This window comes from Aethalodelphis obliquidens, unplaced genomic scaffold, assembly GCF_003676395.1.
Source record: "Aethalodelphis obliquidens isolate GAN/ISIS:26980383/991018 unplaced genomic scaffold, ASM367639v1 scaffold21, whole genome shotgun sequence".
Lineage (NCBI taxonomy): Eukaryota > Metazoa > Chordata > Mammalia > Artiodactyla > Delphinidae > Aethalodelphis > Aethalodelphis obliquidens.
This window is the reverse complement of record NW_020837965.1, coordinates 22,895,158-23,037,177: the sequence shown is the minus strand read 5'-3', so window position 1 is coordinate 23,037,177 and position 142,020 is coordinate 22,895,158. Positions and strand designations below refer to the sequence as shown.

The following is a 142,020-nucleotide window of genomic DNA, read 5'->3' as shown; positions in this document are numbered from 1 at the left end:
TATGTATTTATAATTTTTACATCTTTCTGCTTTATGGATTCTTTTATCATTATGAATTTCACTTTAGTAATACTTTTTGTAAAGGCTACTTTGTGTAATATTAATAGAGCCACTCCAAATTTCTTACGCTCACTCTTTGCATGGTACATCTTTTGCCGTCATTTTACTTTCAAACTGTCTACGTCTTTGCACTTAAGGTGCATCTATTGCTGACGGCATTTGGCTGGATTTTGCTTTTTTATCTAGTCTAACAATCTTTCCCTTTTGATTTTAGTGTGTGACCCATTTATATTTAACCTAATTACTAATTTGGTAGGTTTTAGGGCTATGATTTTTTTTTTAAGAAGTAGATTTATTTATTTATTTATTTATTTATGGCTGTGTTGGGTCTTCGTTGCTGCGTGCAGGCTTTCTCTAGTTGCAGTGAGCGGGGGCTACTCTTCATTGCAGTGCATGGGCTTCTCACTGCAGTGGTTTCTCTTGCTGTGGAGCACGGGCTCTAGGAGCACAGGATTCAGTAGCTGTGGCACGTGGGCTCAGTAGTTGTGGCTCATGGGCTCTAGAGTGCAGCATCAGTAGTTGTGGCGCATGGGCTTAGTGGCTCCGCAGCATGTGGGATCTTCCTGGACCAGGGCTCGAACCCGTGTCCCCTGCATTGGCAGATGGATTCTTAACCACTGTACTACCAGAGAAGTCCAGGTCTATGATATTGATATTTGTTTTCCATATGTCTTCTCTTTGTTATTGTTCTTCTATTTCTCTTTTTCTGTCTTCTATGTTAATCAAATTTTCTGATGTTTCATTTAAATTCATCTTTACAGATATATATATATTAGGATTGTTTTTTAAGGGCTGTCCTAGAGATTGCACTAGGCATCTTTAATTTATCTGCTTAGAATTTGTATTGAAATATTTCAGGTAAAGTGGAGGAACATTGAAACAGCGGTAACATTTAATGCTATCATCATATGTATTACATCTATATTCATTATAAACCCAATAATACAGTGTTGTTAGTTTTGTTTTAAACAATTATATGCCTTTTAAAGACAATAAGACAAGAAATAAATATATCCTAAAATTTATCCACATGGTGGCCATTTCTGGTGCACTTTATTCTTTATCCTTTCCTCTAGATACAAATTACCAACTGGTGTCATTTCCCTTCAGCTGTCTTCAGCATTTCTTGTAATGTTGGACTATGTCATTTTTTGTCTCTATTTTGCTTTCATTTCTGGAGGACAGCTTTTTTGGTTGCTAGTTTTATTTTTCTTTGAGTACTGTGAATACGTAATTCCAATACATTCTAATCTTCACTGTTTTTGTTTTGTATTTAATTTTTTTCCTTTTTCCTCTCTATGTAATGTACCATTTTTCTTGACTGCTTTCAAGAATCTCTCTCCATCTTGACTTTCAGCCTTTTGATTATGAGGTTCTCAGGTGTCATTTTCTTTGTGTTTATCCTGTTTAGAGTTTGTTTAGCTTCTTTGTCTGTAACTTAACATTTTTCACCAAATATGGGAAATTTTAGAACATTATTTCTTCAAATATTTTTTTCAGAACTTTCTTTCTCTACTCACCTTTTGAACTCCCTTGATATGTATATTGGACTTCTTGATATTTTTCTATAGTTCTCTGATGTTCCCTTTCCTTCAATTTTTTCTTACTGCTTTGGATTGGACAACTTCTAGTCATTTATTTTCACGTTCAGTGATATTTTTCCTTCTCTCATCTTCAATCTGCTGTTAAGCACATCTAATAAATTTTCCATTTTTCATTTCAGTTCTGTACTTTTCAGCAGTAGAATATTCATTTAACTTTTTAAAATAGTTTTGTTGTCTCTGTTATAATTTCCTATTTGTTTACTCATTAAGATCACATTTTTATTTACCCTTTTAAAACTCCACATCTCTGTTAAATATTTATAATAGCTGCTTTGAAGTCTTTGTTTGCTAATGCAACTTCTCTGCCCATTTGGAGTCACTTTCTATTAACTTTTCCCTGGGTACATGTCATATTTTCTTGCTTATTTGCATGTCTAGTAATTTTTTGTTGAAAACTAGACACTGTAGACAATACATTATTCTACATTCTGTTATGTTCTTCTAAAGACTGTTGTTTTTTGGTTCTAGCTGGTAGGTAATCTGCCAGGTCTCAATCTTCGAACATCATCTCTTCTATCCTTAGTTTTTCAGCTTCTAGCTGCTGTATTTTTAGTTTGGATCTCTGGGGTCTCCCGTGTACCAGCATAATTTAATAGTTAGCCAAAGATTTGGACAGTTTACACCCACAATTTGTCATTCACTCTTTCTCTGACTTCCTTGTTCCTGTGGTTTCTCCCTTAACTTTCTAGCTGTTTTACCAATCTTGAGCTCTGACCTCTATATGCAGAAACAATTCAGCTTTCTGCAACCTGCTCTGTATACTGGGGAATAGCCTTAGTAAAAAATGCAGCAAACTTTCAAATTTCTTCCAATGCAGTTCTATCTTTCAAAGGTAGGCTCTTCTCTTATTTTTGCCTGATTTTTCACTGGGCTCCCTGTGCTCTCCAGTATGCATGTGCAAGTTAGCAGTCATCCAGGGTTTTGGGTAGAGTTTACACTCAGATTTTTTAGACTTTTTTCTTTCTGTTGCTCTCTTGTTTCCAGGAACCTCCCCACCCCCCTTAAATTTTTAGCTACTTTGCTATCTCTGAAATACCACTTCTGCCTCATCAAGCCTGGAAATCTGAGGTTTCCGTAGGTTTTGTGAGGATTGGAGATCACTCTCAGTCACATCAGGGAAAAAGTCAACATATTTGCAATTTTATCCCACTGCAATGGCCTCTTTTATAACAAAAGTCTCCTGTGATTTCTGCCTTCTTTTCATTACTTTACAATATCTTCAAATACTTTTTCTTTTGATAAATTTTGCTCATACTCTACGATTGTTATCTTTGGGAGCAGTTGCCAAACCAGTTCCCTCTGCCATTACAATAAGTCAGAAGTGTAAGTGGTATCATTTCAAAATTTCATATTGTGATTGTTTGCCATTGTTATATAGAAGTAAGAATGATATTTTCACACTCAGCTGGTATCTAACAATCTTGCTACTTTCACTTATTAATTTTGATTAATTAATTTTGATTAACTAATTTTGATTAATTTTGATAGTTCATACGTGGGTTATTTGGATTTTTACATATGTTGTGTTGTTTGAGAAAATGACAGTTTTGTTTCATCTTTTCCAATTCTTACATCATTTATTTATTTTTCATTCTTTATCACACCGTCTAGAATCTTCAGAACAATGTTGATATAAATGGTAGTAGTGGGATCCTTGTTTTCTATATTAAGAAGAAAGGATAAGATGATTATAACTGTCAGTTTTTTATATGTTATATAAGAGTATGAAAGCTCATTTCTTGTTTTTTAATTTTTAGCATAGTTTTTTAATTAAATTGTACCTTTATCACTACACATTATTGTTAAAAAATTATAAGCATTGCAAAATGAATTTTAAAAGAATACAATCAAATTTAAATATAAGATACTAATTTCAGTGTGTGAAATAATAATGTGACTACATAGATGGCTATAATTTCTGAAAGTTTATTTCTATTTTGTGTTTGCTAAGAAATTTTTAATTAGAAAAGAATGTTGAATTTTATCAAATGATAATATAATTTTTCTGCATTTTCTGAGAGTTTAGTGAATCAAATTGGTTGATTTTCAAATATTAAACCATCCTTGCAATTCTGAAATAAATCATATGTGGTCATGATTTTATAAATCATTTGATTCAACTTGCTTAAATTTTGTTTAGGATTTTAGCATCTATCTTCATGAGAGGAACTGACTTGTAATTTTACATTCTTGATATGCTTTAGCAGAATTTTGACATCAGGATAATTCTGGTCTTATAAAATTCATTGGGAAGTCATCTCCCTTTTTCTGTTCTCTGGAAAAGTTTGTGTAATGTTGACTTTACTTCTCCTTTAAATGTTTGAAAGAATTCATTAGGGAAACTGTATGTGCCTGGACATCTCTTTTTGGGAAGATTTTAAATTATAAAACAATTTTAAAGTAATTATATACTAGCCACATTTTCTATTTCTTCTTGTGTCCATTTTGAAAGGTTGAACTTTTCTAGGGCTTTGGACATTTCATCTAAGAATTCAAATGTTGGAAAATGGTTATTCTATGTATATGGGATCTGTAGTGATGTCCTCTTTTCATTTCTTATATTGGTAATTCAATTCCTCTTTCTTTGATTCTTGACTGATTTTTCTGAATATTTATCGATTTTAATCATTTTTTCAAAGAACTAATTTTTATTTTTGCTAACTTTTTTTAGTATACACTTGTTTTCTTTTTAATTTATTTTTGCTTTATTCTGTATTCTTTCCTAGTTTTGTCTTTGTGTTCAGTTTGCTTTTATTTTTCCTAACTTGAATACTTAGGTCATGAAGTTTCAGACTTTCTTCATTTATAATATGTACTTTTAAGTTTCATTTAATCACAGTTTAAGTTCAATATGTTTTCATATGTTGTATTTTTATTATCATTTCATTTAAAATATTTTCTAATTTCTATTTCGATGTATTTTTGACCAACTGACTATTAGAAGAGTTTTACTTCATTTCCAACATTTTGGGTTTTTCTTTTGTTATTGATTTCTGGCTTAATTCCACCATTGTTCAAGAATAAACTTTAAATGACTTCAGTCTTTTCAAATTTGTTGAGAATTGCTTACATCCCAGCCTATAGCCATGATGCTTTCAAAAAGAGAATTCCACTGTATCATAATTTAATGAATCACTCTTTTTTTTTTCTTTTAAATTTCCACTGTTACTTTTTTTTTTAACATCTTTATTGGAGTATAATTGCTTTACAATGGTGTGTTAGTTTCTGCTTTATAACAAAGTGAATCAGTATACATATACATATGTTCCCATATCTCTTCCCTCTTGCGTCTGAATCACTCTTTTATTGGTAAACATTTAGCTAGTTTCCAGTACTTGTGATATTGGAAAATCTTGCAGTGGACCTCTTCGTAATTACTTTTTGCACACTTTTTTGATTCTATCAGAATCAGAAGAGCATAGCATAGTGGTTGAGGGCATGGGCTCTGAGGCAGATTCCTGGATTTGAATTCTGGTCCTTTATCTTGTTAGAAATACACATTCCAGGACTCCACCTTAGACCTATTGAATCAGTATCCCAGGTGAGTCTCATGATCCCACAAATTTGAGAACTACTGCTCTAAAATAGGAGTGGACATTATGATGAGAAACTGACTAGGATTGCTAAAGCACGACAGCTGATCATAAATTTTCTGGGATGGAGTAGGGGGAGAGAGAGAGAGAGAGAGAGAGAGAGAGAGAGAGAGGAGTGGGTATTTTTTTCTGCTGTCTTAACTTCCTCGGGACCTTTTGCCTCTTCCCAAGTTGTTCCCAAACTTGTGCTATAAAGCAGGCGTTTTTGGATCTTCCTTTGCCCTCCAGTCATGCCTACAAGGAAAAGCAGTGAGTACACTCAGAGAGAATATTTGGGGAGGTTTGACTCATAGTCCTGGGTTTGTGATTGGATCTTGGTGGGTTCTGGTGGCTTCTGGAGAATTTATTTCCATTTCACCTTGGGGGCTAAGGACAAATATGTCTCAGACATTTTTCCTGGGGCCATTCCAAGAGCGCCTTCACTCCTGTTGGGGGTGGGAATGGACTCATCAAAACCAGGTTGGGGTAGCAGCACGGCAGAGCAAGTTCCAGTGACAGGCAGTGGAGGATGCTCTATTAGGTTCTTCCCATTAATGTTTGCATTCAAATATTAATCTTGAGGCCACAAGAACTCTGCTCTCCAGGCCCAGCTTAACATTCATTCCCCCCTGCCCCCACTAGTTCATTCAACAAATATGTATTAAACACTACTCTGTGCAAATGCTTTATTTAAATGTTTATTGTTAAAATGCTGTGGCAATCACTATTTTAGTTGCTGGGGACACAGCAGTGGACAAAATAGATCCAACTTTCTGCCCTCATGAGCTTATATTCTGGTAAGTGAAGGCAGACGACAAACAAAATTAGTAAAATATACTACATTATGTATGTCGATATCTGCTACAGAAGGAAATAAAGCACAGGGAGGAGATGGAAAGTGCCAAGAATGGTATTCAATTTACTAGATTGACTAATTATTGAACAAACGTTAAGCTGTACAGAAAAGTTGTAAGAATAGCACAAATAATTTTCAGGTCTTCTTCATCCAAACTCCTCGAATGGTAATGTTTTACTACATTCACCTTCTCTCTCTCTCTCCTGAATTATTTAAGAGTAAGATGTAGATATGATACCTCCTTATCTCTAAATATTTCAGGGTCTGTACTACCTAAAAACAAGGATTTCTCATATATATTTATTATATATATAACCACGGTCTAGTCATCAAAATCAGGAGATTGATATTGGTGCAAAACTATTATCTAAGTCGTAGCCCTTGTTCAGATTTCACCAATTGTCCCAATAATGTCCTTTATACTAGAAGGAGATCCAAGGTCATCTGTTGGACACATTCGTCATGCCTCTTCAGTCAGTCTCCCATTTTATGACACGGATACTTTTAAAGAGCAAAGGCCAGTTATGTTTTAAAATGGCTTTTATCCTATGCATTTATTCTCCTGTTAGAATGGGTTATTATTATCATTACCGCTACTACATACGACCAAATGGTGATTTTCTAATGATGTCATTCCTTCTACTTTTATTAGTTGACTTTCTACTATAAGGAAGAAGCTTTCTTTTCATTTATTTATGAATCAGTAAGGACTCATAGAGTCTTACTTTATTCTATAGGTTACAATTATTTGTTGTCATTATTTATTTTGATGCTTGAATTGTCCCAGATTGGTGCAGTGGAAGCCCCTTTGTTCTGGCTCCTGTACTTTTGACCTGCCTCCATCATTTTTGGGGGAACATTTCCTTACTTTTTGTTACAAGAAGATGTTCCAAGCTCATCTTGTGCTTTCCCTGCCCGAGTGGAATCAGCCATTAGTTCCTTTGCGTGGAGAACAGTATTTATAAACCAAGATCTAGTCTTAATATATCCTCATTGCTACTCAGCTCTGTTATCAGACAGAGCTGGGAAATTCTGTACACACACACACACACACACACACATCCAGACACATTTATACTTATTTCTGTATCTTGCTATCTATATGTATATTAAAAACTACGGGTTCACGCTAATAACTCCAATTTCCAACAATGCCTCAGATTCATGTTCCATATTTGTAACTCCCTTCTCAAAAGTGGAAAGCCTGGCTCTTGTTATCAACAATATACTCACTTATTTGTCCCATCCTAGAATGTGCACAGGGTAGTTTCAGAATTGCTAGCCCATACCTCTGCAGAAAGGAAGCCTACTAATTAGAATTCAATATTTGTTAAAACTCTTTTTTTCTATTGTCTGAGGGCATATAATGCAAATACTGTGTCCAAAAGTTACTTAGTTCTCTCCCTTCAGTGTAGTCATGTTATTTGTTTGAAATACAACTCTTACTTTGTTTCTTCTAATTTAAGTTCCCTCCCTCATCCTTGCTGATTTTCCTCTCTTTTTTGAGAATGTGAAACATTAACATGGTCAGGATTCTATAAAATATTATAGTCAGAGAAATGTTATTCTGCCATCTCCTATCCCCTCCATCTTTCCCACCCCATTCTCACCCAAGCCCTGTAGGTAAATGTTACAGACTGAACTGTATACCTTACAAATCCATATGTTAAAGTCCTAACCATTAGTACCTCAGAATATGACTGTATGGAGATAGAGACTTTATTTGAACTTTTTTTTTTTTTTTTTTTTTTTTTGTGGTCTGCGGGCCGCTCACTGTTGTGGCTCCTCCCGCTGCGGAGCGCAGGCTCCGGACGCGCAGGCTCAGCGGCCATGGCTCACGGGCCCAGCCGCTCCGCGGCATGTGGGATCTTCCCGGACCGGGGCACGAACCGGCGTCCCCCGCATCGGCAGGCGGACTCTCAACCACTGCGCCACAAGGGAAGCCCGGAGATAGAGGTTTTAAAGATGTAAGTTAAGTTGAAATGACGTCATATGGATGGGCCCTAATCTAATAGGACTGGTGTCCTTCTCAAAGAGATTAAAACTCAGACATACCCTGAGGGAAGGTGGCCATCTACAAGCCAAGGAGAGAAGCCTCAGAAGAATCCAACCCTGCTGACATCTTGGTCTTGGACTTCACCCTTCAGAATGGTGAGGAAATAAATGTCAGTCGTTTGAGCCCCTCAGACTGTGGTACTGTGTTATGACAGCCCTAGAAAGCTAATACAGTAACCAGCCTTACTAGTCCCTGATTTATCTTTCCTGTTCCTTGTTGTTCAAATGAGCAGATGTATGTATATTTTCTTATGTCTCCCTTTCTTTTACACCAAATGTAATGTACTATAGATACTCTTCTGCTTTTTCAACTTATACTATATCCTAGCGGTCATTCCACATCAGTACATCAATTGCTGAATAGTAAGTCAAACATACATTCCCAGAATAAATCCCGCTTGGTCATGATGTAAATTTTCCTTTTCATACATTGTGGTATTAAATTTTCTAATACTTTGTTTAGGATTTTCACCTCTATGTTCATGAGGGGTAAAGGACTGTCATTTTCTTTTCTTGTAATATCCTTGTCAGGTGTTAAGTATCAGCATTATTTGCCCTTATAGAATGAGTTAGGAAGTGTTCCCTCCTTCTCTATTTCCTGGAAGAGTTTGAGAAAAATTGGTATCATTTCTTCCTTTAAATGTTTGGAAAAATTCACCAGTGAATTCTTCTGGACGTAAAGGTCTGCTTTTGTTTTTGGTTGGGGTGCAGGGAGGCAAGGAAAACGGTGGGAGGGGAGGAAAGTTTTAAGTTACAGATTCAATCTTTAATAGACATGACTGTTGAGATTTTCTGTTTCTTTTATGTCAGTTTTGATAAGTTGTGTTTTTCAAGAACTTAGTTAATTTCATCTAAGTTGTCTGTGTTTTAATGTAAAATAGGCTGGACCAGGAGGGCTTCACTGAGCAGAGACCTGAAGGAGGGAGGGAAGTACGTCACGCAGATATCGGGGGAGGGGGCGGGTATAGCAGAGAGAGGAAACAGAAGGTGTAAAGGCCCTGAGGCCTGCGTGTGCCTGGTGAATTGAGGAACAAAATGCAGGCCAGTGGAGAGCAAGAGAGATGAAGAGCGTTGGAGATGCGGTCAGAGAGGTGATGGAGCCCAGACCACCTAAGACCACCCAGGCCATTGTAGGGTCTTTGGCTTTTACTCTGAGTGATTGAGGGTTTAGAGTAGAATATTGTGGTGGTCTGACTTATGTTTCAAATGGTCAGACTGGCTATTGGGAACAGACTCAAGGATGGAGAGGGAAAGCCCAGACAGAAGGTTCTTGGTCCAGGGAGGTGGCAGTGGGGGTGGTAAGCAATGGTCACGTCCGGAAAGACTTTTAAGGTAGAACTAGTAAGATGTACTGATGGATTGGATGTCAGGCGTGGAAGAAAGAGAAAGGTCAGGGTGGACTCTCTGGACTTTAGCCTGAGCTATGACCATTTTCCCAGTTAGGGAATATTGTGGGAGGGGTAAGTTGGGGGAGGAAGTTCAGGACTGTTTTGGAGGGCTTACGGGTGAGGTGATTATCAGGCACCCCGTGAGGAGGTCAGCACGGCATTGGGTAGATGGAGTGAGAGTTCAGGGGATGGCAATATAAATTTGGGAGTCATTGGCATGTAGATAGCTTTTAAAGGGCTTGACAGGTTGGTGTCACCAAACAGGTGAGTGTAAATTGAGGAAAAGGCCAAGGCATGAGCCCTGGGGCTGTGCTATGTCCAGAGGTCGAGAGATGAAGAGGGGCGAGAAAAGAGACTGCTGACTAGTGAGATGGGGTTAAAGAAAACCAGGGGCATATGGCCTCCTGTGAGCCCATTGCAGAGGAGGGAGTGGTCAGCTGGACTATAGGCTGCAGATGGGTCTGGTAGAGTGTGGACTGAGCTCTGACCACTGGGTTTAGCAACATGGAGGACAGTGGTGACCTTGACAAGAGCAGCTGGCTGGAGCTGGCTGAGCCAAACCTGACGGAGTGGCTTCCAGAGGGAATGAGAGAGAGTAATTCAACTGAGTAAGTGTACACAACTTCTTTCAAGAATCTTCTCTTCTTGGAGAAATGGGGTGGTACCTGGGGGAGATGGGGGAAAATCACAGCATGTTTTAATTACAGCCCAGAATATAGGAGCCATTTACTCTGTACTTAGGATGTGTCTTTCATGTGAGACTCTGGGGACTCGGGGGTGAAGGAGACACCACCTCGGCCCCGGGCAGTTTGGCAGCAGCAATGGATCTATAGAAATTTACAGCCCAGGGAAGGATGCAGTGTGATGGATGAAGCCCAGGGCTGGTGGAAGCTCTGCAGGGGGACCTGACCCAGCTGAGCTGTCACAGAAGTCTTCCTGGAGGAGGTGATGCTCGGCTGAGCCTTGAAAGGGAGGCAAGAGGCCTCCACCTCTGGGAAGCCTTCCCTGATCTGCCTAGTCAAGTTATCTTGCCTTTGTTTTTGCACAACGTCCCCCATCTTCATCTCCTTAGAACTTGCTTCATTCTGCTTGGTATTGGTCATTAATCTGGATCCCATTTACTTGTATCGGGAAACTTCCATACCCAGATGCTCAGCTTGGTACTTTTGACTGCATTATCTCAGTGAGTTCTCAGGGGGTCTGAGGTCCTGCTATGACTCCCACTTTACAGATGAGCAAACTGAGGTGCTGAGGGGTGAAGTATCTTGCCCAAGGTCACCCTGCAAGGCAATATCAGAGCTCTGATTTGGATTCGGTTTGGTCCCTACCCAGCAAACCTTGTCCTTCACTTCAGGAGCCTTTACACATAGTAGGGGCTCAGGAAATGATTTTTTGAGATGATGTAAAAAAGAAGTGAGGTTTTTTTTGTTTTTGTTTTTGTTTTCAGAAGCCAGAGGAGAATGCCTCCTGGCTGGCTGCACAGATAACAACTCAGAGCATGTCTTGCATCCATGCCAGCCCATCGTGGGACCTGCTGCGGGGGAGCTGAGTGGTTTACACCTGGTTGCCTGAGCTAAGCGGTGAGCCGTGGGGAGAACTGAGCCATGACCCTTGCTCCAGGCTAACTCCAGGGGGCCCTGTGTGGCACCAAATCCTCCAGTGCCCCCCTTCTGCCTAGACCCCTCCAGGGGCCCCTGAGGATCAAGTTCAGTGAAATTAGCCTGGCGCATCTTCTAGTCTGTCTTTGCCTCCCTCTCTCGGCCCCTTCCCTCCCTCCTGTCCCTTCCTTCTCCTTCTCCCCCTTCTTCCCACCTTCCCATCCTTCATTCTTTCTCTCTCTCTTCTTTTTTTCTTTCTTTCCTTCTTCCTGCCTTTTTAATCCCACCCTCCCTTTCTTCTTTTTCTCTCTGTTCCTTGCCTTCTTTTCCTTTTATTAAAAATACCATAAACTATTTTCTTTTATACGTTTCTTTTTCTTAGTTGAGATCACGCAGTGCGTTGGGTTTTGCATTCTGGTGAGGAAGCAGGTCCCAGCGAGGGCAGCACTTCGTGGGTCACTCCCTGGTCCAGCCTCATCATCCTGCCCCTCCCCCATCAGCGTCTTTGCACCCTCATCCTCTGCTTCACCTGCTGCCTCTCCCCTCGCCGCTCCGTGCATTAACCTGGGAGCCTCCTTTGTGGGGGTGGGGGGAGGCCGGTAACACACGGTTGAGTGAGCCCTGGTCTCTGCCCGCAGTTACTCACCGTCTGGGTGAGGGGATGAGGGAGAACCCTTGAAGCCTGGGAGGGGTTGCTGCTTCTGGAGCAGGGCTAATTACTGCGGAAGCAGGAGGACAGAGCGAGCGCCTAAGCAAGGTGGGCCGACGGGGACTGGCTTCCAGGATGGGGCCCTGAATGATGAGCTGCCGCCTGTCACCTGCTGCAGGAGCCAGGCCAGAGCCCCCCAGGCAGAGGGAACGGGTTCAGGCAGGGAGGCCATGCTTGGTTTGCAGCGAGGAGGTGGCCCGACTGGAGATGAGGTTTCAGTGGGCCTCAGTTTCCCCATCTGTCACCAGCTTGGACTAAACCACTCATCCTGGGGTTCCTTTAGCTCTCAGTGTTCCCTGGGGGAGCTTGTCCATTCTGACCCATCCGGACAATGAGTCCCTGGCAGTTTGGAGGGTTCTATTTCCCACTCGGAGGGGTGCTGGGCCTCCCGACCCACGAGGACATGGCAGAGTGGTGAGACTCACCTCTGGGTGGCCTGTGTTCCGAGGCAAGACCCCTGGGAGAGGCCCCTATCCCGACCGGGACCCCGCCAGGCCTCAGTGAGGTCCCACGTGGCCTGGGTGGTGCTCTTTGCTGCCCCCCGACACCCTTGTCCCTCCTGAGTCTCTTTAGGTCCTGAGGACCTGGTGGCCTTCCTGAAGGGAGACATCTTGTTTGAGGTGAGGTCTGGCCAGTCTGACCTCAAGCGCGGCATGGGTGGCACCCAGTGCTGTGGGGAGACTGGGAGAAGATGGCCTGGAGGGAGGGAAGCCCCGTGTTGAGTTCCCTGACAATGGAAGGTTCCCATCACGCCTGCCATTTTCCTGTCACCAGCTGTCGTCCTAGGTGACTGGGACTTGTGAGCTCTTCCAAGCCTTTGTCAGGCCTAACGGTGACAAAGTCCTGTGGCTTCTTAACAGCTCATTTCACATTTGTTGACTGACAGATCAAAAGGGCATTTGGGGAATCTGGGGCTGCAGCCACGGCCCGGGAGCCGGGGCCAGGGGGGCCCACCCTCCAGGCTCGGGCTCTCCCTCTGGGCATGGGCCCCTTCCCGCAGCCTCAGACTCCCCCTGAGGTAGGTGGACAGCATCATCTCTTGACTCCTCCCAGCCTAAAAGTTCTCTGATCTAAATCCATCCATCAAACACTATTTTGAGGGTTTTGAAGTGAAGCCTGGGTGTTTTACATCATCCCACACACCTACTTCACACCTTCCAGAGTTTCAAAGTCTTTTTGACTGTCATGTCAAATGGACACATTTCTGGACCAGAGGGGCTCCATCCATTATCCTCTTTTCTCTGAGGAGCTGACTGGTCACCTCTACATCCTGTAGGTTTGTTTGCTCTCAGTGGCAAGTTGCACAATGAGGAATAAAGTCTTCTAGATTAAGATCTCTGTGTTGCCTTGAAGGTCCTCCCTTCTTCCATGTGATGGGGGCAAGCCTGGTGAGAGATGGATAAAGAAACAGTGCCATGAGTAAATATCAGAAGATGGGAAAAAAAAAAAAGCTCAGAATAAGAAGCCTAAGTACAGTTATGTAACAAATCAGGCTATTAATCAGGTTATGACTGTCATGGAGCCATGCTTCTGCTCCCCAAACTGACTGGTAGAGAAATTTCCAGTTAAGGCCCATTTGCCCGTTTATTCAAGTAAGTACTGTTTCTGGATATGGTGGCAACAGGCACAGACTTCCAATATCCCAGGTGCTGGTCCACATTTCTCAGCCTCCCTTGCAGTTATGCTGGGTCACATGACTAGCTCTGGCCAATGGGCTGTGAGTAGAAGTGATGTGTGTCACTTCTGGCTGTGGCAGTTAAGAGCCAGTGGCCTCTTTGATGTCCTTCTTCAGCCGCTATGGCCCTGGAGGCCACCTGGAGTGGCTAGAGGGGCAGGAGGGCCGCTAACATGCAAAGTATAGGACATCAGGAAAACTGTGTGCCTTTCTCGTGTCAAACTCTTCCTGTTAGAGATTATTTTGTTTCTGCAGCACAGCCTGCCTAAACCTAATGTGAGGATATAGAAATGAATGGTACCCGCACTACCACACTTGGAATCCTAACTGCTGCTTCTGGCTGTGCAGCACGGGGCCGGCTATGTAACTTGGTTTTGCTCTTCTGTAAAATGCGATATACTGATATGTACCTGACAGGGTGCGTGTGTTGGAAGAGTAGGTGTCAACTGTTCAACTGTAGATGTCAGCTGTACCCCTACTATGTGTACTAGGCCTGGCACATAGTAGGGGTACAGACCATGTCCGTTCCAGACCATGTCTGGAAGCCCATCCCCATTTCTCCACTCCCTCACAGCCTAGCAGGAAGAGAGTGCCTGCATTAGCTAAGTAATATCCATTTGCCATTCATCCCTGCGTCTGGTCAAAGTGGCAGATGCCTGCGTCTGGGTGTGAACCCAGCACTTCTCAGAAGTGTGAACTCTCCATCCGGCTCCCCAGTGGCTGTACACACAGGCCAGAAATTGGTAGAGCCATCCGGAGCCAGTCCTGCCCAGGCTGGACCTTTCTTAAGAGGTTCCGTGGGGGAGAAAGGTAAAAAGTTGTCTTTCCTCTCTGGCATATGTAGGAGCAGGGCTGTTTGTTTGACTGGATGATTCGGGGGGGTGGGGGAAGAGAAAGCAGTGGGTCTTCTACTTCACCCCAAGGGGTTTTCAGTAAAACTCCAGGGACCCAACTTTTATCCAGTTCCATTTCCTTAGTCCTGCATGGTCGTTGGCTACCACCGCTACGAAGTGGGCTGTTCTTTGTTGTCTCTTGCTTTTTATCCTTTGTTTATTAAACTCCAAAATGAAAACGAAACCCAACCACACACCAAGCTAACACCTCAAGCGGCTGCAGAGTTTCAGAGGTGGCGGCGCATTTTAGAGTCAACCTTGTATCCATGCTGGGGGCGAGCTTACTGGGGGGCGTGTGATCTGAGGGCCGATGGGAAGCCCTCCCATCCCAGAATCTCCTCGCTGAAGTTCCGCTTTTCCCCAAGTTCTGCCATTATAACTGGAGTTTGAAATTTGTGCAAGAGAGGATGAGAGGGCAGCGTGGGTGTGTGAGTGGGGCTGCAGGGTGGGGGAGGGACCCGCCACCGTCTTGGCATCGGGGTGTTTCTAGTCCAGTCATCACTGCTCTTTTTAGGGTGACAAGGAGGACTGACAGTTCTTGTCAACATTCTCTTTGCAAATGTGAAACTCTTGGGAAGCTTCTCACAGCGTTTCACGGCCTTCAAGAAAAGGCCGGCAGCCTCTGAGCCGCCTGAGAGCAGCGCCCTCATCTGCGTGGTCCAGCTCTGTTTCCCGTGCCTCGCTCACGCTTTGCACATGGCAGGAGCGCGTATCCGCTTCCTAGAGCTGCCGTAACAAAAGCATCATGAACTGGGAGACTTAAAAACAACAGACATGTATCGTCTCACAGTTCTGGAGGCCTGAAGTCTGAGATCAAGGTGTCGGCAGGGCCACACCCCCTCTGAAGGTCTAGGGGAGGATGCTTCCTTTTTTTTTTTTTTTTTGCGGTACGCGGGCCTCTCACTGTTGTGACCTCTCCCGTCGCGGAGCACAGGCTCCAGACGCGCAGGCTCAGCGGCCATGGCTCACGGGCCCAGCCGCTCCGCGGCCTGTGGGATCTTCCTGGACCGGGGCACGAACCCGTGTCCCCTGCACGGGCAGGCGGACTCTCAACCACCGCGCCACCAGGGAAGCCCTAGGATGCTTCCTTGCCTCTCTAGTTTCAGGTGGCTGCTGGGCTAGTCTTTGTCTCCGTGGACATATGACCGCCCTCTCTGTGTTTCTCTCTGCGTGTCCCCTCCTTTTCTTATAAGGACTCAAGTCATATTGGATTAAGGGTTCACCCTAATCCAGTGTAAGGTCACCTTGACTAATGATATCTACAAAGACTGCTCCCAAATAAGGTTACATTCACAGGTACAGGGGTTAGGATTTCAACATATTTTTTTGGGGGGGAGACACAATTCAACCCACAGCAGAGCACAACCCGTATTTACCAAGTGAGTGATTAGACATCTGGGGAGCAGAGAGGGCACTGGAAAATGAGGCAGAGCTGGCCGCAGAGAGGAGGGCTCAGTGCTTAAGATGAGCGGACACATGCGAACATCGAGTGCGCTGGGATGTGTGAGAAAGGCTGCCGTTTACCCAGATCACCACTCTGCTGAGGACCAGGGTCCTTCCCTTCTGAGGGTCATTGTGCACTTTTGCTGGCCGTTCGTTCGTTCATTAAGCAACTATAGAGAGGCCAGCCTCCCAAGCCGAGTTCTGATGAGATGGAGAAGGAAAAGACCCAGTTTCGGCTCCCAAGGAGCCCCCAGCCAAGCACGGAAGATAGCTCTGATGATAATTTTGATACCATAGGCTGGTAGATGTAGATCTAGAATTCTAAGTGGAATTCGGGGAAGATGTGGCAGAGCAAGATTTTTTAAAAACTGTGGTAGGACTTCCCTGGTGGCGCAGTGGTTAGGACTCTGTGCTCCCAGGGCAGGGGGCCCAGGTTCGATCCCGTCAGGGAACTAGATCCCACGTGCATGCCACAACTAAGGAGCTGGTATGCTGCAACAAAAGAGCCCTCGAGCCGCAACTAAGACCCGGAGCGACCAAATAAATAAATATTAAAAAAAAAACTAAAAAACCAAAAAATTGTGGTTTAAAAAATAACTTTTATTTTATCCAAGTCAGGCCCCCTTGATCTGAAAAAGACTTGACCTCACAACTGCTGGGGAAAATCTGGGCACTCTGACTAGGGTCAGGATTTTCTCTGCAAATACCAGGGCTTGGGTGTCGCTGACGGGAGCACACTTCCCCGCAATAGCTCGGGCTGGAAGAAAAAGCGTCTCACACGCTGGCTGTGAAGTTTCCAGGGGAGAATGTCCTCTGCAGGAGGAACAAGAGCCACCCTGTAGCCTTCCCTGTTCCAGAAGGCTCCGTGGTGATTACATAATTAGGCCCTCTGTAATTACCGGTTTGAATCTGCCTAGGACACTAGGGCTCCCACCCCCTAATTTACCTTATAAATTTATTCTGTTAAAAAAGTCGAAAATGTCAGTCTTCTGTGAAAGCTGCATAAATGAATTATCTCCCGGGATGACAGAAGGTGGGAAAGAGGGGGAAGCTTCGAGAGGACATTCTTTATCGTGCGTGTCTAAAACGACCCCCACTTAGCACGTCCCCTGCACAGAGCCCGGCCAGGCGGCTCCCTGATGCTGATGGCAGAGGGGGAAGGGAAGGATGCCAGCTCCTTGGTGTCCCCAGCAGGTGGGGAGAGGGGGCATTTAACACCTGCCCCTTTGGACTTCTGAGAGTCTTACCCGATGTGCAGTTTCCGGTGATGGAGGCCTCCAAACAGAAGGGAATGAAGGGAAAAAATGAGGGAGCTTCTTAAAAAGGATCCCATCCAACCTCGTCTCGCAGTGGCCCCTGCCCCCAGGACGGTCCCTGTGTCAGGACAGTGTCCGCCAACCACTGCGTCTTAAGGCCAGATGAGCCCACAGAGCTCTTCAGAGCCCAGGGACTGCTCCTGTGGTGCTTTTGCAAAACTTTATTAAAAATGTATGGCAAATCTTCTACGACATTTTAGAAGATTTGGAAAATTAAGGTTTTTTAAAAAGACACTCTAATCCCATAATCCTAACACAATAGTGGTCATTATTTCTGTATCTCCTTCCAGTCTTTTTTTCATAGGTGGTTAGTTTATCTCCCCCCTCTCTGCTAACACAAAGTACTGTGGCCACAACCCTTTTTAATTTCTTGTGGCTGATTATAAAAGCCATAAATGTTGACTACGGGGAATTTGGAGATTGAGAGAAGGAAATGGTGAGGCTCTGCTCCCCATCTCTGAGATGGCTCCCGCGTACACACCAAAGGGTGTCTTCTCGGTCTTATTTCTGCAGGCTTGGCTTTTTCAGGGCCCCCGTGCAGACCTATTAAGTCTTGTATGGACGTCTTGCTGTCTTGTTCATTGATAACCTATTATATGCCCGTCATGGGCGGAGGAGAAAAGACAGACTCTGCCATCTGCTTTGAGGAGCTCAGAGTCCAGTGATGTGCTGTAGCCTGCTTGCTGTTAAAGACAAGGTTAACCTCTGGGTCTGCCCAGAGGTTAGCCTGGTCCCTGACACATAGTAGGCGCTTCACCAACATTAGTTAAATACGCTTATGAAAGAAATCCAGGGAGAATTATTCTTTTCACTCCTGAAATGAAGTGCTCAAGTGTATACCATAGATTGGGTTGGATGTGAATTTCCTCTTGATCTCAGCGTCAGGCTCCATGAAAAGAATAATATCTATAATTTATTAAATTCCTACTATGTGTCAGGCCCCGTGATCTGGGCTTTCAAATAGATTATCTGATGTAATCCTTGCTGAGAGTCTGGGACATAACATAGGAGGACCTGGGATGCTGGGAAGGGAAGCAGCTCTCCTGAGGTTTCCCAGCAAACAGTGGGTACAGCAGGGGCTCAACCCCTGTGCCTCTCGGAGGTGTGGATCAAGATGCTTGTGCCCCGCCGTGCACGTCTCACAAGGTTGCTGGAAGGAGAAACTCAAGTCTGGGTGGCGACCGGGCTCTGCACTCTGTAACAGTCTGTACCAGTATTAGTATTTGTCTATTCTGAAATTTAACCAGAAGACCCCTCTGTCTACCCCCACTCCCTCTGGCTGGACTTCAAGCCCCTTTCTTCTGTTGAGCCATCTCTGAGACTCAGCACATCCAGACCTTCTTTATTTTTGCTCCTTTATCCCATTTCTAGATTACGTGGCTTCAGAGCCATGGTCGTGCTTTCCTGGATCTTGCTGTCCCCAGTGGAAGAAAACATCCTCTCCTAACCCCATCCTTGCTTCTCTTTAAATTTTCTCTTTCTTCTTGGGTTCCGGTCCTGCACTCTATATGTAATACTTTGTAATATGTAATACTTTAATACATATTACACACTTTGCTTTGCTGACTTAGTTCCACACCCAGTGGTACCTCCAGTCACCTGCTGCTGCCTTGCAGGACGTCTGGGAGTCCAATCTGGGCATAGGCGGGTGGCATGGCTGTACCCGAGACAAACCTGGTGGTGATTCTGGCCCGGCCTCTTCACGAGTGGCCTTGGGCTTCCTGGGGATGAAGGTCCTTCTCTTCCCAGGATTAGATAAGATAAACTGCCCGAGTCTCTCTCTGACCTAGCAGGCCTTGAGGGTCTGGGGAAAATTCTGTACTCTGTTCAGGACCCCTGCCTCCTACTCCTTCGCTCCTATAGCACTTAGAATGCATGGCCACGAGACCCTTTGGTGGGCTAGGTTACAACTACTGCAGTCCTGTAACTGTGTCTGCTTCACCACGTGGTCCTCGGAGCGGGGGTGGTGTGGCAAATTCAGGCCTGTCTGAACGAGGAACCACACAGCAGTCTCTGGACCTCAGCGTGCTTGGCACACGGCAGGCACCCATCAGTGTGCATTGTTGAAAGGATGAGTCACAGTGATGCTTACGGGGTGACTGCTACGTGCCAGGGACTGGGCCAGCACTTACCTCCGCTCAGCCAGTAGCCCACAGGGGCTCTGGAGCCCCATCTGACAAGGGAGGTCACCGAGCTGAGAATGAAGGCCCTCCCCCCTCTCCCCAGAGCACCCAGCCAGTGGGCACCTGGTACACAGTCCGAGACCCCAGGTCTGCGCCCCTGGCTGCACGCAGTGGCAGGATCGTGCAAGGCAGGGGGAGAAACTCTAGTAGGAGGCAGTCGGCAGCCCTCTCGGGAGCTGACAAGTGGTCTGGCCTTCCCTCCTGGCAGGGAGGGTTTAGGGGGTAGATGACTCAACCAGATCCAGCCTCCATTTTTCATTCTGGAGGAAACCCTTGATGGGCCCTGGAGGCTAATTGCACGGCACTGGGAGTAATGCAGCTGCTGTAATCCTTGTCACCTCCAACAACGCAGTGGGAGCTTCCGCTGGATCACACGGGGCGTTTGGGGGCTGTGTACATCCGTGGCGGGTGTCACTGTCAGAGGTCGGGCAGGGCACTGGGGCAGGCAGGGAAGCAGCGCCACCTCACATGTCTTTAATTAAAGGAGGCCCTCCGTGACCACTGCCCAGCCTAATAAGTCATTTCCAGTCGCAGAGAAAGTTTCTGTTAAAGACCTTGATGAGAAGCGGCAACTCAGAACATCCCAGCTGATCTCAGGAGGAGACTGCCTTTCCTTACAGTTTCTGGGGAAGAAATCGCTACCTGGCCCGGATATTCCAGATTTGGGGGTCTCCCTGCGGCCCCCCTTGGGAATCTGGGGGCAGGCCTGCCTTCCCTTACTTGGGAAGTGTAACCCTTAGAGATCAGAAGGAACCTGAGAATAAGACAATTCAATAAAGTCACAATAAAACATCCAAAGCCTTTCATACTTTTTCACTTTCTTTAACTCAATTTATTTTTCATTTTGTGGACAGAGATTTAGTCTGGGTATTAGTTTATGATTTTTTGCCGAAGGAATTACTCAACACACACACATATAAAAAGGAAATATTATTTTTATCATTTATTTTGTGCCATGTATACCATAGGAGAAAAAAAAAAAACAACTGAGCGAAATCACTTCAGTACCGCTGTGTTTTTCATTACAAAGTTATTACATATAGAAATTACTCCAAATTATCTGAAATGAATGGAAATTATGAGGTTTAAATTCCCCAGGTTACTGCAGGCACAGCTCTGGAAATTTATTTTGTCATCTTGCTGAACATAATTGCTACAACAAAATTTCTTCCATTTTACAACTGCAGCATAACTTATTTATACCGGTGTAGCTATAATTTTACATCAATAAGTTGCATGGGAAGGAATACACAGGTGGTAATTGAAAACAATAATTTGTGCTGAGGTCCATGTGGAATGGTTGGCTGAAGGAAAAGACTTCAGTTACCATCGGCAACGGCTTCGTGTCACCGTGGCTCCTTCCCATCCCATTAGCTGACACCCGTCAAACCATCCAAACATCCTCCATCTTGTATTTCATGGCCGCCGTGGTGAGAGTCGGGGCTGATGCAACTTCGCACCATGGCCCGTACATCCTGGTCCTGAAACTGAGGCCACAGGACCCTGGGGGGAACTCAGGGAGTCCCCGGCCACCCTTGTGCAGCTCCTGCCCTTGTGTTCTCCTGGCTTTCCAACTTGCTTCTGGGTTGGGTGCCTTTAGGTACCCAGAGCTAATTAAGGTGTTTGATAGATTTCAGTTGGAGTATGAGTTCTTGCCAGAAACATCAACAATTCGATTCCCCAAACACGATGCCTAGCGTTAAATGCGCTAATGCTTTCTCCATTACTGTGCTCCTCCCCAGCTGGAATGTGTGGTCTGGGTACAATACCGAAACGGTCCCCAAACAGGCGTCCTCACTCTTCAGTTCTCTAATTGTTCCTGTTAATCAGATACAAATAATGAAACTGCAGACGCCTGTGCTAAATCTCAGCAGTTGATGCATCCATGGGTTGGAATCTGGAAGTCCAAATTCAGATGTGAAAAATCGACCATAGATCCGCCCTGTGTAGATGGTGGACCATTGGACACAGGTCAAAGGCGGGTGTCTTTGCTCCTGTGCAGTGTTCCATTTCAGGACACATATGGGAGAGAAAGAGAGACAGAGAGAAAGAGAGAGAGAGAGAGAGAGAGAGAGAGAGAGAGGGGGCTTTGTTGCAAGTTCAAATCGGAAACATTATTTGCCACATCCATATTTTAGAAGCCATTGTTGTTTCAACGATTCCAAAGGCTTAAAATCACACTGAAACCATGTTTTTAAAGGACCCAGCTTAAACTAATACCAGAATGCACAGCAATCCAGCGTCTCAATCTTCCCTCTACAGCATTAATTATCTTTTGTTGCAGCAAATTGTCTGCCTTGTAAGTTGAGCCCCGTAAATTGCGTCTTCAAGCAGATGCAATGTTTTAGAATGCGCACAATGGGAGAACTTTGATAACTTCCACGTACTGTAGATATATTATTCCACCTCCAATAATGCACCTGCAGTTCAAACTTTGTGTTGTAGAGGTTGTTTATTTGTCAGTTTGCAACCTTAACGCTCCGCTATTGAATAGAGGGAATGGCCCTTAAGTGTTTTCTAGGATACAAACTACCTTTGTTGAATTCACTTGAAAGCGTACTGTGGGTCTTTCTAAAACTATGAAACAGCCGATGAGCTCTCCCAGATTCCCTTGTCTTTTCCAGCTCTGGAAGGCATATCTGAAAACAAGGTGTTGGCCGGTTTTCAGTTTTATTTTTTTGGTAAGTGACCCCTTGCAGCATCCTCATTAACGGTGCCTTTGCCTTTCAGAGGGATGCTCGCCTGACTCATGCCTCTCTCTCCTCTGCTCCTCCCTAATTGAGTGCTTCCCCCTTACTTCCCTTTTTCACCGCTTCCTTTGTAGAGCATCACAGCACAGACAGGAGCATTCAGAGCCTACATTGTTGGGTGGGGGGAGGGGGGAGGGGCGCAGAGCTCGCAACTGAGTCAGAGATGTCTACAACTCCAGCTTTGCATTTACTGAAACTTCCTCTTTCTCAAACTGCTTAAGGATACAAACTAATTAATCCTCACAGCTTCATAAAACCCTTGTTAAGAAGGTGATCATTATTGCCTCCCTCCTCGGTGCCTCCCCGTTTCTTATCACCAAGACACCTCATTGTAGCGCCAGGTCTGACGACAGCCGCTGACAGCCAGAGTTGGAACAGAAAATTCCCTTCTGAATCCCAGTTCTTTCCCCAAATGAACCATTTTAACTCTCTTTCTCTTCCCTGTCTGTGCTCTAAATAGGGTAGATTGACGGTCACTAGCCCACTGAATTCAAACTGGTGTCTGTGTGTGCGTTTTGCATTTTCAGATATACAATTTGGAGACTTGGTGACAGGACGGAAAGCAGCAGAGAGACCCTTTTTGTACAACACACACACACACACACACACACACACACACACACACTCACACACCACACTCCCCACAGCCACTCTGATCTCTGTGTATGTGGGGGTGGGGGTGGGATTGGTGCGGTTTGATCATCTTTGTGAACAATGTTTCTACCAAGTCGACCAACTGGGTGATGCCAATCCCTACCAAATTTGAATTGATGACTCAACTAAAGAATTAAAATTAGCAAGGCAAGAAAATTCCAAATGAGGTGAGAAAGCTGTAGAAATAGTTCCAGATCCCCTAGTACTGAGCCATTCAATATCATTTCTGATGACAGGGACAGAGCTAGGAACATTCAATGTGGGCGTAAGTCTTTTTCATATACGGAGAGCTGGGTAAGTATTTTTTAAGGAAAATAATACATGAATCAGGAACAGTGACTTTGGTTTAACCCCTTGCAGGCTGCAGCTATAAAGCCTGCAGGCAGGGATGCCTCAATTTCCTAGAGCTTCCATGCTTCCCGTAGTCCGAAATCTACCACTGTATCAAGCCCAGGTATTACTGCAGAAACAAATAAGGTGCAAATTAAGCCATGTTTTAACAAAAGCAATGTTGCTAAATTCAGTGCATGGAAAGAATCAACCTCACACTTGTTGGAAGGCAAGTTTTGTGGGCCTGTCTCTGCTGTAAGGTGACAATGCAAAAAACTTCTCCAAATCTAGCAAAGCCTTAATTGAGAGCTATGGCTCCTAGAAATTTGCTGTAATTTTCAGAAATGACATAAAATAATTCTAGAAGATGTGCCAGGAAGCTTAAAATGCCTCTTTTGTCTTTTTAGGCTTTGGGATTTGATAGCTCCTAGAGATTCTGGAACAGTAAAGAAGGAGATAAAGGCCATCTTGGGAACCTTATTAATATGCACACAAATATGACTTGCATAGGACTTCCATTGCAGTTTCTTCGAAAGTTAAAACAAGTCAATCCACTGATCAGATCGATGTGTTTTATTTATCCTCATCTTCGCAGTCAATAGCGTTTATAGACTCCAAGGAATAGAAATCAGCAGACACAGTTTGCCTCTGAGTTTGCCCTACACCTGTGAATACGAAAAGATCTGCCTTCTCTTTGCCTGGACTTTTTTCTTTTTTAAAGCATCAGAAATGAAGCCCAAGGTAATTTGATAAGATATGTTGTTGAGTTTTTATATTGCTACAAAGTTATCTGACTACATTTTAGAGGGTGGATCCGTGTTTAAAAACCAAACAAACAAATGAAACGACGATTTTCTTTCTGCAGAAATATTGAGTTCCCATTTTTACTGACACTACACATCTCGATTCGTTCCAATTTTCTGTAAAGACATAATATAAAATATAACAGCTCAGAAGGCAAAGATAACATTGCAGAATCTCGAATAGAGCCCCACCTTAGCTAAGAGTTAAGCACTGAGAATCGTTCAAAAAATTTTAAACAAGAAGCTCGGCTAGGGGGTCACGTGACTGTTTAATCTGCCCCCATTGCATGGCGTGGTCCACGCAGCACACACTGGGAATCAGAGCCCCACACAAGGTTAGTAAAAAGACGCTCTGATTTGATAAATGATTTATGATTTCCGAACTAGTCCTCAATAAAGAAATTTAAAGAAACTGAAAAATATTAAGGATTATCTGCTGGAACGCACTGTGAAGCTAGAAATATTTGTGAGTTCAAAAAGCTTTCTGACCTCTCCTTTTTTTTGAAAGATGGTGCAGAAAATGTGGCATTTCTTTCTGTCTGATTGCAGTCTGCACAAAGCCCCAGCTCTGGGCGGAGCACACAGTAGGTCTACAGCACGTTCTGAAGAAAAGAGTCGGAAGGATTGTGGTATTACTTTAGGACCACATTTGTACTTGCAATTTCCCATTTATATTTTCATATGTTAAGCACCTGCCTCCCCCCCCACCCCCCCATTTTGGGGATGGGAGTGACTTTTACTCTAAACAAAGGCTTGGTAGGTCAGGGAGTGGTGTGTGTGTGTGTGTGTGTGTGTGTGTGTGTGTGTGTGTGTGTAGTAACCTTCTCAGAAGGGTCCTGGATCCCCTGCCTGCCAGGGGTCCTGAGGACGGGGTAGGGACGGGGCTGTGACCCGAGCTCCGCCACCCCACTTTCGCTCCGCCCGCCTGTTGTCTGGGCATCGAGAGAGTGGGGAAACTGGGGGCCAGCTGCCGTAGCCGGGCGGGGTCGAGGGAGAGGTCAAGGTCGGCGGAGAGGCAGCTATTGATCCTACTTGGAACGCGAGACAGGGAGCATAGCAAGACTAAAGGGGGAGCTGTGAGACCAGACATTAACAGCTTTCAGCGCTAATGATGCCCGTGCCAGACGGGCAGAGGGAAAAAAAGGAGACTGGAGCGGCAGCTGGGATCGCTCGCTGCGTGCGCCCGGCCGCCTCTCCCGAGAGGAGGAGAAGTAGGAGGAGGGGGAGGAGGGCGAAGGGGCCAGCACAGGGCTGGGCAGGGGCAGGGCAGCCTCTCCCTGGCCGCCGCGAGGTGGAGCGCGCCGGCGGGCTGCGGCGTGTCCAGCCCTGCGCCGGCCCGCCCGCGCGTCCCTCTTCCCGCCGTCGGGGCAGCGTGGGGCCAATGAGGAAGTGCTCCCCGGGTCAGTCGCGGCCCGCGCCGCCCCCTGCCCGCTACTTCCTGCTGGGGGTGGGGCGGGGGTGCCCCATCCCTGGACCCAGCCGCCCGAGCGCGCGCGATTAGGCAGCTGCAGCCGGGGCCCCCGGGCACCCTGCACAGTCCGCGGAGGGGCCTCCTTCCTAGGAGGGGGCTGCCCCATTCCCCCAGGCCACAGACCGGGTCCCCCATCCTTGTAATCGGCCCCGGGAGGGTGAGGGTCGCGTGCTGGGATTTCGGGCGCCGGAGCGCCGGCGGCGCGGAGAGGCAGGTCAGCCGCGGCGATTTGAGTCCAGACCTGCCCCCGTGTGCTGTGTGACCTTGGGCAAAGCACTGTCCCTCTCTGGACTTCACACCACCAGTGCTCAGAGAGCTCTCCCAAATTTAAGAATGTGGGCAAGTTGGGATGGCCGGTTTATGGTTTTCTTAAGAAGTTTATTTAAGGTGCGTGTGGGCATTTTTTTCTTACTTAGGCCACTTTCCTGGAAAGATTTTCGTGGTAGGGCTGCATGGGAGGAGGTGCTTCCAGACTTTGGACCACGTGGAGGTGGGGTGTAGGTGGTGGGTGATGGGCTGCAGCGCGCAGCCCCGGGTGGGTAGCTAGTGCGGACTGGCTCGCCCCCCGCGCCCCTTCGCCCCCCACGCCGCCCCCTCCGCCCAGTCTCCACCCGCTCGTCCGCCGACCCTGCCGCCCGGTCCGCAGAGCTGCACGCTAGGGCACATTTTATTGTTATTAGTTTTTAGGTGGGGGTGGCTTGGGCTGAGAGGTTTTTCTGTCCTCGCCAATGGGCGCTGCGCTCTGTTAAGTTGTTGGTGCCGTCGCCCGACCCACGACCTTGGGGGCGAACGCCCCCACCCCCGTATCCTCCCCAGAGGAAAAGGCCCTGAGGGAGGCGGCGCTCCCGGAGGCGTCACGGCCCAGCCTTTCGCTCCGGTGAGGCCGCCAGGGCCCGGCCTGGGGGCGGGGTGGGGTGGGTGCAGCTGGGCTCGCCCGCGAAGCCCAGTCCGGAGCCAGGCCCGGACCCGCCCTCGCCGCCTCCCGGCCCAGACCCGAGATGCCCTGGGAACGGTGAGGGGGCCGGCCGCGTGGCACGCCCAGCCGGGAGGGCAAGTCGCGAAACAGATGAAGTTGGCTGCGGCCTGGGGAGGGACGAGGAGGTTGGAGTGGGGGTGGAGGTCCACGCGGACTGCGGCCTGGCCTTGTCCCCGGGCCACGGACAGGCGCCCACAACTCCTCTTGTCCTCGCCGGCTGCAGATCAAACGGCTGACAAGGCAGCTGTGTCCTTCCCAGTCTGACGGGCGATTTCCAGTCCTGCCCTGGGCGAAGGAGCCCTGGGGGAGGGGGGCGTTACTTCCAGGCTGCAGTAATTGTCAGGGGGTGGGAGGGAACTGGGGGACCTGAGGGGGTCACCCACACGAGTGGGTCCAGAGATCCGGCCACACCTATTTCTGGGTCAGCAGGTACGAGAACCTCTCCCACGTGGAGCAGCCCTGCCCTTCACCCCCACGCTTCCCACAGATCTCGACGTTGGGGCCGGGGTGTCCGTGTACACCGCAAGGAGTTAATGGGATGAGGTGGAGGGAGCGCACAGATTGGGGTGAACATTCCTTCCGGAATGCGACTCAGACAAGGTCTCACGTTTCCCCTCCCCCAAATGTGCCCTTAATTCTCTGCTCTTAGCATCTTTTATTTTGTCCGCTCCGCTCTCGCCGAGTTTGGAATATCAGGATTTATATGGAGACACTTTTTGGAAGTTTAACCCCGACCTCTCGATAAAACAAAAGTGAAAACAACCAAGGTACTTTTCTAGGGACATGAAGTAATTGACCATCTGCCTCCAGTCCCCGTGTCGACCCCAACCCTCTTTCACAGCCATCCCCACGCCCCCCCCCCCCCCCCCGCCAAGAGCTTTCGGATGAGTGGGTGGGGACTTGCGTTGATTCAACTTACTTCCACGCACAGCGCACTCCGCCCCTCTTCTCTCGGGGTCCAGCTCCCTGGAGGGGAGGAGGGATGGAGGATTTTCTTTTATTTAAAAATATCCTGCCCAGCGTCCTCCCTCCCCCCCCTCCCCCAGGCGTTTTGCGCTGGCAGTGCAAGGGGAGGAGAGGAGCGCTCTAAAACGCTGCACGTGTGGCCGGCCTGGACTGCGGGTGTGCGCACAGGCAAATATGTGTGTGAGTGTGTGTGAGTGTGTGAGTGTGTGTGTGTGTGTGTGTGTGCGCTTTCTTGTTCTCTTACAGGGTACAATGTTAAAAAGCCACCGCTAGTCGCCCCCAGTGCTCCGACTCTCTGGGTCTTTTTGTCTCTAGTGCAGATTAAACGTCACGTCCGCACTTGAACTTGAATTTTATCCCATTGTACAGAGGCAGCCCCAGCCATAGAGAGACCGAGAGCTCCCAGAGAACCCGGACTCCGCCATCTTCACGTTGCAATCTATAGCTCCCAGTCCGCGCCCGCACCGACCCAGGCGCACTGGGCGAGCCGCCCCTCGGCCCAGCTCCCCTCGGGCCCGCGGCGCCAGGGGAGCGCTGGGGAGCGCTCGCGGGGACCCGGCAGCCTCTCCGGCCGGCGCCAGCCTGCCAGGTGAACTGGGAAGGAGCCGCTCCTGGAGTCCCCCCAGAGCCTCGGAAGGGTCAGTCTCCGAGAAAAAAACAGGCAGCCCGCAGAAAACCCAGAAACAACCGAACCGGGGCAGTTTTACATTGCTTTGGGTTTCTGGAGGGGGCGGGGTGAGGGGGTACGAGACAAGTCCCCAAGTTTTCTTTGCTTTTTTTTCTTTTCTTTTTCTTCTATTTTTTATTTGTTTGCATTTTTTTTTTTTCCTTTTTCCCCCTCCTGGTAGAAGTGCGCTTTCCACCTACCAGACCCTGAAAGAAAGTGTCAGGAGCCGGTGCAAAATCCGGTTTAAGTTCAAGAAGACATTTGCAAGTCCAGGAGGCCAAGCAGTTTGAAGAAGTGTAAGCAATTTTTTTTTTCCTTGAAAAGAATATATTTTTGAAGAAACCAGCCAGTCCGCGACAAGCAAGAGCAGATTTTTTTTTTTTGCCTTTCTCCTATTTTAGATCGAGAGGTTTTCCTTTTTCCTTCTCTTTTTCTTTTTTTTTGCAAACAAAACAAAAAACAGCATAGAAGAAAGCGCAAAATAAAGAAGAAGAAGAGGAGGAAGAGAGGGCAAGAGGGGAAGGAAAAAAAAAAAAACCAAAACACCAACCCGGGCAGAGGAGGCGCGGCGGCGGCGGCGGCGGCGGCGGCGGCGGCGGCAGCGGCGCGGCGCGGCGGCAGCGGCGGCGGCTCGGACCCCTCCCCCGGCTCCCCCCATCGGTGCAGCTCTCCGGGCGATGCCAGAATAGATGCCGGGGCAATGTCCCGCCGCAAACAGGGCAACCCGCAGCACTTGTCCCAGAGGGAGCTCATCACCCGTAAGTGTCTGCGGCGTGCGCGCGAGGGGCCGGAGGATGGGGCTCCGGGCGCCCGGGGCTGGGGACACCGAGCCAGGCGCAGCCGGGCCGGGCGCCGGGGAGGCCCGCGGGCTCGCAGAGGCAGCAGCGTCGGCCCAGAGCATGGTAGGGGGCGGGGGGCCTTGGGAAAGTTTCTTTGCAGCCCGGAGAGTCCGGGCTCTGCGCACTCAGACGCGCCTCGGGCTCGGGGGCCTGCGGAGCGGGCTCCGGGCCGGGGAGGGGGCGCGCGGGCTGGAGGAGGTGTGTGTGTGCGCGCGGATCCCGGCTGGACGCTCGCCCCTCCGAGCGGCGTGTGTGGCGGCGGCGGCGCTGGTGGCGGGGTTTGGAGAGGAGGGGGAGGGGGCTGGGGGAGCGGAGGGGGAGGGGAGCCGGGAAGTGGGGAAAAGTTGGCTAGCGCGTGGGTCCGCGCTGACGGCGCGGGCGGAGGAGAGCGGGGTGCGCTCGGGCCTGGGGGAGATGCGGGGCGAGGGGCGGCCGCCGGCTCCGAGTCCCCCAGGCGCTGCACCCGGCCGGGCAGGGCGCCGGCCACGCCGGTCCTAGGATTCCGCAGCCGCCTTTCTCTCCCCTCCTCTTGCTATTTGCAAAAGAATCCAGCTGCGTGGCTGTTTGCCGGGCTCCTGCACCCCAACCCCCATTTCCCCACCTCCGTCTGTCTCCTGGGATGATCTTGTCTTCTTTCCCCCACTCCAAAAGAAGGTGGGGGCATCGGGGGCTGGTGAAAAATCCCCGCCACGGGGGGAAAAAAAGCGTTGTTAGCTAGGAGTGGGATGTGCTTGTACAATAGTGGAGGGGGGGAAGAAAAAAAGAAAAAAGGAAAGAGATCTATCAATCTCTCACCCATCTTCCTATCTCGGATCTTTCATCTCCCCTATCTAAATAAACAAGGCAGGTCGCAGTGGAAATCCACCGGCTGAAATCGTGTGGATTTCAAGCAAGTGGCGGGGCGGGCAAAGTCAGGCAGCGGGGCAGAGACGCAGCAGCTTCCAGCGCCCCAGTCTGGTTTATTTAGCAAAGGGAAGAAGCGTGCGGGAGCGGGCCAGGTACGGGGTTTGCAGGGGAGCTCGCCCGGCTGCCTGCACGCTTGCACCCCTGGAAGGTCGGCTCGCAGCGCTCCCCGCCCGCCGCAGCCCGCGGGGCCGCTGCTCCGCGGCGCGCAAACCTTTCCCCGCGGTCCTTTCTCTCGCGGTGCCTGGGTCGCCTTTGCTTTTTGTTTTTTTTTTTTAATTTTTTTGAAACTGCAATAGAAATAAAACGTCCTCTGGGTGCCATCGAAACAGCGGGCAGGTTGTGTTCCTGCAGTCCTTGGAGCACCTCGTCAGGCTGGGGCCGGGCTGCCGGCGCGGAGCTGGAGAAGGGCTGCGCGCCCAGCCGCCGCCGAGGACCGGCTGCGGGGCGGCCGAGAGCCGAATATTTATGTTATATTTTAAAAAATTTAAATAAATAAATAAATATATAAAGGGGTTCTCCCCTCCCCTGAAAACCCAGCATAGGCGCCATCTGCTCGGAGCATTTGCTGCTGCCATCTCTCCTTTGTTACAGCAGATACATTAGTAAGAATTTGTGGATTTATTATTATTTTGGGGGGAAGGGAATAGATATTAAAGTGGGCTTGCCTTGGGAGAGGGATACCTTTCTGGAGGGAGGGAAGAGGACTTCTATTTTTCATCATTGTAACATCAAAGGAGACTCGCTGGTTGCATTTAAAACAAAATGTTTTGCGACCATATTTGAACCTGGTTTGATCAAGGTCCTCATCGCCAGTTGACATTTCGTCCTTTACCAATCCTTTAGCAATCGCTTATTCTACCCCCCTCCCCCGTTTAGATGGTGGAGTGGCTGTTAGAATGTCTGTACTTGCAGACGCCTAATTTCTCCAGGAGGCAATTTGCCCCACAGAGCCTCTGTATAATTGCAAGGGTTGTTTTTGAGGAGGGGGAAGTTGGGGGGGGAGTCCGGGAAGGGGGAGTTGTCTGGGGTGCATTGCCAAGCTGGCAGCAGCGAAGGAGCCAGGAGTGTTTGCAGTTGTGTGTAAAGGGGGAAAGAAGCAGGTAGGTTCGCTTTGCTTTTGCTGTCTCCTCTCTGGTGTTCCTGGGACCTCAGGAGCAAGCCCTGGCCAGGAGGACTGGCGGCAGCTGGGCATGGGGGGCGAGGGGTGACTAGTGCAACATCCTTCCATCCTTCATTTGTTTCACGGCTGTTTCAGTCTTGCTCAGAGCAGTGCTGGGGAAAGCCGGCTGACCCTGGAGCAGTGGCAGGGAAGCAGAGGTGGGGAGGAGACCAGGGGGCAAAGGATATCCCACCTGCCTTCCTGGAGTGCACGGAGCCCAGGGCATATGCAGGGGTTTAAGCAGGGAGAGTGGTCCAACCAGTTTTCAGACAAGGCTATTTATTATCCAAAAGCAGCTGGCTTTTCTGTCTGTCCTATGTCACCCGGAAGGTGGGAGTGCAGGCAGGGGAAAGGCAAGAATTGGATGCAGTTTCGGCTGTAGGGCCTGTGCAAGTGTGCCTTTCCACAACGATGCAGGAGTTGTGGGTCTCGTGTGCTCTGGAGCCCTGGCCAGCAAAATGAGTGCTGCCGCAGCCCCGATCCGGTGTCCACATTTTAGTTCAAATGTGAAAGAAACAGCCTAAAACGTGGTGCATCTTCAGTTGGGTGGCAGCCCGCCGGCCTCAGGTTCTTTAGAGATGATGCAACTTAGTATAACTGATGGTTTGAGAAACAGAAGAGCACACAAACAGCATCGATCATCTTGCAGGGGGGTTGGCAAGTGGGAGAGGGCTCCATAATGAGCTAGTTAAATTTACAGACAGGGCCAGTGAGAAGAGGAGTGAGGTAGAAAAGAGAGAGTGGGAGACAGCTGGGGATGAAGACTGAGGCTTCTGGTTTGTTTCAAAATGTTTGACCCAGATGGATATGGCTTTTAAAACCGGAGGACAGACACAGCTTTCAAGAAAAACAAACACAAAACAACACAGTGACAGTAGTGGACAGGGTAGGATGAGGACCAGTGACTGGCCAGGCAGAGGGAAGGGCCGTGAGCCCACTGTGCCAGGCCGGGTGAGTGGGGAGGCAGATGAACCCCAGGCCGTGCAGGAGCTCTGAGGCTTCCCGAAGGAAATAAGAAGGCCAGGGTAGATTACACAGACCCAGCGAAGGTGATTTTTTCGACAACCCACCAACAGGTTTCCTTGGAAGGTTAGTAATTTTCCGTATGAATTCACGATTTTGCAGAACTACTAGAGACCCCAGATTTGACACGGAAGTTAGGGTGTGTTAATTCCATGGTTGCCTTTTAAATTAGGCTTTGCTGTGGCTGTGTGTTTTGAAGGCCGCTGTGCTTACAATTATCTTAACTTCCCAGGGTAGAGTATATCTCCAGGTGTCCACATATCTTTCAAAATTGGGCCTCTGATAAATTTCATAAGACCTGGGTCCCTCTTTTTTTTTGGTAGTTGGTGGGGGGAGTGAAGTTTGTCTCCCTTCTGCACAGAAGGGAACCCCATATCATTAGAAGTGTGATATAAGTCAGCTGCTCTGATTCTAAGGGAGAATAGAAATGTGTTCATCCAAGGTGTTATGCCAGGCGGACTTTATTCATTTGTAATTCACACCTGAGAGAAAAAATAGCCATGAGCATATTTTAACAACCCATAATATTTTTAAAGGGTAGTCTTTCCCTCCCTGAAAATTATGCACGGGGGCATATTTCCTTTTTTTCTGAGGGTGGGAGGTGGCTCTCTGTGCTTTGGCCTTGGCGATTTTTGTCTGGCCTTCAAAATATTTCGTAACAGAAAACGAGTCATTTCTCAAGTGCTGGAGTGAATGCAGTTGCTTTGGTGAAGGCGGCCTTAGGAACATGGAGGGAGGCTGAGTCAGATGCTGGGATGTGATGCTTTGCTGACCACTGTGCGGGGCCAGATGGGTCTCATTGACCAAAGGGGAGGCCAATTTTGGGTGCCCCGGACAGTAATTAGCATCTGTCTCAGGTGAGATGGGAGCGCGCAAAGCAATCGATCAGTTTCCCGCTGTAGAGGGCACTGGTTTCTAGCGCCTTATCAGAATCGAGCTCTTGGCACTGTCTTTGGGCTTAGAACACGGCTTGCACCCGCCTTCTCTTTTTCCTTTTCATCTCCTTTCTCCGATCGCTTTGCATTCTCTGTTGCTTGTTGTGATAAAATACTTTCCAAAATAAACTTTCAGTTGAATTGGCTTTTAGTTGATGGCAAGGCTGCAACGCCCAGCAGCGTCTGGCGCCTCTTGGCAGCTAGGGGGAGCTCGGTGCCCGTGTCATGCGTGGAGCCGTCGCTGCGAGGGGCCGGGACCCGGCTTCCATCAGCCGCGAAAGCAGTTTACGTTGCTGCAAAATGTCCTAAGCGTGAAGTTGTAATATTGATTTTCCTGCAGAGAGTCGAGCAGGACAAAATGAGAATATAAGTTTGAGAAATCTATTTTCGAGCCATCGGCATTGATTTACAAGCCCTCACTAGGCAGATGGGGACAATTTTCTTTTTTTTAATTTTTTTTTTTAAACAGTTACAATTGTTAGCTTTGAATGGGCGTGTTTCCTCCGGTTAGTCTGTGGTCTTGACTTTCTGAATTGCATTAGGTCGTTGAGGCATGCCTGATGGGGTGAGGGGGTCTGCGAAGAGTGAACCTCGTTTTGTCCATTCCTGTGTTGCATGTCACAGACCTGGAGATCTGCCACTGCTCTGGGGAGTCATGCGTCTCAAACAGCTTGATGAGTGGAAATCTTTTCAGCTCAGATTTTATAACACTTGGATCCTCAATTCCATTTATTAGGTAACGTTCCCACTGTACTAAGTGAACTAGCACCATTCCCCAAAGAGATAAAATGCCAACTCAAATAATGTGTAAAACTTTGTCTGGAAGGAGTATGTGCTTGCTAGACCCAGCGTTGCTAATACCTTTCACCCCAAACGGTGCCCTTAATGGATGGCTTTTAATGACACGATTTCTCCCCTAACCGTGTAATTTCGTGCTGGGGAATATGTGTGCTTTTGATCACGGAATTTGTGGATCTATAATGTCTTCTTCTCCAAGTTCAAGAAATCTGCAGAGGGCTTCCCAGGTGGCGCAGTGGTTGAGGGTCTGCCTGCCGATGCAGGGGACACGGGTTCGTGCCCCGGTCCGGGAAGATCCCACATGCCGCGGAGCGGCTGGGCCCGTGAGCCATGGCCGCTGAGCCTGCGCGTCCGGAGCCTGTGCTCCGCAACGGGAGAGACGCCACAACAGTAAGAGGCCCGCGTACCGCAAAAAAAAAAAAAAAAAAGAAATCTGCAGACAGCACAGTTAACCCAGAGTCTTCTGCTTGAGTTCAATATATGGGCAGAAGAGGTAACGTGGCGACAGGAAAGGAGTGCTTTATTCTAACCTGAAAGAGAAATAAATTAGGTCAGACAAAAGCCTAGCGCTGTCATCAGGCAGAGCAAGAGCCTTCACTCTCCAGTACAGAGGGCCAGCAATTTATCTGATGATTTCTCGACTTCATTTAATGTCTGAATCGAGCCTGCTGTAAGCATATTGTGGCAGCGAGCTCATTTGACGACTCAGAGACGAGGCGTCACTGTCACCTCGAAGCCTTGGGCTGGGACAGTTGCCTCTGGCCTGCAGAGAACCGTTAAAAAAATTCATTTCAGAAATCCCCAGTCCTTTGCCTTGGAACTTGGGGGAGTTTCACAAGCTGTAACTAAACACAGACTACAGATACCACAATGTGTGAAGAAAAATATATGGGGGAGGGTAAAGATGGGGTCCTTGACCTTTGGGGACTATCTCCTCCATCTCCTATGGCTTAAGGAAGGACCTTCTGGCTGTCCAGTTAGGTCTTACCGTTAGCTGAAACTCTCCAGGGACTTTGGACTAAGTTGAATGCTGTTGTCACATCTGGGAGGACCAGGGACAGTAAATGCTCCTTGGGGACCATGCCCACGGTCAAGTTGTTGATGCCGGCCAAGCATCTGCAGGTGGTGTTAGCTGTGGGCCCGCTGGGGTATTTTTTTCATGGGGAGAGGGCACATCAGAAGACCAGGGATGAATGTCTGTGTCACCCGGCTGCTCTGAGCATGGCTTTGTCACTTTCCAGCTCTATTTACTCACACGCTTGGGCCTGGGGGCCTGTGTGTCCTTTTCCCCACCCCCTGCTCCCAATCCCACACATCTTCCTTCCTTCCCAGAGAGCCAAACCTCAGTGAGATCTACCCGAGCTGTCGTCCCCTCCCCAAGAAAAGCCATTTGTTGACCGCCTCCCTGGAGCAGTAGTTTTCCCCAGGCGAGTATAAAAAGTGCCGAGAGCAGGCTATTTGGAGACACATGAAAAGCAGAGGGACACACTTCGTGTGTCTTCTGCACGAGCCTGCGAGCGGGGTGAGGGGAACAGCATCGTTTTTACTGGCAAAAGTGACACCAGATTGCGCTTTGATTAATGGTGCTACATTCACGGGGACGCTCGTCCGGCATTTTGACATATGCAAGTCTTTTGTGTAGTTGCTGAAATTCAAGAAATTCATTCTTTATTTCTTTTTCCGAGGCAGCTGATCATCTGCTTGGGTGTTGAATCAGACAGACTGAGCTCTGGTACTGTAATGAAATCCCAGACCACACAAAATTAGGTAACTTCAAAGTAAAAAAAAAAAAAAAAAAAAAATCCTCTGTTTCACACAACTTTTTTATGACCCCCTTCAGTTGAACTGCTGAAATGCAAATACACTTGAGAACGTTCTAAAAACTTCAGTGCTAAAACAACACACGAAAATGACTCAGGGAAGCTGAATGCCAATCTTACTGTGATGAACGTGCACCTCAGAAATGGATGCCCTGCTGAGAATTAAAAAAGTGGTGGAGGATCACGTTTAAATTTCTCCCTTGGAAACGAGATGCTGAAAGCAGCTTCCACTCTTGCTAGTTTGCTGTCGGCCTCAGAGACTCTCCTCCAGTTAAGGGCTTGTAGCTCAGCGTCCTGTATGATGGCCCTTTTCTTCTGCTGAGCACCTTTGGAAAAGCACAGCGTTAACTAAAACAAATCTCTTCGTTGGGCCCCGAAGAATGCTTCTACGTCGCATCGTTGTGAGCTCTGTCGTGTCTCTGAAGATTTAAGGCGTTTGCAATTTTCTGGAATCTTCTGAATGTGTTTAGAAGTATTTCTGTACCTTTCCTTTTTTTTTTTCTTTTCTTTAAAGAACTATTTTATTTCTCAAATCATAGGTCACTCCATTCTTTGGTCTCATGGACTTGACTTCTTTCTTAGTAACCTTTTAGTAGTGGACGGGCTCTGTGAATACACCTGAACGCTGCTCTCCTTAATGGGCTCTTTTTCCTGCTTTTGACTGTGTGAGACCCGGCCTCCGGAGCTCAGTGTTGCGGGATCTGGAGAGGTGGATGCAGTGGGGGAGGGGGGAGAGGTTGGACTGAGTCCATGGAGCAAGTTAGGGTGTGTTGCAGCGAGCTGATTTTAACACGCTAAAGTATTCTGAAACCAGGCCGGGGGCATGGAGGACAATATGTGTATGTATATGGGGGTGCCCCTCACACCCTCAGAACTCCCCACCTGGAGTCTACCGGCTGGGTTCTTCCTGCACCCCAAACCTCTCCTCGGATCAGGAATCCCTGCCTTCCTGAAATGCAGGCCAAGCCTTCCCCATGATGGGCCCGGTCAGCCAGACCCTGGGTCATTTTCACGGGAAGGGAAATCCACGTTACAGATAAGGTTGTGCCCTGGCATCCTTCTCTCTGCCCAGATGTCAGAAATCTTGAACATTTCATTTTGAGGCGTGTGCTGTGTCTGGCATGGAGCAGATGGGGCCTTGAGGGGTGGTGGCCGGCCCTGGTGTGTGCCCGTCCCTGCAGCGGATTTGAGGGCGCTGGGGAGGTGGCCTTTGAGGGTCTCAAGGAGGCTCGGGGTCTGGGTGACACCTGGAACAGGCTGGAGTCCTCAGCCCTTCTCCCTGGAGGGCAGGTGGTCCGGGAAGAGAGAGCTCATCTCTCTGCGGAACCCGTCTCTCACCAGCCTGGCTGCACCCCCCCGGGTCGGGTCCTTGCTTGGAGGCGGGAGTTGGGTGGGCAGACGGGAGGCAGGGACCCGGCTGCGTCCTGACCCTTCTTGGCCCCTCGAGGAACGTCCTCGGGACACTGCCTGGCTCAGCTGAGGCTCCCCGCTTATCTGCGACTCCTCTGCCGGGCGCTGCGCGATTCCCTCTGTGCGGAGAACTTCATAAATGTCTTGTCGAGCCTTTAAGCGTCATCTAGTCATAGATTATTTTCTCCACCAAGAATTGATTCATTCTCTCTCCCATCCACCCCTCCCCCCGCCACACACGGTTGTTATTTTCTCTTGGAGCCAATAAATTAAACATTGATGGAAGCTCAGAAAGTGTTGTGCTCCGTCGAGTTCGCGTTTTAGTGGCGTTTAGGTGTCGCCTGGGGTCTTGGCCCCTCCCTGACTGTTCGCGGGGAGGAGAGTGAAAAGATCCTTTTGCAGATTACTGGTGAGCAGGGGCCGGCTGGCAAAGGCTCCGTCTTCGTAGGAAGCAGGTGTAACGTCTCCAGTCAGAGGCAGGGCTCCGGCAGGCGGATGGGTGCTCAACGTTTCTTGTAAACACTTGTGCAAATAGGATGGCGGCTGTGACGTTGGTGGCCCAAGATTTTGAGAGCCTGGCACCCCTCCTCCCCACATCCTTCCCCTATCCACCCACGCCCCCATCACTGAATCCATAACTCTATGTAGGTGTCTCCTGGTCTGTGGCTTAGCCATTAAGGACAGCGATTTGGATTTGAATCAGTGCAGGGGTAAGGGGACATGGGCCTGTGCGCTGTGTGTGCAGCAGGGCACACACGCTGTGCTCTGGGGACAGAGGCCCGCCCCTTGGCTGGAATTCCCCGAAGGGCAGGTGCAGGGGCAGTTGTTAGGGGAGACCCAGGGTGGGCGGGGCCCTTGGAGCCCAGCGTGTGTGTAGGGCAGTCACTGACCAGGTAAGGCTCGCTAGGCCTTTGCAGCTGCCGGGGGCCTGTGGGCTGCTTGGCTGGGCCGGTGTTAATGATGTCTTTCCATCTGTCTTCTGCCCACATTCCTTCCCAGCCAAGCATGGGGGAGCGAGTCTTAGGACCAAGTGCTTCCTCGTCCACTTAACAACAACGTCCATTATTATCTGCGAACCCTGATTTCATTGCTTCTGAATGCATTTATCAGCTGGGAGGAGGCCTCGCCTTGTGAATTAAATGTGGTTTTGTTGTAAAGGAAAATTACAACAAATGTATAAGTGTGTGTGTGTGAATACACGTTTGTCCATGTGCTTTCGGACGTCACATTTCAGGACCCACCCCAATCTGATACCTGACGTTTAAACAGGTCGTCTGCTGCATTCATTCATTTTTCCTCCTAATGAGTCAAACATTTTAGCGATCCCTCTACTTTATTCAGCTCGTACTAGTGAGGGCAGCAGTATTTTCCAGGGCTGCCTGACCCTCGGGGAGCTTTGCGTGAAAGCAAAAATCCTCTCGGGGGAAAGACCTCATCTTCGCCTTCTTTTTTTGAAGAAGTTTGCCGGACAGGGCAGCCTGAGGGACTGGTTTGTAGGGTCTGGGAATTTGAAAGGCTGTTTCGTTTGTATGTGGCTTTTCACTTTTCTGGTGCTTTCTCATCGCTGGGTGCCTGTCCCAGCAGGGGCCGGGTTCTCTGAGGCTGTGTGGGCTCCATCGAGGTGCCCACAGGTCAGAGGAAGGAAGGTTCTGGGGTGGGGGCCAGGCCCGTCTCACTTTGCCCTCCAATGAGCTTGGGCAAATGGTTCTTTCTCCTTTTATTTCTTCTGTGAGGGACAGGGTTCTAAGAAGGGACACACACACAGACACACACACGCACACACATGCACCCCACACGCCCAGCTCGGTATCCGCCTGCCAGCGGAAGTGAAACCACAGCCCTTTGGGGGTGTCTCCGAAGGCCTTGAACATGAGATTCAGCAAGCTGTCTTGGTCCACCTGCTCTGGCCTAGAAATTTGACAGTTTTGGGGTTCGGGGTGACGTCGCTGCCTTCCTGGGAAGCGCCTCCTGAAGAGTCAAAGCCCAGAGCTCCCCGTGCCAGGGGCTGGGCAGAGGGAACCCCATTATTGGAGTTGGGTGAAAACCCCTGTCATCCTAAGGAGTTTTACTTTCAGCACTGCAAGTGGGGAGGGGGGAAGGGGATTTTTTTGTGTTTCTTTTTCTCCTGCACACCCTTGGAGGAGGCAGTGAGCTGGACCCGGGGTCTGGAGACCCGAGTTCAGAGCCGTCTGCAGGATGGGACGCCAGCAGCGCCTGGCTGCTCAGGCTGGTTGGCTGGAGGGAGAAATTAGACCTGCAGCCCAGTGAACGGCTTCGGCTATTTTCAAACTCAATTACTGGGGCTCACAAGGGCTTGCTGCGTGAGGAAAGTGAAAAGGCAGAGGCCGCCAAATAAAGGAAAGAATACCAGATGTTACCCAAAACAGCAAAACAAAAGAAAAAGGAGAAAAAGGAAAAAGTACTGGTACAGAGTCCTTAGCAAAAGATGGAGGGGCGAGGGAGGGATACTTAGGAACAGGTGACCTTTGCTCATTTTTAAATTCGTCTGTGTTTCTTTTAAAAGAGAAAAGAAATTTGAAATTACGTAGCTTAACACCTCCCAACAGAGAGGAGATATTCGTGCTTCTTCCCAAAACTCCCACCAGGAGTACGGATGGACGGACTTGGCTGAAAAAGTTAATGAAAAGCAAAACCAAAACAAGGAAACCAAAGATGAAATTAGACGGCAGAAAACACCTCCCCATCCTCAGAAAGGATGATCAAGTTGGGATTTGGATGGATGAGCTGTTGTCTTTGTTTATTTTTATCAAATGCCCTTATGGAGGCAGCCGGCTGCCAGGCCCGCTCAGGAGGGCCCGGGTACCTCCACAGAGCTCACCCGTGTTTCATTTGAATTCTCAATTTCATTTTGTCCTTTTTCTTTGCATTTTAGCGCATTTCCTTTGTGCCTCTCTCTCTCTCTCTTTTTAACAAAACAATATTTTGACATTCTCCCCCCATTTATTAGAGTTCCTTTTCTAGAAATGGCCTACAATACATCCTTATATTTCTAAAGAACTGTTTTCACAGCCCTCTCCTTTGGCTCTGAAATTATGTATATGTAATTGGTAATTAAAGGTGCGAGCTTTTCAATATAAACAGTATTGCTCAATGTTAGATCATTAAAGGGGAAAGAGGCACTGAATAATTACCTTTTACATTCTGGCAAACCGTTCGCAGGAACCTGGAACCCAGTCCCCCCTAGAACCACTGTTCGGCGTGAGGGTTGTGATTACATTTTAACCATAGCAAAGCGTCTTTTCATAAAATAAATTGGTAAATGAATCATGTAGCATTGTCTTCCAACTCTTTTTAAAATAAACCCCGATTTCTTTTTAAAGTGTAATTAGTGGTTTCTGGGGCTGCCTTTGTGCACTGTTTCTCATACCTTATAGGTTCTTTTTGTTAGAGGTATGCAGACGAGAGATTTCGGATTTCCTCATCTGCGGGGTGTTTCTGTGCGGTCACATTTCCAGTGCGTTTCTACGTGTAATTCATCGAGGGTTCTGTCTGCTTTTCTATAAGCACAGGCGGGATCTCAAATTGTCACTTCCCTTCTCAGCAATACCTGTGCACTGACCCGTGCATGCCTAGTTCATACATGTTACATGTGCCGTCTATCCGGTCTTACACATGGACTCTCACAGGCCCTGGAGAAGCTTGTATTCAGAAAATACAGAGCAGTGATTTATATGTAGGATGGAAGATGCCACAGAATTTTTTCCTTAAATTGTCTGTTCTTTGGCTCTGACCCGTCAATAACTTCACTGCCACGGAATGTGTTTTCCCCCATTCCATTTCTTCCCTCTGTTCTGTGGTTTTCATTATCCTTTTCTAAATACAACAGAAAATGTACCTGCCTCCTCGGGTTTCAGACCTCTGGCCGCCCTCTTGCTTCTCTGAAGACCCTGCCGCTTGTGCTATCTACATGACGACTGACATTTGCTCTCGAAAAATTCCACCCCGAATTTGCTCAGACCCCGAGGAAGGATGCAACCTCACTGTCCGCGTCCCTTATTTATGACAGTTTCGGCTGCCGTGTCTCCCAGTTTTCCCTGAGGGGGTTGCTGCGTTTTGAGGCATTTATTAGCTTCAAAATAGTTGGGTCCCGTGCCCCCTACAAAAAAGAATGAAAGGAGATATATCGGCTGCTAAAGAAATATGAAAACGTACAGCCCGTTGAAAGTGTGGTTTGTCCTCTGCCAAGAAATGCTTTTGTAGTCTGAAGAATTATTTTTTTTTTCTTTTCTTTTTTCTGGGAGTGACAATAAAACCAACAAACAAAAAAGGACAGTGGGGAGTTGGTGAGTGTCGGGAAATCTACAAAGCAATGGAAGGCTGACCGGGAGCAGAGTGTTTGGCAGGAAAGCCGGCTCCCGCTTTCAGCCAGCCAACTCCCAGCGTCTCTTCCCTGCATTTTTCTTTTTTTTTCTTTCAATATTTCTTTTTGAACCAACGCTCACTTGTTGCTTTCTGAGCCCGTGGGTTCCTTTCTCTCGCAAGGACTGGCCCTGGGACGCCCGTCTGGGTTTCTGTTTTCTTGTCTGGTGTGCAGCCAGGTCTCAGGTAGAGGAATGCAAGCAGGACTCTTATGAATGGGGAGGACGTGAATGAAAGGTGGGAGGGAAGAGAGGGGGCAGCCTGAGCCTAAGCGGGGAGAGACAGCTCTGGCTCCCGGTTCTCAGCCTTGGCCGCCCATTGGAATCACCTGGGAATCTTACAAAAAAAAAAAAGGAAAAGACTGATTGATGTTTGGCTCTCAGTGTAGCTGGTCTGGGGTGCAGCCTGGGTGTCGGGGGTTTTCAAAGCTCCCAGGTGGTTCTTAGATGTTGCAGAGTTTGAGAGACACCTCTCTAGACGGCCCAGTCTCTGGTGAAACCAAGATGTGTGTGGACGTGCGGGTGGTCATGTGTGTGTGTCCCTATGCTGAGTTGGTGGTGGGGGGGGAGGCGGAATTGGCAGGAAATAAACTAGAAAGCAGTAAGATCAGTACCACTTAAGCAGCAACCTCTGGGAGCTGCAGCGCTGCTCCGGGAGCCTCAGTTTGCCCATCTGTTGCACGCAGGATGGTGAACCCCCTGCCTCCAGGAGTTGTGGGGAGGACGTGGTGACGTCTAGCATCCTGCAGTGGAGGGGCCTGCCTCTTGGTGGGGAAGGGTTGGAATGAGCGCTGGGTGCCTGTGATTGCCTAAGCCCATCTTGTCTTCTCTGCCCCCCCCTCCCTTCTCCTTTCTCTCTCCAGCAGAGCCTGAGCATGTGGAGGCCACCATCCTCGAGGAAGATGAGGGTCTGGAGATAGAGGAGCCCAGCAGCCTGGGGCTGATGGTGGGGGGCCCCGACCCTGACCTGCTCACCTGTGGACAGTGTCAGATGAACTTCCCCCTGGGGGACATCCTGGTTTTTATAGAGCACAAGAAGAAGCAGTGTGGCGGCAGCCTGGGTGGCTGCTATGACAAAGGCCTGGACAAGGGCAGCCCGCCGCCCTCCTCACGCTCTGAGCTCAGGAAAGTGTCCGAGCCGGTGGAGATCGGGATCCAGGTCACCCCCGACGAAGATGACCACCTGCTCTCACCCACGAAAGGCATCTGCCCCAAGCAGGAGAACATTGCAGGTATGGAACGTTGCACTCGTCTGGCCGCTGCCGAAGCCACCTCTCGGGTCCCAGGCCTGCCCTCGCCCCTCGCACTGCGGGGGGGCTCGCCCTCTGTCTGAGGGTGCTGGTGCTGGGAGGGCCCGGGGGCTACCAGGACGGGGCCACAGGTGGGCTCGCCCTTGCCGTCCAGTGACCCTCGGGAGGAGACGGGCCTGGAGCTTGGAGAGGCCCGGTGGGCTGATGGTGGTCACTGTGCTTTTGGCCACAGGCTCCATGGTGGGGCCTGATCCGTAGGCAGCTAGGAGGACAGGATGGACGTTCGGAAGGCTAGCTGGCCCTCCCTTTGCAGGCGTTCTTGGCCTAGTCTCTGGCTTTGGAAGCAGATAGTCTTGGGTGGAATTCGTTCTTCACAACTTGGACAAGTCAGTTTCCACATCTGCGCAGTGGAGCGAATGAGACCCATCTCGTCGGGGTGGTTGTGAGGCTTTACGAGATGTTGCGTGTGGGTGGGGCCTTCACTTCTCTGCTCTCTGGCCTCCGTTTCCCATCTGTCGAAAGAGGCTCCTTCTGATGTTGCCTGGTCCTAGGCGTAGGTCTGGGGAGGGGCCTGTGAGAACTTGCTGGAGCAGGTGCCCCTTGGGGGAGGTTGGCCGTCCCTTCTGCCATGCCCACTTGGCCGGTCATCTGGACAGCTGGCTTTTAGCACCTGAAGCACAGGTGTAGAGGCTTGCGTCCTCGGGCAGGTCGGCTTACGCATCAAGTCCTCTCCGGGTCAAGGTCACGGCGCACCAGAGCCTCTTGCAGGGAGCCTGTGCTCCGTGCAGCCCGGAGTGTTTGCTTCCGGTTCATACTTCTGAGCTCAGGGCCCTGGCTGGCCTGTGTTTCCTAGAAACAGCAGTCTGTCCTGCAGCAAGACGCTATCGGAGTTCGTGCAGGTGAGGGTTTAGACCCTGCCGATAGACTTTGGACTACCTTCAGGGTCAGAGCCTCAGTTTCTCCACGTGTCACCAGGAGGGACGATCCCGGCAGGCCTGGTGTGTGGGTTAAAGGAGCAGAGGCTCCACAAATGCTTTGCTAGTGGAACTTTTCTCCTGGGGGTCCCTTCTGGTGTGGCAGCGCACAAGCAGCTGCTTGGCTGGAAGTCTGTGTGTCCATCTCCACCGTGTCTTGGTCCAAAACAGACTGGACGGACTGAGGCTTTGGGTGGTCCTTGTGGGGTGAGCCTGAGGGAAGTGGGGCACTCTGCTCCCACGGGCGAGATGGATGGGCATGGCCAGGAGCCCCCCATCACCCAGCAGGCAGTTAGGGTGATGCAGCAAGCCCAGCTCTGTGGCAACCTCCTGGCCGCTCTGTGACCTTGGGCCTCACTTTGCCCATCTGTACAGTGGGATTAATGGACTCTCTCTCCTGTGAAGAGACTGCGGTGGTGTGCAGATTCCTGCAGGCACCGGCTGGGCCCTGGGGAGACCCCGTCTAACCAGACTGGCCTGTGCGGCCGGCCTTCTTGTGGGTGCCGGCCTTCTTGTGGGTGTCCTAGCACGAAGTCTCCCACACTCTTAAGTTGCCAGGGGCCTTGAGAAAAGTGTCTGACATGTTCAGGCCAAAGTCCTGTAAACCCTGGTTTCTCAGAGCACCGTGTAGATCTGAGTGATCCTTCCTTAGGGCCAGAGCCACGATCCACAAAGGTGTTGGGCCCCTTTTGTCTGTGTTTCTTTTCTTTGTCTGACGCTAGAGGGATAGTTCTCACCAGTGGTATAAACACCTGGCATCAGTGCACACAGACCTTTCAGGGTGGCTTCTGCCGATGAGACGGTCCCCTATGCATGTTTCAGTGGAAGGGCTTTCTTCCTGCTTTCTCCAGAACCCATCCGAATCCTCATTTCGCATTGAAGGTATTTTCCAATGAGAGGCTGCAGATCATTGTGGGTAGGTTTGTTTGTTTGCAGATCATTGTGGGTAGGTTTGTTTATGATTTCATAGAAGTTAATCTTCAAGGCAGCTTTGTCCTCACCCCCCTGTCCCCCCGTCCCCCACCATCCCCCCCTTTTTTGGGTTGTAATACTGCAGTGGCCTACAGTATTTTTATTCTATGTGTGACGAGAGATATTCTTGGCCCTTTCTGTTCAGCAACAGGACGAATGGATTTCTTCATTCTTGAAGAAATATGTAAAATAATCCCTTAGAAGTCTAAAGAGATATGTTTGTTCAAAGCATTTAAAATGTTATTTTAATCGAAAGCACAAGACAGTCTCCATGCTGTGTCAGCTGAAGACGACCATTCCATTTTAACAGCCCATCATGCTCTTTCCTTCCCAGTTTCCCTTTCTGCTTTTTCCCCTCCCTACTTTGGCACCAACTTTTCCTTTCTTTTTTTTTTTAATAAAAAGGAAAGATTAAAGCACAAAACTTCAGTGGCTCCAATGTATAGTCATTTACTATGGTGGGAGCATTAATTATTTTAGCTTAATTGAATTCTGAGGACTGCAGGAGTTGCATTTTTGTAGACAAGCCCTGTTTATTATTTCTCTGTGTAGATTAACAGTAAAGGAAACACAGATAACTTTCAGTTATTTATTGTAAAATAAATGTGTCAATTCATGTGCAAAGCAAGCTGCTCAGAGATAATTGAGTCTTTATATTTTAAGAGGGGGACTAAGAATTACAGGCGCTTCTCCACCCGGGCTTCCGGAAATCCACACAGCTGCTGCCCCGGCCGCTGGCACCGCTGGCCTCGCCCAGGCCTCTCCTGTCCCTGCTCCCCGGCCGTGGCAGGGGCATGCTCCGGCCAGTCCATGCTCCGCTGTTGTCCCCAGAGCTGGCCCCGCTCGGTAGCTGGTCAGGGCGGGGAGGGCTGATCCTTGGGACTCCGCCTCTGGCTTGGCTGTCTGAGGCGAGGTGCCCAGGTGGTCGTGAGGGTCCTGCCTTTCCCGGAGCCCACAATCTGAGTGTGGTCCAGACAGGCAGGTCCCAACTCTCCTCCTGCCAGGTGCTTCTAGAGGCAGGGCTCCAGAGATGGATGGGCAGGGCTGGCCTGTAAATATGTGGGATCCCTTCCACCGTTAAGGGCATCCCCAGGGTGAGAACCGTGTTGGAATTCCGTAGATCATGACACCAGGGTTGGACCCTTTCTTGGAGATGGTATTCTGGAGACGGGTATAAAAGAAATAGTTAATTCTTCCTTTTTTATTTTTTTTAATGATAGAGAAGTAGGAGAGTAGAAGGAGGACGTTTCTGAAGCCTTGTCTCCTGGAGGATATTCATTCATTCATTCATTCATTCATTCAACCAACAACTGAGCACCTACTGCCGTTCCCCCACCCCGGACATCCCCACCTGAAAGAACATCCAGGGAGTGGGAGCATGTGGGAGGATGGCCATCTGGGCCGCTGCTCTGTCCCGCTTGGGGGACACGGCCGGAGTGTGAGCGGCCCTGCCCTTGATGTGTGCGGTCGAGGCCTGGGGCGCTGCTCCTTGACCATGAGCTGTGGGTGGAGGAGGTCCCTGGAGCTTGTGTGCAAGGTGCATCTGCAGACAGAGGGCTGGCATTGGTCAGAGGTGAGGGCTTTGGCTGGAGACCTGACTCAGGGGCAAGCATCGGATACACGTCTGCCTGAATAGGAGTTCTTTACGTTTCTCAAGATCCCTTCGTGCTGCATTCTCCTGCCTCTGTGGAGGGTTCTGATGGAGCTGCGGGACCCATGCATCAAGGGGAGCAGGAAGAGGAAAGCCTGGGAGGGGAGATGAGTGGGGCCCAGGCTTCGCCAAGAGCATGAGTCTCTGAGCTGTTATCTGGGATGGGCATCCTGGGAAGGGGTGAGGAGAAGGGGGTATAGGGGTGTCCAGGTTTGCGGCCTCCACTGGAGAACCCAAGTCTGCGCCCCACCCTGCTGCTTGCCGGCCCCTCGCATTGTGAGTTGACCTTCTGAGCTGCAGCTTCCTCATCTGGGAACCTACCTGACAACACTCATGGCGTTTAAATGACATGTGCCTGGTGCACGGTGCACGTACTGCAAATATGAACACCCTCCCCCTTCCCTTACGGATGCTCTGCTCTCTCCCTGGCTCCGTCATCTCCTGGTGTTAGTACTGTAGGTCTCCCTGGGATGGGGGAGAAATTTCCTTGGGGTTCTGAGGATGCCATCATCAGAAACAACCTCAGGACGACTGTCCCGTCTGGTGTGTCACCCCTCCTTCCCCTGTCTTCAGTCACATTACTGTCATATGGTGACAGCTCTGAGGGCGGGTCGCCCTGGGGGTAGGGTCCGGGGGCGGGGGGTGGGGGGGTTGAAGGAGCACAGGCTCTGCTGCCAGTCGGCCAGGGTGGGATTTACGCGCCCACCCAGGCAAGTCACTTTACTTTTCTGGGCCTCAGTTTCCTTGTCTGCACTTACTTTTTTGGCTTCATGCTCAGAATTCAATGAGGTGAGGGTGTTAAGCGCCCACCTAGCACAGGGTCTGGCCTTGGATAGACCACTGAGAAGTGGAAGCATCTAGAAATCTTTTAAAAGAGCGTGGACCCTGCCTGGTGGCATGAGGGGCTTGCTTTTCTAAGTCAGAACCTTGAAAACTTACTTTGGATATCTCTCTCAGCCGTTCTCTCCAGATTCCTCCTTAGAATTCCTATTTTATAGCCCCCGATCACAGGTATTTTATTTTTGCATGTTATCACCCCTTCCGTAACCAAAAGAAGCGATCACGGAAGGAGCGAGCTATCAGCTGTCAGAAACACGTTTGCCTTTTGCCGTTTTTTTGTTTGTTTGTTTTGTTTTTTGCTCCTCCTCCAAAACCCCAAATGTCAGATTTCTGGAGAAATGCAGGAGACAGGCAGTGGGTGACAGGACGTGGCAGGTCCCCCTGGGCTGGAGGTGGCGGGCAGGTCCTTGGTGTGACGGCCCCACCCACTCTGTATGTCTTTATTGGGAACCCGGGAAGGGCCGGGGGTGTGTCTGCGGGTAGGGGGTGGGGTTCACGTAGCAGGCAGGGCACAGACCAGAGCTTTGGTTTGGGGTCCCAGTGACAAAATGCGTTGCAGAAAAGGGCTTCTGCTCAGCTGGAGGATTTACGTGCTGCTCTGAGAACGTTTGTTTCAGACTGTAAAAAATAAATAAGTGTGAATAGAAGAATATTAGCTTGGCCAGTGGGAGGAACTAAATAACTTGCTTGTGCTGGAAACTGGAGATAAACCCCACTTGCAGGTTGTCTTAAAAAACTTGCATTTGATATATTTAGAGTTGTTATTTTCCCTTCAAATTAAGATTAGTTAAATCCATGTGTGCTGTGGCCTGGATTATCTTTTTTATTATTAAATCGTGACAGCTAATTACTAGTTCTGTCTGCACCAAGGAGTCATGGAGTGTTCTAGACATGGCCCTGGGCTCCGGCTGGGGTGCTGGGCATTGCAGGGCTGACCTCAGAGCTTGGGCGGGGCCTGTGGGTTGTGGGGAAGAGGGGGCCAACTTGGTCACCCACACCGTGCCAGGTGCTTTTCTTGGGTTATCTCACCTTGAAATAGACGTCAGTCTTGAAACAGATACCATTAACCCCACTCTGAAATATAGATATTTCTAATCCCACTTTGAGCTGGGGCTCAGAGAGGTTAAGGGACTTTCCCGAGGTCACACAGCAAAGTGGAATCAGATTCAGGTCTGCCTGTCTTCCTCGGATAGCACAGGGTGTGGAGGCCTTGAGGGAGAAGAGGTATTCTAATTCTGCCTGGCTGGTGGAGCCATTGGTGGCAGGCACTATCTCTAGACCCCATTCAAGGAGGTCTTTGAAGACTGTCCCGGGTATGACACTTGGAGATACTGCCAGGAGGCCTCAGGCCTCCAGAAACCTTGATGCACAAGCCCAGGCATCTTCATACAGTTGCCCATACTTCCTGGTGAAGGTGGCAGAAAAGCAAGCAATAAAATGTGAATTCAGATGGACCAGGGCTGGAATTTGGGTTTTGCCAGTGACTTGTATGACCTACAGCCAAATGTTCACTTCTCCAAATCTGTTTGCTGTACAATGGAGATAATCTTTCTTACCATTCAGGCTTGTTATAAGGTTTGGTTTAGACAATGTATGCATATAATAGGTCCCTGTAGATTCTTAACTGTTAATAATAGAGCTGCCAGTGGGGTGCATGGGGGTTCTGGCCTCCTGGCCTGAGCTGGAAGGATCTCTTTGCTGATTCCCCATTCTTGCCTATTACGGGACTTGTCTGAGCTTGTGTAACTGGTTGCTGGCGGGGCTGAGTCCAGACCCCGTTTATCTTGAATAGGGACAGGTGACCTTTGACCACACCAGGCTGCCCAGCCCTGCGGCTTGAGGCAAGCCACTTCCCCTCACGGAGTCCTGGTCTCCTCACCTGTAAACGGGGGGTGAGTGGTCCCTGTCCTGCTGGCCTCCCAGGGAGGCAGGAGATGGCAGGTACCTTGGTAAACTGTCCAAACCATGGCAAAGAGTGTCAGCAGCTACGCAACATGACTGTAGCACAGAGTCGTGGTTGGAAGTCGTATTGAATTAAGAAGACATGAAATACCGGTCAGCTAGAGGGTCATTGTTTTCTCCCCTTTTTAGGTCTTGGACCTTATTATCTGTGATTTATATAGGTGGATCCCTGCTTCCAGCAGTAGGGCAGGAAGGGAGAAGGAAGTAAAGCAAGAGAGTGAGAGGAAAAGGCACTGGGCTCCCAAGCGGAGAACCTAACCAGCATTCAGCCTCAATTATTATTATTATTATTATTATTATTATTATTATTAGGGTTTTTCTTTGACAGTAAATAGTTAGTAGTTGACTTAAGTTTTTTATTAGGCATTTGACAGCTTTTCCCCCCCTAATTTTCGTGCCTGACTAATGCATAACCAGCAGCTGTAGAATCCCTTTGGAGTGGGCTCTACGTCAGTAAGTTATATAAATAAGGCAGCCTGGCTGTCAGCCCCTGTGCCCTTGGATTTCTCTTTTCACCGAGGAGACAAAAAGACTGAGTTTTTCATATTTGGATTTTTAATTTAACACATCCTTATTAGAACTTACAACATGCCAGTCACTGAAGGGTTTTGCACATATTAACTGATTTAATCCTCCTAGCAACCTCACTTTACAGAAAAGGAAACTGAAGCACAGAGACGTTAAGTCATTTGCCCAAGGTCACACAGCCAGTGAACAGGGGCCCATGGTGTAAACTCCGGCAGTCCTGCTCTTTCCTGTGGTGAGGCATGGGCTGCCGGTGGTCATATTTCATCCCACGTTCCCATCCACTGTCTCTGCCCCACCAAGGCGGTAAATCAGATATTACTTTCATTTTGTAGACGAGGAAACTGAGTCCTAGAGACGTTAGGTGCCTTGCACAGCCACCCTGTGAGTCAGTGGCACGGTTGTGTCTAGAAACCAGGCTCCTGACTTCCAGCCAGTGACCTTCGCAGGGTGGCATGGGGTCCTCACCGGGTCATCTCCAGGGAGCCCAGGCCGCCCGGGGTTCGTGTGGGTCTTTGTGGCTGGCACGGGCCCCTTCTGCTCCCGATTTCCACCCTAAGGGTGAAGCTCCGTGATGGCCCCTGGGGTCTAGTGTGGGGTGCAGGAATCAGGACAGTGGACCCCCCAGCCCTGTCTTAGGCATGTCTGTGTGCCTACCGCCATCTGTGCAAAAAAACTGTCTTGTTAGGAGCTGACCCCCACCCAGGGTAGGGTTAGTAACAGGCAGGTGAGCTTATTGGATGCAGTGTGGGGAGGGGCAGGCCCCAAACCTGTGGCCCGCATGCTGTGTGACCTTGAGCAGACCCTACCCCTCTCTGGGCCTGAACTTCCTTAGCCAAAATATGAGAAGGAGCCCCCAGTGGTTTCTGACAGCTTGCGGAGCCTGGCAGCAGGGTAGGGGGTGGACTCCAACTTTCCACCTAAATTCCCTTCCTTTTTTTTTTTTTTTTAAAAGAAGCCAAAAAGTTTAATTTTATTGAATAAAGCAAGTTTATTCAGGCACTTTCCTCATTTGTTACATATTGGGCTTGGAAGTAGGTTTTCTTTGAAGAAATTGGTGGCTGAAAATGAAAACTGTTACACTAAAGGATAAACAGGGTCTCCTTCTGCTCCAAGCTGTGAAGATTCTTCTGGGAGGATCTGGTGCACGCACTGTGAGACTGATGGAATTTAGGCTCGGGGTACCTTGAGTGCCCAGGCCCCTTCTGGGCACTGTCCCCACTGTTGTAGATGTGGCTTGGTATTTGTTTTCTTGTTAAGAGGACCGCCCCGCATTGTATAAACCTCAGGTCCCACAGAATCTGGACCCGTCCTGGCCCAGGCACTGCTAGGTGGCCGCCAGTGACCTAAGGGGCAGGAGTGTCAGCTTTGCTGGAATTGAGCCCAGGGAGGAGCTCCAGATGGCAGGGCGGGGTGGTTCAGGACTTGGAGGCCCTAAGCTGGACTCGGGAAGGGAGGCCTTTTTGGAGAAGGCAAGGCTTCGTTTTTGTTTTTGTTTTTTTTTTTTTTGCGGTACGCGGGCCTCTCACCGCTGTGGCCTCTCCCGCTGCGGAGAACAGGCTCCGGACGCGCAGACTCAGTGGCCGTGGCTCAGGGGCCCAGCCGCTCCGCGGCATGTGGGATCTTCCCGGACTGGGGCACGAACCCGCGTCCCCTGCATCGGCAGGCAGACTCTCAACCACTGCGCCACCAGGGAAGCCCAAGGCTTCGTTTTATTTTGTTTTTAAGTGGGTGTCCTTAGGGCTGTCTTCCTGGTCTGCTGGTTTTGCTCTGCAGGCTCCCCTGCGTGGGGGGCGCTCAGGAAGGAGGAGTCTGTGCTGAGGCTAGGTGGGTGTGGGAGGGGAGGCCTGGGAGGGAGAGGTGGGACCACTTGAATGAGAGACAGGTGTGGGAGAAGAGCTGCCTGCCGCTGCTCAGACAGCATGGAAACTGGGACCCCAGGCTCCTTTGGGTGGCAAAACAGCTACAAAAGGGCCTTTCGTTGGACGTGAGAAGTCAGAATCCCCCCCTCCTGGTGTGGAGAGGAGAAGGCAGTTGTTTGGATGTACCACCAAGGGCGGGGTGCCTCCCCCAGCCTGACACAGCAAGCTGGTTCTCTAAGCCGAGGCAGTATTTGATCAGGGCTGCTGACCCTGGCTGAATACCCTGGGCAGCTTCCACCGCCTTCATGTTCCAAGTGTGGACACAGCCTTAGGTGTAGGCAGATGAATCCAGGCTCAAAGGTGCCAACAGGTGCGTGGGTCCTCGCCCACCCAAGAAGGACCCGCACGTGCAGAGCCCCGCGGCCTGACAGCCTCAGTGCCTGGGCTGTGATGGAGCACGAGGGAGGATGCCTGTCTAACCCAGCAGTGTCCAGAAAACAGGCTTGTTCTCCTGACATCAGGTACCAAGGGGATCCTTGAAAGTAGTGGAGGAAACGCTGGCTTTATTTCAAAGGCTTTTCTGGGCCAGAGCATGGCATCTGGAGAGCATAGCCCCCAGCTGGGTTCTAGGGGGTCCTCCCCTGGGGCTGGGGGCCAGGGACTGCCTGTCCTGGGCTCAGTGTGACCACAGTCGTCTAGGGTTCTTCCTCTCCCTTAAGGAGAAACAGGACAGAGCTTTGATGACCCCCTCCCACCCCAGCAACTGGCTAAAACGTTTGAGGTTGGTAGACCCCACAAAACTAAGTTCTCCAAGGGAGCCAGAGTGGATTCTTTCCCCCTCCCACCCCGAGTTCAAAGCCAGCCAATTAAGAAATCTAAACAGTGTGGTCTTCTCCCTGCATCACTGACATCACTGGCTTGTAAAACTTTCCCTGCAAAGGAGGCGAGGCGACTTTATTCGCTGGGAAAAAGAAGTATGTAATTTTCCTGACCTGGCCTGTGCTTCGGAGGGAAGGGGAGAGGAAACAAATGGGGCCTAAGACAGCAAACAAGGTCCACACTCTGGCGTCGGGGTCGTGCTGCCCGCCCGGAGCACGGCGGTTCCAGACACCGAAAGCAGCCTGCTGTGGGGATTGCCCGACTCCGAGGGGTTACGAGGCTGCCCTGCGCTTTGGGGCCTGGGTCGTTGGCGCGTTACAGGGGAGGGTGGGAAGATGGACACCTAAATCCTCCCAACTCTGAGACTGGATCCCTTTCTCCCGCTCCCATGAAACCAGCCGGCACCTGCCTCACCACGAACGCAGTTTCCCATGTGTCCTGACGGTTACAAAGCCTAAGACTCCTCTGGCCGCCTCTCCGGATCTCCAGCGACTCCCCCACCCCCAGCCTAGTCCCCTCCCCTCCCCCCGACGGTGCCCACCACCTGCAAACCATCCCCTCCCCCGTGGGAGGGGGCGGGGACGGAGCGCCTCCTGCCACACCGGCGGGGGACTTAGGCCCCGCCCCCCGGGGCGGCCTCCAAGGTTGGGGTCCATTAGTCTCCCTTCCCTGCCAAGACCGGACACACAATGGCCTTCTCCACGGCGGGTGGTGCAGAGCTCAGGCAGGGGCGAGGGGGCGGCCGGAACCCTCCCCTCCCGCCCCTCCCCCCCGACCTCGTACGGGAAATGGGCGGACACTCTGACAACTTCGTGACCGCTCCGGGGGCCTCCCCTGCGGTCTGTGCCCCTCTCCCGGCCGGTCCTGGTCCCGCCGGGGGTGCAGAGGCTCTGCTCGAGGGCCTTTGGGCGCGTCTGGCCCCCGCGGGGCAGCCGGGCTCGCCGACTCTCCAGCGGCCTCTCCGGTCTGCGCCCCGGGCGCGCGGCTGTGCGACCATCAGCCACTCCTTCCTGCCCTCCCGGCCCCCGGCCGCCGCCCACGTAGATTGCGTCTTCCAGGGGCGGGAGTGCCGAGGGGACTTCAGACCCATGCATAATTCGGGGGCTTAATGGGCCAGCTGCCCGAGCTGGGCGGCGAGGGGCGGGCGGAGGCGCAGCTGACCCTGCCCGCGTCTGGCCTGGCCGGGAAGGCGCGCTCCTTTCTTCCTCCCGTGACAGCTCCCCTCCCCCTCTCGGCCCGGGTCCGTGGAAGGCGGGGGACGGGCGAGTCGTAGGGTTAGCCAAGGGGAGGGGGCTTCCTTCGCTCCTCCGTGCAACTTTTCCTCGGGGGCGGAGGCGTGCAGTGAATCGGAGACGCCCCAAGACCCGGCTCGGCTCCCGAAGGAGCCGGGGGAGTTGGAATGCAGGTTTCTTCGGAGCACTTTGCTGCCCTTGAGTCTTTCTTTCCGATATCCTCCCCCCTGGTCCCCGGCTCCGAAGCCGTCCGGCGAGCTCGCCCCTGGCCCCGGGCCAGCCCTCTTCCCTGGCAGCGCCCGGAGATGGATGGAGGCGGAGACCCAAGGTCAAGGGCGGGGAGGCCGCGGGCCCGGGGCCCCTTTGTGCGCGCAGGGCCGCCTTTCCTCCATCCGCCGCCGCCGGCCCCTCCCCAGACCCCCGGCGTGCGCCCGCGCTGGCGACCTTTCCGTACGTGGGGAATTGCATTTCAGGACTCCTGAAAACTCCTGCCAGTGGACCCCTCCTTCCCAACCGCCGCGCGCGAGGGGCGGGCCTCCTAGGCTGGGGTGGCATTCCTTCCCTGGCGTTGGTCCCGGGTCTTGGGGGCGCCTGGGGATCCCCTCTCCTTCTGTCGCCAATGCTCTAGAGGGTCGTGCCGCCCTCATCAACCCGCCTTGGCCCGGCCCGACAGAGTCCCACAGTTCCCTAGATCCAGGTGAGGCCCGGTTGGAAGGTGCCTCAAAGAGTTCCCTTGTGTCTTTTATGTCCATCCCGGGCCAAAAGCCCTGTCCCAGAGTGGTTTTCTTTGGAGTTTTGTTTTGTTTTTGCGGGGGAGGAGAGGGAGTCTGCTTTTCTAGAGGGAATTCCTGGGGCTGGGATTTTAAAGCACTCAGGAACAAAAGTGTTTTCCCAATTGTGTGGGAATGGAACCCTCCACTAGAATGGGGCATAAAGCCTCCTGGAATTACAGGGAATTAATGTCAGTCCTTCTTCCAGCCTGACCTCTTACAATAACCCCCCCAAAGAGAATTTGAATGCAAATGGTCACCGTCTTAGGAGTCGCTCTTTATTTTTGCTTCCTAAAAATTGGCCTCCAATTGTTTAAAGCACTCCAACAGGCCCTTAAAGACCCAGAAAAGCATTGGTTGGACGCCCAATGTATTTACCACAAAGCTCTTAAGAGAATGTTCAAACATTTCCCCAAAGCTACTGCTCTGGAAATAAAAATGTATGCTGTTTGCCTATAGAAGATTAAAAGTTTACCTTCACCATGACAGCATTTCTAGCTAGAACTGGAACCATGTCTCTATTTTCCATTATTCAGAAGTAGGTCTGAACCAAGCAGAATATATTTGCTGTAACGAGAGTCAAGGTAATTAAAAAAAAATGTATATACATATATATTTATGATGTGGGCTGGCGCAGATCATAACAGAATATTCGTATGGCACGTTCTGTGCTCTCAAAGGCTAAAGTGTTTTGTAAACAATGCTTTCATGGCATTTTGAGCAACAGTTGATCTCAGAAAATCTCAGATTTAGCTCACCCGAACTTCCAGCAGCTCTTCTGCTGAAGGCATCTGTCCATTTTTTTTTTTTTTTTGAAAGGTCTACGGAAAAGGTAACAAATTCAACACTTGGGAACTCAAAGCTGCTGCCAGTCCTGGACAGGAAGGTTTTCATATCTGCCTGAACTTGCTCGTTGATTTCTCAGACGTCCGTTTATAACAGTTCTAGCAAGATAGAATCTGCCTTTGAATATCTGTAAATATGGGTAGAAGATCACAGTCCGACACTCGTAAGGGTCCAAGACTGAAGGGGCAGATTCTCATGTGTGATTAATATTTATGTTACCGGATTCCTTTACAGAAAGAAACATGAAACACTAATTATGGGTGTGTATTCGAGGGGCCTCCTCTTGGGTCTCTGCAGTTCCTTTGGAGGGATGTCCATTTCAGGATTTTTGGAGACCAGGTGTGTGTGTGTGTGTGTGCGGGTGTGATTGTTCATGTTTGGCCTGCAAGACAGGTAAACGTGTGATTGGCTGATTTGATGGCTATCGCGGGGAGGAGGAGGCCACCTTATTTCTGTTTTATTTATTTTGACGGCTTAACAATGATAAAAATTATGAGTGATTTCTCCCGCTAGTTTTTTGGTCAAGGCTTGGGGCAGAGTGGTGGAAGGTTCTCGTTCAGGATCCTCGAAGAGAGCTCGCAGCCCCTCTGGGTCCTCTCCCTCCTCTGGAGGACACACACCTTTCAGTGTTGGAGTGGCAGGTGGGCTGCTTTTGCGGCATGTGGTTTTGAGCCGTGGGACAGGTCTGCGGGGCACAGGTGACTAGCCTTGCTTCGATCAGGAGCCACGTTCTGGAGATTGGCTTGCGAACGGGGGATTTTGTTGGCTGGATCCTGTGGAAATACCCGTGGAATTGGTAGCCAGAGGGATCCCGGGGAGGCCTCCTCCAGAGGTGCAGTTAAGCATCTTCAGTGTTACTGCTGTGAGCAATCTAGATTTTCTTAGAGGATTTTCTGTGAGCATGGCCTCCCAGGCAGCACCTGAGTCTGGGTTAGACTTGTGATCAGTATTAAATGTTCCTGTTGTGCTGGGGGCCGTGTTGAAGCATCCTAGATGTAGGCAAGGACCTGCAAGTCTGAAATGGGTTTGTTCCTAAAAAGCGCAGGGCAAACCAGTTCATCTCTTCCTTTCTTCATCTGTAAAATGGGGCTATCCAGTTGTTTAATGCGCCTGCCGCCCTCCAGATACGAAAACAAATCATTCTGGAGGAGTGAAGTAATTGCTGATTGCAAAGACATCATAAAAGTGTAAACTGTTCTTGTTTATTAGTCCATGGGGGCAGGGTGACTAATTTGCAAAGGAAAGGAATCAAATAGCTACTTGTGTAGCTTGTCGTTTTCAATGGGAGGGGGAAGAATTGGGAGATTTAGGAGGGGTGTGAGGGGCAGGACTTGAATTTCCAATTTAGGAACCTAATACCAATAGGAAACACCTCTCCCTGTCCCCATTCATTTTAGGGAGCTGCCCCCTCTCCCTCAGCTCCTTGTTATTGTTGGGGACTGTCATGTGATTCAGAATCCTAATACAGAGTTGTTGTCCTTGGCCTGAATACACCAGAAAAGGTATCTTTCCTGACATTTGGTGTCTGGCCCCAAGAGAAGAGTGGAGCAAAGGGAGTGTAGATTTGTGTTGGGGAAGAGTGCATACAGCAGGCAGCCTTTAAGTGCACAGTCTTGCTGAATGCAGGTGAGGAAGGAACTCAGTGCAGACCGGTGAGGAAATCCTCGGTTTGCTATACCACCACGTCACAAAGCTAACAAAAATTGGCATTTATGCCCACTGAGCACACAGCTGGCTGCACTGAAATGGTACCTTCACAGGGGAAATGGGAGGCCCCAAGTGTCCTGTTGGGGCTTCGTCTTACATTTTTGTTGCCGTTTTTCTTTTGAAGAGGCTTGGATTCTTTTTCCAGCAAATGCTGAATGACTTGAATTCGACTTTTAATAGGAATCACTTCTGGCAAAGGCCCCAAACCTCTGGCTTAGTTTTGCTAGTTGGAAAATACGGATGCTTTCTTTACGTATGTGGTCGGTTCACCCCAGGAGGGCTGAGACCCCAGGCTTGAGGGTTGGGGTCGGGGTGGGGGAGTGTGGCACTCCGCCTTCTCCACGGGGGATGCGACGGAGCCCTAGTTCCCTGGCATGGGCGTGGGAGCTGGAGGGGGCTGGAGGAGGCACGGCAGATCCCGTAGCCTGTGTTGGTGCAGGCTTGGAGCCAGAAGCTGTCTGGTGCTCCTTAATTGAATACAGAGCTCGGTCAATTCCACGTGGGCATGCAAGGGTGGGCAGGGAAGGCAGTGAGATTTCCCCCTGGACTTGGAAGCTCCGAACCCCCCAACCCGGAGGGCCTCCTTGCGGTTCCCTGCACCCAGCCCACGTGGTTTGCAAAAGAGGAAGGCAACTGTGGGGGGCTGGGGACAGGATCTCGCAGCTCCCATGTAAATATTGTTTGTATGAACTGGGTTTTCCATCTTTTGTTAGTGGCAGCTCGTTAATTAACCAGCAGATTACTGCTGCCTTCTTTTGACACATGCATATATTTTGGGGCTAAAGATTCTTGTTCTCCTAAAACTCTGAACGGAGCCATTCAGGAAGTCCTCGTCCAGGGCCACCCCCCACTCCACGGTCCCCTGCTGTTCCCCCAGCTACCCGCACCCCCCGATTCTGTCCCATCCTCCCCACCCTTCCTTCAACCCAAGCGGTCTTGTAGCTGTGTGGAGGACAGACGTTAAACACAGCTAAATAAATCATGTTTACGCTTGGCGCTCTTGGTAGTGAAAAATCTGTTGGCTGTTTTTACTTCCTTATTTCTCAGCATTTGCTTCCTACCTGTTTTTGAGCACATGCCCAGAAATAGTAGTTTTGTCAAATGAGGGGATAATGCCAGCCAGCCTCTCTTGCTGCCAAGGAAGCTGCTGGATTTTGCAAAACAGAGTGACGTTTTTTAAGTGTCACTAATTTTTTTTTTCTCCCCAAAGAAATTAGGATGTATTGTAGAATAAGGGTATTAAAATGCACTTAGGGAAGGGGAAAAAAAAACCCCACTCAGTCACCTGCGCAGCACAGGGACCTGCGGCGAGCAGGCTTAGAAATTGTCTCACTTTTGTTTGCTCGGCCCGGAGAGCTGAGCCGGGTTCATTTCTGCCCCAAGACTTAATTTTCTCTGCCATTTTGGACGGTGTGGTACAAAGATTTTTTTTTTTTTCTATTTTCGGGTTGGTGGTGTGTCTGTTTAGTTTCGGAGGCCTCCTGAGCAAGTGCTTTGCTGTAATCATCCTCTGAGGTTATAGCTCAATTCTTGTCCAGGTTCGTGGTTTGGAGCTTGTTGGAATTCTAGCTACGCTATCGTTGTTTATATATAAGAACAGCTAGGGAGGCCTCCCTTCCTTTGGGTTTTTATCTATAATGTTGTTTGGGGGGTATCTGAAAAGTCATTTTCACGATGTGATGCTGTTTGCTGGGCAGAGAATTACAGCCGAATATAGACTAGAGATTAAAAACAATTTTTTTTAACAGTTTCAAATTCAAAACAATGGCACATAAATGTTGGGTGCTGCTTCCAGGAGTCTAGGCGGGTCTTATCAGGGAATCTTTGCAGTGCATTCAGTCTGAGGTCCAGGACATCAGCTCTGTTTCAGAGAGAGCCCGGGGAAAAGAAAATTACAACAAAATCAAAGTCAGCGTGCTCTGATTTCCCCCAATTTCTAATGGGAATACTCCGCACTAGAAATGATATTTCCATTGAGGACTGTACTATCGGTTTCTTTAATTACATTAAATGGCGGTGTAAACCTCAGCTGAACGTAAACCCCTGTTACAGCGACACCGGGAACGCGGCTAGACTGAATCGCAAGGAGCAATGTTATTGGTGTTAATGTGCTAACTATCTTTATTAAATTAATCTGGCGAAGTGTTAATTTTTACAAATTTTGTTGTGCACACACTGTACGTCACTGTTGGTGTGTTAGGAAAGGAAAATGATTTCACGTCGAAAAAGAAGAAGGTGGCTGTCAGACGGCTCCCTGAGAAGAAACATTTGTGATTTTCGCCATCAAATGCTACCTGCGCTGAAAGGAGGGCTCACAATATGTACATGAAATGCCATCTACATACAGAAAACTCAGTTAAAGGAAGTATTTTGTTGAAAGTAATTATAGGCCTGTTCAGTGTGTTTTAGTCAGTGACATTTCAGACTTGCCTTAGAAACATAAAGAGGCCATAGAAAGATTTTGTTCTTACGAGATGCAAAGCGTTGAACCTCAGTGTTTTATATGTCCATTAGCAAAAGGTGAAAAGAAATGAAGGGAGAAAAAGAAGATTCAATCAACAACAAAATGCAGGGGAGAGCTGGGTTTTTTTATTACAATAGTAGAGATCAATTGCATGTAACTCTAATAAATGCAACTAAAACCAAAAAATGCATTTACACTGTAGCAGGGTTTTTTTTTTTTTAATACAATTGGATTTTTTTCTTCTTCTTTTTCTTTCTCTTCCTCCCTCCCTCTCTCCCTTTATTATTTTTTAAAACATCCTTGTAATCGGGTTAAATTTCTAGTCCATCTAAAAGCAAGGACCTCCACTGGCCCTTGTGGTTGCATGTTCCCTTATTGCCCAGGTAGAATTTTATGGTCAAAAAAAAAAAAAAAAAAAAAGACAGAACTGAAAAAAAGGTTGGTGATACCTACATTCCTCAAATCCACAACTCCATCAACACCTGGAATTGTAATCCCTTTTCCTGCCTGCTCCTCTCAGAATGAGTCATCAGGGTAACCTCCTTGCTGGGCACCTTGCTGGGCATTCCAGTGGCGTGATGTTCTTTTCATTGGCTGGGCTGCCTTATTTTCGTTCTTAATTCTCTGGGATTCTCAGAGTTCAGACTTTGTCCTGTGGTTCCACTGGGCACTCTGCACATGGCAAAGCCAGCGTTGGAGTTGGTGGGACCTGCAAACCACGACAACTTATGAACTCACCAGTTTGTAAACTAATGTGAGGGTTCAGTGTTCCCAGGCATCCCTCAGATACCAGGCCCAGTGGATGCTGGTGCGAAACAAAAATATGCCCTTAGTTTAAAACTCACTGTAGGCGCCAAATCTGAAGAATCACCTCCTGGCTTATTTCCCTTCATGGGACACGTGACTTCTGTCTTGACTGTGGAGTTCCCCCTCCCCCCTCCCCCCAGGCTGAAATGAATGGGGACATGTCTAAGGCCTGCCTGGCCAAGCTGGTCATTGGAGCTTGGCCATCTGGGAAAGGGCTGCAGGGTCCTGACCCCAAGTCCCAAAGTCTTCCTGCTTGAAATCCAAACGATTTAACCAGCTTCTGACGTCCGCGTATAGACGGAGCTTCTTGCCCAGGGGTGTTTCACGAAGATACGTGCTTATGCTGTTTGTGGCTCCTGATACAGCCCAAGAGAAGATTCCTTGAGGATCTTGCATACATTGTGTTTTAGGGCAGAAACTGCTGAAGATGGAAGCTGCTACCCAGCTTCTGATCAGAAGGCCCAAATCAGGGGGAAAGGGGAAATTCCTCTGCTAGGTATTGGTCGGCTGTTTTTGCTGGTGAGAGTCACAGAATCTGTCAACTCTGGTTTGTCCTTGGCCTCTATAGATTGCGTGGAATGCATGCAGACATTTTAACATGCCACATTGCTGATGTATGCGTGCCTGTGTGTGTGTGTGTGTGTATGCATATATGTACAATCTCTCTATAATAGATGTGCATGCATACATTTTTCTAGCTAGTGAGACACATGGTTTCACCTTCTGTTGTCCCCAGGCCTGCCCATTCCAGGATCGTGGGCTCCAATTTGGCCGACCCTTCCTGCTGAGGTCATCCCAGAGGACTCATACCTGTTTATCTGTGTGTGTCTCGAAGCCACGGTGCCTAGGCCTTACCTCCCGGCTGGAGAACAAGTGATTGTGTTTACTGGCATCCCAGCAGTTCAGAGAGCTCCAGGGATTTCCCCGAAAGACAGCAGAAGGAGAGTTGAAGCTGTGCACTTTCTCCTGCAGGTGCCCACTAGGGGTTGGCGTGGTCAGCCCGAGTACTTGCCCAGCTGCCTCCATCTTACCCCGAAACGGTTCCCAGAATATGGTTCAGCCACACCCTGCCTCCCCAGCCGTGCCTGAGATTTCCTCTGATCCCTTACTGGACCTTTTGGAAGGGCCAGGGAAGGTTTTGGCATTTGTGATGTAACCTCACTGATCCTTGGCTCAGGGCGCAGGAAAGGGGATCTGCTGCCCTGGCGTATTTCAGCTGCTTGCATCTTGAGGAAATTGTGGTTGGTAGTCATTGGAACAGGTGCTTTTGGACCTGGCCAGGGGGTGTGCGTGTGTGCCTGCTTCTAACTGCAAGATGCAGCTGCCGGGGAGGGTGTTCCCTTTTCGAGCCCCGGTGGAAGGAGGAAAGCGGGTGTGGCGGTGTTTTTGGGGGGCAAGGTTGTTCCTGTGCCTCGCCTCTCCCTTTTCTGGGATGCATTAAATGTACCGCGTACTGCAGAGCAAAAATAGTTGAAGTGGTGATTCACCGTGACAGATCTCAGGAGCACAGGAGGTGGGAGGCGAACCAGGGGGAGGTGGCCAGGCTTGGGGTGTCGGGAGGGCTGTGCTTCTGGCCTCCTCTCGGTGGCCAAGCCTTCTGGAGAATGTGGGTGCAGGAAGATGCCCTGGTGTTAACCCAGGGCTCTGGGCGGTCTCTGGTTGTTCACTGGGGGAGTGGCAGTGGACCTGGCCTTAGGCCCAGAGATGTTCTTGCAGGCTCCTCCCTCCTGCTGCCCGGCACTGGGTACCCACGGTGTTCCTAAGCCCGGCCAGGCCCAGGCTGCAGGGAGGGAAGCCAAGCAGCCCCTTCCACCTGCATCGGAACCTCCACTCTCCCAGGCAGGCGAGAGGGCTGCTGTTGGCAGCATGCAGCCTCAGTAAAGGCCGGACGTGGATTGGAGCTATGTGTTTTGTCTCTCCTGTAATGACCGTAAAGGAAGGCTTGAAACACAGCTGTGCAAACCCCGTGAGACCTCATTTCTCCTTTTCCTTGCTTCTCTTCTAAAGGACCTTACACATGCACCCCCACACCCAAACCTGCTGCAGCCAGGGACACCCTGGTGGGTGCTCAGACTAGCCTGACTAAATGTGAATCTGGTAGTGGGAAGTGGGACTTGGGGAGCCGCAGCTCCCCATAGAGGATTTTTAGGTCCCCCAAACGCTCTGTTGCAGTGACCAAGCCGTGCCCCACACCCACTCACCCTCGGGGCCTGCCCTGGGGACCTGACCTTGGGCTTGGGGGTTCTCACGGTGACTTACTGCGTTCACTTAAAGCCTTGGATTCCCTTTCTGCTTTGTCTTATTTTATATATCTATATCTATATCTATATCTGTATCTATATCTATATCTAGAATGAAATGAAAAACAACTTCTAGTCTTCGCTGGTTCCCAGAGCTTGGTTATGAAAAACTAAGAAAAAGACATGAAATAATACCTGTGGAGTGAAGGAATTTATTTTTTGAGTACCCCTCCCCCAGGACCCTTGTAGCTCAGAAATTGAGTAACAAAGAAGCCTCCTTAGAATCTTTCTTCCCTATTCCCACTGTCTCAACCACTCCCTACTCTCTACCCACCCCTCCCCAGTCCCCGCAAAAGAGGGAGAGAGAGAAAGAGACAGATGATGGAAAGGTCTGGGTTTATTGGGTAAGTATCCACTGCCTGTCTCTAAGGTAGCGCTCTGCTTCTTTCAAATAGGAAATCGCCAAAATGGATGTCATCGGCTGCTAATTAGATGTGTTTTAACCGCAGGGTCGTTTTACTAGCTAATACTGTTATTATGTGCTTCACCGTGAACCCGTGGTGGAGCTGTTAAAATAGGAGCCCTAGCAGACAGCTCATGGAGGCTGCTGGATTGATGGAGCCCTTTCCCTCGATGGCCCTGCAGAGGCCCAGGCCGGACCCCATGCTAGAGTCTGAGTCAGCTCACCTTCTCGAGATGTACCTGTTATTCCCTACGACTACTTTCCTTAGGTGTTTTGACCAGGGTCTGAGTCCAGAGGAGGCCCTGAGCTCTCCAGGTTGGAGACCCCAAGAATCACACCCCCTCCACCTCTAGATGTCATGGTCTCCTGCCTTTGAGCCTCTGGACCAGCCTCGAAGCAACAAATGACCACTTGCCGCGGACATGCCAACCCCAGGCCATATCCCCACCACGCAATGCCCCCGACAGGCAGGCCAGAACCTCCATCACTGGGTTTTCAAGTCTAAGGTGGCTTCCCTCCATCTTCTCTCTCTAGCAAACCAGAAAGAGTCCCAGTTTCCCATCGGGGTGCGGGGAGGTGGGCTAGGACGAGGATTCTTCTTCAGTGTGAGCAGAGCATTTGACTTCATGCGATTTCTCTCTCTTTCTCCCTTCCTGCTACCCCCTCCTGCTTAATACGTAATATTTTTATCATCCTTAAGACAAAGTAGCTGGCAAAATATTTAAGCGATCGAAAGAAATGTTTTTATTTGCCCGCGTGCGAACTGGGTTATCTGCCTATCTTGTTTATGAAATTTGGGGCTGCCTTTCCTGCAGTCTGTTCGCCTCTCGAATCCTTCCCGGCTCCCATTTCCATATTTCTGCGTGCATGTTCTTTGTTAATCACTTGGCAAGTGCTTATTTGAATATTAAAAATTTCTTTAATCATCAAAGGCAGGAGCACAGTCTCATGAATATTCATATTTTCCCCCTCCTCAGACTGGAGTCTAGTTCATTACCCTGCAGTAAAAGCCAAAGAGCCATCAATCGCCCTCATTACAGGCTCTGGCGTTTTGATTGGCTGCCTGCTGCCCAGAGCTTTTTTTTTAATTTTTTTACTTTTTCCTCTTCTCCTATGAGCTGTCTTGTACCTGCCAGCAGCACTCCCCTGCAAAAAAAAAAAAAAAAAAATCAACAATGCAAGAATAAATTTCTCTGGTTGAAAAACAACTCTGCAGACTTGTCAAACAGACCTCGTGGTTTGCTGCCACCGAAGTGGCCACCAGCCCTACCTGCCCCCCACCTGCAAAAAAAAAAAAAAAAAAAATCGAAAAACCAAACCAAACCACCAGGAAAAAAAAAAGGTGGGGGTGGGGGTGGGGAGAGAAATTAAATAAATAAATAAAAAGGAAGAAACTTGAGCCTCAGAGATGAATATTTGTCAAGAGAGTTGACGTAAGTCTCATTTGCATAATGACTTTGTACTTCTGCATTAATAAAATTTGCATATGAAGCCATGTTAATTACTCCTGATCATGCTTTTTGCATTCATGCATAGTAATTTTCTCCGACTTGTGAGAATTAATGTCTTGGCATGGGGGGAGGGGGCGCGGGGACTGTCAGGTTTCCTTGCCAGTGGCCCTCACTCACATGCACTCGCTCCCTGTCTGTCTCCCTCCTTGATCTATGACTCATTTTTGCACCATCAGTAGGAGTTCTTGGCTTATAAAATGTATCCATTGAAAGGCATCGGTAGGGAGAAAAATATACATCTCCTACACAGTGTATTCTAGAACTCCTCTTGCTAGCTAGGAATCTGTAACCCTCCCATGTGGGAGGGGACACCGAGGATGCAGCGTTGGGAAAGGATCGCCTTCCCCTCGAAACCAGGCTGGGGCTTTTCCAGGGAGTTTTTTGTGTCTGCATCAGTCGGTGTGGGCGTGTTTGCTGGGTAGTGCGCATGTGTGCAGAGTGAGGCAGGACCATCTGCAGGGCCGCTCTAGAAGGGAGATGGGTGGTTACAGACTCCCGCAGAATGGAGGCATTCCAAATCACCCGGATTTGGAGCTTAGGAGATATCTTAGGGGTCTTAATTTTGGTCATTTTGTACCTTTCTGTATGGATTGCATAGAGCTAGAGTCTCAGCCCTCTGAGCCTTGTGGTGTTGGACACCCAGCCTCAGTTTCCTTGTCTGTGAGAGGAGGGTCCTAATAGCTCTCTGATGGGAAGGCTGCTGGGCTTAAATGAGGTGACATGTGTAGCCATTGTTTATTTCTTTTTCCTTTAACCAAAGTGAACTTCCATGATAAGGAATCGAGCCAGCCGGGGTTTTATCTTTAAGCCACCTGGATCCCACGTAAAGCTGAGGTGGCGTCTTGGCGTCCCTCTGCCACATACCTCGGTACACGTGTGTCTGTTCCAGCTCCAGAGGGGAGCCGGCCTAGACCTCAGAAGAAAGTACCTTTTTAAAGGAGTGCCTTTCAGGGCTTTGTGGGGACGGGTGGTGGCGGCCTTTGCTGCCATGCTGTGGGGAGGACCCATAGGGAGTTAGAGAAAGTTCCGGAATGGAAAATAAATGAAGGATAGTGACGGTTATTGGGTGTTTACTAGATGGCCAGGCGTGTCCTGACCTTCCTTTAAAGGCGAGGCTCTGAGACAGTGACTCAAACCGGGTCATGCGGCCAGGAGATGGCAGAGGAGGAGACGGACGTGGGCCTCTCTCCGAGGCAGCGTAGCCTCTGTGCTCTGGGCTTCTTCCGCCTGTGCTTAGGTGCACAGTCCCATCACAGGGTCTCAAGTCCTCTGTCAAGTGCATTCTGGATTCCCTGGCTGCGCTTCTCAAGGCAGCCACCCCCAGGGCTGGGAGGTGGCCTGCGACAGGTGTTGCAGCCAGAGACAGTCTTCACGTTGGGCTTTAAAAAAAATTGAGATAAGAGTCACATCATGTAAAAGTCACCAGTTTAAGGTGTGCAGTCAGTGGTTTTGAGTATGTTCACCATGTTGTGCAGCTGTCACACTGACACCAGAGCATTTCCATCATCCCCCCCAAAGAAACCCTCCACCCTTTAGCCCTTACTCCCCCGGCCCCCCTCTCCGGCCCCTGGCGGCCACCTCTCTGCTTTCCGTCTCAGTCTCCGTGGATTTGCTCTTCCGGACACTTCCTGTCATCATACAATAGGTGGCTCTTGGCATCACCTTGGGCTTTTGCAGCTTCAGAAGAGTGTTTTTGGAGTTCCACCTTTGGGCAGGATTCCGGTTTAAGCTGCTCCGGCTGGCCTGAGGGGACCTCCCCCAGGGCAGAGGGTCCCTCTGAGAGCACCCTGAGGGTCCTCTGTGGGCAGCTTAGGATTGGAAGCCCCTGACCCTTGCTTCCCTCTCCCCTGCGTCCACTGAGCCAGTCCCTGGAGCAGGTGGGCTTCATGGAGGCCAGAAGTCTAATGAGGCCACTCAGAAGCCCCTCCAGGGGGCGGCCCAGCCCCCCAGCCCTACCTGAGTTGGAGGATGACGTTTTGCCTTTACAGACTCTGGCCCTAACTCAGCCCAACCTTTCCAGAAGGAGAGGGGTGCGGCCAGACACGCCCTTTGGTCCTTCCTCCCAAGCATGGACACACAGCTTCTGCACCCTTCCGGCCTGGGACAGCAGTTACCTGGGCATCCTGCTGGTTTTCTCAGCCACGGTAAATGGTGGTGGCTGTGCTGTGGCCTCACCCAGAACCTGGGGGCCCGGAGTTGTTTTTTGTAACCTCCAGCAGCCCGACTCAGCCCAAGGACCCTCAGGCTCCCTCCCACCCTTCCTCTCAAGATTCTGGGGTTCCCTGGTTACTCCACCCCAGCTGCAGCCCCAGGCGGAGGCAGGGCACATCCAGGCTTTGGAGACACACTGGGTTTGAGTCCAGACCTCCCCGAGCCTCAGTTTCCGCCCTGTGGAATGGGGGGTGGTCTTCCCTGCCGAGTGAGGTGTTTGAGGTGAAGTGAGCCCAGCTCCTTGTGGTAGGGACCCAGCACAAAGCCGCTGTCACAGTTACGATGACCCGGAGCTTTCCATGGTGTGAAGTGGGGCTGACGTGGTTGACAAGGACGGACATGCTGTGTCCACTGCTGGGGAGTTTCAGGCAAGGACCAGCCAGGGCAGGCTTCCGGGAAGAGGTGGCCGACGTTGGTCTCAGGTGCTGACCTTTCTTGAGGGCCTGCACCAGATCTGGGACTCGGCCTTGCGCTCAGTGTCTGTCACTGGAACAGCGCATGAGGTCTTGGCCACACCTTCCAGGGCTGTGTCATGGGCTCAGAAATGGCCTGGGCCCTGAGCCTAGCCTAGCACAAGGTCTTCATTGGCCCAGAGGTGCCAGGTGCTGGTGGTGGTGTTAGCGTTGGCCTCTTGGCAGGACATGTGCAGGTGGTCCTCAAATGCTCTAATGCCCCCGGTCCTGGATAATACCTGTTTTGGAGAGACAGGGGGCACAGAGAAAGAGCCCTGCTTCTGGAGCCAGGCAGCCAGCCGGGGTTTTGGTGGGGCTGTCTGCTGCTGTCTGCAGTTTTCTGCAGTCATGTCCTCAGTTTCCTGGTCTGTGCAGTGGGTCTGCTGAGCCCTGCCCCCAAGGGCATGCCGGGAAGCTCACTCACGATCAAGATTGATAGGCTGCTGGCTCACGGTGGGCTTGCAGGGCCCTGTGGCTCTTCCGGACGGGGTACTCCCTCATGGGGGCCGTAGAGTGGGCAGATCCCCGCCCCTGTAGACCTGTGCGGGGCACTGACAGCCTGGGGGTGCGGGGTGGCATCCCTGGCAGGGCCGGCCCGGGGCCCAGCTCCCCGTCTTCTTCTTGATGTTTTCCTTTTGTCTGATGCTTCTCCGCTCAATTATTTACCCAGGGAATTTGGGCTTCTTCACTTGTGGTTTTGGCAGGGGCTCCACACAAGTGTTGTGCCCTGGTGGTCTCTTAGCCATTGAAGATAAACGGCCAAATCAAACGCAGGCCTTGCCGGGGAGCCCGGGCGAGCCGCAGGGCTGCTGGAGACAGGCAGGCCCCTGGCCCTGCGCTGTGGCTGTCAGACCCGGGGAGGTGTGAAGAGGGGTGCTGGGCGGTGCCGGTGCTTTCTCGGGGAGGAGGTTCAGAGCCGTCCCACAGGCCTTGGGGCTTGGGTGCTGCGTGTAGGTGTCGGTTGCTGAGGACTGTGGGCCGGAGGGGGCACCGGCGGGCAGTCCTCCAGGCTGGAGGCTCAGCCAGTGCCCAGGCGCTGGGAGGTGGCCTGGAGGTGTCCGAGGCCTGCACCAGCAGCCCATCCTGATGGAGCGAACAGTGGTGGCCTGGAACTTACTGGGTCTTCCAGAGGGGGGTGGCCCAGATTTGGGGAAACAGATCCCCAAATGGGGTCTGCTCCAGAACACTCCAGAAGTCCCTACCTGGGGAGACCTTCCTGGGATCAGGGGCCCCCAACAGCTCCTATCTGTCCCGGCCCCGGCATTAGGCCTCCCTGGGATGGAAGTCTGGTCCCAAGACAGCCCAACCTGGCAGCTGAGGACATAGGAGCCCCTCAGGCCCCTCCCGCTTCCCTGACCCCTGCCCCCACCTGAGTCCCAGCTGCATCCCCCTTCTCCACCCCCGCCAAGCCCCCCACAGGGGCTGGCACCCTGAGCCTCCCACCCTGGAAGGGCAGCCTGCAGCCCTCTGCCCCGGGCCCCGTTCCACACCCTGAAGCCCTTGCCCAGTCCAGGGTCCGACTGACCAGCCTTTTCTATTGTTTTCTCTCCAGGGCCGTGCAGGCCTGCCCAGCTGCCAGCGATGGCCCCCATAGCTGCTTCCTCCTCCCACCCTCACACATCTGTGATTACTTCACCTCTTCGTGCCCTGGGCGCTCTACCGCCCTGCTTCCCCCTGCCGTGCTGCAGCGCGCGCCCTGTCTCGGGTGACGGGACTCAGGGTGAGGGTCAGACGGAGGCTCCCTTTGGATGCCAGTGTCAGTTGTCAGGTAACCGACGGCCGCGGTGGGGGCGGGCTCCCGGGGATGGCGGGTGTGCCCTGGGCAGGGCTGGCGGCTGCCGCTCCCAGGTGGGCTGGGGCAAGGTGGGGACCCAGGGGAGACGTGCAACTTGCACCCCAGAAGGCACTTTTGGGGAGGTGCCGGGGAAATGGCGAAGGATGTCGGCAGAGCTGTACCCGGGTGCCCTGGTCCCCATTGGTCAGGAGATACCCCCGTGCCTCCACCCATTCTGAGGTCTCACTCCCAGAACGCCTTCCCCCAGCCCCCAAATTTCATCTCTTTGGGCTGTTTAGCTAAAGTTTAATTGGATAACGCTTAACATCTGAGGTTTTCTTCTGCCCTCGCCACTGCCGCCCCCCCTCCCCAACCCCAACCAGTACCCTCACCCCCAGCTCATGGCTAGGAGAAGATTCTTTGGTTGTCTGTGTACATCCCTGGAGCCGTCCAAAATGCTGAGTTTCTCTTTGCGAGAATGTGTTGCCCATTAACTTTTAGAAAAAAGTTTTCTCTGAAGGAGCCTGTTAGCTTCGGCTCTGGGAGGGAGTGAAACATTGTGGGGTGTGTCGGGGGTGGGGGTAGGGGTAGGGGGCGGGGCTGAGCGCCCAGCTCCGGGTCGGCGTGGCTGCCCATTATACAGATGGGCAGACAGCACAGTGTGGCGACCCGACCTGCTCTCTGTTACATCCCTTCTTCCTCCCCAAGCAAAACCCAAACTCCTGCCCTGGCCTGGGGTCCCTGGAATTTGCAGGCAGGGACCTCTCATTCCAGCCTCTCCTGCCCAGTATCTTTGCGGAGCCTGATGCAAAAAGCACTGAGGCCACGGGAGCCGGGATGCTGACACAGACACCGGTGGTGGCAAATGTCCTGCAGGGGCCGGGAGAGGAGAGGGTGGGTGCCGAGCCAGGGCAGATTCTTTGTGTCCCTGCTTTCTCACCGGGCATGTTGCAGGCTTTCTCTTGACTCGAGTGGTAAAAGGAAAACTGTTTATTGGGCAGGTTTTGCTTTTAATTGAAGCTGTCCCAAGGGATGGTCCCTGTTAGAGCCACAGCTCTGTAGAGGGCCACAGGTGGCCCAGCTCCAGGGTCAAGAGCTCCCTGGGCCTTCCTGCTGGTGGGGTGGCCTGCAGCCTTCAGCACCCCTTGCTGTGACAGATCGTGACATCATAGGTACTGGGCTTGTGTCTTGAACGCACAAAGCAAAGACTGAATCACCTGGGAAGGAGTCCGCACAGCTTACAGAGAAGCCGGCTCCCTGCCCCGGGCTGCCTGGGTGCCCACGGGGATTGGGGCTCCGGTCCCAGCTCCGCAGGTCTGTGCTGTGATCCCTGCTTGCTGAGTGTGGGATGCCTACTCCGTCTGGGTGGCTGCCCTGCTCTAATGGCTTCCTGTAATCAGTGCTGCAGCCCTGCAACCACTCGGGGGGCCGTACTGTCAAAGATCAGCCTGAGCGTTCATGACTGGACTTGGTTAAGTTCTGTGGTGCGGGAACACGCTCTCCCTGGCAGTGGAGTGCCTGGGGCTTTGCTTAACTTTCCACTTTGCTTAACTTCTGGCTCTGCTTAGAAGCTGTGGTGCCGAGCAGGAGCTGTTACACCCCTGTTTTACAGATGGGGAAACAGAGGCTTGGGGAGGGTGAGGGGCTGGGCCCAGGTTGCAGAACTGGGATTTGTGGTCAGGGTGCCTCCCGACAAGGCCACCCCTCTTCCCGCTGAGCCCCATGCCTCTGCCTACATCCTGGGGACGTTCTCACCCAGTCACTCTCTCAGCCACAGTGCCACCCGCTTCCTTGTAGGGACCGTGACTTGAGGGCCTACTGTGTGCTGCCTTGCGCTAGGCATTTTGTGTGCGTTCTTGAATTTAATGCTCACAGCCACCTTAGGAGGTGGGTTTACTGTCCCCACTTTACAGTTGAGAAAATGAGGCTCACCTTCATTTGTTCACTCACTCATTCATTCATTCATTCTTTTTTTTTTTTTTTTTTGCCACACTGCGCATCTTGTGGGATCTTAGTTTCCCGACCAGGGATCGAACCTCGGCCCCCAGCACTGGAAGTGCGGAGTCCTAACCACTGGACCGCCGGGGAACCCCCCATTCATTCATTCTTGTGCAGACCTCAGTGCGGTCCATCATGGCAGGTCCCAGCCCTCCTGCAGCTTGCAGTCTGGTGGGCCGGGTGGTGGAGTGGGAATGGGGACCTGTAGGGAGGGGATGGAAGGGCAGAGGTGGGGTTTGATCCTGGGTCACTCATCCTGCACCTGCTTCACCTTTGGCGTTGGCTCACCTGGCTTAGAGCCTTCTTCGATTTTAGAATTTGATGCCGTGAGGGCTCAGAGCCCGCGAACAGCCCCTATGCTTGCTGGCAGTGCTGGGGAGGGGAGTGAGGTGGGGCTGTGTCTGTTCCTGGGGTCCCTGGGACCTCTCCTCCTGACCTGCTAAGGGGCCGACCCTCAGCTTCCAACGCTCTACCCTGATCACCGGCACTGATCTCTCATCGATGGGTCTGCGGTAATTAGCCTGCACCAGGTTGTGCCATCGTATTTTCAGATCAGTTTCAGTACCTGAAAATATCCTATTCCAGTGGTTTTGGTCCCTTTGTGGCTTCTGTCCCTGGCACTGGGCTGTTTGCTGAAGTGTTTTTAGTGCCTGTTTAATTAGTAGTTTGAATGGAGCCATTAAATTCCCAGTAACCCGTTAGGAAGAAGCGGTCCTCTGTAAAGGTGGAAAGGGGCCGCCGTCCTTACTTTGTTCTGTCCCTTTTCAGACCAGGATGCACTGAACCTATCTCTTCAAATTAATATGGAAAACCCTGATGTAACTGTGTTTCACACAGGTTAATTGCATGCCCGTGAATGCATTTGAGGTTATTTATAGAAGGATATGATATCATGGGGGAGAAAACCACACAGGTATGTGTGTTTGTGTACCTTTCCGGCTGGCGGCATCCCAAACAGCCCCGCCTCCCAGGACCCCAACCCCAGATCTCCTTCTGATGGTCACAGTGGGAAGGAGGGGTCCCCTTTGCTTTTTTTTTTTGTGGTATGCGGGGCTCTCACTGCCGTGACCTCTCCCGTTGCGGAGCGCAGGCTCCGGACACGCAGGCTCAGCTGCCATGGCTCACGGGCCCAGCCGCTTCGCGGCATGTGGGATCTTCCCGGACCGGGGCACGAACCCGTGTCCCCTGCATCGGCAGGCGGACTCTCAACCACTGCGCCACCAGGGGAGCCCCCTTTGCTTTTTGACTCTGTTGAGTTGCGGTGTTCCTGGAAACTGAGATTTCTACCCTGAGAAATTCCACGTAGGAACTTCTCCAAGGTGCCCGGGGAATCAAAAGTCTAAGGCTGTGGTCTTGGCCTTTACTCCACCTGGCCAGTGACCTTGAATAAGTCATTTCCCCTCTCTGGGCCTCAGTTTCCCCTTGTGTAAATATATATATGTATACACACACACACATACACACGTGTGTGTGGTACATATGTAACATTTAAAAACGAGGCTCCTTGGGCTTCCCTGGTGACGCAGTGGTTGAGAGTCCGCCTGCCGATGTAGGGGACACGGGTTCGTGCCCTGGTCCGAGAGTATCCCACACGCCGCAGAGCAGCTGGGCCCGTGAGCCATGGTCGCTGAGCCTGCGCGTCCGGAGCCTGTGCTCCGCAACGGGAGAGGCCACAACAGGGAGAGGCCCACGTACCGCAACAAAACAAAACAAAACAAAACAAACAAAAAAACGAGGCTCCTCATATTGAGAACATACTGATCAGTGTCGATTCCTGAGATGCTAGGGATGCCTGGGTATGGGACTTGGCAGGGGTTCCCAAGGCAGGGGTGGGGTGTTCAGAGAACCACTGGGCTTTGGACCCCTGAACCCTTCCCTATTCTGAGGTTTCTACCATTGGGAGGCAGTCATCAGAGTATCAGACTGCAGGGTGAAGGCTGCTCCGTCCTGTATGGCTCTGTGACCTTGGACAAGTCATTGCCACCCTCTGCCTCAGTTTCCCCACCTGTAAAATGGGGGTCATTGAAGACTTGTTCTGAGGACTGGCTGAGGTCATACACGCCAGGTGCTGAGAACAATGCCTCTTGCTGAGTGAGCCCTCCAGACATTCTGACTCATGCCTGAGCAGGATGGATTTCACATCATTATATCATTACCTGCTCGGCTCTGTTTGGAATCAAGCTGGATCCCTAGTTTCCATTCTTAAAGGCATTTAGCCTCCTGGCTGGCTCAGATCGTGTACCAGCATTGGGAAGTGGAAAAGGAACTGAGAAACTTCATTGCATATTTAAAAGCCGCAAATGGTCATCAGCCATGATGATTAATACATGCGCTTGGTGAAGTTCAAGGTCTTCAGCAAGAACGCACAGGATCCTGGCTCGGGGAAGTGAAGTGTTTGGATTTAATAGAAGGAGTCAGTTGCAGTCATTAGGATATGCTGAAATCACAGGGCAATCTTGTAAAGTTAAATTCAATTTACTTTTCTACTGAAATTGTGCTTGCTGTGTTATTTAACTAGTCTGGGGTGTCTTGGCATGGGTTAAAGGGACAATAAAGATAAAAGAATACCTGTAAGTACATAGTAGGATTTCACAGTAGAATCTGTCGTTTTCTCCTCTTTCAGTTATATCCCAGTGTTCATTTTGCGTTGGTTTTTATAACCGAATCCTTCCAATGGGATGCCGTAGCTTAGACCACCCTAGCTGTGGAAGCTTGATGCAATTAATACAGTCTGTCTGGAAAGTGGTCTTATTTCTGGAAGTTTTATGTTAATGATATGGTCTGTGCTTTGCACATTTCATACCAGAACAAGAAGCAGGCCGTAGTTTCATTTCGGTCTGGGTTTGATTGACACTGGAGGATCAGTGGGCAGCCGCAGGGCGATGTGGCCCAAGATGGCAACGCTCTCCAGGCCCCTGCTGGTGCATATGCCTCCAGTCTGGGGCAGGGGGTGCAGAGGCGCTCCGGTGGGGCGTGGGGGCCTCCGTGGAGACCTTGGAGGGAGGGGTGAGTATGGGGTGAAGAAGAGAAGTGAGTGTGGGTGAGTGTGGGTGGACAGAAGCACTCTTTCGGGGAAGGTTCCAGACACTCCCTTGCCTTTCTCCTGATTCTGCAAAGTCCCATTCCTTGTGGGGTCTTTCTGGGCTCACCAGGTCCCAGGGGCCATGGTGGTTGGATCGCTGTGGAGGAAGGGCTTTCAGGGGAATTATGAAAAATTTAAAGAGTAGTCTGTACGCCCTGCGCCGGTGTCTACATCGTGCAAGGGTCTGTGGGTCCAGCTTATCAGTGGTTCCTGGAGTCTGCTCTGGTGTCTGCTGGCTTCTTGGAATCGCGCTGCTGCAGAGGCTGCCCTTGACCACCTGCCTTTAGAACCCAGGCACCTCCTTCAGTAATCGGAGGAAGTGCTGGGCGAGGCCATGGAGAGCTGCAAGGCTCCCGGGACGGAGGGTGGCAGGGCTTGGGTGGACTCCAGAAAAGTCCCCTGTCCGCCAGAGCTGCAGACTCACATCTCCTCCAGCACCACCGGGCGCCAGACGGGGATTGGGGGCCAGAAGGAGTGCGATGCTGCCTAGTGGGGGGCAGGGGCACCTACCCGCATGACTGTCCTTAGATAAAAGGGGGGTCCCAGCAACATCCCGGAGTGGAGACCGGTGCAGCCTCACCAGATTCCGTTTCCCTCTGCAAGCCGGCCCTTCAGACGTTCTGAAGGCAGAGCTAAATCAAAGAGTTCTGTTCAAATCCGCACAAGATGTTGCTGTTTTTCTGCTCTGACAGGAGAGGCCTTTGGAAGTGCAGTTTTTTTCTTTCTTTCTTTTTTTTTATAGCTGTCTTAAAAAGGAGTTTGGCTGTTTAGCACAGCTGGTGCTCATTACATTATGCACTGGCAATAAAATAGCATGTGTAATTAATTTTTAATGCAGCGCCGGGTGCAGCGCTTTAAAGCAGTTAGTGGATGTGAAGAAGCAGCACTGGCCACCGACATCAGAGATCTCAGAGCAAGGCGGCCACGTTCTGCAGCTTGAAAGGGAATCCGAAAGGGGCAGAGGAGGCTGTGCGCCCTCTGCTTGGATGGAATGGTCCAGAAATGGGTCCGCCTCTGGTGACCTGACGGCTTGAGTTAATTTTAAACGATCTAGGATCAGGGGTCCCGAGAGATCATCTCACCCAACCCCTTCATTGTCTACATGGGGACACCGAGGCAGAGAGTGGGGAAGAGACCACAAGGTGTGTGGGGCAGAGCCGGCTTGGACCGAGTCCCCCCGGGCTCTGCCCACTAGGCTATACTGCCCCTCTTGAGTTCATATGGAAGACTGGAGAAGGAAATTCATCGTCTAGCTGAAGCCGTGTGAAACGTGCAGTTAGATTTGGCAACGGAGAGAAATTTTGCTTTGGGGAGCCCTGTACCTAGCCTCTCGGGCCCCCAGTTTTGCCATCTGCAGTGGGGACCTGCCTCTGTGCATCCCAGGTTTGAGACATTCTGTGGTTGTGCTCTGATCGCTGGCAGCTCCATCTCTTCCTGGGCGTCTCTTCTGTGGCTTGGATTTATGCTTGAACTTAAATGCCATAGTGGACACATATTGGCGGAAGAGCTGCAGGCATTGTGGGAAGCTCCAGAGATGGGACCGTGCTTAATCCTTGTTCTCAAGGTGCACAGGTGTCAATATGTGACCCTGGGCTAGCTGCTTTCTTTCTCCAAGCCTCAGTTTCCCCATCTGGGAAATGGGGACACTAGAAGTATCCACTCTTGATCCCTGCCTTGGAGGGTCCCCTGATGGGCTTCCACGCTGGGGTGGCCACTGCTGATCACCAGCACGTGGGGAAGCAGAGGCAAAGGGAAGTGGGGGGGCAGGAAGGAGAAGGCTGGGCTGTCGAAAAGCCTGGGTACCCCGTACCTCGATGATGACTTGGTTGCCATCTGTTTGAAAGTCCTGCCTGGGAGGTGTTCTTAGCATGAATGAAAGAGGAGGACGGCCCACCGCCATCACTGCTCCTAAGACTTGCCGCCGTGTCTAAAGGGCCTGCTAGTTCCCAGCACTGTCCTGGGCACTTTGCATACCTCACTCAGTCACCCGTCGTCATAGCACCTGTAAGGAAAGGCAGCTCCATCCTTTTGCTCATGAGGATACTGGAGCTCAGAGAGGCCAAGCAATGCCCCGGGGGTCACACAGCACACAAACAGCAGAACTGAGATCGGAACTCAGGTCTGGCCAGCTGTGAAGTCGTGTTCTCGGCTCTCCCTTCCGGCTTCACGTTGGGCTGCTTGGTGGCTCAGACGCGGGCAACAGAAAAGCAGCTCACCCGTGAGAGACCAGACCACATTCGGACACGACCCTGGGAGAGTCCCCTGCATCTTCCTTCCTTCACTGATCATGCTGGTGCCTGATCTGGGCTGGACTCCAGGGATCCAGGAATGAGCTCCCTGGGGTCTCTGCACTAGAGGAGCTCACGGGAGTGGAGGAGCACAGAGTGCGAGGTACACGCTCCCATGATGCCTTTCTCTGCTTAAAGGAAGTTAAACAACTGGGCTTGTGGGAGCTGGGAGGGCCCCCGAGGACCACTGGGATTTTCCTGATGGAGAAGGTGAGGCTGGCGGAGGGGACAGGCTTCTTCCAAGGCGTGGGTCAGTGACAGATGTGGGTGTGGGTACCTGCCAGGAGGGGTCCTGCTGACCCAGTGAGCCTTCTGTAGTCCCGGCTGGCCCCTAAGGGGTCTGAGTTGTTAGTGACTTGCGGGGACACAGAGTGTTTCTGGACCCTCAGACCACCAGAGGGAAGTTGTGACATTGATGAAGAGGCCTGGAACATGGGAAAAGCTTTTATCATTAAACCAACCTCAGATTCCTTCACACACCAGGTTGACTTATATCCCTATTTTGGTCTTCCCAGTGCTTGGGCTGGCCGAGCCCTCTAGGTGCTGGTGGATGACGAAGACCCAGAAAAGGTGTGCTCACGTTTGTGAGAGCAAGCCGAAGAAATACAGGGCATGCTGTTCCCATCTCATTTTCATACACAGTTCCCTAGAAGCAATTTCTCCTCCTTCAGGAGAAACCAACTTTTCATCGTCCTTACAGCTGGAGGTGTTCTTTGTTGCTTTTTTGGTGGGAGGAACAAGATGTACTTGACTTTTCAAACCCCAGGGCCGGTCAGGGCAGAGGGGCTGTGTACTGTACACATTTCACAATCAAACCCAAATAATCTAAACCATGAAATAAAGTTTATCCAAACATAATCAAGGCTGGCCAATTTAATCCAAAAAGCGATGGGAAGACACCCTTGGCGGGCAGGGGTCCCTCTGTGTGGGGTTTAGCTGCTCGGAGCTGCCCGGCGTTATACCTGCGGGGAATCATAGCCTGCCCGTCACTCCCACCCCCTCCTTGGGTGTTATTTAATAATAACCGAGAGCCCGGGGTGGGGGTGTGTGTGACCACGGTGTGTGGTCAGGGTGGGTGATGCATCCACCGTGATTTCCTCTCCCAGCAGCGTCCTTACACTCAGCAGGGGGCCACCGGGTCACGGCCTGGTCATCATTTTTGTGTCCCCACTGTGCATCAGGCTCTCTGCAGGGGCCTTCCCACACATGTAAGCTTCTCCCTTAGGAAGGCAACCTATTCTGTAGTTCACAGGTGACGAGGCTGTGACCAGAGAGGTGATGCGACTTGCCCGAAGTTGCACAGCTGGTAGACGGCAGAGGTGGGATTTGAACCCGGGTCTCCTTGGGTCTGGGAGCCACAGCCTGCTCCTTTTCTTGCTTTCTGGCTCCCAGACTGCCCACCTGCTGGCCTTGTACCTGGCAGGTGTGAGGGAGAGGAGCAAGTTATGAATCACAGAGCAGCTCGGGGTGATAAGAATGCCTGTGTTTTATGATTTCAGCGGAAGGGATCAGAGGTCTCGAGACTTCTCCAGGGAGGTTAGTGCAAAAACGGAGTCACCACCTGCAGAGACAGGGGCAGTTGGAGTCTTTCCATAAGTCCAGACATTTTTAATGATTGCCTTTGTTCATAAGAGGTGAGGAGTGGCTGGCGGGACCAGGCCCCCGGGTGCCTGAGTCGCCCTTGGAGCTGTATGTGAGCAGCGCTGACGCAGGCGCCCTCGTCTTGAGTTTCCTTGTGCTTTATTAACCAGCGCCTTGTTTTATTCTTGCTTTACTAGTAAAGGGAATCACTGCTTGAGGGCCCACTGTGTGCACGGGCTGCATACGATCATCTGCAACGTTTATTTTTTTTACTGCGGTACGCGGGCCTCTCACTCTTGTGGCCTCTCCCGTTGCGGAGCACAGGCTCCGGACGCGCAGGCTCAGCGGCCATGGCTCACGGGCCCAGCTGCTCCACGGCATGTGGGATCTTCCCGGACCGGGGCACGAACCCGTGTTCCCTGCATCGGCAGGCGGACCCCCAACCACTGCGCCACCAGGGAAGCCCTCTCGCAACGGTTTGAGCCTATGTGTGCTGGAATTTATTTATTTTTTATCATGGTAAACTATGCAAAACATGAAATGTACCATCTTAACCCTTTTTAGTCAAGTCGCATTAAGTACAGTCACATTGTTCTGCTACTATCACCCCCATCCATCACCAGCACTTTTTTGTCACCCCAAATGGAAGCTCTGTTCCCATTAAACACTCGTCCCCGCCCCCCCCACAACTCCAGCCCACAACCCTCACTCCACTTCCTGTCTCTATGAGTCTGACCACTCTGGGGCTCTCCTATGAGTGGAATCACGGTCTTTTTGGTGTCTGGCTGGTGTCACTCAGTATTAGGTCCTCAAGTTTACAGCGTGTGTCAGAATCACCTTCTTTTTTATTTATTTATTTCTTTAAATATAATTGTTATTTCTTGTTGGAGTAGAGTTGATTTACAGTGTTGTGTTAGTTTCAGGTATACAGCTAAGTGATGCAGTTATACATATACATATATTCATTCTTTTTCAGATTCTTTTCCCATAGAGGTTACACCTTCCTTTTGAAGGTTGAGTAATATTCATTGTGTGGCTGGACCAGAGTTGATCCATTCCTCCTGTGATGGACACGGCTTATTTCCACCTTCTGGCTACTGTGAATAGTGCTGCTGGGAGTGTGGGTGTACGCGTACTAGCAGGAGACCCTGCCTTCAGTTCTTTGGGTGAATACCCAGGGTGGAATTGCTGGACCATATGGTAATCTGAGTCTCTGGGATGTGGACACCAGCTGGCCCAGGTTATGTGGTTAATAGGCCTGAGCGTCAGGCATGGAACCGGCCCCCACTGACTCGGGCTTGGTGCTTGTGGCCCTGGTCACGGGCCAGTGTCTTCAGTTCCTTTCAGGGTCTCTAACATCAGTCTCTCTTGTAAATGCTTCCCTACCATGGCCCCATCTCCCAGATGCTGGTTTTTGGCTGTCAGCTAAACATTTCACTAGCTTGAGAGTTGAGGGGAAGAAAATTTTGCAAATGGACTGTTTTCACTTTCCTTCCTGCTGTGTCCTCAGGGCGTTGATTCGGGTTCAGTTCAGCAGAAAGTGTATTTAGAGTGGGGACACCTGGGGGCAAGGTTAAGGCTGGCTGGTGTCCTGGGGCCTGTGCTGCCCCTCTCTGAGCCTCTCCTATCTGCCTCTGCTTGGGGGTCATCATGCCAACCTTGCTAAGATGTCAGCAGGGCTGTGCTCCCTCTGAAGGGGAGAATCTGCCCCTGGCCTCTTCCAGCTTCTGGTGGCTCCAGGCATGCCTTGGCTTGTGGCCGCATCCTTCCCGTCTCTGCCTCCATGGTCACGTGGCCTCCTCCTTGGGGGTCTGTTTTCTCTCCTGGATAATTAAAAGGACAACTGTCATTGGATTTAGTGCCCACCCGGGTAATCTAGGGCGACATCTCAGATTCTGAACTTAATTATGTCTGCAATGACCGTTTTTCCAAATAAGGTCATATTCACAGATTCTAAGGATTTGGTTATGGGTGTTTCATTTCGGGGGGCCGCCATTCAACCCACGACATACCCCTTCCTGGATTGTGAGCCCCTCCAGGCCAGGAACCCCAGGAAGCCCTCTGTGAACTCCTGAGGTCTGGGACAGATCCAGGCGCACGCGGGGAGTCCCCCAAATGTGTGGTGGGTTGAACTTGGAGCTGGTCTCCGAAGGAATGGCCACATGTTCCTTCCCCAGGAATTCGGTGATTCTCAGACGCTGTCACCTCTGGGCAGCACTCAGACCTGCATGGTTTACGGAAGGTTGTGTGCCCTCCCTCCCAATCCCCCGTGCCAAGTCAGAACACAGCTATTAACAGAGAGGCGGGTGGCTTTAAAAAAAAAAAAGTCTGCAATGATTATTATGAGAAAAAATTAGTAGAGTTGAATAGAAGCTAAAAATAGCCGGACACATACTTGCCTCTAATCTACTTTTTTTTAAGAAAATATAATTATTTTTGTAAACCGGCTCTGAGAAGCCAGGGGTATTTTTAGTCTGCATTTTCTAAGACGTCGAGCATCTTTTCAGGAAGATGCACATGTATGATGTCACCAAGTCAGGGTGCAGTAGCCTGTGGAGCAGGGTGGGGACGGGGGTGGGTCAGAGGGTCAGGAACCCCCATTTGGCCGCGCATGTCTTTGCTGGGAGGGTAGTCCCTGAGCGGCCTGACTGTGGCCACACCTGGTCCACTGGGAGGATTGAAGCTGGTTTAACTCCGGGACCAGGAGGGTCAGGGCTTCCCTCTGGGCGAGGCTGTGATGAGCCGGGTCTGAGTGGACCTGCAAGACATAACCAAGACTTGAGGGAAAACATTCCATGGCTTTTTCATTTGGAGCAAAACATCGCCTCATGTAATATTCTCCCTGGTTTTTCCCATTGCCTCTGCCAGGTCCTTGGGCCTGGCACAGACCCCGTAACAGGAGGCCCTGTGTGTTTGTGTGTTAATATCTGAGTGTATATTTGTGTGTATGAATGTGTGTATTTGTGCATGCATGTGTATGTATACGCATGTGCGTGTATTTTGTATGTATATGTGAGTGTATTTATATGTGAGTGCATGTGTTTATATATCTGTACATGCATACGTGTGTATGTATATGTGAGTGTGTGTATGTATGCATGTGTGTGTGTGCGCGTTGTGTGTGTGTGTGTGGTGGTGTGGAAGCACTGTCAGCACAGAACAGGGCCCTCCCCCACCTGCACCTCCGCCCAGTGCCGGGTGTTTATGGTGGAGACACTTCTGATTATTTTTCTTCCCTGAACTTTGCAGTTCTTCCTGGATTGCGGTGTGTGCGATCATGTTTCAGCGCTGAGGTCCGCTGAAGCCTTTGAGGGCAAGTCTCTCTCTGGGGATGAACTGGCCTTCTCAGTACCTTCTGGGGGAGACTGCGGCCCCTGCCCCACCCTAATCTCAGAGGGAGCCCGCAGTTCCCAGTCCGGAAAATCTGGCCAGTCCCGTGGGTGCCCTGCCCAGGAGAGTGTGGCAGGGGGCTGCCAGCTTTGCCTTAGGACGGCTGAGTTCAAGTCCCGACTCTGACAGGGGTGCTTTGCTAAATGCTTACCGTGGGCTGCATCCTCAGCATCCCTCAGCCCAGCTCTGTGAGGAAGGCACTGTTATCCCCATTTTACACATTTGGAAACTGAGGCAAGTCTGACTTCAGAGCCCTTAACCCCTTGATTAGACTTTAGAACTGTCCCTGTTATACTATACCACCTTCGGCCGCAGCTGGTATATGAAAGGTGGTGCACAGTAGCAGGTATTACTATACTATTTTTATTGTTGCTATAATTATTATCAAAATCCTTACCATTGCTGTTTCCCTGGGTGGGGGTGTTCCAGCATCCACATGGCTTTCCCCCTGTGGCCGAGTCCCGCCCCCTGATGTTTCTGGTTTCTGCGGGGGTGGGGGGACCGTTTTCACCTTTCCAGTGCGATGGGCATTCCTACCTTGCATCCCTCGGGCCCTCCCTCACCTTCCCCTCCCTTTTGGGTTTGTGTGTACTTGAGGTCTGACAGTCTTTCTCCTCTAATTGAGATAATGAACACAGTATTTCCAGAACGGCTGTACTAAAAGTCAAGTGCAAAGTGATGGTTTTCATTTCTCCTTCTCTCTTTCTCTCTCTCCTAATATGCATCTCTTTAAGGAGGGATTGGCTGAAAGCAAACAGCTAATAACCTATGGATTTATGGAGCCAGTGTGAGCCGGCTTAATAAGCTTTTATACCTGGAACCAGCGTTCTGTCCCTTTAAGTTGAAACTCCAACTTGCTTGGTATTTTACAGTGCCTGGTTTCATTTATGCTGGAGCCAGACTTACTATGTGAGAGCCGTCCGCATGCTGGAATTAGTCTTAAGCTTGCTTCTGTGGCGTTGCCAAATTCCATGTTTGTGTTTTATTTAGAATTCTTTTCACGGCCAGCCGATTCTGTTCCGGCACACACAGGCGCTGTCGCGCCCCACAGAGAAAATAAGCAAGCTTGCGTTTTCTTTGGCAGAGGCCATGGCCACAATAGACTGCGGTCTCCGAAACATTTTTTAAAAGCTATTTTAACCCATAACAGATGCATAAAGTCGGCACAGGCATGCCAGTTTTCTTAGTTTTAATTAAAAAATAATTACTGTCTAATGGGATGTAACTGACACATTTGGATGAATGGTGGGTGACATTATCTGCAACTTATAAATGAGCGCCTCTCCCTTGGCCGGAGCAGAGGTGGGGACGAGTTGGGGAGGGGATCTGGATATCTGTTCTCCATTGCAGGGTTGGGGTAGGGGTGGCAGGCGCCATCCCGGTCACCGTCGGGTCCTGCGGAAGCCTTGGTGAAGGGTGCGCAGCACAGAGAAGGGACTCCTGCTGCGGCCAGTCAGGTAACAGAGCTGCCAGGATGCGGTGATGAGCACCTGAGGATTGGTGGTATCTTGGAGCATCCTCTGTCCAGAAATGCTTGATGGGCAATTCTCACCTGTGGGGCTCTTCCGTGGTGTGACGGTGGTACTCGGGGGCTGCGGCCTCAAGCCGGCCCCCGTGATCCCTGCTCCCCTTCAGGAACTGTCCATCGGCTAGGTGCTGTGGGCTCTAGGGACCTGCTGGGGGCCATGTAAATAAGAAAATGCAGCTGGGAAGGTAGAGAGGCAGAAAAGCAGAGGCTTGCCAGGTACTGCTGGTTCCAAGAAATCTGCACCCCAGCTGCTCATCGTGGGTTCAGTTTTTAGGTAAAACTCAACAAGTGTTGGAATCCGGAGTGGGGTGGGGTGTCTGGAGGGTCCCTGGGAGGCAGGGTCTCTGTGGGGCTCAGGGCAGGGACACGGACGTGGGCACATGGGTGGTGCGAGGAGGGCGGGGTCTGGGAAGGGATGGGTGTTTCTGGAGCTTCTGTGATGTCTCATCACGGAGGTAGGGAATCTTGCCTCCACTAATTAGGCAGCTGGTGGGTGGTGACAGGTTGTCCTGACCTCTGAGCCCTGGTTCCATCGGCCCCTGCTGGGCGTGAGGGCCAGGCTCAGGCAGGGGCAGGAGTCAGTGTCCTGGGGCACGATCTCCTGGGAGCCACTGCTGGCGGGCGGAGGATGCCAGAGGGTCGGGATATAGAGACCGTCCCTCTTCAGGAGGCTCACATCCTGCCCACACAGTGTCCCATGCCAGGGGCTGCTGTGCACTGTTGCCAGGTGCCTCGGGGTAGGCCCGGCCTGAGCAGTGCCTTCGAGATGGGAAGGGCCACCACGCCAAGTTAGGACCTGCCTGGTTGACCTCAGGCCCCACCCTCTCCCCTGAGACCTCGTGCTCTGTCCCAGCGTGTGGAGGCTCCGCCCGTTGGATTCTGGGAGACGGGACAGGCTGGGGGACCTTTATTTTTACTTTCGGGGTGGCGGTACTTCTCGTCGGTGGAGCAAAACGAGTGTTTCTTAGACGATGTTTCCCGGAGCCCAAATTCCTCAGAAGTGAAAATTAAGTTCCTCTATTAAAACATGAGTCATACCAGACCAGATGAGAGTCGTTTTGGCGTTCCTCGAATTTTTGGAAGGGAAACATCGCCTTCATGTTAATCCTTTCAATTATACCTTACTGCAGAATAATCCACTGAGCGTTTTGCAGCGCAGCCCTCTGCCATCTGATCACAGTTGGGGCTTTGCACGCGGCAGGTGAGAGGGAGCAACCCGGGGCCTTTATCTCCCTTTGTGTCGGCACACGTAGGTTGGCACGGCCGCGCTGCTTAGCGCTTCGGGGCTTCCTTCCTTCCTGGGCTCGTCGCACTCCCTCTGCGAGGTCTCGGGGATCTAATTGCTGTGAATGATTAATGTCCAGTTGAAAGGGTTCCATATCTGTCTGCTCATGTGAATTGGAAGCAGATGGGCGTGGGGTACAGTGAGCTCTCCGCTCCGTGCCCGGCCCTGGCACAGAATCCCAGGGTCCCCTCTGCTGGTGGGTTTCCTGCTCAGGTGAGGGTGCAGAAGACAGGCTAGGTTTTGTTCCCTCAAAGAAACTGGTCTTGAGAATTCCCTGGTGGTCCAGTGGTTAGGACTCGGGGCTTTCACTGCCCGGCCCCGAGTCCAGTCCCTGGTTATGCAACTAAAATCCCACAAGCTGTGCAGCACGGAAAAAAAGAAAGGAAGGGAGGGAGGGAGGGAGGGAGGGGCGAGGGAGGAAGGAAGGAAGGAAGGAAGGAAGAAGAAGAAAAACTGGTCTCTAGATTTGGGATATCTTTCCCAGGAGCCTCCGATGCCCAAGTCCTAAACCAAGGCAGGGAGGTGTCACTGGAGGGGAGGGGCCAGACCCAGAGACTTCTTGTCTGAAGGCCGTGCATCCTGCTTTGGGGGAAAGCTACCAAGGCAGGCGGGGAGGTTGAAGAGTGCAGTGAGGCTGGGGTCAGCCCCTGGGCTGTTGTCTCCTGTGCCTCCCACCCTCTCATCCTCTCACCACGGGCCTGGGCAACAGGTAAGCTGACCTTCGGCCCCAGATGCAGCTTGCAGGGGGGCAGGGAGGGAGGGAGTGACGTCTGGGAAGTCTCTGCTGGGCCAGGGGAAACAGCAGCTTTGCATATTGAAGAAATACAAGACTTGAGTTCTGTAAGATGTAGCCGTCAGGCCAACCTGGAGTTGCGTCTCTCTGGCTTTGGGTGCGTCACTTGATGTCTGGAATTTTAGCCTTTTTTGGGGGGTCCATTTTGCTTCTCTTTATTCCACAAGATGCTCCAGCCCGCCCACCGCTCAGGTGAATCCTCAGGTAGGAGGACAGTGCTTAGGGACACATCTGAGAAAGACAGAGACGGAAGGCGTGTGGGGAGGATGGACCCGTGAAGTCAGCAGTCAGGATAGGGGAAGGCTCTTGGTTTGGAATGGGATACAGAGTTTGGTTTCTTGAGTTTGGCACCATCACATCTTTTGGGGGATGCGTGTGGGGCAGTAGGAGTGGGCAGGGGTTCAAGTTCATTTACCTTTATTAAGTTGAAGTTTTCTCTTTTTATGAGTAAGAAGAAAAAGCCCGTGTAGACCATGAGAAGCGCAGGCTGGAAAAGCAGTTCGTTTACCCATTAAATTTCCCATAAAATAAACAAAGGTTTAGATCGGAGGAGCCCATGATGGAGGACTCCGAAGGGTGGGTAAACATTTCAAGTGAACCTCTGGGTTAGAGGTGGGCCAGCGTGTCAGAGCCTTGGACCCTACGGCAGCAGGTTCATTTATGTTAAGGAGGTCACCCTGGGGAGTAAGGGCAATGGACTTGAGTATCCAGAAGGAGGCATGTGTGTGTGCATGCACGCATGTACATGTATGTGTGTCCACATGTGTGCATGCCTACATGTGTATGCGTGTGTGTTTGCGTGCATGGACGCATGTGCATGTGTGTGCATGAACGGTGCTTCCGCCCTCCATCCTAAAGACCAGGCTCCACGGTCAGCTGCTCTGTTGCTTTGTGAAGGGCCAGGGAGCAGTGAAACATGCACAGGACCAAGAGCGAGTGAGACCCAAGTGATGCCCTAGTGTGTGAATGCAGGCTTTCCTGGGGACCCCGGCTCTTACTCTCCGGGTGCGTATTGGCCACCATGCTGGTGCTTTCAGGGGCAGAGATGGGCGGGCAGAGAACCCTGCCAGGGAGTTGCCAGGCCTGGGCTTGCCCTGGCTCTGCCCCTTCCTAACTGGGTGACCGTGGCCTTTCGCTTCCGTCTTGGAGCCTGGGTTCCTCACTTACTAGGAGGAGATGATGGTGTTACCTAGTTTCCAGTGTGTGCACGGCACTAAGCACGGGGCCTGGCCCGTGGAAGGCCCCAGCAAGGGCACCTTTACTGACTGTCCTATGATGATCATTGTGATTGTCAGTAGAGAGGAAGGTGTCTTCTCCATGATGATCCACGCTGGGGACAGCTGAGCAGAGGGGGTGTTGATGAGGGCCGGGCCCCTGCCTCAGGGTCCTCTCATGTCCTATGTGTGGAGGCCCCAGGCTTTGGAGTACCCAGGTGTCCCCTGCTAGACCAGTGTGAGCTGCTCTTTGGGGCTCGCCTGGCCCTCCTTGTCCCCTGTGGGAAGCTGTGCCCTGTCCTGGCTTTCCGACTTTGCTGCCTGTGTCTCCTCTTTGAATGGCCCTCCGCACCTCGCCACGAACCCAGACCTCAGGATGGCGGTTTCCTGGTCCTTGGGCACGAGCTGCTTGGGTGCCTTTGGGAGCCTGTTCCAGACCCAGAGCAGAGGGGCCAGAACCAGGGAGGTGACTAGCTGAGCGGAGGGATCTATTCTCAGTTATTTCTCCCTGGAGAAAACCTTCTCAGTAAACACCTCTGTGGAAAACCCGTGGCCTTGTGTTTATTGTTGCTGGTAAAGTTCAGAGGTTTATGGAAATTCTGGGCAACTCTTCTTCCTCCTTTCCCTGGTCTTGCCCATCCTTTTGGACCAGCTGTCCCAGCTTTCTGATTTTCTACAATCCGTGTTCTGCCTGTGTTCGTTTGTTTCTTCCTGAAGACATGGCATGCTGTTGTCCAGAGATGTGTTGGGGTCAGGTGTGTACAGCACGTGTGCCTCCGTTGCCCCCTCCTGTACCTCTGACAGCTATTACTAGTCCATCACGGTACCTCTGTCCTTTGGGCCTGGGCGCCCTAAGTGGCTAAGCGAGGCTGCCACTACTAACTGATCACACCAGCCCAGAAGTTGAAATTTCATTTCCATCCTGGCATGACTTTGCCGTGAGGGAATTGATAGGAGAGGAGACACCACGTTGCACTGTGTCCTCAGCCCTTGAGGGGAATGCCTGCGTCTTGTGGGTCTTTCCAAGTCATTGGACAGTTGGGCGGAGGTAGTTGGGAGGCCTCGGCTGAAGTGTAGCCGTTGTAAAAATGATGCTGTCTCGCTGAGGGCTGGTGTGTGCCGGAGCCAGTCTGACCCTCTGGAGCAGACCGCATTGCCCAGTGTTGCGGTGAGGATGCAGAGAAGGAAAGGCCTGGCGTGAGCTCACAGACTTAGAGGCAGAGAGGATGGTTGACCCGGCCAGTTCAACCCCAGGCCCCTCACCTCTCACCTGAGCTACGGGTGCCTCACCCTCCCAGATCTTGCTCTGGCCTGGCTGCCTGGAGTGGTGGGCACTGGCCCACCCGAGGCTGAGGTTTCCCCTCCCGGCCCCCGGGGACCCGTGTTCTCTGGTACCTGGTTGAGATCACTGTGAGCCCTAGAGGGCGGGTGCGGGACGGTGGCCGCCCGGTTCTCTTCTCTGCTCGTCCCAGCTGCCACGGGCTGGGGAGGCCCTTGAGCTGACCTGGTCCTGGCTCGGGACTCGGCTTGTTCCGTCACATGGTCTCCGTGGTCTCTAGGGGTTTGCACCCCAGAGACGAGCCTGCTCTTCCGTCACCTGAGAATTCCCAGCTGATGTCAGCTGAGGCTGTACGTTTTGATCAACAGAAAGAGTTTTGGGGTCCAGTAGGAATGTGAGCTGAGAGAGACTGGGGACCCATGGGCCCCGTCTTTCCAATCCTTTACCTCCTGAATCCTCGTCACAGTGGCCACTCCCATCTTACAGATGCGGAAACTGAGGCTTGTACAGGTCAAGCTGTCCTATAGAACCGCACGGCTGTGAAGCAGCAGAGGGAAGCTCATCCCAGGTCTCCGAGGCCACAGCCTTTCTTTTCCTCCCTCTAGATGTGGTTTGAATTTGCCTCCCTCCTGTGCAGCCGTCTCTGTGCTCCGCTCCCCCGGGACGTGCTCCCTGCCGGGAGCCTTCCCTCCCTCCTCTTGGGTGCCCTGGCCTGGCTGCAGTGTAGGTGTCTGCCTGCATGTCCCCCTCTCTAGACTGAGGCAGGGACCTTGTCTAGTGACTTCTGTATCTCTGGTGTGAGCATCCTGCCTGGCTCACTGAAGGGGCCTGCTGATGTCTGGGGGATGGGTGGATGGACAGCCAGAGTGGTCCTTCCAGCAAATACACCTTCACGCTACCCCATTGCGCCCTGGGTCAGGAATGCTTCAAGCAAGTCTGGCTGAATTCTGGGCAGAGGCTCTGTCCCCAGCCTCCCTGGACAGGATGGAGGCGGCTGGGCGTGTCACCACCCAAGGGAGGGTTGTTAGCCGGAATCCTGAAGTCGAGCCAGAGAGAGCCCGAAAGCCCCTTTCCTCTCGTTAAACGCAGCCCCGCGCTCGGTTTTGCTTGGGTTAGCCTCCCGCCAGCGGCGCGAAGGAACGGCCCTTTTATTACTTCCGCACTTGGGGAGACCTCGAGAAAGCTAGGTGTAAATATGAGAGCCTGCCAGCAGCCAGTGGCAGCAACTGCCTATAAACTCCAGGTAAATAGTGTGGTGATTAGCGGCGCGGCGGCCCTGGAGACGCTGGCCTCTGCGGGGGCAGGTCCCTGTCTGCACCTGGGATCCAGGGCTCAGTGAAGTCCCAGGGCCTGTGGCTGGCACCCCAGTGACACCTGGGCTTTTCCATAGCGGGGAAGGGGTGGCAGGCCTAGCTGAGCTCAAGTTCAAACTGCGCTGCTGGGGAGGACGAGGGATTGGATCCTGAGCTCTTGCTTTGAAATGTCAGGACCCTTGGGGATGCCCAGGGGAAAGTAAGCTCCTCGTTGCAGCCTTCACGGCCTCCGGGACCTCTGGCCTCACCCTCCAGTGCTGTCCCTGGGCTCCACCACCCAGCCAGGCCGTGCATCACAGCTTCAATTGATAAACTACTCGCATCTTCCTAAGGCTGCTGCTGCGACGTTGGTGTGAGTACAGGAAACATCTGTAGCTGGATCAGGGTCACCCAGCCCACACACCTGGTTTCTGGGTGGAGCCGTGGGACACTGCTAGGCCCGCACCCCGTTGGTGGTGGTTGGCAGGTGGCTGAGCTCGGCCTCCAGGGCTCCTTGCTGAGCCCTGGGCACCTCTGCCCTTTGGCCTGGCTGCGCTCTACCCGGCAAGCCCCTCAGGCACTCTGGGTAGCCTGTTGACTCCCAAAGAGCCAGCTCTCGTCCGCATCTCCGGGACTAGCTCCCCTGGGCAGCATTTAGTACACACCTCTGGACTGAGTCCATCACCTTCTTGTGTGGAATGGGGGGCTCCCAGGGCACAGACTGTGCTTTGAGCTTTGTGTTTCTGTCTCTGAGTCTTAGCATGTAAGTGGGCCTTACTGTCCAGGAGGGTCTGAGTGAATGAGTGTCTTGCCCATCAGAAGCAGGTAGGGCACTGGAAGTGACCAGAGCGAGTGCCTGAAGCTCACCTAGTTTCACGCAGGAATTCCTGGTCCAGAGGACTCAGCTGGAGGGAGTTGAGATTGGAAGGGAAGGAATGGGGGGTCCCTTGCCTGGGTGAATTCGAGAGCGGGGTCTGCAAAGACTTATCATGATGCAGAGGGACCCCTGAGCTGGAGTGTCATCCTGTCCTCATGCTCTTTTTCTCTTTATGATTTATACCGTAGCTGCATCGATAATAAAGGGATATAAAGTGTCTTACTTTAAGTAAACCAGTAACAGAAGCATTAAAGCAATGATGAAACAATGGGAGTCATACATTCGAGCGATTGGAAAGGTTATCCCAGTAAACTACACAGCAGAGGAGCACAGAATTTAGCTCTGAGCTTCCTGGCAGCCTTGGCAAAAAGGGAAACACGGTGACTTCTGATTTGCTTATGGAACAAAGCATAATGGTTCAAGACAGAGATTTTTGCATCAACTTCAAGTCTGGGAGACTTCATCTCAGGGTTTTTTAGATAAGACAGGGCTTTATCTAAGATAAAGGTCCAGGTAGTAACTATGTTATGCTCTGTGGGCCCCAACCATCTCTGTTGCAACTACTCAACTCTGCCATTACAGGGCAAGAGCATCCATGGACAGTGTGTACTGAATGGGTGTGGCTGTTTCAATAAAACTTTATTTACAAAAACAGGTAGCCAGGCCAAGGCTTGTCGTTTGAGGATCCCTGAGATAAGGAATAGTGACTGTCACACTGCAGATCACCATGGCACTTAGCACACAGAAACGGAGACAGGTTCTCATACTGACCCTGGTAGAAGTTGAGACAGAATATAAAGTGGAGGGTCTGGTCCTTTTATTCCTCATCCCCAGACCTCATTCGGCATCTTTGTCCCTAGAGAGAGAGAATTGGGTCGAGGAGGCCACCGGCTCCAGCCCCGGGCAGATGCACCTCGCTGGCTTAGATGTTCCCTTCCCGAAGCCCTGGCCTCAGGTGTTCAGGAAGCCCTGGCCTTGCGGGTTCCCTTCCTGTGAGACCTCACTGTAAAGGGCGGCCCCTTACGGGGTGACTTTGACCTTCCTTCAGCAACTTGTTCTGCAAAGGAAAGGTGTTTGAAGGAAGGCCTTGGGGCTGGCTTTATGGCTTCACAGTGGTTAAGAGGTAGTTGGGCTGGTATTTTCTTTTGATTGTTAGAGGCGCTGTATGGGAATAGAAGATTGTGCATTCCATGACCCCGTTCCTCTCAGTTTGTTTACTTATTCCTGACCTAATTCCCCAAAGGCTGGGAGGGGGGCGAGGACTGCTAAGATATACATATGTTTGAGCTGCTTTTCCTCCTCTGGAAAGTGGAGGTTTGTAAAGCTCCCAGGGCGGGACCTGGCACACAGGAGGTGCGGGGAATTGACTTTCCCCTTTCCTTAGATGCCAGTGTAGCCGACACCTTGCAGTGTGGCTGCTTTTAACTAACTGTTGTCAGAAGTGGGCAGTGCAGCCTTTGGGAAAATCCTTGAATTTCCCCAAACTGTATAAAACCTGCATGGGACACCCAGAGTAGATGGGAGTTCTCCATGGTCCCAGCCGGCCCTGGGTTCTGAGTTAGGGATGTCCCCGGACGCTCATTTTTAGGGTCTGAAGAACCACTGGCCACACCACCCTGCAGTAATGGCCGAGGATAAAGCAGCATCAGAGGTACCAGCCCCAGGATTCTCTCTCGTCTTCCCAGGACAGCCCTACCCTTCCTTCAAGGAACTGTTTTAATTCCCCCCTCCCACTGCTGTGAAAAATCACGTTTCATTAAGTAACGGTCATTTCAGCCTCCCTTTAAAAGTAATTTAACGGAGGTGCATCTTCCGAACACCTGCCCACAGCTCTGGGACCTGGCCTACCTGTCCCGTCCCAGGTACCTTTGATAAGAGGTGTTGTCACACCAGGTGGGCTTAAATTAGGAACCAAGCCAAGCAACTGTGTTCACATTGCCCACGTGACCTTATTGTGAATGAGTTCATGAGTTTCTTTCGGGTTTTAGCGTTTTTAACATTTTTGAACAAGGAATGCCCTTCGTGACCACCTTCAGGGACCCAAGGGTGGAACTTAAGATGTTGGCACTCAGTTTAGTCTGAAACATTCCTTCCCCAACTTTGGCTGAAGCTCCCCCTCTGCCTGGGTGCAGGGAAAGAGGGAAGTCACCTTTCAGGGAGAAGGTTCTGGACTTTTGTCGGACGCATGTCAATGCCCAGCTCCTGGCTGCCCAGCGGTGGCCCTATCACTGAGGATGTGCTGAGTGAGCGGCGGAGGGGTCACGGTGGGTAACTGGCAGGACATCTGTGGAGCAAGTCCTGGGGGGAGGGGTCGCCATGCACCCCCTACCTGTGCGCTGTTGGGGTGAAATGCCAGGGCGGGGGGAGCAAAGTTCTGGGTCCCCCACCTGCCTCCCTGCCCCTGGGCCTCCATCCCCCCTGCACTGTAGGGCGAGATGCCCTCAGTCACGGCAGACAAGAGGAGCTCAGGGCGCTCGGTACAGGCTAGCTGGGGCTTCATAGGAGCCTCGGCATCTGCCTTCACCCCAGACCCCCGGGAAATAGCCGGTCTCCAAAGTTCACCAGGCGCCACCACGCAGCTGGGGCATTGGTCTTAACTGCAGCAACTGGCCAGGATGGGGACTGCACACCCCATCATCATGCCCAACGCGGCCTTTTCCATTCCAAGGTCAGCTCTGACTGTGCCCACACTCTGGGGGCCAGGAAGAGCCTGGAAGTCTGGGGCAGGGGCAGTGGCCCAAACCATGAGGAAGAAGCCTTTCCATCTGCAGCAGCCTGGGAGGACAGGACCACATGGTACCCCGGACCTTTCTGCGATGCCTGTTGGCTCGAAGGTAGGGGTGAGAGGGGCTGGGGCAGGGGTGCTGCAAAAGGATTTATCCGGCCCCAAGGGGTAGAGGTAGTTGCTTGCTGCTGCGCTGTAATGATGCATTCAGGTGTGTGTGTTGGGGGGTCCCTTTATAACTGCATGCCCCCCCCCCCCAGCTCAGAGCCTGGGGATGCCTGCACCGTTTCCGCCCGTGACGGTGGGATTTGTGGGTGCAAACCTGAGACGAGTGTGGACCCTCTGGCGGGTCCGTGCTCATGTGGCCATTGAGGCCTGTTCTGCCTGCTGGGGCAGCAGGGACGAGAACGGGGCTGGTGGGCGGTGCAGCAGCCGCTGCCTTCCTGCTCGGTGGCTGGGAACATCCTTCCCATGTCTGAGCCTCAGTTTCTTCCTCCGGGAAATGGGGAGTTCATTGAGATGACATGTGGAAGGGCCCAGCCTGGTGCCTGGGCGTGCTGGAGGCCTGGAAAAGGCAGCTGACATTTGTCCTGTCCAAGTGGGCTGTGGTATTGGACGGCCGAGGGCAGGGACCAGGGAGCCCCACACGATTCTCCGTGGACATAGCTTTTCAGCGGCCACCCCTGCCCCAGAGCTCTCGGGCTCTGCGGCCCTGGATTCTGGGTGGAGGGTGGGGAGTTGTCTGGCCTGACTCCCTCCCCAGCCAGAGACCCAGGTCCAGAGTGGGGAACGGTCTTGCTCAGGCCATTCACTGTTCTAGGCACTGGGATCCAGGGACAAGGGAGGCAGCCCCTGGAGGACACCAGGTAAATGGCCAGGGAACAGTGCAATGCATCCAGGGACCATCATGGGAGGCCAAGACTTTCCCCAGGCTGCACGGAGGATGGGAGGCCACTGTAGGCAAAGGGAGCTACAGCGCACAGGGTGTGAGGGAACAGACAGTTCTGGGCCCTACGAGTAGCCAGCTTGACGTCGGGGGCCTGGGACAAAGTGCACAGCGGGTGGAGCAGGCCGCTGGCAGCAGATCAAGAGGTACCCAGGTGCCAGCTTTGGGGGTCTGCTGTTTCTCCAGGGGGCAGCCCTCTAATGGGAGACCGAGGGCTCCCAGCTGTGTGACCTTGGATAAGTCACTCCACCTCTCTGAATCTTAGCTTGTCATCTGTAAACTGGAGGAAGCGCCCCAGTGGAATAATGATGATGACGATGGTGATGTCTCATCAGATTGTTGCAAGGCTCAACTAGGGATCCAGATGTGCACACGCCTAGTACTTGGGAGGGCTGGTGTCGCCATTTGTGTCATCCCCCCCTCCAAAAAACCCCCCAGTATTTGATGTGTTAATTGTGCATGACAGCTTTTCAACTACCGATCCATTTTAAGCAGTGGATGGTCAATTTGTTTTTCAGGCGTTCTTTAAAATGAGTGTTGGTTTGGCTTCCAGGGGTAGAAATCCCTGGCTAGAGTCGCATTTTCCTCTGTAGAAATATTTGCATGGGCCACTGGCCACTTCTCCTGGGAAACTGGATGCTCTGTGGTGTTAATCCGGTCCTTAGGAGAATGCTGGGGGCCTGGAAAGTTGGGGCCATGTCTGTCCACCCTCTGACCTGCCTCAACGCCCAGGCGTCTCCTCACCACGCCGGGCCTGGCTGTCCCCACGTCAGCAAAGCGTGGTGTAGGAGGAGAAAGGCCCGAGGGCCTCCCCGAGGCCCCTGGCTGTGGACAGGGAGGCCTGGCTCCCTCTGGCCAGCCCGTGGACAACTGGGAGGCTGTTGCCTACTCAGTCTGGATCAGCAGATATTGACGGAGGGCCGGCTGCTCTGTGCCAGGCCCGGGAGAGGGCCCAACAGGTGAGCCGCATGCAGGCCCTGCCCTCGGGGAGCTCCCTGTGGCGACCCCTGCTTCTGATGCCGTTCTGGGTTGACTTGGAAGTGGCCGTGCCAGCCTCTTGCCCTGTGCCGGGGGCACGTGTCCCTAGTGGCTGTGGCCCAGGCCTGGAACAGGCGTTTGCCCTGGCCATGGTCCTGGCTGGAGTGGTGGGCCTCACGGTGTGAACACAGATGGCCCACACCCCAGCGTCACGGGCAAGGTGGCTTCCCTGGGCCCTGGGCAGAGAATCCTCCACCTTTGCGGGGGCAAAGTGCCCAGGCCTCCAGAGGAGGTCTGTCGTGGTTGGAGGGCTTCCAGATGTGGGTTCCTGAGCCACGGGCGGGGAGTAGACCCCTGGCCCTGATAGTCGATGTGCCCGGGGTCTCAGCCGCCGCCCACACACACGGGCTCTGGCCATGCGAGCAGCCTTTCAGTGCTTGGCACGCGCTCAGCTGTGGGCTTTCGGAACAGGGATGACGAATCTCCAAATGGGATTTCAGCCGGGCCCCTACCTCCCCGCCCACCGGGGTGGGATCGGCCCTCCCTTCAAGTCTGACCAGGCCTGGGCTCGGGGGCCAGGGAAGGGGGTGGGCTCTCTTCTGCATGATGTGGACCCCCGCAGCATCCCAGATTTCTAAACACTCATGGGTGGGCCTAGAGGGGTTTTATCGCTCACCCGTGCTGTGTGTCAATAAGATTGTTAAAAAAAACACAAAACAAACCACAGCCAGACGAGAGTCCCTGTCCGTGGTGGAATCTGGTGCCTTTAGCAGCAGAGGGATGGAGAAGTAAGGGGGAGCTCTTCCACAAGAAATAGACTCTCATATCTTGGGATTTGGGAAAACAGAACTGGTGAGGGTTTTTGTTTTTTTTCTTCCCAGGCACTCCGTATTATTAAGACACTCTGTCTTATAAGGGATGTTGGATAATTAATCCTGTGGTGAGACAATAGCAGCAAACGTTCAAATATATTTAAATGATGAGCAAGCTCTTTAATGTGGACCCGTAAAATCATTGTGGGCCCGTGGCACGAAGGAGGGGGGATTTGGATTTATTGAAATGTACTTTTCCCCTTCAGAAGATGGGACTTTCTTTTGTGTATGCACACACACAGACACACACATACACAACGCACACACGCATGCACAGAGCATTTAGCCAGAACCCTGCTAAGTCTTTTCCCTTTTCAGTCGAAAAGAATCAATTATGCCTTGTGGTCTCTTTCCAAAAACCACTTTTGATGGTGTGATTTTGTTTCAGTCGAGAGCGCTCCAATCAGCCCCTCAGAAACAAGCAGGGGGAAAAAAATGCCCTCTCACCAAATTTCTGGGCGTCTGCGCAGATTCTCAGCAATTGAGAATATTGACAGCAGTCAGAATTCTGTGGCTGTTGAAACTTCGCCTCTAATTGAACTGGGAAAGGTAAACCCAGATTCAGGGCTCTGCACGCTGTAATTGCAATAATTTAATTTAGCTATTTAACCTGTAATTCAGTGGTATTTATTAAGGAGCATGGGAGAAAATGAGGCCATTAGGAGCCAGAGATGAATACATTGAAATGAAAATGAACACTTCTAACTGCCAGTTGACCTTCGGTTTGTAGCAGTTTTTATTAGGCTGGTCACGGTAATTACCAGGACGTGAATCGGGGAGGAAAGTGAATAATTCCGTGATGAACATTTTTATTCATTATCTCACATTTTCAGGAAGCGGACAAGTTATCTCGCTGAAGTATTGGCCTACACACCCTTTCTGTTTGTTTTTTAAAAAATGATTGTTTGTGGACAATAGCATCATTCCATGTGGAGGGAGGTGGCGTCCAGGGCGTCCAGAGAGGCACGCTGGTGGGTCATCGGTGCTGGGTGTACTTCTAGGGTGCACGGGGGAGACAGCTGTACCGTACAATAGGTATTGTCAGCCTGGCAGGGACCAGGAGAGTGCATGCCTGCCAGCCCCTCTGGGAAATGTTTTTCCAAAATTATCGATCGGGTGGAAAGCTTTCTTGACTTGAGAATACGTAGGTATTCTTGTGTCCTTTTAGGGTGGTTGTAAAGCAGTTCAGTATTTAGAGGGCTGGAGACATAGCTGGGAACATGTAGAGAGATCCCTCATGCCCTTGGGTCCAGGAATTCTACTTCTGGGTCACCATCCTGAAGATTAACTAGGTATATGCCTGAAAACATGGGCACGCACTGCAGTGTCCTTGTCACAGTGGAAAGTTTTGGAAGCAAGTCGATTCCAGTAGGAGGAGAATGGCTACACGAACGGTGTCCCAGCCGTATGATGGGAAACATCACATAGCAATGAAAAATAAGGATTTTACGGCGTTTCTCCCAACGTGGGAAAATGCTCCCAATGTAATATCAAGAGAGAAAAGCACAAACCAAAACGGTATACAGTAATAGCTCAATCAGTAGATGTCTGTTTGTACAAGTCCACTGAAAAGGGACTGGAAGGGAGCACTGAAATGTTAATGGAAGTTACTTTGGTGGTCTCTGTTTTCCTTCTGTATCCTAGTCTGTATCTGTAAAATTTTCTACAAGAAGAAAGTGTTCCTTTAAAAATCAGAAGACGCAGTAACATTGATTTAAAGTTGTGGTGACTTTAGCTGATCGGAAAGAGAAGTTTCTAGCCGGACACCCTGCCTCGGGCTCTGCCAACCTTGTGGTTTCATTAGCTCCTCCCACTTCCCAGAAAACCATTCAGCCCTTAGATGTAACAGGGGGATACGAGCTGAAAACACTTGTGTCAGCCCAGTGGTGATGGATAGCTTCCCATCACGGAAGGCTTGGATCCCTGTGCGTTTGGGAGGCCTCTTCTTTTTATTGGCTTTATTTCCATTCCCTTCTTGTGGCCCCGAATTGGGAGTCAAGAGGCCCTCCTCCTCTGGGTCTGGGGCTGCACGGTCCAGAAGTGGGGGCATATGGTGAGGACATCTGTTGAGTTGATGGGCCCCAGTCTCTGCATCTTCTTCGCTCCAGCGTCTGCCCAGTCTCTGGCAGTGGTCATTTCCATTCTGATAGAGATGTTAGAAAGAATCATATCTGTTCATGCAGCTAGGAAGAGGGAGTGTGCGGTTTGTGTGTGTATCTTAGTGTTGTCAGAAGAACCTTATTAGATACTTGGATGATATCCACCCCCCCAAACAGGGTCTTCATTTCCTCCCTGAGTGCCCCTTACCCTCTGATACCCACAGGAACCTCCTGGAGGCTTGCCTTCCGGAAAAGAAATTATTCTCTTTCCAATTTTCAATTTTCCAACTTCACTCCTTTTCTTTATTAAGTGCACTATGGTTACTGGAGAGAAAGAAAGAAAATGACAGCTCTGCCCTGAATTCAGAGTGCCTGCACCCTGCTTTGCATACCGACTTCAGCCGGCTGGCAGGAAGGGGCCAGGGCGTTCTTTAGACCCGGGGCGGCGCCTGGCAAGCTCTGGGCCCTCTGCAGATGTGCCCATCTGCCCGTGGTCCTCTTCTCACTTATCTGCTCGATGCCACCAACCGTAATCCTACACAGTGCCCCAAGATGAGATGACAGCTGGCAAAGGCTCTGTCATGAACCCTGGGAAGGGCACAGGTGAGGGAGGCAGGAAGCCACACCACTGCCCCCCTGGTTGTGTATCTTGGGTGTCCTACCAGGCTGAGAATAAAGTTCACGAGATCATGTATACAAATCCTCCCGACCAAGTTCCTAGCAAGTTCCTAGCTCGGGGCACATGTTCCTGCCCGCTCTAGCCCTGAGCCTCGATGCTGCCATGATCAGCATGGTAATCATGATACCCACCTAACTGGTGTGGACCCAGTATCGCCTTGGATGTGAGGACCCCTGGCTTATGGCAAACGCCCAGGGAAGGGGCTCTCGAGGTGTCTAATACAGCTTGAAAGCATTTTGACGTGTCAGAGCGGACGGGTACACGTGCTCCCTGCACACAGAGCTTCCATTTTGTCGGTTGAGAACCCCAACATCCTTTTTCTGTTGCCTCCCCCGCACCATGGATACAGGGCATTCTCTTTGTAGGCACATGTTTGCCCAAAGTGCAGCTGACCCGGTTGAACCTCTGAGGCTCCCTGGAATCTTGGGAGCATTTGTTAAGACAGCTACAGGTGGCAGATAGGCAAGGAGGATGGCCGCCACAGAGCGAGAGCTTTTCTGGAAAGACTGTGGCCCTGGGACCTTCCGTTACAGGTCCGTCCATAGCCATGGTTGTCACTGGGGGAGACGAGACATGGAAACCTGTCTCCCTGAAAAGCTGGCCGCTGGCCTAGCTTGGGAGGGGGAGGGAGGACGCCAGAGCACTTGTTTTCATGGTGGGGGGATAGCTGGTGCACCTGCCCCCTCCCCCAATTTTTTTAAGGTCCGGAAGAGGGTGTCACGGCGCTGCATCCCGGGAGCCACGCTCAGCAGAACGCAGCCGTCCGCGCTCCAGTGGAGGAACTCTGGAACCTTTCCTCCGCCTGGTTGCCTGGTTACAAGATCATCTGTCACCAGTTCCCTGAGGAGGGGGCTTGGCTGGGGAGACACGAGAGGGGGAGTTGGGAGATAGTGTCTGCTGTTGGGAGTGCAATGAGTACACTCGATCATATCTAATTCCCATTTATATTACGCCGGACAGCCCCACTGCCCAGCTGCCCTCTTGAAGCCTCGGACCGCTGGGGTTTTTTGATGCATGAATGAAGACTGGGAAGTGGGCCAGGACTTGGCTCATGGGCTTCTCCATCATTTATTAGCTTCTAGTTTTCATTGTTTCCCGACTTCTTTCCAGATATTTATCTAGGAAGAATTGTCAGTTCTTGCTGCGCCGTGCAGATGCGCGGGGCAGGCGCCGGCTGCAGAATTTTAATGGCTTTTCTGGACGCAGGCAGGATTCAGTTCAGCAGGTGTTGGTAGAGCACCTACTATGTGTCAAGACGGTGCCAAGTGATGAAGGGATTCCGGGATGGATGGAGAGAGGCTCCCACTCTGGAGGGATCTGCTGTCCCTTGGGAGCGGAGTCGGGGTGCTTTACTGGGAAATGTATTTACATTTAGTTTGAGCGCCGCTGTGGCTGCTGGCCGCTGGATGGGTTTGAGCTGTGTGACCTCAGGCAGATTGCTTTATGTCTCTGAGCCTTGGATTTTCCATCTGAACCCGAGGCAATGACCCTAGTAGGAGTTATCAAACGAATGCTGAGATATGCAGGCTGTTGTATTTGGGGTCCCAGAGAAGGGTCCTGGGTCTCAGGGGTTGTGGGGTGGGCTGATGACAGGGTGCTGGGTGGCGAAGTGTAGGCCGTGGGCCTGCTGTCCGCCTTCTGCATTCTGGTCTCATCTGTGAAATGGGGGTGCTGGGGGAGACCCCACGAAGGAGGCGTGGGGAATATCGGGGGAGCCATTGGTGGCTTCTCTTTCTTTTCTTCAGAAGAAGCCCTGGGTCAGGGCGGACCGCCTGTTGGTGCCTGGGGTGGGTTTGTCGAGGGGACTCAGAAGCACAGGTTAGGAGCCAGAGCTTGGCTCACCGAACACACGTGTGACTTGGGAAGTCTTTTTTCCACTGGGCAGCCTCGGTTTCCCCATCCGGTGCGTGGGGAGGGCTGGATGACCTTGCTGTTGCCTGCCTTAACTTTACACTTTGGGTGGCCTTAGACAGACATGAGTAAATTCTCAGCCACAGGCTTCTCGTCCATGGACTGCAGTGACAGCACGTAACTTATGGGATGAAACGAGGTCTTGCTGACCTGGTGCCCGTGGGTGCCCAGTGCCCCTCAGGGTCTGTCGGCTCCCGGGGGCTGCTGTCCCCGAGGGCAGTCGGCCCCCTGGTTGAGAAGACTGGCCCGTGGTCTCTGCTCCCTCACTTCCTACAGGAGCTCGGGCCAGACACGTAAACCCTTTGAATCTCACTTTTCTTCCTGTAAGACACAGACATTTGCTTCCTCTTGGGGCCATTTCACAGATGAGGAATGTCACACTGGAGGCGGATCCAGAGGAGAGGAGAAGCTTGCCCAGGGTCACCCAGCTAACACCCACCGAGTCAGGAATAGAGCTGTGCCTCATGCGTGGTTCAAGGCGCAGGGGCGGCGCTGGATGGAGTCCTGAGTGGCCCAGAGGGATGCCTCCACGGTGGGCTGTTTGTCCAGAAGCCCCAGCTTCTTGGCCGGCCAGGTGGAAGTGTGGGCCGTTCACTGACTGCTCCCTCAGCGGCTGGGAACAGTCTGGGGCTGGGAGCGTTTGCTCCGTGCTCGGGTTCAAAGGATGGAAGACAGGTGACTGGCGTGGTGGCCCTGCCACCAGCCCTGAGCTTTCCGACGTTGCTTCTCCTCCATCATTTTGGGAGATGGTTCGTGTGCGGGGACACACACGTTTCTCACAGGGTTCCCAAGGAAATGGGAACTCCTTGAATTTCGACTTTGCTGTGGCACCATATTGGTGGGCAGAAACCATCAACGTCGGGCCCATAGAATGACTGGATTTCATCGGGGCGGCTGCAGGAAAAGCTGGGAGAAAAATTCCTTCGATTTCTCAGATTGCTTCTTGAACATGAGGTTAAAAGTCCATTTTCGATTTGGGGGTTTTTAAGAGAGATCCCTTTTGAAATTTGGCCAGAATGATCTGAAACGAAATGATCCCGGACTTGGTTAAAAAGTGGTGACGTCAGACTCTTTTCATGGTCTGGACTAGAGCTTCTGTTAATGGTGGAGTTTGTAAATATGTGTGTTTGGCTTTTGCTTTTTTACTCTGTTTCACTTATTATGTCAGAGTTGGGTTTAGTCATTTATTTTATTTTTTAGAAGAGAAGCGTTTTTACAGAAAAGGGTGGTGAGAGGACTGGGGGGAGGTCAGCCCTCTGCAGCCGGAATCTGAGTTCTCCAGCGTGTTGTACCAAGTCGATGGTTATTATTCCCCCCGAAAATAATGTCCTTTTTTACTTGTTTTTAACATTCTGCCCTTGGCATCTGTTCCAGGCATTGTGGATGAACGTAGACTGTGTTCTGACTATGGATTAAAGCAAGCACTTACTGAAAAGCATTCTCTACTTAATTACATTTCCTTCTTCTGGAAGCTATTTTAATTTTTTTTTATAATCACATGTTAATTGTGTATTAGCGGGGCCTTTCTGATGAGTTGAAAACAGAGTGAAACCTTTGTAAACAACACAGAGAGAAAGAAAAGGGAATGTGTGAAGCAAGACAGTGGTGACGCGCCAGTTCCAAGAGGCCGAAATAACTACACTTCTTGACGCCAGGGAGGGGAGGACGTGGTACCTGGAAGTCCTTTTTCTGAGTGACAGCTCCCCTGATGGGGAGGGCGGGACCGCGGCTGCTGATCAGTGATGGTGAAGGGCGGGCTCATGGGTGCCACCTACTCATTCATTCACCCACTCATTCGTTCACTCACTCATTCATTCATTCTCTCATTTAATCATTCACTCATTCATTCACTGACTCACTCATTCATTCACTCATTCACATTCTTACCCATGAATAGCTTCTTCTGTTGGGTGCCGGCCAGATGTAAGATTCTTTACATGCGTGCCCGAGATCCTCAAGACAGGTATTAACCTCATTCGTGCAGAAGGAAACTGTAGCTCAGAGTTGAGTTCACACATTCACCTTCAGCCGAAGCTCCCAAGCAGGAGATTCAGATCTGTCAGGCCCAAGGGACTCAGCCTCGGTGAGGTTCTGAAGTGGCCGTGTCCCTTCCCATCCAGACTTCGGATGGTCCAGAGATAATCTGGTACCTGTGTGGGCAGTGGGAGGGAAGGAGGAGCCATCAGGGCTGGGTGTGTGTGCGTGTGCGTGTATGTGTGTGTATGCGTGTGTGTGTGGGGGGGGGTGAGGTGAAAGGTCGCCAGAACTCTCTGGCATTGTTTTCTTTTCCGCCTTTTAACAGCTTTATTGAAAGCACCAGCCCCGGTTTACAATCCCTCTTGTGGCGAGAGGGGCCCCCCGAAAGCCCGTCTCTGTTCCCCGTGTAAAGGGCTGGGCTTGCAGGGGCTTTGCAGTTCCCAGGCTGTTATTAGGGAAGCGTGGCCCGGGCGCTTCAGATGAAAGTGCTACTGTGCGAGCGCCAGGTTCACCGCGCGCGATCCAAGGAAAGCCTGCCAAGACAGCGTTGTGAACGGGCGCCAAGCAAAACACACGCATTCCGTCCCGTGGAGCCAGCTCACTTCTGCAAATAGAGGAAAAATTGACTTTCTGATTGGGAGTGTTTCTACAACTCAGAAGAATCACTCCAGTGATTGTTCTAAAAATATTCCGGAGGCAGCACGTTCTCCAAGGCCTCGGGATTCTGAGCGGTCCTTAATTGTACTTTTTATGTAATCTCTCCGGATCGCGTTTTTTTTTTTTTTTTTTTTTTAATGGACTCAAGCTTGCGTGGTCATCCTCTCTGCTCCCTCCTCCCCCTCCCCCAACGCGGCAGGATTGCTGCCTTGTTAAAGCGTGGTGTACGCAGCAGAAACTGTATTTTTATCTCTTTGACTTCAGGAAGTGTATTTGGGTTTTCATCTCCTGCAGCCGCTGTTGCAAGGCTCACGTCTGAGCAGCCGAATCTAGGGCAGCCCCTGACGTCCTGGCGTTGGTGGCCGAGCCCAGTTCTGGAGGGAGGCGTCCGTCAGGCGGACGGTCTTTTGGTGGCAGGCTCGGGGGAGGGGGTGCTGCTCCCTCTGCCTGTTGAGGCTGGCATTCCCCTTTACGAGGTACAGAGCTCCCTAGGAGCCCCGGATATTTGCAGCTCCAGGCCGTTCTGGAATTCATATGATTTCTATAATGACGAAATTGACTGGGATTCCACAAGTCCGCTTACTGCCAAAAGTCAGTGATGTGGGCCCCTCCTTCTCTTCTCTGGTCTCAGAGTTTCTCTCCACCCTCTTTCTCCCCTCTTTCTCCTCCCCTTCCCACTCTCTGCCTTACTCGCGACTCCCACTTTCCCCTTGCAGTCAGCTTTGCCAGGTGCAGCTTCCGTGCTGCTGGGGAAGCCGGGGCACGTCCAGCTTCGGATTGGCAGCCCCAGAGCTGCTGACCTTTGTAGGATGTTCGGCAGCATCCCTGCCTCTACCCACTAGATGCCAGTAACACCGCCACCCTCCTAATCGTGGCCATCAAAAATATCTCCAGACATTGCCAAAATCCCCGAGGGGGGCGAAATAGTCCTCGGTTGAGAACCACTGTTCTAGCTCTTTTTTCCAAACTGGCACTCGCTACAGCCAGGAAAAGGACTGGGGAATATTAGTATCTATTTTTAGGTTCACGAATCACCAAAAATAATAGGGTGGAATCAAAGGCCTTGGAAATGGAGAAAGAATTCCCGCTGTTGAATTTCCCCCCCACAAAGTGTATTTTAAGAAGTCCTGATCCTGGTTTGAGGGGCGACGACGGTGGGTGGTGGGTGCTGGGCGGTGAGCCGTTTGTCGCGGTGATACCTGCAGGATTTGGAACAGCCAGAGTCTGTACCTTCAAATAATCAAGCAGTTTTCCTCTAAAAAAAATCTCCCAGACTGAGCTTATGAGACAAATCTGCTAGAATTAGGTAACTGATAGTCTTATTGGTAAGTGGACAGTTCTGAGGAATTGGTAGTGTTTCTGGCAACGTACGCTAGGACTTTCTCAGTGTTGTTGCCTCTCTTTCCTTCCTCTCTCCCCGCCTGCCTCCTTGCTTCCCTTAGAGGTTGTTTCCCCCATGTTAGGAGTGGGACCGGGCCCGCTCACGGGCAGCAGCGGCCTCATTTGGATGGCATATGCTGTACCCAGGTACAGGAATCCTGTTCTGTGGCCTTAAATGTTGACTGGTTAGTGGGGCATCCAATAGGGTCAGGCGCCAGGCGCCAGGTTTCATTTCGCCCATCGGCAGCCTATCTGTGAGAAATCTAGAATTGGGTGGTCCGCGGGTTTCGCGCTGGGCTTCTCTGGAACGCCATGTGGCCAAGTGCGCACGTGACAGCGTCAGAGTGATTTCCTGGGCTCAGCCAAAACCCGTGCTTCCGCCGGCTTCTTCCCGCCAGCTGGCCGCCCGAGCCAGCCTTGAGGTGCTCCGGCCATTTGGAATTCGCGGGACTCCACCTCCCCTGGGGCCTGAGCTCCGCAGCTTCACATTCTCCAGTGCGAACCCGACAGGACATCCTGGGGGCCTCCTGGCTCCAGATGTACAGTCGGTTTGGGCTGCAGCTCCTCTGCCCCTCCCACCCCGCCTCCTCTGTCGCCAGCCAGCCTCCGCTTGCCCCTGCACATTTCCTCCCGCCCTTGGCGTTGCTGCCGCCTTCCTCTGCCCTTGTGGGGTGGGGGCGTGGGGCGGTGCTGTGACAACCGCGTGCAGGAGGCGCGTCTGGTCCTACCCAGTGCCTTGGTTGGGTCTAACCATTGGGCCACCCAGCCACATCGCTGGGGTTATTGGTGTTTGGAGAGAGGCTGAGTGGTGAGCCCTCACCCGTGTGTGTGTGTGTGTGCGCGCACACCCCTGCATGTGTGTGTGAACCTGTGTGCAGCCGCTGTGGGGGCTGCTAGGTTTCTTTCCCATAACCTCCCGTGGCATTCGGTGTGTCTCCGAACGCCCTGATTTTCTGATCATGCCGGGCAGCTCCGCTGTGCAGAGGGGCATCTGGGAACTTCGACACTGTGAGCCGAGGCTGGCGAGGATGACCATCTCCCCACCGCCCGCGGGCTGCAGGAAGCTGGCACCGTGGCAGAGGCAAAGCACCGCAGAAGTGCTGCAGGTTTTTCATATGGAAATGTGAAATAATGGGGTGATTAAATAGAGCTGTATATTAAAGTACATCTGACATTAGAATTACCATAATGTGCTGTAGCCTTAGGCTGAGTACTTTATTTGCCATCTGCGTCGGCCCAAAATCCCCCGGGGAAGCGCTAAAATATTCTGAATAAACTCAGCTCGAGTTCTTATTGAGAGTAAAATACCATTTGTGGCCCGTCGTATTGATTCGTCTTAATTGTGGTGCAGAAAAGAACATTCACTCGCTGGTGACTTTTGTGCTCGGTGACAGGCTGTCTGGAGTTACTGTAACATTGCAGTTGGTTAACCTGGATGGGGCCAGGCGGGCACCTCGGCTCCAGCCGGGATGCCAAGGTGCCAGCCCGGGCGCGCGGCACAGCTGGTGCTTCCTGCCAGCCCCTCTGCTCGCCTCCAGGGAGGGTGCTGGGGAGCAGGGCGCCCACACGGGGGCCGAGGCCCCTCCCTACGCCTGGCCTCGGCTCTCCGGGTCCGGAAAGGTGGCCCACTGGAGGAGGCTGTCCTGGAGGGGCATGACTTCAGTCTCAGCTCTTGGTTGCAGGGAGGTACTAGACATATTTAAGAAAACAAAACTAAAAAAAGAAAAGAATCCACCCACCCAGGCAGAGTCAAGCTTGGGTGGTTACCGGTTCGTGGCGGTGGGGTCTGGTAACAGTCCCTGCAGCCCTTTTGTGGGGGTGGGGGGAGCATGTGGCGTGGAAGTGCTCGTGCATTAAAGATAAATGACTCAGCGGTGGGAAGCACTTGGTGATCCAGACAGTGCCCCCTGCCCCGTTCATAAGGTCCAGTTTTTATCCTATAATCGCCTATCATTATACACAACTTAAATATTCAGATATTCTCCACAAACCTTGGGCTAGCATGTTTTTATCACTAATTCCGAACAAGGGAATAACCTTTCACTTCAGAGACAAATGAGACACATTTACAGGTGCGCATCTGCTGTTTCCTTGTGTTTTATCAATCCCAGCGGACCCGCACACTTTTGCTCTAACGCGCGCCGCTCAGAACAATCTATGTAACATATTACTGCTTGTTTGTGGTGTGTGGCTGTGGGTCCCCTCTGCGTTAGCTAACCCGTATAACTCGGCCTCGAGGCTCTCCGTAACGTCAGTTACCTCCTCCGGGCTAAACGTACACTCCGTTAAAACGAGGCTTACTGCCCCTGCAATACTTCTTGGGGTGGAACGTGGAGAGTTCTGTGGATTTAAGGAAAGGAAGGATGGAGGCCTGCCTCGTGAAGGAAGTCATGAATTACAGAGAAGGGAGACTTCCTGTGTCAGCCAGAATGGGTGTGTGAGGTGTGCTTGGCGTGTGTACGTGTGTGCACAACTGTGTACACACCGGCGCTCAAGCACCCAAGCAGCTCGCTGCGTGATGGGTTTTGCCTGTGTATTTCTTAATTCACTCTTTATTTTATTAAGTGATAAGGATGGTTTGCTCTATGCCTCCTCTTCACGTTCTCTGCTAAATTCCCGTCCCCAGAATTCTAGAATCCTTTCAGAAAACCCTATATTGGCGGGGAGAGGGTTGGGGAAGTACATTCATCTCTCCGTCCACCGACACCCACTGGAAAAGTGTAGGTCCTTTTCAGAGAAGTCTACAGAAAGCAGATTTCAAGGGAGTCTGACGATGCATTCATCTATCTCGGGGAAGACATGATCTCCAACGCATGTGAGAGCCTGGTGTAAAGCGGGGGGGGACTGTATAGAGATGATCTTGAGGAGTGCGCTGTAGTTTCTCAAGAATGCTGTGAGTTGCCACATATAAAATCACTCTGTGTGTCTTGCCTCCGGCTCTTCCATCTGACTAGCAAACACCACGGCTCTCACCCTGCCCCAAGATGCCCCCTCCACAGTTAGAGGTATTGCTTTGTTTCAGGGCTGGGTGGCTGTTTCCTGAGCCTGAACTGCACACCTGGTGTGACCACAGAATCGAGCAGTTGAAGTCAAGACTGTTTGGGGGAAATCTTGGGTGTATGGGGCCGGCAGCCGTAGTGCAGTTTTCATACTTCCCTGTTTCCCCAAGAGTCTGGACCACCCCATTCCTGAAGGCGGGCTTCTCAGCTGTGGGTGTTCAGATAAGAGGCTTCTGCTGGAATAATAGAACTTCTGCTGGAGACGGTGATGTAGAAGCCGCCTCGCTTCCTAAGCTCGTGGTCCTCGTAGATTGGACCTGAAGTTCCCTCTTTGTGTTTTCCACCCCCCAGTGTCATTTCTTTATACATTATGGTTTCTTAGTTTGGGAAGGGCAGGTCTGGCCTGCAACCAAACTCTCCGAGGGGTTTACCTCCATCCTTTCGTTGTACTGAGATTTTGTTGTACTGAACAGTTCGTGATTCAAACAGACCTTGAGCGTGGACTTGAAAATCTTCATTTAAAAAACAAAATCAAAGTTTTCATTGCGATGGAATGTGCAGCAATGGACTTTGGTCTCTCTCCAGCTCAGTTTCTTTGTGTGTTTTCAGAGCCTCCTCAGGTGGATCCCCCATCGCCTCTTCAGTTCCACATCCAGGTCCTCGCCTCCACGAATCTTAAGATCCCACCTCCATGTTTTTGTTCCTGCAGTTTCCTCCGCTGGGCACACACTTTCTGCCCTTTCTCTGCACAATGGACTCATTGAGCTCCAGGGTCTCCTCCTGCGAGAAGTCTCCCCCGATCCTCCCAGGCCATCAGTCTCTCCTCCTCTGGGCCCTGCACCGTGTGGCACACCCTTTCTTAGTGAACTAGTGGCCTGAGCCCTTACTGCATGTTTGTGGAGTCAAGAGCCTCTTGTCCTGGACCGCAGGCTCTGCGTGGGCATCCCTCCTGAGCTCAGTGCGGGCCTGGCAGACGACACACGCTGCCTGCACGTGTAGAGTAAAGGGAGGAAGGGAGGAAGGAGCAAACGAACAGATGTGTGGACAAGAGCCTCTCAGCTTTTGCTCCAGTGGTTCGGTTTCCGGGTGCAGACGTAGTGTTGTGCAGACGTTGGGTGTTGTCCTGAGGGGCTTCCTGGCTTTTTAGGAGGAGAATGCGAACACCGAGAGTGGGGCATCTTTTTCACGTTTACGATTCAGCCCTGGGTTTGGAGGGTGAGTGTGGGTGAGTGAGGACAGCCCTGCACGGGAAACCCTGCAGAACGAGCAGGGGATGCATCGGATGGAAACACTTGCACAGTTCTCCGCAGGTCCTTGCCTTTCTCATCGCCTCTCCCATCTCCCCGCCCCTGCCTGCTTCTGCAGCCAACAGACCTGCTTTCTCTTTGGTGCACCCCGAGGGTGCTCACACAGGGCTCTCCACCCCGAGTGCCTTCCCTGCTGGATCTGGGCCGGTGCCACTTTCCCTGTGTCTGGCTTGAACTCACCTCCACGCGGTGTTGCCTGCGTGCCTCTTCCCTGGATGCTCTGAGGTCACTCGGCAGATCCTGCTCTGCCTCAGAATCCTTTGTGTCCACAGCTTAACCCACCCCTGCTCCCCCCGACCCCCACCTGTGGCTGATCCCTCCAAGTAAGTAGGTCCTGTTGTGGGTCCTAGCGCCTAGCACATGGTGACCGGATGGACGAGTGAATGAATGAATGGGAAAGGGACGTCCCTAGAATATTTTGGACAAGATTAGGTTTCCTTGGCCTTAGTAACTTCCCAGCATGCTGCTTTTGCTCTGCTGGGGTTCTTGTGCCCCTGGCTGTCTAGGGGGATGCTGGGGCCTCAGTTTGAGGCTGTGGTGAAGCCTGAAGGCCCAGTCCTCCAGCCCGAGGTAACTTGGGCATCGGAAGCACAAAGCTGACCTCTGCCGCATGGGTGCTCTCAGGGTGAGTGGACCGCAGCCGGGTGAGGTTTCTTACTTGTGGGGCCTCTTGATTCTCAGCCAAGCTCCACGTGGCATTTCCTGCACAGAGCCTCCAGCTCGCGGCACCGGCCAGCTCGCTGGTGTGCGCGGGGGCAGGGGGAATGGTGTGCTGTGTCTGGTCCAGGGCCGGTTACGGCGGAGTTTGCAAGCCCGGTGGAGGGGCAGCCAGGTGTGCGTCAGACACGACCCAGGCCCTGGGCTCAGACCCAGCTGTGAATCTGGGCTCTGTGACCCACAGGCTGTCTGACCCAGGGCCCCTCACTTAGCTGTGATGAGACTGAGTTTCTCTTTTATATAAGATCTGGATTAGAGCCCACTTTCCAGAGTGGCTGTGAGCGCCCACAAGTCCACCTCTGGCACGTGCAGTGGTACGTGAGTCAAGCCCACCAGAGTCAAGGGCAGGTGATAACAGTGTGGTGATCAGTGTCGAGCAGCATTCCCCCAAGGCTATGGGGATTCAGAGGGGGCTACGCTTGGGCTGTGTCTAAGAAGATGTTTTGCAGGGAAAGGAGGAAAGGCAGGTATTCCAGGCAGCTGAAACGGCAGGTGCAAGGAGGTGTGAGATGCATGGGCAGGGAGAGGACCAGGAGGGTGGGGGTCCAGCGCGTGAGTGGGCAGTGAGTCCGGCCGGATCCTGAAGGCTGAGAGCCCGGTGCTTCCTCCGGGCAGCAGCGGCTGTCAGGGCTGTGATGTGGGAGGATCGCTGGCCCGCTTGCCCCCTCTGCCAGGGCGGCTGGCTTAGAGGTGGATGGGGGCGGTGGCGGAGCGTCTGGCTTCTTTGGAGTCACCTGGATCCCAGCATCCTCTGGTGGTTGGAACACAGCCAGCGGGGAGGCATGGGCATGCTAGGTGGGGTCCTGCCCAGCGAGCCCGGGAAGCGGGGTCGTGGTGAGTGCCGAGCTGGGCCCTGCTCCAGAGGCGGCCTTGCCTGGAGGGCAGACTGTGCAGCCTGGGAAGGTTCACCCAGACCTGGGCAGACGCCCTTGTTCTGCCTGTGATGACTTTAGCCACGCTGACCACGGCGGGAGCAAACAGACAGAACACAGCTAACACAGGTGCCGGCAATTCTGAAGCACGTGTGCGTTCGTCACCCTGCTGATGGCCGGAGTTGGGGCAGTAGCACGATCACCTCAGCCCCGGTCCTCGGGGAGCTTGGAATCCAGACCAGATGATGAATTTTAAATAAATGACCCAAGGCCAGTCATGTGGCCTCCGGTAACTTACTTGCGGTCTCTGAGCCTCCTTTATTGCTCCTGTGTGGTCACGGGCAGAGAGCTATCATGAGACTACATGGGGTGATGCAGGTTCTAACCCCCAAAGGCAGCCAAGCCCTTGCGTGCTTTTCTCTCCCTGCACCTTGAGCTTGGTCCTAGCAGCACTCTTACTTTTCATGAAATAACAGAGGGTTATTAGGTGCTCTCGTCTCCCCCTGGAATTCGAGAGCTGCATCCCTCGATACCAGCAGAATACCTAGTGGATAAAGGGTGCCCAGCTCCTACGTGTTTCAATGAATGAATGAAAGGCAAGCGTAGGCATTGCTCTCGCAGGACACACCCTGCTACCTAGTCCACTCAGCTCTACCTATCTTGGTCCCCCCACTTAGTGGGCTTATGTGAGCTGGGATCCAGGGATGGCAAAGAGGCAGACGCACACCCTGTGTGGTGGTAATGGCTGTCTGGAGCTCTGGGTTAAGGAGGATTCTGAGGCCTGGTTGGGGAGTGTGGGGATGGATTGGCAATGTCCGCCACGGGCATTGGCTGTGCTAGACTGAGGCTGGCTCAGCACTTCATCACCAGGGAGACCATTTAGTAGCAGTAGTAGTGCTACTACTGTCACCACCAGAACCAACGCCCAACAAAGGGCATCTATTACTTTTCCATGAGATGATTGGCCTGAGTTCACCAAGTTGTTGAATTCTAGCCGAGAACAACACGTCTCCACGTTTCACTAGCACGTGGCTGGAACCAAAGGTGAGATCCCGAGGCACACACAACTGCCCCGTCTCCTACCCTGGGGTCCCTTGTCTTGGGAGGGGCCCAGGTCCGCACCCTTTCCTCTTCTGACTAAGCTTTTATCTAGAGCACGGCTGTCTGTGTGGCTCTGGGCTGATGACCTTATCTCTTCCAGTCTTCAGTTTCCTCATCTGTGAGATGGTGCTGCTGACAGTTCTTGACCTTGGGAGTTGTGAGGACAGTTCTCCTTAGCTGCAGGCAGCTCATGTAAGGGTTTAATAACGGTTTCTTGTTACTGCTGTTATTTTTCCCTTAGCTCCACCTTCTCTCTTGGAGAGGCTGAGGTTTTGTTTGATAGGATGCTTTCAGAACAAGCAGGGGTGCTTATAGATTTCATAGGTGACTGTGCTCAGAAATGATATGAACATGAAACTTACAGAGTTCCCCAAGGAAACCAACTGACATTTTCTTTCTGGGGGATCATGAAAGGGAAGACAGTCTTTAAACTAATAAGGGGTCTACACATCTAGAGATAATAGTGACAATAATTATTAACATTTTGGCGCTGAGGAGGTGGCATTGCTAGTGGGCATAGATTCTGGAGGAGGATTGGGTGGTCGGCCAATGAATCCAGCCCTCTCCTTGGGCACCGGGTACCCTAAAATCCAGAGAGGGAAGGGGCCTGCCCCAGGGAGACCCTAGATCTAACAGCCTGCCCCAGACCCTGGCTGCCAGTGTCTCATGACCCCTTCACCAGGTCCTGAGTGGCACGTTGCCCCGTAGGCTCACCTGCTCTCTTAAACATCTCCACTCCAGGGACAAGGCCCGTGGTGGACCCGACTGGGCTCCATCAAAGGGTCATCGATGCCCTTCCCTGGGAGGACACACACAGTGTGATGGGAGGACCTTTTCATTGTGAAACAGGCCCTGACGAGTGTAAAGAGAACGATCTCAGGTGGTGCTGGGGGGTGCAGCTGGGATGGAGCCAGGTCTCTGGAAGCCCGAGCAGGGACATGGCCCTCCCCTTGCTGGCTGGGGGACTCTGCCTCTCTGAGCTGTCGCATCATCACGTGCCAGCAGGGAGGTGGTCCTTGCCTGGCCTCCCTCAGCGGTCGTGTGAGTGACGATGAAATGCGCTAATGGCTGTGAAAATGCCAAACCAACTGTCAAGTGCTTTGCAAACTGTAGAGGGCCACGTGAAGCCAAGACCCAGTTCTTTCTTCAGTGTCCAAGTGTCAGGGCTCTCATTTTTGCCTCCAGCTTTGGGAGGAGAAAGGCCCTGGCCGGTGATCGCCCCAGGCCCTGCTTGAGCTGGGAGGTGGCTTTTGAGCAGCCGTGAACCACTAAATCCCCTGCAGGCAGGAATACCCTTCTACTGGGTATCACTTGGCTTTAGGAGAGCCCTCTTAAATTATTGCTCTCAATTATGGCCTTTTTATTGAATAATAACTCAGTTAAAGGTGTGCTTTTTATTGAACATCCCTGATACCTTTATTGGTATTATTAGAGTAACCAGCATAATAAGGAAGAACAATTATTTAAATGCTCATTAAAAAAATAAAAAAACAACTCCTACTAGCAGAGGTGGGGAGGCGGTAGCACTTCATTGCAGGAGCCCAGTTGCGTGTTGGTTCCCAAGAGTCACAATAAAAAATGCCTTTTCCTCAACGTTTGCAAGTTTCTACTTCCCTGGAACCTCTAATGCATTAGGCAGGCTGCATTAAAATTCCTCCAGGGGAGAGGGTGTGGAGAAAGGGAACCCTCTTGCACTGCTGGTGGGAATGTAAATTGATACAGCCACTATGGAGAACCGTATGGAGGTTCCTTAAAAAACTAAAAACAGAACTACCATATGACCCAGCAATCCCACTCCTGGACGCATACCCTGAGAAAACCATAATTCAAAAAGAGTCATGTACCACAATGTTCATTGCAGCTCTATTTACAATAGCCAGGACATGGAAGCAACCTAAGCATCCCTCGACAGATGAATGGATAAAGAAGATGTGGCACATATATACAATGGAATATTCCTCAGCCATAAAAAGAAACGAAATTGAGTTATTTGTAGTGAGGTGGATGGACCTAGAGACTGTCACACAGAGTGAAGTAAGTCAGAAAGAGAAAAACAAATACCGTATGCTAACACATATATATGGAATCTAAAAAAAAAAAAAGTTTCTGAAGAACCTAGGGGCAGGAGAGGAATAAAGATGCAGATGTAGAGAATGGACTTGAGGACACAGGGAGGGGGAAGGGTAAGCTGGGACGAAGTGAGAGAGTGGTATGGACATATATACACTACCAAACGTAAAATAGATAGCTAGTGGGAAGCAGCCGCATAGCACAGGGAGGTCAGCTCTGTGCTTTGTGTCCACCTAGAGGGGTGGGGTAGGGAGGGTGGGAGGGAGACGCAAGAGGGAGGAGATATGGGGATATATGTATATGTATAGCTGATTCACTTTGTTATACAGCAGAAACTAACACAGCATTGTAAAGCAATTATACTCCAATAAAGATGTTAAAAAATAAAAAAGAAAAGAAAATTCCTCCAGGGTTTTATTACTGCCAGAGTTAGACTGAAAGGCATCCCTGAAGCGTCCACTGCCAGGTACGAGATGGATAATAAACAAAACACGCAAAGCCCAACCGTAACATGTGCGCAGTGATGTGTGAATTTTGTAGGGTGTGTCCACATGCGCGATCTCATTTGCTCCCCCGGCCCTCTTTGGAAGCAGATATGTTATTCCCGCTCTACTGATGAGGAAACAGAGGCTCAGAGAGGTTAAGCGACTTGATCAACATCACTCTGCTGGGAATGTCAAGGCGGAGGTATGAACTCACGCTGCTGTCCAGGGTTCTCTTCAGCAGAGATCACTGGGAGGGTTTTGAATTTGAGAAAAACACAGGGCCTCCCTTGAAAGCCAGGAGAGCAAAAGAAGACCCAGTGTGGGTTTCTGCCAATGGATACCAAAAATGTCTGAGGAAGAAAGAAGGAAGGAAGCAAGCAAACAAGACACGGGCCCTGGGTTCTGAGTCGCCAAGCCTGATGCAGTGATCCAAACGCAGCTGACGTTTCTAGGCCTGTAGGCCAGGTTTGGCGTCGCTGGGTAAGTCGCTTCAAAATAACCTAGGCGTCGGGCTTCCCTGGTGGCGCAGTGGTTGGGAGTCCGCCTGCCGATGCAGGGGGTGCGGGTTCGTGCCCCGGTCCGGGAAGATCCCACGTGCTGCGGAGTGGCTGGGCCTGTGGGCCATGGCCGCTGGGCCTGCGCGTCAGGAGCCTGTGCTCCGCAACGGGAGAGGCCACAGCAGTGAGAGGCCCGCGTACCGCAAAAATATAAAATAAAATAAAAATAAAAATAAAAATAACCTAGGCGTCGACCTCTCAGTTGGAACGTCGGCAGCCACAGTGGCAGCGTGTCGGGACATGGACCCTGTCTGGGCCACCAGCGAAGTCGGCACGTGGTAGAGCTTCCAGCTCACCTCTGGGCAGGTGGCCCTGAGCTCCAGGAGCGGGAACAGCCCTGAGTCCGAAGCAGCCCTCTCACCGAGGGTCTTCCGCTGCATTTAAAAATGAGCCATTGGTGACTGTGTGTGTTGGGGCTTTAAAATATTTAGTGAGTTTTTGAACAGAAAAATGTTCCGAGCGGCTCTTCAAAGGCTTCCTGACATTGTTCAGTTCTCAAAAGTGAGCAGCCCCAGTGCTCAAGGCTGCTTCTAGGTAAGAGATAACCATGAAGTGGTAATATGGAAATGAACATTTTATTTAAAAGAGAAAGTTATGGAGGAGAGTGGAAAGTGCATTGTCTAGAGAGGGCCTTTGAGGGCTGGGAGATTTTAAAAACATCGGAAGCTGTCAGATCCTGGGAAGACCGGCACCTGCAGTGAATCTTGCCATGGCGTGGAGAGAAGTGTGGGCGCCAGATGGGTTCAGGGGTGCGGGAAAAGAGCTTACCCTGGCTTGACGAGGGACCCTGGAATCCTATTCAAGGGATACGCACAGAGCTTTTCTCCCCCTGATGGTGAATTCCGGACAGTTAACTTCCTCCCGGTTGCTCCAAGTTAGAGTTTTAGCAGTGTCTTTTGCTCTTTTTTTTTTTTATACAAAAAGTGGAAACATCTGAACTCTTTAGAACACGCAGCTACATGTTTCTCAGCAGCTGCCGTTTGAGTTAAAAAATATATATATTTTAATTGGCCATTTCATTCCTGGCCTGCCTAAGAGTTTTGCATCGTCTTCTGATACCCAACATTCCTCACGGGCAGCAGAACCTTCTAGAAAATGTGTAGCCATCAGAAGAAGAAACAGGAAGTGCTCTGGAGAGACCCAAGGAAATGAAGAGGATGAAAAAGGAGATTGGGGGGAGGGAGGCGGCCCGTCGTCTTAAAAACATGAGGAACCAGAGCAGCTGTGTGCAGTAGCCTGGTTAATGAGAGTGGCTGGAGCGGAGGTGAAGGGTATAGACTGCGCTTTAATTGGAAGATCTATGACCTTGCGGGAGGTGGGGCTTCATTTGTGTTATTAGCTCCTGTGTCAGAAAGGGACTTTTCCTTTATCTTATTTATTACTCGTTTATTCTGCCTAGCTCCAGAAAAGGATTTGCGGAGGGCTCTAAATATCATGGCTTCTGGCCAGCTTTCCCGTGAGGCTGTCTGAGGTGAAGAGTTCTGCTCCCCACACGCATTAACTAATAAGCCAGGACAGGAGATGCTGCCTCCAGGAAGCTGGCGCTCTCTGCCGTAGCGGGGTGGCACGCAGGACGGGAAGGCTGGGGTGTCCGTGTGGCCTTACCGCTCCCGCAGTAAGGACCACGGCCGCCCAGGGCCTTGGGAAGGAAAGGCCCTGTTTCCAGGTGGGGAAATTCTCCCCAGGGGCTCCAGCATGGGGAACTGAATTACACAGACATACTGGGAGGAGGAAGTTGCCCAGACACCCTGTATAAAGAAAATTGCCTCAGAAGTTCTCCTGGAGCTGTGTTGAAAAGTGAGGTGAAGCTGACCTTCGGAATTCTTTTTTCCTTTTTGTCCTCCCTGCCCCCCGCACCCCTCTTGGTCTCCTCACTACCAAAGACACAGACACATGTCCTGTTGCACATGAGCGTGCAGTGATGCCCGTAGACCACCAGACCTGGAAGGCAGGTCTTGGTTTCCAGTGGTGGGTGATCTGGCCCAGTTGCTTCTGTGTCTGGGAGAATCTCCACCCTGCCCCCCTGCCCCCTGGACAGCCCGCACACACTGCATGGCTCAGGGAGGTCCAGGCCCCTTGGACCTTGGACCTTGGACCTTGGGAGAGGTCAAGTTTAACCTGTATGGAACTCGGGACGTTTGGTCCCAGAGCCACTTGGATTTTACTGCTAAGGGTGAAGCCCCCAAGAAACATAATTTGTGGCTGGAAAACCAAAAAAATACATCTCTATACGGGATTTCAGAAGTCCTTAATCTTCCAGGGAGTGGCTGAGATGGGGCTTGTCTGCTCCAGCCCGCCCCGTGTACTCCCCCCTCCCCTTCCTGATACGGGGGTATGGAAATTAACATGCACGTTTGGCTCCACCAGGGAGCTTGCGGCTACCGTGCTTTATCAGCGTTCAAATCTTCCAGGTACAAGAACGTTTGAAAAAACAAAAGGGTATTTCAAGATCTCAGCTGTGATGTCGTGTTCCCTTTTCCTTTCCCGGCCAGTGAGCAAACCTGATGTTGGAAAGCAGGACCTGCCCACACCTGTCCTGTTCACGTGAAGCATGAGGAGAAGAGGTTCAGGCTGGAGAAGCAGCCAGTTTCACCCGCAGGTTCAGGACGTTGGCCGCAAAAGAGGTTCTGGTTGGAAGGTCTAGGCTCCATTTTGTGATGACCCTAATGATGGACAAAGACAGGGACGTTTTGGCTCTGTGCCACCAGCGTCCACTAAGACTGGCTCCCGATGTCACCAGAGCCAGTTTGTAACAATTCCACACTTGCCACCATTAATCCTGACCGTCCTGTCAGATGTGACATTCTTTCACTCAGTGTTTCTGGCAAAGGACCTCACCCCTCCCCCTCCCCAGGGGTCTCTGGAGGCCAGATTCCACACTGTGGTTAGGGGTGTGTGTGTGTGTGTGTGAGGCCAGGAGAGCAATGGTGGGGGACAGCTGTCACCCAGTAGTGATGTTCATGACATGCTGAATCCTTCTGTTCCTACGCATCCGTGTTTAAATCTGACAGCGCTTTCTGCATGGACCCTGGTGTGTGAAACCCTGGGATTTCCTGTAGTTAAAATCCCGAGTGATGCAGAGGTATCAGCCGTTTCTCGTAAAATGTTCGGGCGGGTTTCCCTGGTGGCGCAGTTGTTGAGAGTCCGCCTGCCGATGCAGGGGACGTGGGTTCGTGCCCCGGTCCGGGAGGATCCCACATGCCGCGGAGCGGCTGGGCCCGTGAGCCACGGCCGCTGAGCCTGCGCGTCCGGAGCCTGTGCTCCGCAACGGGAGAGGCCACAACAGTGAGAGGCCCGCGTAAAAAAGTTTGCAAGGCGATTTGGTTTGATTTGTGCTTCTTAGAACTTTATTGGATCAAAGATTGCCTAGTCAGTGACTGGGGGGGGAGGGGACAGTTTTGCCCCCCAGGGAGGCTTGGCAGTGCCTGGAGAGATTTTGGATCCTCATGATTGGGAGGGGAGGGAGTGCTACTGGCTTCTAGTGGGTAGAGGCCAGGGATGCTGCTGAACACCCTGCAAAGCACAGGGCGCCCCCGGCCCCCAGGCGGAGAATCATCAGGGTCTACATGTCAGTAGTGCCTTGCTTGCCAATCCCTGGTCTAGACCGTGGCCAGTGTGAAGGTAGCCCTGAACGGCTGAAATCTGCCCTGCTATCTTTTATGCAGTCCAGCCTTCCCATACTTCCTATTACTGGAATCAGGCATTCTCACAAACACATCTCCTTTGGCTTCTGAGGTGATGGGCTTAAGGACACCGTATTTTAGGGGCACAGAGGGATGTCTACCGAATTGCGGTAACTTGCTGAGGACGCATGCCTGGTCCGGGCTTTGCCAGGGCCGCCAGCCCACAGAGCAGGCTTCTTCAGCCCCTCTGCCGGGGACCTGCCAGGGGGTCGCAGGCCTGGGCCTGCTCAGAAGCCGTCCCGCTGCTGCCGCCCTCAAGGGCCGCGGGTCCCCGGACACACTCGGCTCCGGCTCGCCTCCAGGTCAGTGGCCCCGTGGTGCGCGAGCCCCCGTCCTCCGCTTCTCACGCTCTCTCTGCCTTTCCGTCCGTGTGTCTCCCCAGGTAAAGATGAGCCTTCCAGCTACATTTGCACAACATGCAAGCAGCCCTTCAACAGCGCGTGGTTCCTGCTGCAGCACGCGCAGAACACGCACGGCTTCCGCATCTACCTGGAGCCCGGGCCGGCCAGCAGCTCGCTCACGCCGCGGCTCACCATCCCGCCGCCGCTCGGGCCCGAGGCCGTGGCCCAGTCCCCGCTCATGAATTTCCTGGGCGACAGCAACCCCTTCAACCTGCTGCGCATGACGGGCCCCATCCTGCGGGACCACCCGGGCTTCGGCGAGGGCCGCCTGCCCGGCACGCCGCCGCTCTTCAGCCCGCCGCCGCGCCACCACCTGGACCCGCACCGCCTCAGCGCCGAGGAGATGGGGCTCGTCGCCCAGCACCCCAGTGCCTTCGACCGAGTCATGCGCCTGAACCCCATGGCCATCGACTCGCCCGCCATGGACTTCTCGCGGCGGCTCCGCGAGCTGGCGGGCAACAGCTCCACGCCGCCGCCCGTGTCCCCGGGCCGCGGCAACCCTATGCACCGGCTCCTGAACCCCTTCCAGCCCAGCCCCAAGTCCCCGTTCCTGAGCACTCCGCCGCTGCCGCCCATGCCCCCCGGCGGCACGCCGCCGCCCCAGCCGCCGGCCAAGAGCAAGTCGTGCGAGTTCTGCGGCAAGACCTTCAAGTTCCAGAGCAATCTCATCGTGCACCGGCGCAGCCACACGGGCGAGAAGCCCTACAAGTGCCAGCTGTGCGACCACGCGTGCTCGCAGGCGAGCAAGCTCAAGCGCCACATGAAGACGCACATGCACAAGGCCGGCTCCCTGGCCGGCCGCTCCGACGACGGGCTCTCGGCCGCCAGCTCCCCGGAGCCCGGCACCAGCGAGCTGGCCGGCGAGGGCCTCAAGGCGGCCGACGGCGACTTCCGCCACCACGAGAGCGACCCGTCGCTGGGCCACGAGCCTGAGGAGGAAGACGAGGAAGAGGAGGACGAGGAGGAGGAGCTGCTGCTGGAGAACGAGAGCCGGCCCGAGTCGAGCTTCAGCATGGACTCGGAGCTGAGCCGCAACCGGGAGAACGGCGGCGGCGGTGGCGGCGGCGGCGGCGGCGTGGCCGGGGTGCCGGGCGCGGGCGGCGGCGTGGGCGGCGCGGCCAAGGCGCTGGCCGACGAGAAGGCGCTGGTGCTGGGCAAGGTCATGGAGAACGTGGGCCTGGGCGCGCTGCCGCCCTACGGCGAGCTGCTGGCCGACAAGCAGAAGCGCGGCGCCTTCCTGAAGCGCTCGGCGGGCGGCGGGGACCCGGGCGACGACGACGACGCGGGCGGCTGCGGCGACGCGGGCCCGGGCGGCGCGGTCAACGGGCGCGGCGGCGGCTTTGCGCCGGGCGCCGAGCCCTTCCCGGGCCTCTTCCCGCGCAAGCCGGCGCCTCTGCCCAGCCCCGGGCTCAACAGCGCGGCCAAGCGCATCAAGGTGGAGAAGGACCTGGAGCTGCCGCCCGCCGCGCTCATCCCGTCCGAGAACGTGTACTCGCAGTGGCTCGTGGGCTACGCGGCGTCGCGGCACTTCATGAAGGACCCCTTCCTGGGCTTCACGGACGCGCGCCAGTCGCCCTTCGCCACGTCGTCCGAGCACTCGTCCGAGAACGGCAGCCTGCGCTTCTCCACGCCGCCCGGGGACCTGCTGGACGGCGGGCTGTCGGGCCGCAGCGGCACGGCCAGCGGGGGCAGCACGCCGCACCTGGGCGGCCCGGGCCCCGGGAGGCCGAGCTCCAAGGAGGGCCGGCGCAGCGACACGTGCGAGTACTGCGGCAAGGTGTTCAAGAACTGCAGCAACCTGACGGTGCACCGGCGGAGCCACACCGGCGAGCGGCCTTACAAGTGCGAGCTGTGCAACTACGCGTGCGCGCAGAGCAGCAAGCTCACGCGCCACATGAAGACGCACGGGCAGATCGGCAAGGAGGTGTACCGCTGCGACATCTGCCAGATGCCCTTCAGCGTCTACAGCACCCTGGAGAAACACATGAAAAAGTGGCACGGCGAGCACTTGCTGACTAACGACGTCAAAATCGAGCAGGCCGAGAGGAGCTAAGCGCACGCGGCCCCCGCGCACCTGTACAGTAGCCCCGTCGCCAAGCGAGAGAATGCTGACCTGACACTTGCCTCCGTGTCGCCGCCGCCGCTCGGCACCCTCTGCGAGTCCCCGGGGCCCCAGGGGAGGCGGCCCTCCAACCTAACCTGTGTCTGCGAAGTCCTATGGAAACCCGAGGGTTGATTAAGGCAGTAAAAATTGTGGAGCCTTTTAACTGTGCAATAATTTCTGTATTTATTGGGTTTTGTAATTTTTTTGGCATGTGCAGGTACTTTTTATTATTATTCTTTCTGTTGAAATTCCTTTAAGAGATTTTGTTGGGTATCCATCCCTTCTTCAGTTTTTTGTTTCTTTTTTTTGTTTCTTTTTTTTGTTTGTTTTTTAAAAACTCAGTAGTAGCCTGAGCGATGACTCCCGAGCTATGTAGAGGGGAAGCATATATCTTAAATTATAATTTGGGGGGGGGAGGGCGCTGCTTTTTTGAAATCTAAGCTAAGCATGTGTAATTTCTTGTGAAGAAGCCAACACTTAAATGACTTTTAAAGTTGTTTACTTTTTTATTCCTTTTTTTTTTTTGTCCTGAAATAAAAAGTGGCATGCGTTTTTGTTTTTGTTTTGGGGGAGGGGGTGGATGAACAGCGGATAACAATCTTTAAAGTTGTAGCACTTTGTTTCAGAATCGGAAAGGAGATGTAGCACTGATGATGTCCCGAGTAACAGAGGCCTTTTCTGTGTTGATTTCAACTTTGCAATACATAAGGAAACCTTTGCGTGGTGGTGGTGGGGAGAGGCCCTCAGAAAACTCAGCACTGCCAGAGAAACAGGAGTTTTTGAGGGCTGCCCCTGGGAAATGGCCCAAGAGCATTCTAAAATTGTGCATTCCCATCAGATCCCGTACTTTTCTTGGAATGTCGGTGGGCCCTGGGATGCCATCTCTGCTATTTGCCGTAGATTAGACTAAATAAAATGGGCTGAGGGTACTTTTGGGGGTAGATGGTGGTGGCCTGCAGTGACACAGAAAGGAGAGAAACCAGTGGTGTTCTTTCAGGCTTCTTCTGGCTTGACAGCTTCTCTCTCTCTCTCTATCACCCCCACCACAGAAATCCTAAGTCATACATTGCTGCCAGTGACAACTGATCGTTTCCCAAGCAGACAAGTGTACTGATGGTGAATTGAGGGAAGTTACTATTCTCTCACGGAATGCACACTGATGACATTGTACGGACGGGGGGGGGGGGGGGGGGGGGGGGGGGGGGGGGGGGGAGGATCTTGCCAATTTCAGTTCCCTTTTACTGGAGAACGGGAAGAGTTCCATCCGAAGATGCCCAGCGCTACTTCCCAGGTTTTTTTGGTTTTTTTTTTTTTTCTATCCCATTAGGTTGGAAGGTACTAAACATTGGACTGTTAAGATTAGACATTTGAATTCTGTTGACCCGCACTTTAAAGCTTTTGTTTGCATTTAAATTAAATGGCTTCTAAACAAGAAATTGCAGCATCTTCTTCGTTTTGGCCCAGAGGTGGGTTAAACTGTAAGGGATGGCTGAGATGGAGTGTCAGTATTGCTAAGCGTGGCATTCACAATACTGGCACTATAAAGAACAAAATAAAATAATTTATTGGACAGTTTTTCTACTGCCATTCAATTTGATGTGAGTGCCTTGAAAACTGATCTTCCTATTTGAGTCTCTTGAGACAAATGCAAAACTTTTTTTTTGTTTGAAATGAAAAGACTTTTTTTAAAAAAAAGTAAAACGAGAAAAGTACATTTCTTTAGAAACAAACAAAGCCACATTTACTTTAAATAAATTTTCAAAAATCCTGGTTGAAGACATGAAAATGCCATAAGACCCAATCAAATGAAGAAATAAACCCAGCACAACCTTGGATATCCATTAGCTGAATTATCCTCAGCCCCTTTTGTCTGTGGGACAACGCTGCTTAGATGTGGAGTGGAGGTGATTTACTGCTGAATTAAAACTCAAGTGACACAAGGTACAAGTTGATATCGTTGAATGAAAAACAGAACAAAAACAATTCAGGAACAACGGCTAATTTTTTTCTAACGTTAAATTTAGTGCACTCTGTCTTAAAAATACGTTTACAGTATTGGATACATACAAGGGTAAAAAAAAATTGTGTGTATGTGTGTTGGAGCGATCGTTTTTTTCAGAGTTTGCTTAATAGGTTATAAAAAGATGCCACAGTGGCTGCGTGTATATTGTTTTCTTTTGGTGACGGGGTTTTAGTATATATTATATATATGAAAATTTCTTGATTACTGTAAAAGTGGACCAGTATTTGTAATAATCGAGAATGCCTGGGCATTTGACAAAACAAGAAAAAAAAAAAAAAACCCTTTTCTTTTCCTTGAAAATGTTGCAGTAAAATTTAAATGGTGGGGTCTATAATAATTTGTTCTTGTCACAGTAACTGTAAAGTCGGAGTTTTAGTAAATTTTTTTCTGCCTTGGGTGTTGAATTTTTATTTCAAAAAAAAATGTATAGAAACTTGTATTTGGGGATTAAAAGGGGATTGCTACACCATGTAGAAAAAGTATGTAGAAAAAAAAGTGCTTAATATTGTTATTGCTTTGCAGAAAAAAAAATCCACATTTCTGATCTGTACTTATTTTCCTCCTCCCGCCTCTCTCTGGAATGGATATTGGTTGGTTCATATGATGTAAGCACTTGCTGTATTTTTACTGGAGCTTGTAATTTTTTAACTGTAAGCTTGTCCTTTTAAAAGGATTTAATGTACCTTTTTGTTAGTGAATTTGGAAATAAAAAGAAAAAAAAAAACAAAAACAAGCAGGCTGCCATAATATATTTTTTTAATTTGGCAGGATAAAATATTGCAAAAAAAAATTTGTATGTTAAGTCCTATTGTACAGGAGAAAAAAGGGTTGTTTGACAACCTTTGAGGAAAAGAAACAAAAGGAAGTAGCTAAATGCTTTGGTTCACAAATCATTTTAGTTGTATATATTTTTGTCGGAATTGGCCTCTACAAAGGACTGTTCGAATAGGGCTTCACTCTGAATGCCCTGAACCTTGCATCAAGGCTCCCTGGTGTGGCCACAGCAAACCAGATGGGAAATTCTTTATTTGTATTGAGTGGAAAAATCAGTGTTTGTCAAGGTATAGGTACCATTTCACAGAGCCCTCCCTTTCTTTAAGAGGCATCTGTAAAAGATGTCAGATGTAGAGGAGAGCCCAGAGCATCTTCCTCCTCTGCCGTCACCCTGCCCTTCAAAGCAGAGAGAAACGCAAGCTGAGCTTTCTTTAGTCCTTGAGAAAGCATTAAACAAACAAGCAAACAAAAATTGTAATAAAGGGAGCTGGTGTATCAGCTAGGCGCAGGTGACGTGATCTGTGGCTGGGGCCAGCGCAAATCGGATTTCAGGAAGGAGTCCCCATCACAACCAGGACCTTTTATCCCTTGGAGAGTGTTGGCCTGTTGTCTTTCTTACCTGCGTTGCTGCTTTTCTCTCCGAAACCTACATTCCGTCAAGTTTCCGAATGCCTAGGGCCTGGGACGAATTCGGTGCCTTTCCATAGCTTTCTCTTTCCTTCCTCTGTGTTTCCTCTCCATCCTTACGCCTCTGTCAGTCCTTTATTTGTTCTTTTTGTTTTTATTCGATTTATTTCTCCCTCTCTGTCCCCCCCACTCCTTTTTTTTTTTTTTGTAAAGCCAAGTAGCTTTAAGATAATAAAATGGTGTTTTTTTGGATGAGGGAATAATACGTTTTTTAAAAAATACCTATATCAGGAAGCCATTTTTTATTTCAGGAACTCTAAGAAACCATTTCAGGTTACGAAAGTATAACCAAGCATCCTGTCGGGCAATTCTTTACCAAATGCAGAAATCTTTCTTCTGGGCGCTTTTCTGTTTAGTATGCTCTTTGCTCCTTGCCATTTACCTTTGCAAAGTAGAAAGAAAGGGAGAGGAAGTGGAAGATAAAGCTGAGATGTCCATTTCCTACGTGCTTGATCCGAAGACCCAGGGGCCCGTCCTTTCCTCCGGATGCCCTGGGAAGGTCCTTTAGAGCCTCCAAGGCGATCCTCCTGTAGTTAACAAAAGCTAGCCAGCTCTCACCAGCTTCCGCAAAGTCACCACGATTCCAGGACTAAGCCATCCTAAAGCACAAAGATTTTGTCTCTGTCGACTGCAGAGAAACGAGCATTTTGCTTCTCTGTCATGTTTAAAAAGCCAACACTGAAGCAGATGACCCAGTGAGAGAGGCCCCGAGCCTGGGGGACCCAGCTGACCCTGCCGGTTTCCACACTGCCACAACTTGGTTCAAAGTTGCCACAACTTGGTTCAAAGTTGCCCCAAATTGGAACCTGCCACTTGCCATTTGAGGGTCTTTCACGGGGGGAGGAGGAAGCTGAATTCCTCTAAGCAAAAATGTGAAAAGTAGGGAAATCAGCCTTTCGTCCCTGTCCTAAGTGACAGTCAAAGATTTTGTGGAACACAGGCAAACCCATGATTTTGGTGCTCTTTGTATCAGCTCTGTGAAGCAAAGTTACATTGAGTTAAGTTGTTTGCATTTGTACTGGCAAGGCGAAATATTTTTATTACCTTTTCTATTACTTATTGTATGAGATTTTGTTGTTTACTTGGAGGTTCTGTCTTTTACTACAAGTTTGGAACTATTTATTATTGCTTGGTATTTGTGCTCTGTTTAAGAAACAGGCACTTTTTTTTTTATTATGGATAAAATGTTGAGATGACAGGAGGTCATTTCAATATGGCTTAGTAAAATATTTATTGTTCCTTTTATTCTCTGTACAAGATTTTGGGCCTCTTTTTTCCCTTAATGTCACAATGTTCAGTTCAGCATGTGTCTGCCATTTCATTTGTACGCTTGTTCAAAACCAAGTTTGTTCTGGTTTCAAGTTATAAAAATAAATTGGACATTTAACTGGATCTCCAAACCTTGTCCTTTTCTGTGTCTTTCAAGGGTAGGGAATGGACAGCTTATTTCCAAGAGTGACTTAAAGGTCTTTCTCCATTTTTCTCCTGACTCAACCCCTCACTGCTGTATTTGGGCGGACAGGAAATAATGCCATGAGAGACCAACAGTGCTCCTCGTTTACCCCTGTGAAGCACTGTGATGTGGAATAGTGGTTCTCCATCCTACCTGCACATTGGAATCACATGGGAATTTTTCAAAATTCCACTGCCAAGACCTCACCCCAGACCAATTTCTATCAGAATCTGGAGGTGAGATCCAGGCATCAGTATTTTTGAAAATGACCCAGGTGACTCTTACACAGGCAAGTTTGAGAACAAGTCGTTTAGAACTAAAAGCCCTTGTCTGGGAATGACAAGGCTCAGGTCTAGTATAATTCAGCTAACGTTTCCTGAATTCCCAGGGAGAGCCACTGGGTGAGGCACCGAGGGGTCAGAAATGAGTGGGACAGAGACCCTGCTGCTCTGGGTCCTTGGTCTGGTCTGGTCCCCTGGGGTTCCCATCATGAAGGGAGGCTGTTGGACTAGAGAGCATCTCCACCCATCCATGGGTTTTAATAGAATCACACAGGAGGACCACCCTCCCTCCCCCTGTGCGAGAGGTTGATAGAGTTGAGGATGCCTTCTTTAGGGATAATCTCAGATCCGGAGGAGGAGGCAATGTCTTTCAGAAGGAAGTAGCCTTTAGCTTGGCTTTTCCCCCTGCTGGGCCCAGAGCAACTGACAAGATGGAAGAGGAAGACGGCAACTTTCCTTTGGGTTTCACCCACTTAGGAAACTGTTGCTTTCCTCCAATGAGTGAGGGTCAGAGCCCACCCCTGCGTGAAACGGGATCAAAGATCCGCTGGGTTCTCGACCACTCTTCCTTTTCTCTGCCGCACTCTGCGGCATGTGGGATCCTAGTTCCGCAATGAGGGCTCGAACCCACGCCCCCTGCAGCCGAAATGCAGAGTCTTAACCACCTACCAGGGACGTCCCCCTCGACCACTCTTCTTATGTTTCCTGTTCTTCAAGACACAAAGAACATTCCAGTCAAGTCACTTTTCTGCAAACTCACTGGGCACCATCCACAAACCAGGTACCAAGGTAGGCAACCTGGGAATCTTCACAAGGAGACTGCAAAAAGTGAAAACACTGAGCCATGCTTGCAAAGATGCTGTGTGGGTTCTGGCCAGATGATAGGAAGAATGAGGGAGATGTGTTCCTCTGTGTGCTGTCTTCAAAAAGTCACCATGCTCCCAAGGCCATATCTAACCAGCGGATGAATAGAGGTAGGATTTAAAGTCCAGCACTAAAAACGGAGTGGGTAGCCATTCAGGGCAGGTGGCCTGCCCTGCTTTCTAGGGGTGTAGAGAATAAGAATGCCCCGATAAGAATTCTCTTCTTTTCCGTAGGTCCTGCCTATCCCCCACTGACTTGTGATTTTTCCCGCCCAGAAAACGGTGCAAATAGCAGAACTGAAGTGGTCAGTTGCTTTCTGATAGGGATACACGGAGATGTGGTCATTTGGGGAAGAACCTCCATCTTAGGGTTGAGGAACAGACATCTAAACTGAGTAAAAAAAAAATATGCTTGGGATGATGTGTGAATGCCTGACATTCACACTCATGGCCTGTCCCTTCCCTCAGCCCAATTTGGAGATCACCAGTAGGGCAAAGGAAAAGCTCCATTCAATTCTCATTGTCCCATCCATAGCTCTGTGACCTCAGGCCAGTCCTTTCCCTTTTCTGGGCCTCAGTTTTCCCACCTGTAAAATGGAGAGTTAAGGTGATCTGGAAGGAACCATTCTGCCTTCAGTTGCCGTGTGTGCACAGAGTAACAAAATTTGATGGGAAAGTTAAGGTCAGAAATGTGCCCTATTCAGATGACAAAACACAGGGTGAGAATGGGTTCTCAAGAACAGAAAATCCCATGTTTTTGCTGGTTTTACCTCGGGGTCTTCCGCCACCTTGCAAGTCACAGGGTCTCCCCATTTTCTAAGCGGTCCCGAGGACGTTGGGGACCTCAGAGTAGGCTGCAAAACAGCTCACTCTTCAACTGTAAGTTCAGCAATTAAAGCTAGAAAACATCTTCTTCTGCTTTGGAGTTAAAACTAGATGAATAGAACTTTTAAAAAAATGTTAATGTGATGAAATGTATAATGAAACGCATGTAACTTTCAAGCCAGGGAGGATCAAATTCTGACTTTCTTGTGTGCAGGTGAAATCTTAGTCACTAATTGTCTGCTCTGTCTAGCCTTCAAAACAATTTTATAGCATTCTGGTTAAAGATCATCTAGGATGCACTGAAGAAGTCAAAGCAGGTTGAGCTCAAAAGTCTATTTAATTCCCAAAGCAAAGACTGAGCTGGAGGTCAGACCTGAGCACACAGGGAGGTCTAGGGCCTGGTCTTTGCTCTCGAGGGACTCCTTGTTTAATGAAAGAAATGCATTATGAAACAAGGCTGCAGGATGGGGCAATGTGGGCAGTGAGAGCAGCCCAGAAGAGGGAGCAACTAATCCGCTGGGGGGAGGGCAGACTAGGGAAATTGTGCTGCTCCTTGAAAGATGAGTAAGGATTCACTGGGAAGTTGAGGAGAGGTGAGGGAGAAATGGCATGTCTTGCAGAGGGTATGGAACAGGAGAATGCACGGATGTTGGGAAAGCACAGTGAAGCCCATGGAGAAGCAAAATCTTATCGTTGGCTGGGACCCTTAGAAGTCATCTATTACAAGCCCATCTAATAAAGGAATCCTCTCCCAAACCCTAAATTATAGCACATCCATCCATCCATCCATCCATCCATCCACCCTTCCATCCTTCTATCTATATATCCATTTATTTATCCATCCATTCATCCATTCCACCCATCAACCATTCATCCATCCACCTACCCATTTATCCATTCATCCTTCCATTCCATTCCATCCATCCATCCATCCGTCCTTCCATTTATCCATCCAGCCAACCACCCACAAGTTATTCACTTAATAAACATTTATCAAAGACATATGCTGTGTCACATACTCTGCTGGGAAGTTACAGATCAGTATGACTCACCCCTGCCTTCCAGGGGTTTACCTTTCAGTTGGCAGGATGGGACATCCATCCATCTATTCAGTTATTTATTTCCTTAATGACCCTGGAGTTCCTGCTGAGTGCCCCATGCTCCTAGACCCTGGAGATGTAGTCCACAGCATGGATGACTTCCAGTTAGCTGGGGAGGCAGTGAGTGAACAGACAAGCAGGGTTCTGTCTTTTGGATGGGAGCTCAGGGTCCAACATGAGGCTGGGGGAGACATTCATGTCTTCATTACAGATTAGAAACACAGTCCTTGCCCCATTGTGTCCTGCTGCAGTCCAAACTGTCTCCCTTTACTGTGATCTCTTTCTCACAGGCCACGATGAAAATATACTTGTGTTTCTGTGACCTTTTATAACCAAAGATGTAAAAAATAAGAAATGTCTAGTTTGGGACACATCCAGGATGTGAACGCAGGGGTCCTGTCTAGAGGAAGGGGGTGGTCTCCCTTCCAGTCTAAATCCCATGATGTGATAACAATGCTGGCATGTCGCTCATGGGACAGGCCATATGGAACTTTTTTGGCACAAAATGCATTGCAGGCTGAAGTTTCCAAAGGGTAGGCAGGTCTTCCAGCAAAGCCAGGAACTACTGAGGATCAGGGATGGTGTCTCCTTCCTCCTTCTTTCTTCATAGCCCTTCTTCCTCCTTCCATTGACAAGATTGTACAAAGCATCTACTCCATGGCCCACGGTACAGTGTGGAAACAGATCCAAGGAATTGGTAAGTGAAAGGAAGAAATTAAGAGGTAGACTGCAGGTGACACTCCCAGCCGTTCAACCACTTTTGGCACTCAGCCTTTTGGCCTGTGTTTGGTGGTGTAATTGAGGATTCAGTTTTGTTACCTCTATCGTGTTTCAACCACGTTCCCCTTTTTCCTTCTGAAAGCTCTGGGGTAGTACATATCAAGGGCTTAATGGTATTGTGATTATTTGATTTGGTCATGTTATTCTCAGCAACTGTACTAAGTATACTCGTCAGCGATTCCTAGAGAGAGGAAGAGTTATATGCTTACAGATGGTCACTCTGACATTTCATTAAATTCTTTTTCCATGATTCCACAAAGCTCTGAGGAGGCCAATAGGAAACATAATAAAATATAAGTAAGCGGAAAAACGTCAAGACCAGAGAGAAGAAAAGGTAGAGCAAGCTGTCCGCACCTGTGTACAAGTATATCATAGAGAAGCAGGCTACACGGTGCCGCACTGAAATCATAAATGTGCGTCTAAGCTTCTCACTAGCCAAAGGGAAAGAAGAAACATAGACACACTGCTTATTATTCATGAAGAGAACTTCCAGCCAATGACATGCATGACGGCCAAACGTTGGAAGCAGCCTCTGTGTTCAATAAAAAAGAAGTGAATGATTGAAAAAGGCTTTGTTCAAATGGAATGTTTATATCCATTTAAAATGAGGGGGTTGACTTTGGTAATAGTAGAAAAACTGTATGTGAGATAATGCTAACTTAAAAAAAATTTCGATTGGAATATAGTTGATTTACAATGTTGTGTTAGTGTCAGGGGTACAGCAAACTGAATCAGTTATACATATACATATATCTACCCTTTATTAAGATTCTTTTCCCATATAGGCCATTACAGAGTACTGAGTAGAGTTCCCTGTGCTATACGGTAGGTTCTTATTAGTTGTCTATTTTATATATAGTAGTTTGCATATGTCAATCCCAATCTCCCAATTTATCCCTTCCCTTCCCCCCAGTAACCATAAGTTTGTTTTCTACATCTGTAACTCTATTTCTGTTTTGTATAAGTTCATTTGTACCCTTTTTTTAAGATTCCACATATAAGCAATATCATAAGATATTTGTCTTTCTCTGTCTGACTTACTTCACTCAGTATGACAATCTCTAGGTCCATCCATGTTGCTGCAAATGACATTATTTCATTCTTTTTTATGGCTGAGTAATATTCCATTGTATATATGTACCACATCTTCTTTATCCATTCCTCTGTCGATGGACACTTAGGTTGCTTTCATGTCCTGGCTATTGTAAATAGTGCTGCAATGAACATTGGGGTGCATGTATCTTTTCGAATTATGGTTTTCTCTGGATATATGCCCAGGAGTGGGATTGCTGGATCATATAGTAGTTCTATGTTTAGTTTTTTAACAAGCGTCCATACTGTTTTCCATAGTGGCTGTACCAATTTACGTTCCCACCAACAGTGTAGGAGGGTTCCCTTTTCTCCACACTCTCTCCAACATTTATTGTTCATAGATTTTTTTGATAATGGCCATTCTGACCAGTGTGAGGTGATATCTCACTGTAGTTTTGATTTGCATTTCTCTAATAGTTAGTGATGATGAGCACCTTTTCATGTGTTTTTGGCCATCTGTACATCTTCTTTGGAGAAATGTCTGTTCAGATCTTCTGCCCTACCTAATGTTAACTCTTAAAAGAATAGAAAATGTTCATATGCTATGATTCCAAATTATCTAGCTAAACGTGTGTGTGGCTATGGAAGTATGTCAGATGTGGCTGCTTCAGGGAGAGCCTCATTTCTCCTACCTTTTCCAGAGTTTCAGGAGGTTAGTGCTATTGCCTTTGCAACTGAAAATATTCAAGTGAATAATGTGTGTCAGAGAGGCTCTAATAAATGTCTCTCCAGTATTTGCTCTCTCTTGGAGCCCTTTGCTCTAGCAGATGATTTTCTAAGACATATAAAGGCTCCATACAGAATTACCATTGGGCAATTTGGAAATGCCTATACATCCCTAAACCTAGCGTGGATCACAACACAAGCAAACTTGCCTTTTTTTTTTTTTATTAATCTCTGACATAATGTCTCTTCTAGAAAATCATCCTCAAGAAACTATAATTCTGTCACAGATTTAACTAAAAAGACGTTCACTGTGCTGGAAATCTAGAAAATGCCCCAAAACACGGGATGAGATAAGTAAGTGATAGAACATCCATGCAATGGAATATTTTTTTCAGGTATCAAAAATAATGCTATTGGATCGACCTAAATGGCACTGCAAAGGTGTTCGTGATGGAATGTTAGGTTTTAAAATAAACACATTACAGGATCTGTTATATACTTGTGATTTTATGAAGACACATATGAGTCAAAACAAGTGCCAGGAGGAAATGCGTGGGAAGGATACTGGTGGCTGGTTCTGGATTACATTTTAGTGGGACCCTTCCGGCTGCATGTGGAGGGCGGACTGTCATGGACAGGAGGTAAAGCAGGTGATGGAGGACAGAAGATAGTAGTATTTTGTTATGGCAGCGTGAGCTGATCGAGACACTATGTCATAGAGTTATGATGAGGATGCAATTAATAACTCTTGTAAACGTGCCTCCATATCCAGTGAGCCAACCACTTGGAAACCTCTGAGCACCTGTAACTGGGCTTATGACTGTCCCCTTTCTTAAAGAGGACCAGAACTTAGACTCTCACCGGAGTCTGACCACTTGTATCCTTCAAGATGTCCAGTTCTCTCTGAATTTCACGATCTACCTCATTTCCAGGTACAACATCACAAAACTGCATGAGCAATTAACTTTTCTCTATGGCTACACCTAAAATGGGGTTCATTATAATGTGATACTTTCATCTGCCATGGATGGCCATTTCTAGGGCTGGCTACAAAAACAATTATTGTCACTCAACAATTCTCTCAACCATGGCCAATGAAAACAAACAAAAAGTTTGTTAAAGACACGTTCTGTTATGTTGTTTGACATCCTTCGAACACAGTAGTTTGATCTCTTGCTCAGCTCTTTGCATCATTCTGAGTTCTCTCTGGTTTGTTTCCTCCAAGGACTCTCATGGATCTGATGCCATGGTGGTTTGTGATTTCGGATTGTGAATTCATCTTTGTGGGTTCCCCCTCTGGGTGAGTCTGATGACTTCTGCTATAAAAACGTCTTTCAGAACACATTACTGGCTGCTTCTGTGGGACCCCAGCAACTTCAGCTGGTCTAGAAAGGGAGTGTAAACCTGGATCCCACACATGCTTGGCCCCAGCACTTTTTTCCACCTAAGGCCCAGAGAGGCCACACACTTCTTTACTACATTCCAGTGGGTATAGTGTTTCTTGTCCTGTTTTTGCCAACAGAGCAGCTCTTCAGAATCCAGGCTTTATATAGAAGGATCCAGTCTACGTGCCCAGCATCACAGGGACTGATGCCAGAACTACAGTCCCTAGTTCCAGGTTCTGTTTGTGGGTCTGCAACCCATGAGCTGTGGAGTCAGTTCTCACCACTCTGGCTTTGATTCCTTTTTCTTTCCAGGATTCCCTTTTTTTTTTTTTATTAGGTACATGCAACTTAATTTTTTTTAAAACTTATAATTGACTTCCAATGTTGTGCTAGTTTCTGGTGTACAGCATAGTGATTCAGTTATACATATATATATATTCTTTTTCATACTCTTTTCCATTATGGTTTATTACAGGAAGGATTCCCTTTCTTTTGGGTTTAGACACACACACACACACACACACAGGCACATGCTATATATAACTATGTACCATATAACTATATACTATTTAACTCTATTGCTACAGTTGTATATATAACTATATAGTTATATACTGTATTTACAATCATATATATATAACTATAAGAGTATACAGAGTTACATATACAAGTTTTATATACAACTATACTTGTATAGTTATATGGTTGTATAACTGTGTAATTACACAACTATATTGTTATATACACACGTTTTATATATGTAGTTATATATGTGTGTGTGTCTGAGTGTGTAACAAGTATTTGTGATATTTTATCCATCTGGAACTCTTATTCCTGATTTCTAGGACTTAGCATTGAGAAATAAACATCTCTTTGGATAAGTCCATATAACTCATCTTGTATTTGAATCATGTAACTTGTTGCATTTCCCTTTTTGCCACAATTGCCAGGAAGCTCCGTGTAAATTTAGTGTTCAACCACAGCATCCACATAGTTTGAGATTTAAAAAAAAATATTCCTCCTTCGATTGCTGTAGTGATGTCGAAAAAAATATTCCTTCTTCTATATTATTTTTGAGTTTCTATTTTGACAGCTTTATTGTATATGTGATCTTATTGTAACCTCTTCAATACTTTTTAGAAGATGGTGAGATAGAGAATTATAAATAAGTAGATAACTCCCTTCACCCCATGGAGCCTTCCCAAGACATTATGCTGAAGCTACTCTTCTTTCCCCCAGACTCCCAAACATGCCTGTCTATGATTGGTCATGATTGCCTTGTGATGGCTCTGGTATTGCCAACTTGTACTGTTTTCAAAATCTCCTGTACTGTTCTTTGTCTTCTTATGAACTTAGAAACTTTTGTGCAGTGGAAAGAATATGGAATTTAGAATTGGATGCACTTGAGACTGATCAGGAATCTCAGCTCTGCTTCTTACCAGCTAAATACCTGGGGTCTGTAGTCTCTTAGCCTCAGTTTCCTTATCTGTAATATGGGGACAAGATCTCTTCACTGCAGAGTTGTGAGGCTCAAATAGTAAAAGGTAGCCAAGGCCCCTGGTACAAGCAAGGTGCCCAACAAAATTCCATTGCTTTCCCTTACCTTTTCTGGTTGTGGTCCCATGTTCCCAGCAAGCCCTGGACCTCACCCCTCACCACTCCAGCCTCTTTGCCCCCTGCCTCCCACCCGTGACGCCCTGCAGTCTGCAGATGACCTGCAGCCTCCGGATCGCCATTGGGATTGGACTCGGGAAGGCTGGCTCCATCACTGCACCCCCCACCATGTGTGTGTCTGGGGGAGCCTTGCCGGGCACAGTCATGGAAACACCCACTTGCCCCAGCCCTGAGTGCCAGGCAGCTGGGCAGGGGGTGGCTGGCATGTGGGGTGGGCGCTTCTCTGGAGGTGGGGCGCTGATCCGGCCTGGCCGGCCCCCGCTCGCAGGAGGGGCCAGAGACCTGGCAGATGGGAGCCGTCACGTTGCACCATCTCCTCTGTCTTCTAGTCTTTCTTATGCTCCCTCCCCTCCCTCTCCCTCCACTTTCTCGTTCTGTCTGTCTGTCTGTCATCACTGAGTCTCACTTGCCTCCGTCTCTCCTTCTGTTCTTTCATCTCTGATCCTTTCCTCCCTCCCCTGCGCTGCACACCCAGTGCACCCACCCTGGCGAGCATCTTCTGGGCAAAGATGCTGTGTGGCACCCACCCAGGTCATCCTGAGGGCTCTAGGGACCAGTGACCCTGTCCAGAGGCTGCTGCCTCTTGGAGAAAGTCCCACAGGCTCCCTGAAGATGTGGAGCCCCCAAAACCTGATTAGTCTGCTGGTTCTCACACTTTAACTAGTAGAAGCATCATGCATGGAGGTTGTATTTAAAATACAGATTTCCAGCTCATGCTGCTTGGAGACTCCGAGTCTGCAGGTCTGGGTCCTGGAATATGCATTTTTTAATTGGAGTAGAGTTGATTTACAATGTTGTGTTAGTTTCAGGTGTACAGCAAAGTGATTCAGTTATACATATACATATATTCATTCTTTTTCAGATTCTTTTCCCATATAGGTTATTATAGAATATTGAGTAGAGTTCCCGGTATACAGTCGGTCCTTTTTGGTTATCTATCTTATATAGTAGTGCGTGTATGTTAATTCCAAGCTCGTGTTTTATCTCTTCCCACCACGTTTCCCCTTTGGTAACCATAAGTTTCTTTTCTAAGTCTGTAAGTCTCTTTCTGTTTTGTAAATAGGTTCATTTGTATCATATTTTAAAAATTAGATTCCACATATAAGTGATATCATATATTTGTCTTTGTCTGTCTGACTTCCTTCACTTAGTATGATCATCTCTAGGTCCATCCATGTTGCTGCAAATGGCGTTATTTCATTCTTTTTTTGTGGCTGAGTAATATGGAGTATGCATTTTAAACATAAATCCTGAGAGATTCTGATGCTGGGTTTTCGGGGAGGTTCACATGCGAGAAGCCCCGTGTGGGTTAAATGAGTGCTAGTCTCCGGAGCTGGTGCGGTCCATTTCAGGCCGATGAGAAGTGAGGGAGAGTCGGCCTTGCCCCCGTCAGCTGGCGCCTCCTGGTTCCACGTTTTTTTCTGAGGCCTCACCCTGGACGGGTCCCGTCACTTCTCAGCCTGCTTCCTTCTGTGCAAACAGGGGTGGATGTACGGTCCTCACAGCACAGTTGGAAGATTGATGAGGTGATGCATGAGGAAGGCTCTGAAGGACTTATATCAGAAAATGATGGATGTATTAAATAAACAACCAGATGAACGATGGCAACCCCAAGTCCACCTCACCTGCCACAGCACATCCCTCAGAGGAAGCCTCCTGCCCCTGTGAACACTGCAAGCTCTTCCCAGACATCTGGCCTTTCTCCACGCTGTCCCCGCCTTCAGGAATACGTGTCCCCTCCCATCCATGTCCTATGGGATGTATGATTCGAGATCCTCTCCTGCCCCGTCTCCTGGACCTCCTGCACCCCAGACCACGTGCTGCTTTCTCACCTATGGGCACATAGGCCCTGGCATGGTCCCCTGTAGCTTTTAGCATCCCGGGTCCTGGAGGGCTATGAGTTGAGGAAGGAGGAAGTGTCCCATTGTGTTCAGTGGGGGGAACATCCACCTGTGTGTGGGGGGGTACAGAACCCTGGGGAATCAGCTACCCTCCCCTCAGAGGCACTGTCAAAGCAGCATGGCAAGGAGGATTTCAGAGCTAGGAACAGGACCACCAGGTAGCTGGTGCCTCTTTTGCCAAGGGGTCTTCTTGTCTGAGCTCCCTTAGATTATAGAACTCTTTGGGGTTCATCTCCAATGTAGCCACTGCCTTCCGTCTGGGTCCCGACAAGAACATCCCTCATGGATCCCTTGGTTTTAACCTTGGAGGGGCTCTGAAGCCAGATGTCTTGGGTTGTAATCCCATTCAGCCTCTTTCCATATGTATGACCACCCGACACCTCAGTTTCCTCATCTGTAACATGTGGGTAATAATGCTACACGCCTCCTTCAGTTGTTGGGATGATTGAATGCGGTACGGCATGCAAAGTGCTCAGCACGGTGCACTGAGTCAACACCCAATAGGCACCAGTGAGTCAGCCAGGATCATTCACACTTCTGCTGGCACAACCTCAAAATCCCAATGACTCAATGTAATGAAGGTTGATTTCTTGTTAATGTCACAGTCCCATAAAGTGAATGATGGGCAGCTTCCTATGGAGAGAGTCAGGGATTCCAGCCCCTTCTGTCTTGTTTTGCTGCCATCTTCTAGAACTGTGCTGTCCAATATGGTAGCTACCAGAAACTATTTAAATTCAAGTGAATTTTAACAATCAATAAAATTAAAAATTCAGGTCCTCAGTTGCACTGGCCACCTTTCAAGGGCTCAGTAGCCACATGTGGCTAGTGGTCATCATATTGGGCAGTACAGACATAGGACATTTCCACCGTCACAGAAAGTTCTGTTGGATGGAGCTGAGCAGAGTCTCCTCGGGGGTCTCTGCTGGATCCTCTGTGCTGAGCCATCAGTACTGGGAAATATGGAGAGTCACACGCAGGTGTCCTACTGGATCAGGACAGGGAGTGGTGAGTATCACTTCTGTCCCCATCCCCTTGGCCAGAAAGCAATGACATGGCCCCAACCTAACTTTAGGGGGGGCTGCGGAGGCTTCAGCATGGCGTTCTAATCCTTCATAGCTGGGTTCAGCGTACCTTCCCCGTTTCATCTCCTTCTATTCCATTTCCTATCCCCACCTCACATGGTCCCGAGGAGTGAGGGTACAGGTTTCTAGGGGCTCTCTCAGAAGAGGGAGGAACCCCCTTTCCTAGAATTCCCCAGCCAACTCTGCCTCACTTCTCATTGGCCTGAAATGGACTGCACGGCTATTTCTGAACCAATTCCTTGGCCAGAAGAAAGCCATGTGCCAACTGGCTTAATCCTGGTTTTCTAAACCAATCAGGGTGGCCAGGGGCGTAGGACTGGGATGCTGGGGGCGCATTTCTACCCTACCCTAGATCTGTAGCTGCTGCCCAGTGCAAGAAAGGTGGAAGGGATGCTGGGGAGAGACCATAAAGCCCTCCAGTTTGCCCTGCTCAGTGCTGGGTGCTCTGCTGGGCACTGGAGGGGCCCATCTGACTTGGGCGTGGCCTCTGCCACCAGGGAGTTCAGAGATGTGTAGGTAATGAGGTTGGAGGACCCGGCACAGATGAGGGTCAGAGCTGGGGCCCTCGGGAAGCTTAGAATTGCACAGAATCTCTAAGCACGTCTTCTGGGGCCTCAGGAACCTTGCTGGTTAATGTTTAGATGCTCTGATTTTTGTGATTTTTAGACAACTGGCCATCTCAGATCCTCCCAAGGAGTGATCGTGCGTCAGCCTGGCTGACACTCATTCCTCTTTGCTTTTGGGTTCTGAGGTCCCTGAGTCCTTCCTCCTCTGCTTCGCCCAGACTAGCAGCCTCACCCTCTACCCTGCCTCAGCTAGGTATTAGCATCCCAGGTAGTTTTTCATATTTTTCCCCCTAATGAATGCAGAGTGCTTTATTTATTTATTTATTTTGTCAGAAGGCGCCCAAGCATTTAGCAGTTACCAATGATCAACAGTACATTTTGCAAACAAGTCATAAATTTTAACAGCAATTTGTCTACGAATTGTGACCTTTTGATGATGTATTTGATTTTTCCCGAGTTGAACTTCTTTGTCATCCAAGTTTGATTCATATTTTAATTTTTTTAAAAGCAAATGGTCTGCATAACACATTGCCACATTGCGCTGATTGCAAATGCTATTTGGGTTGCAGTCAATATTTTTAATTTATGCCATGCAAGATACACCAGGAGCCCCTGGCCCACTTCACCAACAGCTGCAAATCCACACATCTCTGTCCCTGACATTTTATACTCTGTAGTTTTCTTAACGTTATATGGATTTTTTTTAAAAAAGGAAGGATAATTTATGCCAGTGCCTTTTAATGAGGCACCTTTAAGCAGAGATAAAACACTTCCTCACTTCTCCAGATTCCACCCTTTTGGCCTGGGTGTTGCCGATCATTTTCCTATGGAAAATGTTGTTGGCTCTTTGAATCCCCCAACTGGTGCATTACTTTGTGTTAATTACCTCAGGACGAGAGAGGCTCAGAAGCAATCATCTTTGTTTGTTAACACACCCTCGAAGTGCCACCACTCCCCATAAATAAAACATAACTGAGATTACAATGTCATGTTCGCCGGGACTCCAGACCCCGGTAACTGCTCTAGCAGAATGCACAAGGCATCCCCCGGCTTCCACTGCGATGCCATGTGACCAGGATTGCTTTTCATTTCTCAGTCATCTCATGCCCACCAGGCCCTGGCCGTGTCTGCAATTCTGGGATGTTCTTATGCTGGGATGGCTGGCAGGGAGCTGACTTTGTTTCTCCTCTATCTTAAAAGAGTTAAGTACGCAAGGGTATTTTTAGCAGCTTGGAAGGGGCCGGAGGGGACTAGCAGAATGCAAAGCTGGGGTCAGAATTTTGCATTCAAGGATGGTGGGAATATCTGAAGCAACCCACAGAGAGTCATACATTTATTTATTCATGTCAGTGCTTTGTTCAACACACACACAAATAAGAAAAAAGATAAAGAGATGGCTGATAAGAGCAATGTTTAATAATCAGAACAGTATGAATAATACGATTAGGGCAAATTCTGCTTTAAATAAAAGAAGTGAGAATGAAAACACGCAAGACAATTTGAAAGTTTGGCTCCGAGCTTCCTGGCTGTCAAAGAGAAAAGGGATACAATGAGTATAGTCATCAGTGTGAACCCATTGTACTGCTTCAGGGGAAGCAGAGTGTTTCCTGGTACTTTAATCTGAAAGCAGTTTCTCTAATGAATCCTTGCATGGAGTTGTGGTTCTAAGTGTGTGGTCCACCACACACTGGTGGGAAGCAAGGGACTCCTGGAAAGTCACAAACTAATTAGAAATGTACATTCTGAGTCCAGTTCATAGTTGTGAATGATGCACAAGCCCATTTATTGTTGTTGTTATGCATGGCTGATGTTTACTTAGCAATAACTCATTGAGTTATTCAAAGTTAACAAATATAGTTCTCATAAATTAAATTTAGTGCATTACCAGAGTTTACTAAGAACTTTATTTTAGCATTCCATCAAGGAACTTCCTGACACTGATGCAAAATTACAGTAGATCAAATACATAGGTAAAGAGTTGAAATTTCCCTAGTTTTGGGTAGGGACGCTTGGTTATTAGTGAATTATCAGTGTGGTCTTGAATTCAAGTGGTTTTCAATGGTTTCTAGTCTCACATTGGTAAATATACTGGTGGAATAGCTTCTAGGTTTTCATTTTGTTAATCTTTTTTTTTCTTGGTAATTACTTTGGAAAATGGGAATGGGCAGGGTAATGAATTTCAGGATCATTTGCTCCAACTAAGTGGGCCTCAGACAAAAAAGTTGAGCATCACTTATAAAAGGGACCATGATAACCCTCAAGAGGGTATAATAATCCTAAATGCATATGTATATAATAATAGAATTTTATGTTCAGAAAACCTGAAAAAATTAAAAAGAGAAATAGAGAAATCTACAATTACAATTGGAGATTTCATACTCCTTTCTTGATACTTGATAGAACAAATAGAAAATGAAAAAGGATGTAGAAGACATTACTACCAACCAACACTATCACCTCAACCTAATTGACATTTATAGAACACTTCAACAACAAAAGCAAAGTACACATTTTTTTAAAGAACATAAGGAACATTCACTAAGAGAGATAATATCCTGGGCTATAAAAACAAGTCTTAATAAATTTTAGTGGTAAGAACTCATACTAATGTTCTCTGATCACAGTAGGATTAAACTGGAAGTCAATAACAAAAAGAGATCTGGAAAATTCCCAAAATATTTGGAAAGTAAATATCACGCTTAATGATTCATGCATCAAAGAAGAAATCACAAGAAAATTTAAAAAATATTTTGAACTGAATAAAAATGTAAACAAAACATAAAAATTTGTGAGACACAGCTAAAGTAGTGCTTAAAGAGAAATTTACAGCGCTAAATATTTATATAAGAAAATAAGTTACCAAATCAGTGACAATCTTCCACTTTAAGAAACTAGAAAAAATAGAGCAAACTGAACCTCAAGTAATCAGAAAAAAGGAATAAAGATAAGAGCAGAAAGCACTGAAATAGAAAAAAGAAAAACAATAGAGAAAATCAATAAAAACAAAATCTAGTTCTTTGTGAGATCAATAAAATGGATGTCTCTAGCTAGACTGATCAGCAAAAAGAGAGACAACACAAATTATCCATATCAAGAACGAGAGAGTAGGCATCACTACATATCCTACAGATATTAAAATAATAATAAGAGAATACTATGAACACCTTAATGCCAATATATTCCACAACTTATATGAAATGGACAAGTTCTCTAAACTACCCTAGCTACAAAAGCTCAGTCAAGAATAAATAGACAACCTGAATAGCTCTATATCTAGCAAATAAATTGAATTTGTAGTTTAAATCTTTCCCACGAAAATAAACCAACAAAAATCCCTCCAGGCTCAGCTGGCTTCACTGGTGAATTCTATCTACCATTTAAGAAGGAAATAATGTTAATTGCATACCAATTCTTGCTGTAAATAGAAGAAGAGGGGATAATACAACTTATTTTATGAGGCTAGCATTACCCTGATACCCAAACCGTATAAAGATATTACAAGAAAGAAGACTACAGACTAATATCCTTCTTGGATATAAATATTTAAAATTTTAGCCAATTGAATCCAGTAATATATAAAATGACAATACATCATGACCAAGTGGGTTTTATGCCAGGAATTAAAATATCAATTAATGTAATTCACCACATTAGCAGACTAGAAAGTAAATCATAATGATCATCTCAATGTATGCAGAAAATGCATTTGACAAAATTCAGTACCTAGTAATGATTAAAAACTCTTAGCAAAGTAGTTACAGAAAGAAACTTTCTAAGTTAGCTTATAGCTAACATCCTATTTAATGGTGAAAAACTGAATGCTTTTCCCTAAGATCATGAACAAGGCAATGATGTCTGCATTTACCACTTCTGTTCATCATTATATGTGAGATTCTAGACAATGCCATAAGGTAAGAAAAAGCAATAAAAGCCTTATGAACTAGAAAGGAAGGAGTAAAGCTGTTTCTTCCCAGATGACATTATCTTCCACATAGAAAATCCCAAAGGATCTACAAAAAAGCTACTAGAACAGATAAGTGAATTTGATAAGGTTGCAGAATACAAGGTCAATATGCAAAAGTCAATGGTATTTCTATAAATACCAATGAATAATTGTCATATAAATTTTAAAAAGCAATACAAGCATAACTTGTTTTATTGTGCTTCATTTTATTGCACTTCACAGATATTGCATTTTTCACAAATTGAAGGTTTGTGGCAATTCTGTACTGAGCAAGTCAATAGACACCATTTTTCCAATGGCATTTGCTCACTTCCAGTCTCTGTGTCACATACTGGTACTTCCCACAATATTTCAAACTTTTTCATTATTATTAAATTTGTTATGGTAATTTGTGATCAGTGATCTTTAATCTTACTACTAAGACTTATTGATGGTTCAGATGAGGGTTAGCATTTTTTTAGCAATAAACTATTTTTTAAAGTATGTACTTATTTTAGAGATAATGCTATTACACACTTACTACAGTATAGCGTAAACACAACTTTTATATACATTGGAAAACCAAAAAATTCACGTGACTGACCTTATTGCAATGTTTGCTTTATTGTGGCAATCTGAGGCCAAACCTGCAATTTCTCTGAGGTATGCCTGTACAATTTACAATCATATAAAAAAAGAAATTTCAAGGAATAAATTTAACAAAAAATGCATGTGTGTGCACTGAACACTACAAAACCCTGCTTAGAGAAATTAAAGTAATGAAGAGATATACTATGTTCATAGATGGCAAGACACAATATTAATTCTCCCTATATTTATCTATGTATTCAAAACAATACTAATTGAAATTCCATCAGGATTTCTAAAGTAGAAATTGACAAACTGATTCTAAAATTTATGTAGAAATATTAAGGATTCAGAATAACCTAAATAATTTAAAAAATTGGAGCACCCACATTACTTGATTTCAAAACTTACTGTAAAGTTATAATAATCAAGACTGTTGGTATTACCATAAAGGTGGATTTATAGATCAATGGGATAGAATATAGAGTCCAGAAATAGAACCATACATACATATTGGTTTTTGACTATTGTCCCAAGGTAGTATCCATATACTAAAAAATGAACCTCAACCCTTACTTCC

At 50.3% G+C, this 142,020-nt stretch overlaps 1 protein-coding gene across 5 annotated transcripts; it reads left to right on the top strand.

Moving 5' to 3' along the window:
* Positions 1-28,492: 28,492 nt before the first annotated feature.
* Positions 28,493-124,633, top strand: BCL11B (BCL11 transcription factor B). 5 transcript variants are annotated; one of them, XM_027120529.1, is made up of 4 exons: positions 28,493-28,727; positions 42,105-42,470; positions 68,409-68,624; positions 117,635-124,633. In XM_027120529.1, exons 1-4 carry the CDS (start codon positions 28,670-28,672, stop codon positions 119,704-119,706), a joined length of 2,712 nt encoding a protein of 903 aa, XP_026976330.1. In that variant the 5' UTR covers positions 28,493-28,669; the 3' UTR covers positions 119,707-124,633. The 5 variants fall into 5 exon arrangements, with proteins under 5 accessions (XP_026976330.1, XP_026976329.1, XP_026976333.1 ...); XM_027120528.1 differs by having other exon boundaries at positions 42,102-42,470; XM_027120532.1 differs by lacking the exon at positions 68,409-68,624.
* The last annotated feature ends 17,387 nt before the right edge of the window (positions 124,634-142,020 follow it).

Bases quoted from the DNA above. Each gene is read 5' to 3' on its own strand.
- BCL11B (XM_027120528.1), top strand. From the start codon at position 28,670: ATGTCCCGCCGCAAACAGGGCAACCCGCAGCACTTGTCCCAGAGGGAG. The intron at 28,728-42,101 runs GTAAGTGTCTGC...TTCTCTCTCCAG, and splicing joins CCAGAGGGAGCTCATCACCC to CAGAGCCTGAGCATGTGGAG. The intron at 42,471-68,408 runs GTATGGAACGTT...TTTTCTCTCCAG, and splicing joins CAAGCAGGAGAACATTGCAG to GGCCGTGCAGGCCTGCCCAG.